The sequence below is a fragment of the Telmatherina bonti genome (assembly GCF_933228915.1).
Source record: "Telmatherina bonti genome assembly, chromosome: 9".
NCBI classification, from domain to species: domain Eukaryota; kingdom Metazoa; phylum Chordata; class Actinopteri; order Atheriniformes; family Telmatherinidae; genus Telmatherina; species Telmatherina bonti.
The window spans coordinates 33,032,403-33,174,918 of record NC_136627.1 but is presented as its reverse complement, the minus strand read 5'-3'; the positions used below and the strand labels follow the sequence as shown (position 1 = coordinate 33,174,918).

General features: G+C 38.7%; 10 protein-coding genes across 13 annotated transcripts in view; 4 read left to right on the top strand and 6 right to left on the bottom strand.

Annotated features, from left to right (window-relative positions):
* The window catches only part of myo7aa (myosin VIIAa), a gene marked incomplete at its 5' end in the record, with an annotated part of 37,183 nt that extends 7,697 nt beyond the window's left edge, over positions 1-29,486 (bottom strand). Inside the window, 32 exons of the mRNA XM_079246941.1 lie at positions 475-642; positions 799-1,026; positions 1,513-1,686; positions 2,250-2,369; positions 2,497-2,623; positions 3,625-3,752; positions 3,851-3,940; positions 4,579-4,755; positions 6,225-6,431; positions 6,673-6,882; positions 7,742-7,849; positions 8,053-8,271; positions 8,497-8,581; positions 8,756-8,850; positions 10,428-10,520; positions 11,683-11,841; positions 14,250-14,387; positions 19,839-19,945; positions 20,509-20,644; positions 20,967-21,177; positions 21,805-21,947; positions 22,235-22,354; positions 22,636-22,712; positions 23,014-23,098; positions 23,192-23,260; positions 23,627-23,740; positions 24,194-24,336; positions 25,168-25,289; positions 25,932-26,116; positions 28,023-28,175; positions 28,505-28,618; positions 29,382-29,486. Of these exons, the coding sequence (XP_079103067.1) occupies positions 475-642; positions 799-1,026; positions 1,513-1,686; positions 2,250-2,369; positions 2,497-2,623; positions 3,625-3,752; positions 3,851-3,940; positions 4,579-4,755; positions 6,225-6,431; positions 6,673-6,882; positions 7,742-7,849; positions 8,053-8,271; positions 8,497-8,581; positions 8,756-8,850; positions 10,428-10,520; positions 11,683-11,841; positions 14,250-14,387; positions 19,839-19,945; positions 20,509-20,644; positions 20,967-21,177; positions 21,805-21,947; positions 22,235-22,354; positions 22,636-22,712; positions 23,014-23,098; positions 23,192-23,260; positions 23,627-23,740; positions 24,194-24,336; positions 25,168-25,289; positions 25,932-26,116; positions 28,023-28,175; positions 28,505-28,618; positions 29,382-29,486 (4,410 nt within the window). The remainder of the gene's footprint in view (positions 1-474; positions 643-798; positions 1,027-1,512; positions 1,687-2,249; positions 2,370-2,496; positions 2,624-3,624; positions 3,753-3,850; positions 3,941-4,578; positions 4,756-6,224; positions 6,432-6,672; positions 6,883-7,741; positions 7,850-8,052; positions 8,272-8,496; positions 8,582-8,755; positions 8,851-10,427; positions 10,521-11,682; positions 11,842-14,249; positions 14,388-19,838; positions 19,946-20,508; positions 20,645-20,966; positions 21,178-21,804; positions 21,948-22,234; positions 22,355-22,635; positions 22,713-23,013; positions 23,099-23,191; positions 23,261-23,626; positions 23,741-24,193; positions 24,337-25,167; positions 25,290-25,931; positions 26,117-28,022; positions 28,176-28,504; positions 28,619-29,381) is intronic.
* A 14,952-nt stretch (positions 29,487-44,438) lies between these two features.
* On the top strand, positions 44,439-58,215 carry LOC306760719 (flotillin-2). Its single transcript, XM_079246686.1, has 11 exons — positions 44,439-44,553; positions 46,488-46,569; positions 49,389-49,479; positions 51,831-51,954; positions 52,309-52,427; positions 52,633-52,746; positions 52,839-52,958; positions 53,072-53,286; positions 55,495-55,678; positions 55,822-55,971; positions 56,639-58,215. Exons 1-11 carry the CDS (start codon positions 44,505-44,507, stop codon positions 56,669-56,671), a joined length of 1,281 nt encoding a protein of 426 aa, XP_079102812.1. The 5' UTR covers positions 44,439-44,504; the 3' UTR covers positions 56,672-58,215.
* Positions 58,216-58,591: 376 nt separating this feature from the next.
* LOC306760069 (protein FAM222B-like) lies at positions 58,592-64,790 on the top strand. Its single transcript, XM_079245845.1, has 3 exons — positions 58,592-58,642; positions 61,092-61,219; positions 61,663-64,790. Exons 2-3 carry the CDS (start codon positions 61,138-61,140, stop codon positions 63,639-63,641), a joined length of 2,061 nt encoding a protein of 686 aa, XP_079101971.1. The 5' UTR covers positions 58,592-58,642; positions 61,092-61,137; the 3' UTR covers positions 63,642-64,790.
* A 4,112-nt stretch (positions 64,791-68,902) lies between these two features.
* Positions 68,903-75,396, bottom strand: LOC306760266 (transient receptor potential cation channel subfamily V member 1-like; the record flags this gene model as incomplete). The annotated part of the gene is made up of 15 exons (XM_079246066.1): positions 68,903-68,982; positions 69,165-69,271; positions 70,055-70,179; positions 70,255-70,577; positions 70,680-70,746; positions 70,836-71,001; positions 72,042-72,112; positions 72,190-72,285; positions 72,394-72,549; positions 73,039-73,215; positions 73,452-73,756; positions 73,848-73,985; positions 74,187-74,339; positions 74,574-74,725; positions 75,257-75,396. The coding sequence occupies 15 exons, from the start codon at positions 75,394-75,396 to the stop codon at positions 68,903-68,905; spliced, it is 2,256 nt and encodes a 751-aa protein (XP_079102192.1).
* Positions 75,397-77,098: 1,702 nt separating this feature from the next.
* Positions 77,099-83,931, top strand: ech1 (enoyl CoA hydratase 1, peroxisomal). Its single transcript, XM_079246313.1, has 11 exons — positions 77,099-77,323; positions 77,439-77,524; positions 79,301-79,469; positions 80,422-80,510; positions 80,588-80,712; positions 80,829-80,877; positions 82,221-82,285; positions 82,452-82,522; positions 82,697-82,768; positions 83,241-83,391; positions 83,478-83,931. Exons 2-11 carry the CDS (start codon positions 77,488-77,490, stop codon positions 83,580-83,582), a joined length of 933 nt encoding a protein of 310 aa, XP_079102439.1. The 5' UTR covers positions 77,099-77,323; positions 77,439-77,487; the 3' UTR covers positions 83,583-83,931.
* Positions 83,932-84,057: 126 nt separating this feature from the next.
* cep295 (centrosomal protein 295) lies at positions 84,058-100,062 on the bottom strand. The gene is made up of 29 exons (XM_079246065.1): positions 99,693-100,062; positions 98,658-98,858; positions 98,157-98,281; positions 97,961-98,054; positions 95,448-95,561; positions 95,237-95,377; positions 94,861-95,044; positions 94,464-94,643; positions 94,122-94,352; positions 93,810-93,877; positions 93,136-93,339; positions 92,914-92,990; positions 92,078-92,810; positions 91,700-91,883; positions 90,608-90,790; positions 90,269-90,493; positions 90,063-90,160; positions 89,064-89,160; positions 88,649-88,870; positions 88,285-88,433; positions 87,198-87,633; positions 86,844-87,005; positions 86,198-86,700; positions 85,927-86,103; positions 85,762-85,822; positions 85,300-85,563; positions 84,481-84,577; positions 84,295-84,394; positions 84,058-84,183 (listed from the first exon to the last, which is right to left on the bottom strand). The coding sequence occupies exons 1-29, from the start codon at positions 99,789-99,791 to the stop codon at positions 84,145-84,147; spliced, it is 5,448 nt and encodes a 1,815-aa protein (XP_079102191.1). The 5' UTR covers positions 99,792-100,062; the 3' UTR covers positions 84,058-84,144.
* Positions 100,063-100,321: 259 nt separating this feature from the next.
* Positions 100,322-106,392, top strand: med17 (mediator complex subunit 17). The gene is made up of 13 exons (XM_079246916.1): positions 100,322-100,430; positions 100,934-101,176; positions 101,442-101,605; positions 101,722-101,941; positions 102,054-102,190; positions 102,297-102,378; positions 102,526-102,678; positions 102,859-102,989; positions 103,542-103,726; positions 104,982-105,119; positions 105,210-105,327; positions 105,468-105,627; positions 105,746-106,392. Exons 2-13 carry the CDS (start codon positions 100,942-100,944, stop codon positions 105,952-105,954), a joined length of 1,932 nt encoding a protein of 643 aa, XP_079103042.1. The 5' UTR covers positions 100,322-100,430; positions 100,934-100,941; the 3' UTR covers positions 105,955-106,392.
* Positions 106,393-106,664: 272 nt separating this feature from the next.
* vstm5 (V-set and transmembrane domain containing 5) lies at positions 106,665-112,571 on the bottom strand (the record flags this gene model as incomplete). Its single annotated transcript, XM_079246064.1, has 4 exons — positions 106,665-106,696; positions 106,920-107,063; positions 111,320-111,646; positions 112,496-112,571. 4 exons carry the CDS (start codon positions 112,569-112,571, stop codon positions 106,665-106,667), a joined length of 579 nt encoding a protein of 192 aa, XP_079102190.1.
* A 9,008-nt stretch (positions 112,572-121,579) lies between these two features.
* Positions 121,580-135,291, bottom strand: LOC306760478 (heterogeneous nuclear ribonucleoprotein L-like). Of its 2 annotated transcripts, XM_079246335.1 has the most exons (14): positions 135,174-135,291; positions 134,375-134,490; positions 133,754-133,991; positions 133,155-133,240; positions 132,828-132,924; positions 131,051-131,123; positions 127,796-127,828; positions 127,062-127,133; positions 126,211-126,452; positions 125,611-125,732; positions 125,243-125,444; positions 125,073-125,130; positions 124,455-124,565; positions 121,580-122,179 (listed from the first exon to the last, which is right to left on the bottom strand). In XM_079246335.1, the coding sequence occupies exons 1-14, from the start codon at positions 135,249-135,251 to the stop codon at positions 122,121-122,123; spliced, it is 1,587 nt and encodes a 528-aa protein (XP_079102461.1). In that variant the 5' UTR covers positions 135,252-135,291; the 3' UTR covers positions 121,580-122,120. The 2 variants fall into 2 exon arrangements, with proteins under 2 accessions (XP_079102461.1, XP_079102462.1); XM_079246336.1 differs by lacking the exon at positions 127,796-127,828.
* A 717-nt stretch (positions 135,292-136,008) lies between these two features.
* The window catches only part of srsf7a (serine and arginine rich splicing factor 7a), a 7,450-nt gene continuing 942 nt past the window's right edge, over positions 136,009-142,516 (bottom strand). Inside the window, exons 2-9 of one of the 3 annotated variants that reach the window (XR_013771434.1) lie at positions 140,677-140,910; positions 140,325-140,498; positions 140,096-140,188; positions 139,927-139,968; positions 139,661-139,705; positions 138,895-138,993; positions 137,452-138,001; positions 136,009-136,875 (exon numbers count right to left, since the gene is read on the bottom strand). Coding sequence is in view for 2 of the 3 variants with exons in the window: in XM_079245828.1 (XP_079101954.1) it covers positions 137,908-138,001; positions 138,895-138,993; positions 139,661-139,705; positions 139,927-139,968; positions 140,096-140,188; positions 140,325-140,498; positions 140,677-140,900 (771 nt within the window). In the remaining variant the exon portion in view is untranslated. Of the gene's footprint in view, positions 138,002-138,894; positions 138,994-139,660; positions 139,706-139,926; positions 139,969-140,095; positions 140,189-140,324; positions 140,499-140,676; positions 140,911-142,516 lie in introns of all 3 variants that reach the window. The other 2 variants (XM_079245828.1, XM_079245829.1) reach the window with 2 other exon arrangements.

Genomic DNA, 142,516 nt, shown 5'->3' with positions numbered 1-142,516 from the left:
AATGTGACTGAATGAAAACACTAGGGGTGGGAAATCAAATACAAAAAAATAAAAAATCTGGATTTTTTTGCTTCACAATTTTATTTTATTTTTTGTTAAAAAATTGATTTAAACAATCCCCTGTAAAAATTTTTGTCATTTTTATTTTTTTTTATTGATCTTTTTACTTGCCTTATTGGGCATTATAGCAGCAGAAAAACAAATTTTGTACATTTTTTGGGGGTTTTTAGTCTACAAAAATCAGCAATATCAAAGAATTGTGAGAATCGCAATTTAAATCGAACCGGCACCCAAAAAATCAGAATCAAATCAAATCGGAACAGAAGCATACGGAACATGTACATCTTTGCAATCCACTGAATCCTTTCTTATATTAATGGGATCAGAGTTTCTGCCACCCCTACAAGCCCGGCTACAAAACATCAGCTTTGCCTCTGGAAAAACTCAGACAGACTTTGCCACAATGCTGAGAACCTTTTTATGTGCAGCCATGATGAAATGAGCCCATTTCTCCACAGTTTTGGAAGTGCTGATCTCTCTGTCTGGGATGTAGGAAGGGATGAGGCTCAGCAGGCGCTCCAGAAGGATCTCTGAACCATAGTCAACGTAATACTGCTGTGAGGCAAGCTCTGCCAGATCATCCTGGAGACATAAAGACACAGATTCACATGAGTCTGTTTAGATTTGGGTTAAAACAAGAGAAAAAAATTATTTCAGAATTAAAAAAAAGTTTCCACAAAGCCTTCAAATGGGCTTCCTCAAATCTAAAATAAAACTCCAAGTAAAAAACACGGTCACCCTGTCACAGCGGTATTCTCCAAACTTGACGCCTCTGACTATTTGTTGGTAGATGAGGTTGGTGGCAACCTGGTCATCGGTGGGGGTGTGCCATGGTGTAAAAATCTCCTTCCTGAAGAACAGCCTCCAGGGGGCGTTCCTCTCCTGAGCTCCCTGCTCCTTTGCATACTGCTCACACTGTGACACAGCGTCCATCACGTGATCGTTCCCGCTGCCTAAAGAGGAGACCTGCAGGTGCAGAAGACCGCAACACTTTTCTCTCTTGTATAACAGTTTAGCGGCATTTCTGCATGCGACACATAAAGACTGCAAACTAAGCATGTTAAGTTATAGTAGCTGTTAAGGAAATATGGGTACTTATGCAACACAGACACATGTATTATGTTTTATAACCTGATTATGTTTCATTTACTGATCTAATAGATTAGTATATTCAGTCCTGTGGATTAATATGAACCCTTTTGGAAGATGGGATAAAGATTAATTTACAAAATAAAGAGAAGGACTGGGGACCTAAGTAATACTCATTTCCTGCTGGCACAACCAGACACAATCAAACATGTGTCTGTATTGTATCACATGTAGATTTTCCCCATCAAAATGTTTATTTACTTTGCACAAATAAAGAACCAATACAAAAACAGTGGAGACACCAAAAGAAATAAAAAATAGGAGAAGACCTGTGTGTGTGTGTGTGTGTGTGTGTGTGCCTACCTTGTCAAACAGTGCAATGTACAGAGAGAAGCCGAAGCGGTCCCGCAGGTTGATCTTGTCAGTCAGAGCGTTGCAGAGTTCCTTGGCTGTGGTGGCCGAGTCGGTCAGCAGTGTTTTGGTCGTGCCATCCATGAACGTCACCGGCAGCATGATGGGCTTCTTCGACTTGGTGGCCTGGATGTGGATGTGAGGTGTGAGTCAGCTGAATGTCTGTTTCTCTTTTAGTGCTGCAATATGTTTTAGGATGTCCAGCAGATAAAATGCCAACAAAACAAAAGCTATAAAATTTCCACTCGTCTAAAATCTCACTTAAAATTCTGCAATTATTTGCAATAATAAGAAACACAGATGTAAACTAAGAGTCAATTGTAAATTATAATGTTTTCACAAGAAAATTTTTAATAAATTCCATTTGAGTGTTCATGTCATAAAATGTAAATGTTTACTGAGCACAAATTTCCTATGAAAACCCTTTGACTGACGGATGTCAGTTCTCACTTTTGTTAAATCAACCAGACCAGCAGGGGAGTCCAGCTCTGGTCCTCGAGGGCCACAATCCTGCAGGTTTTTAATAGATGATCCAACACACCTGACTCTAAATAACGAGCCATTGTGCAGAACTTTGTAGGCTGCTGGACTCACTTCATGTTGAGTCAGGTGTGTTGGAGCAGAGACAACCTGAGAGGACTGTGGTCCTTGAGGATTGACTTTGGACACAGACCGGTGTGTGTTTGCACCTGCAGCTCCAGCCAGGATGGAGGTTGTGTTCTGGTCCCATTGACAAACGTTCGTCTGAGCCTCTCTTCACAGTACGGAGCGTAGCCCGGTGGTCCGCTGTTGATAAAGTTCCTCAGGTACTACAGGACAAAGAAGACACAACAGGTGGCATTTCTGTTGTGTTTCTGTTGAGATACTGTGGAGGCTGAGTAGAATCAATATTAATAAATATTGACAATTGGTTCAGGAGTCAAACAAACTTCTGACCTTGACAAATTTGTCTGATGGTGCGAAGCAGCCGACACACAAAGAGATGAGGATCCAGCCGCGAGCGTGAGAACTCTTGGATGGGTTCTGACTCAGCTGCTTACAGATCTGACAGTAGATCTCATCCCTAACACACACACACACACACACACACACACACACACACACACACACACACACACACACACACACACACCATTAACACAGGCAGTAGCAACTCCTTGACAGGTAAACAATGAAAAGCAGCATAAAGGCTAATGGCACAGCGTCGTCGTCTCTCACCAGGAGAGAAATCTGAAGCGGTTAAACTCCAAACACACAACATCCTTTATTATATCATCACACAGCACATACAATAATAATTGCTTGGCCAAGGCAGCTTAGTTTGTGGTGAGACGGCTGCAGAGACCCTCAGTATTTAAACTGGGAACCAGTGCAACGTTCCTAAGTTTAAGAGTCAAGCTTGTCTGATTTTTTTTTAATCTACATTAAAGTTAACAGTGAAATGATGATTTATGTATTTAACATCACCTGTCACACATCGTACCACCAGCGCTCAGCTGTTCAGGACCGACAGTAAAAAACATGTTGATGAGAAAGAAATTAATTACAAACACCTTTTTTTTTTTTAATGTTTGCTATTTTATTTGCACAATAAATTAACTCTTCATTAAATAAAATTAAAAGGTGTTTAATAATTGTAAATATCCAGTTAACAATCAGATAACAAAGCAAAGTAGTTTATTCTGATATGAGAATTATTCCTTTTACTAATTACTGACTGCATAAATGAGACAAGCAGCATCCAAATACACACAAAGTTGTGCCACTGAGGAAAATCAGGATAAAATAAAAACAATTAATGCTGGCTGGCTTCATGCCAGTTAGACAGGTTTAAGACATAAAGGTTGCACGTCACCTCCTGCCTGACTGAAGCTGGGAAAGCCTCCAGTCTTCTTCCTACAGAGCGGTTCTGCAGAAATGTTGAACTAAATTGGTAGATTTGCGAAAGATGTAACGTGTGTTTCATCACCGAGGGCCGTTAACGTTGCTTTTAATGAATAAACTTATATTTTTGTTCTTTTTGTGCCACTGATCTCCATCATGACACCTAACCGGTCCGTGTACCTCAGAGCCGGCCTCAGGATCCCGTTGCCGATGATGAAGTGAAGTTTCTCCAGGTTGGATGTTGGCCGATCTTCCAGCATGCTGTTGCCATGGAGACCATATTCACCATCATTGAGGCGCTTGGTTACCTGAAATACATCACACACAAGTTCATGTACTTTAGTTCTTTTACAACTAATAGAGGAATCCAGCAGAAACTATTTCAGCTTTAACAACTCTGTCTCACCTCCTCAGTGATCTTTGATTTCTTCTTCAGGGTGAGCGACACCAGTTTATGTCTGACACTGTTTTTCTTGACGCTGTCAGAGTGAGGCGTCTGAGGGCGAGACACAAGTCAGATTTTTCTGATGTAAGGCCTCATAATACATCATGACTGTGACTTTATAATGTAGGAATTAGTTATCATAAAACATTCATAAAAAATATGGAACACATAAAAAGCTGGTGAAAGATTCCACAGCATGACATGAGTACTGGAACCTAAACAATGATGTAAAACACAAATATGCTGTTTCATCATGATGCTAAAACTATTTCTTCTCATTGTTCATGAGTTCGCAAAAGTTGCTGTTCAGTTAAAATAATCAAGATTGTTTTTCCCACATTTTCCTCTGCATGTGACACGGCTGTTCCATGATAATATACAAAATACAAGCATTTATTATTTATATTTGCTTCGGTTTTCCTTTAAATAATAAATCCTGCAGTATCTCTTCACTTACTCTTATTACAATTTATGTAAAAATAAAATAAGAAATATAGGAAATAAAAAGAAATTTGGGCTTATGATGACGCTAAAGGAGATGTAAGACTCAGACTACATTTATGAAAGTCCGACAGGACATAAATAAAATCTTAAAGTCATTTTTATTCCACAGCTTCACACAGCTCCTGTAAAATAAAACCAAACAGTACAAACAGTAGCTGAAGGGATGCAGTGTGAACTGAGCTCACCTCTCCTTCCCCCTGCAAAGCTTGCAGCTCTCTCTTGTAGGTCTTCTTCCCCAGGGTCTCGTAGATCTTGGTCATGACGGGGATCTTCTCACTTCCATCGCTGATGGCTGTGTGGTACTTTGGCTCTGGCAGATCTCCCATGAACCTCAGCACCGTGATCCACACCGCCAGAGCAGCCTGAGAAGGTCACAGACAATTTATTGATCTTTTCTTAGGTTTTTCAGGTGTGATGTTCTCTGAAACAATGTCATGCTGTATTCCAGGTGCAACCGAGGTGTTGAGGGGATCCGACTTGGTGGCCTCAGGATTGGGTCCCTGCTTTTTGCAGATGAAGTGGTCCTGTTGGCTTCATCTGGTCGTGATCTTCAGCTCTCACTTGAGCGATTCGCGGCCGAGTGTGAAGCGGCTGGGATGAAAATTAACACCTCCAAATCTGAGACCATGGTCCTCAGCCGGAATAGGGTGGATTGCCCTCTCCAGGTCGGGAGTCAGGTCCTGCCTCAAGTGGAGGGTTTAAATATCTCGGGGTCTTGTTCACGAGTGAGGGAAGGATGGAGCGCGAGATCGACAGACGGATCGGTGCGGCGTCTGCAGTAATGCCGGCTCTGCGCCGGTCTGTCGTGGTGAAGAAGGAGCTGAGCCAGAAGGCGAAGCTCTCGATTTACCAGTCGATCTACGTTCCTACCCTCACCTATGGTCATGAGCTGTGGGTCGTGACCGAAAGAACGAGATCTTGTATACAGGCGGCTGAAATGGGTTTCCTCCGCAGGGTGGCCGGGCTCTCCCTTAGAGATAGGGTGAGGAGCTCGGTCATCCAGGAGGAGATCAGAGTAGAGTCGCTGCTCCTCTGCATCGAGAGGAACCAGTTGAGGTGGCTCGGGCATCTGGTCAGGATGCCTCCTGGACCTCCCTGGTGAGGTGTTCCAGGCACGTCCCTCTGGGAGGAGACCCCGGGGAAGACCCAGGACACGCAGGAGGGATTATATCTCTCGGCTGGCCTGGGAACGCCTCGGGATCCCCCCCGCAGAGTTGGCAAATGTGGCTGGGGAGAGGGAAGTCTGGGCTTCCCTGCTTAGGCTGCTACCCCCGCGACCCGACCCCGGATTACGGGGGCGGGTCGCGGGGTCGGCGGTAAAAGATGGATGAATGGATAGGCAACGATGGACAGTCAATCAGCAATATTACAGATATTATTATTATCATCCTTATTATAGACAGATGTCACAGATTAGTCAAAATATGAATTACACAACCATGCAATGAGGCTAATATTGTCACTTAGCATTAGCTTTTGTTTTAGCAAACTGAAATGACCACGTCGATATTTTCCTGGTTAAATAAATATAAAATCAATCAGTCTTCATTCACAGTGTTTTGACAAAAAGCTGCCGTTTAATCCAGCTTGAGATGACATCACTGCGGTCTGAGACCACCTGACAGCTCAGCAGTGCAGCAAATATCTGGTTTGTCACTGTTTGGACCAAAGATTGTGCACCTCTAACAGCTGATTTATTGTCTTGTTTGTTCATCTTTTTCAGGGCTCTGAAGTTTATTCTTTCATATGTGAAGTTTCACATCTTCAATGATGACAAACAAAGCAAAAGGCCTCAACAAACGACTAACTGCAGAGACGGCAGGCGTCTTACCAGCTGGTCTCCCTCGTCGTCGTGGAACAGCAGCGGCTGCTTGAGAGGTCTTCTAACATAAGTGTGTGTGCTGGTGCCCTGGAAATAGGTTGCAGCAAATTTGGCAAACTTGTACTCTGACAAATCCTCCTCATCATCATCTTCCGGAAGAGGAAGAGCTTCATCCAGGTCCTCCTCCACCAGCTCGTGATGGGTCCGCTCCAAGTCCTGCAGAGACGACAGCTTCAGTGTGTGCTGAGTGATGAACCACCATCAGCCTGTATTTTATGCTAAAGGCTTCGTGTTACATGTTTTCTTTAACATGTAACAAGTAACATGTACAACACACACACACACACACACATAAGCATGCAATGAGATGACTGTAGAGATTATACAATGTGTGCTTTTTGTGTATTTTATTCTCTTATCATGTGATTGAAAAGGAAGGTGTGTTTTATTTTGTCACCTCGAACCCAGCGGGAGCTTGTCCTTCTTGTCCCGGTAAGGAACTCGTCGTCCCCAAGAAGCCAAACATCTTGTCCACCATGTCGGAGTCGTTGACCGGCTCCATCCTGGCCTTCTCCATCTTCTCAACCATTTCCTTCTTTTTCCGAGCTTCCTCCTTCTCCTTCTTCTCCCGCTCGGCGTCCTCTTTGGCCAGCTGTGCCAGTCGCTCCTGATGACGGAGTGAAGAACAAACTGGATAAACTGCTTGTGTTCAGTAGCTGCGACGTCAAAGAACATGACTGAAAGTGAATTCTGCTTCTAGAGAACAAAAACATACACAAACGCACACAAACCGATGCGGATACAGATAACAGATGTATTGCTTCAGTCTTTGTGAACATAAACATTGACTGTGTGACCGGCTGCATGTTTCCACACATTTAAAAAGCTCATTTACATATTTAGATGGATGATAATAAAATATAATACTGAATATTATAAAATAATAATATAAAATATTTACTATCAGTCATTTACACACGAGGAGCGTTGTGATGACTTCAGTAAGCACCAGAAGAAGAACTATTAGGCAAAATGTTTCTAATTTGAGCCAAAGTTTGTGCATCAGTCACTAAACTTACAGATGAAGCAGATCATTGGTTACTTTTTTTTTCAGCAACATTATTTATTTAAATAAATTGTTTCCTTTTTTTAATATTGTGTTGCAGCAGAAAAAAAGAAAGCAGAGCCTGAATTTATGAACCATCAGATGCTGAAGGTTAATTTGATATCATGTTAGTTTTACTCCACATTTTATGGAATTATTTCTTAAAATAAACACTGTTATGATTTCATATAATGATTTTTTTTCTCTGCTGTTTTACAGTGTTCATGCTGAGTCGAGTCACCAGCATGAATAACGCAATTTCAACCTGCAAGGTTTAACCCCTTCAAGTATGGTGGCCATTAGTGGACACATATTTACAAGCTCTTTTCTTGCATGTCCATGAATGAGGGTATTTTTGTAAATAAACCACTTCAGTGGATGTTGCCCTCTGAGGCTCATGCTGCCCCCCTAAATGACGTACCTGGTGTTTTCGTTCAGCCTCAGCCTTCGCTCTCTTTGCAGACATCTGGTTCCTCAGCTTGGTTTCTTCAGCCAGACGCATCTTCTCAGCTTCCAGCCTCCTGCGGTACTGAGAGCAAAGAAAGCAGCCGCGTTAAAATCTGGCTGGAACAACAGGAAAATATTAAACTGTATTAAATCTGTCTGACTTTTAAGACATGACATAATCATGTAAATATACAGTTGCTTTGTAAACATCAACAATAGTTCATATAAACTTATCATAACATGAAACTGTACATCAGTACTCTGCTTCCACTACTCAGTGTTCACCTCTCCCTTCAGTTTCTTGTAGAGCCGGCGGGCGATCATGCCTCTGGTGTAGGCCTGGATGGTGATGACGGCCCACAGTCGGTGCCTGAAAGCCCGACGAACCAAGAAGCCCCGACACCGACCCTGAAAACCTGTGATTCGCTGACGGGCCACGTGGTATGATGCACACAGCTTCCTGGAACGAACCAGAGCCTGGAGGCGAGAGAATCCCGCTCGCATCTGCGAAGAAAGACAAGTAGAGAAGAAGAATTTACGGCGAACTGCTCAGGCTTCACTGTGGCTTCAGTCTGCGCTCACTTTGACTATTTATCTGCTCACAATACTATCTCAGCCACTAATGATGTTTTATTTCATGCATGCAGCTTCTCTCTTGTCATATGTCGATGACAGTAAAGGTTTTCTGGGCTCTGTGGAATATGGATGTAAAACAGAGATGCTCCTCACAGCGCCATAGTTCTTCCTGCAGCAGTAGCCTCTCCACGTCTTCTGGATCAACACTGCCGACTTTCTCATCCTCAGGAAGTTTGATCTGATGACAGCAAATAGTACACACGACTTTGAACATTTTAGGACAAATAAAAAACTTTGTTCTGGAAGGTTTCTCAACATTTTCAGCGTGACTCTCCAACAAACTACCAGAAAGACTGAATCAACCTTTTTATTTTCCAGCAACGAGAGAGAGATCCTGTTTTTAAAGACGAACCTGTCCTTGAAACCTCGGACCACCTTCTGGATGAGGATGACCTTGTCCGTGATGGCTTTGTCCCTCTCGATCTCCAGCAGCATGTCGTGGTGGTCCTACGCAGGCAGAAAAAAGAGGCACTGATGGGAAAACTGAGTGAGTTTGCTTAACAAAGCAGTTTGCATGTCCAGATAAAACGGCTTCAAATATGTTAAGAGTTCATCTAAGTCACTCTGAAGTCAGGAAATGTCCAACAAACCTACTATAAAGCCTTTTCAGCCCTATAAACTCTAATCTGGCAGCTTTCTGCCGTTATGACAAATGAAGGTAAACACAGTGAGGATTCTCCCGTCTCCTCGTCCTGTGATCTGTCCGCCCACTCTCTGGCTCAGATGACCACGTCCTGTGAGGGAAGTGTGGGTACTGCCCTGCTTTCCACCTCTGCGCCGCTCCTTCCTGCTGTGCTTCCCATCCAGCTGAGGAAGACCTGACAGATTAACCTCACATCCAGAGACTCTACAGATTTCTGTTCACATTCACCAGCTGACCAATCCATCTGAACCTTCCTGTCTTCATCCTGTTCACAACGTGTGTTTGGACAGTTTGGTTCTCATGCAGGGAAAGAAGCAGCGGCTCAGAGAAAGCTCCGTTCTTCCTGAGAAACTAAAACAGCAAAACTTTCTCCAGAGCAGATTTTAGATTTAACTGATGATGCTCTCACCGCATCTGTAGATGTAAATAGTTGCATTAGCTTTGTTTGTTGCTTTCCTCAGATGAACGGTGCAGGACTACGTCTGCAGAAACTTCACCTTCAACCTACAACCTCTGTGTGACAACGAAAGCAGCATGTCCGAACGGCTTCAGTCATTTCTTGAAATAAGAACAATAATGATGATTAATGAGTTGGAATAAATGTTTCGGGGTGATAGTATACTTCATGCTATCAATCATCAGAGTTTCAGAGTCATGAGGTGATATTTTATCAGGTAGCAGCTGTGTCTCTGTCCTCCCACACCAACATGTCGTCACTCTGCCTGCGGAGAGACCAAACTTTGACAGAAGCCGGTGAGGAGAAAATAAACTGCTGAGCCTCAGCTGATGTTTTCATTAAACCCCGAGGGGGGGGCTGTGATTCCACAGCAACATCTGCCCATATTGGACAGGAAAGACTTATTTATACATGTGTGCTTCACTCTCAGATAAAGCTGTGAAAAAGAAAAAAAATGCACACTGGGCGGAAAACAAAACACACTATGGTTCCCATCGGCAGACAGGAGCCGGAAACCATCACAGCAGCGCCTCTCTGAGAGGACGACCCGCAAACCAAACGTCAGACGTGTGTTCTGTCAGAGATTTCAACATGTGAATGTTAAGAGAACAAACTGCAGCGTGGTGGGAGCATCTAGGGGAGATAAAGAAGCGAGGAGGCTCCTCTTGGATCCCCGGTGATTATTCTGACGTCAGAAACAAACACAGTGGACGTGTTCCTGCTGCTGTGTAGCCAGACAAACGTTGGAAATGAGATAAGAAGCTCACAGTTTAATCAAAGCAGACATAAACTGCTGAGTTTCTATCCTGATCCAAACACTGATGTAATAAATACTTTCAGGTAAATAAGAAGAAGACAAGTCAAAAATGAACATAAGATTTAATCACTGAAGTTCAGCAGAATTGCCCTTTAACGCAGCCACACCTTGAGGAAGATCTTGGTTTTTCCCATCTGCCAGTCGTCGTCTCTGCCGAGCACGGCTTCAGCGATCCTCTGACAGGTTCCTCTCAGGTCCTCCTGATGAGGGAGACATGAGGGTTAATGACGCCTCCTTCGCTTCCACTAATAAAGTTTTATTCAGGATTTCGCTTCAAAGTCCCGCTCAGCTGTTAGAAACTCGTGTCAACACTGACGATGAGACACGGCGGCTCAGTTCCACTCAGCGCCAATAAGGCGTAACGTAAAGGTCAGGAGAGCAAGGGACTGGCTCAGTTTTCCATCCTCAGCAAGTCGGAGGCAGCAGGCGTTTTCACTGCTCACTAATGATCATAATAAGACACACACACACACACACACACGAAACTATGCTTTAATGATGTGTGTTTGCATTTGGAGCCGCTGGTGCCAGAGACTTAAACACTTTGTTGTGTTTGTATCTGGACAAAAATGCTGATTCACTTTGAACATTTGCAATTAAAAATATGGAGTGAAACTGTCGTCATAGTAACTGCGATCACGACTGCATTTCCACTTCATCACAGTCCTGATGTGTTTAGAAAACTAAACTTCCAAACACATGGAAATGAAAAATGACGCCTCACGCAGCTGAGGAACGAGAGGGAAGGCATGCCATGTGGAAAAACAGGCTTCTGTGTGTGAGCGTGGGAAAAACACACAGAGACCAAACACACACACTCGTCTCGCTGGACCAGACACCAGAAACATTCTGGTCCCTGTTTCTGGTTTTTAATCCGTCTATGAGCTACTGGAGGAAGACCACAGCACAGCTCTCATCCTGCTGGGAACATAAATTGTGGAATGTAAAATAAACAAATCAAAACAGACAAACAGAGCAAAGCGCCGTCATAACACTTCATAATGTCTTCAGAAGAATCTGCTCTGACATCGTCTCTGTCCCTGAACAAGAATCTCACTTTGTTAATAACAACGCGTGTTTGAGCCTCTGTGGAAGAAGTTAAACATCCTGTGTGGTCACATGTCTGTAACTACATAGCCAAAAGAACATGCATGGAAAACTGCGTTCAAGTCAACGTGATGGTTGAATTTCATCCTCATAAACGCCACAAAAACGTTAACGAGCAACAGATCGACAAATCTAATAGAAATATATCAGAAATAGCTAAATAAAACATGTTCAACAAAGAAACAACACAACTTGCATTTTGTCTGGCTCAAATATAATAAAACAAACCCACAAAGCCCACCATCACTCCCCTACCTGCTTGTATGCCGGTTTGACCCCCGGCATGAGCACTCTGTAACGGTCCACAAACTCCACAAAGGTGTAGCGGATGGGATACCCAGCACGGCGGATTCGGATGGTCTCCATCATACCAGAATACCTCAGCTGACGCACACACAGCTCCCTGTCAAACAACTGCAGACAAAACGCGACTTCCATTACTCCCAGTGATTTTTACTGTGTGATTGTTTCCTCCCACTCTGCTATAAACTATTCCTGAACAAGACTCACCACCAGCACAGGTCTGCATGGAGTTTAATGTTAAAATGCCCAAAACTTAATGCTAATGACATCATAAATCACAGTTTATTGTAAATATGTGCTACTTTAGTTTTTATTTATCTGAAATAAAAACTGAACGTTCCTGCTGAAGTGTGTTAAAACCAAATTTAGTTCATGTTAAAATAAAAGATGATACACTTCATATAGATCAGTTTTCCTCTGCAAACGTGTAAGCAAATAAAAAAGTTATTATTTTGCCTTCGACTATTGTCGTATTGTGCATTCAGAACAGACTAACATTTTGTCATGACAGTAAATAGATAAATATACAGGCCCTGTGATGGACTAATGAACTACCTCTCATCCTGTGATTGTAGGGATGGACTCCAGCCTCCCCGCAACTCTCAATAGGACTAAGCAGTTCAGAAAATGATAACAAAGAGAGGGAAGGTAATCCATACGGAGGGCATTCCGGAGGGCAGGATAACAGATGTGGAGGAAAGCTACACCTGGGCATACCACAGGTGAATGGCAATCATGAAGAAGCCACAAGGAAAACTGCCTCAGCTAAATACCTGCAACAAGTGAGGCAAGTACTGAGAAGTCCGCTCAATGGCAACAACAAGATCTGGGCAATTAACAGCTACGCCCTGCCAGTGATCCGAGACCCTGCTGGGATAATAAGCTGGCCAAAGAAGGAAGCTCAGACCACGGCTGTCAAAACATGGAAGCTGCTCATCATGCATGGAGGGTTCCACCCCAAGTCCAGTGTCCAGCGACTTTACACTAAGCACAAAGAAGGGGGCCGGGGACTAGTGAGCATCAAGGCCACTATCCAAGATGAAACATCCAAGCTCCACAAATATATCAAGAAGAGGGCACAGACGGATGAAGCACTTAGTGAAAGTCTCTGACAATGGATTCTGGAGGAACGTGAGATGGAAGAACCATCATGGAGGAAAAGCTCCTGCATGGGATGTACCACCAGCAGATCGCCGAAGTGGCCGATATAAACAAGTCCTATCAATGGCTGGAGAGAGCTGGACTGAAGGACAGCACAGAGGCACTAATCATGGCAGCACAGGAGCAGGCCCTGAGCATCAGAGCGATGGAGGCCCAGATCTACCAGACCAGGCAGGATCCCAGGTGCAGAGTATGCAAAGGAGCCCCTGAAACAATCCAGCACCTCACAGCAGGGTGAAAGATATTGGCAGACAAAGAATACATGTAGCGCCATAACCAAGTAGCTGGCATAGTGTACAGGAACATCTGTGCAGAATATAGACTGGAGACCCCCAAGTCCCAGTGGGAAACTCCCCCCAAGGTGGTGGAGAATGAGAGGGCTAAGATCCTCTGGGACTTCCAGATCCAGACAGATAAAATGGTGGTGGCCAACCAACTGGACATAGTGATCATGGAGAAGCAGCAGAAGAAAGCCGTAGTGATGGATGGATCCATCCCCAAATGATGGGAATATCAGGAAAAAGGAGCATGAGAAACTGGAGAAGTACCAAGACCTCAAGGAAGAACTGGAGAAGGGCTGGAGGGTGAAAGCAACAGTAGGACCCATAGTGATCGGAGCCCTGGGGGTCGTGTCCCCCACACTGGAGAAGTGGCTCCAACAGATACCTGGTGAGACATCAGACATCTCTGTCCAGAAAAGCGCAGTCCTAGGAACAGCTAAGATACTGCGTAGGACCCTCAAGCTCCCAGGACTCTGGTAGAGAACCCGAGCTGGAGAGATGAGCAGCCACCCGCCCTACCCTGAGAGATGGGAGGGGTGGGTGAGGGAGGGAGGTTTTTCTTATATATATCTAGACAGAAGTGAAAGCAAAAACATTAGTAATTTACTTACTGTAGTAAATTTTAAAAGTATCTAACCTGCAAGTCATGAATTTTCTATTCTATTCTATTCTATTCTATTCTATTCTATTCTACAGTCATTTAGCAGATGCTTTTATCCAAAGCGACTTACATATGAGTGAGAACAAAACAAGCACAAAATCAAACAGTAGAGGACATCGTAGGAAGATGCTACTGTCCAGTTGGGCGCAGGCCCTTACATGAAGTACTACGGGCTTTTTTTTTTGTTTTCACCCTTTCCACTCCATAATATCACAGATGGAAAAAGTACAAAGAATTAATACCATAATGTTGCAAAGAACTGGGCTAAGTTCTCCAACTTTCCAACACATATAGCTATACTAATTTTGAAAAGAAAAGAAAAGAAAATAGAAAAGACAAGAGCACATTAACAATGTTAAGAAATGTAAAATCCACCATAAAAATCCACTCATTGAGCTTCGAGGCTGCAGACTCACCATGGGTTTCTTGTACTCATTGGGTTTGATGCAACGAACGAAGAAAGGTTGACAGACGCTAAGAGTTCTCATCAACAGCTCCAGAGATCTTTTAAACTGACTGCTCAAAGTGGGAGAGCGTTTCCTGGTTTCAGCCCCCTAAACACACAAACACAAAATAACAGAAGGGAGAAAATGTCAGGGTCAGAAACAATGAAAACAAGTTTTGCTCTTACTGAGCTGTGACAAGCACCCTCCCAATCTCTAAATATACATCTTTTTCTGACTGACCCTAAACAACAAGAGCTCTGAAACAAGGGTTAAAATAACATTAGTAAACTCAATCGATTAATGTATCGAGTATTTGCTGCTTGATGCCCTCTTGTGGTTATAATAAGAAATGCATTTGATTATCAAATCAGCTTTTTTAACGATGATTTCAATTCATGTCGGTAGTGTCAAAGTTAAATTACCTTTTTAATCAATTGGAAATAAATCCCGACTCATTTGAATTAAAAATAAAAAGTATTGTATTAAAATTTGGTAATAATAATAATAATAATAAAAAAACAACAACAACAAGCTGACAAAGGAATTTTGTATTTTGGGCTTTTGAATTTTTTTTTTTTTAATGTTTGAAAAAATAAGCAAGGTGCTCAGAGCATAAATTATAACTAAACTCTGCAGACATGCTCGATAAATAAGAGTGTACAAACTAGACTAATTGTATGATTTAAACATGACTTTTTGCTGCCATATTCTGCAATAGATTAGATTGGTTAGTATTACTGGTTAACTAATGGTTCATTGTCTTACCCGCACGTGCCCCCGTGTCTGTTCAATGCTCAGTTACTCCAGACTTGATTAAAATATAATCTAGCCGGGAGCTTTCAACTACGGCCAAGTTAAACGCTAAGTTAGAGAAAGTTTTTCATAGTCTGTGTAAAAAAAAGGAATTACAATATACCAGACTCAGACATCTAAGTGATTATTTTTAACGTTTTAACCAGCTGTTCATTTAGTCTGTAAACTAATAAAATGAAATATATATACCGTCCTCCAGTGGTCATAGTTCGGAACTGCAGTGGCACACATATATGCTACAAAAACACATACATTTCTATAAACATATACAAATGACAGACAAGTAATTGAAAATAAATAATTGAGTTATCAATTTACCTTATCTGACATTTAAAGAATAGTTTATTTAAATTTAGTTTTTATATCTTTATGGCGGTGAATCTTAGAATTTATTAGCACTTGCTGCCCTCTTGTGGTTTTTAAAAAGAACTGCATTTAATTATCAAGTTAGCTATTCTAATGATGATTTCAATTCCGGTTGCTAGTTTCAAAATAAAATTTCCCTTTTTACACGATGGGAAATAAAAACTAGAAGTCACATCAATTTAAAATTAAAAGCATTTGGGAAGAAATTGTTAATATTAAAAACAACAATAACAAGCTGACAGGTGATCAAACTATATAAGGAAAGAGGAATTTGGGAATTTTGGCTTTGGAATAGTTATTAAATAAATCATTAATCTAAAGCTAGTTACTACATAAAGTTAGATCAAATTTTATTTCCTCTGTGACTAAATGTAATACAATAAACCACCGCCAGACATTGCAGAGATTATTTTCAAGGTTGCGAATGAACTGTTAATTTAGTCAGTAAACTAATGAAACGGAAAAGTATATACCGCCCCCCAGTGGTCATAGTCTGGAACTGCAGTGGCAAACATCAATGCTGCAAACACATATCTAATTAAAAAAAAACAAAAAAAAACATATAAAAATGACAGACCATTAATTGAAAATATATTGTTGAGTTATCAAATTACCTTATAAAACATTTAGAGAAAAGTTTATTTAATTTTTGTTTTTTATATTTCTATGGGGTCAGATTTGAAAATGTATAGACACTTGCTGCCCTCTAGTGGTTTTAAAAAGAACTGCATTTTTATTGTCAAGTTAACATAATTTTAATTCCAGTCGGTAGTTTAAAAATAAAATTTCCTTTTTAATTGATGGGAAGTCATATCAATTTAAAATTATTTGTCATTAGTAAAAACTAAAATGACAAGCTAATAGGTGATCAAACTATATAAGGAAAGAGGAATTTGGGAATTTTGACTTCGGAATATTTATGAAATAAAGCATTCATTGAAGGCTAGGTACTACATTAGAAAGTTGTTTTCTGTGACTAAATGTAATACAATGAACCACCAGCAGATGTAAGCAGTGATCACTTTAAAGGTTTTGTTTATTTTAGTCTGTTAAACTAAGAAACAGATAAGTGTATACTGCCCTTCAGTGGTTGCAGTTTGGTACTGGAGTGACAAACATCCATATTAAAAACGTATTTGAATTTCCTATAAAATGTCAAAATAACCGTGAAGTGTATCTATTAATAAAATAATTACTTAAGTATAAACAAAATATTTTTAGATGGATTTCGATGGATTTTTTACCCCCTAAACACTTGCATACATTAATTTAGTTGCATATCAGTTATATATGCAAAAAAAATACTTAACCTATGAATACTTCATAAGTTAGGTAATACACACAGAACAAATTACCTGTGTATACTATACTATAGATTGTTGTAAATATGCATGTGTTGTGTGTAGATTCTGATTGTAACCACAGGAATTGAGTACATATATCGTTCAATATTCGTTGATCAGTTTAAGTTCAGTTCCAACAAATATCTTCAGAATAACTTCCAAAGTTTATCAAATGTTTATTGCAATAGTTACTTACACAGACCATGAAAAGGTTGCTAAGCTGATATTTTTTCCTAGTGTTAGGTCACTGCTTAAGGTGTTATCAAAGTCATATATACTAAGAAATAAAACCATAAAAAAGTTATCTAATTTAATTTAAAAAAATGCTACAAAATTTAGATATAATTAAAATTCATATATTTTATTTTACTATAAGATATCTTTTACTCATTTTTAGTTTTATCTAATCAACCAAGAGGATATGTGTGATAGCCTATATTTTATTTATTTAATCCCCAGATAGGGCTGAGAATTCACATAATATAGGCAATGAAACCATTTTATATGTCATCATTCAAGCACTGTGGTTGATTTCTGTAGTTTAAACAGTATTTTTTAAATGTCTTTATTTCTCGACTTTTCGCACAGTTTTGAGTTTTGATTTAATTAATGGTTTTAAAACACTTAGATTCTTTAATATATCTTATATAGCCCCTCCAAATAACACCAACAAAAAACAAAATAAAACAAAACAAAACAAAAAAATTACAACTGTCCTTTTTATTGTTATAGTCTTGGCTGCAGTCAAATCATCAGACATCCTGATATTTTTTATGTTTTAATTTTCTTTTTCAATCAATCACGATTTTAAATACTTAATTTTAAAGTAAAATACGCACTTTGTGGTTTTTATATATATTTTTTTAAAGCTTTTAGATAGATACTCTAGATATTTATTAAATGTATTATGAAAGTACAGACCGGAATTATTTTCATGGTTACAAAAGCTAACTTGATAATGGGTGCTATTTCTCATTACTACCACAAGAGGGCAGCAACTGTACATGAGTTCAATAGAACTGCCAAATCCAATAGAACCGGCTTTCAGTTTAAAAAAAACAAAAACAAACCCAAACAATATATATATATATAAAAAAAAACCCCAAAAACATAACACAACAAAAATATGATCTAAAGACTCCGCGGTGCATGGCGCAATTAAGAATTGGAATAAAATTTTTATTTATAGTTAAATCATAATTCCATAAATAATAACTGCAATTATTTGTTTTTTATAGGGCTACTTATGTGCGTTATTATTTAGTCTAATTACACAGACCATGAAAAGGTTTTTCCAACTTTTTGTTTATGCCTAGTGTTGGTTAAAGTTTTTTATTTGCCAAAAAAAAAAAAGGGATATCTACTAAATTCAGTGTTGATCAGTAGTGCAGTTCTCATTCTTGCCACGAGAGGGCAGTAAATATTCATAAATCTCGTAGAACTGACATTTAGTCTTTTAGCACGTGGTTTAAATGTTAGCCTACTTTATGAAAATTATTACAGTACTATAAAAACAAAATCAGACAATACCATGTATAAAATTGATACTGATCAAACTATCAAAAAGGAATATAAGTTTTTATATTGGGAGTTTAGCCTTTCGGAATGCATACTTAAAGATGTTTTTAATACGCTCAAAATATTAAAGGTGATTAAATTCTGTCAGCGTGTTTAGAAAGTAGTGGAAGAGGAAAACACATGGCTTTTCAAACAAGAGGAGTCTTATCTCAGTCATAAAAATATTAACTATTGGATTCCCATGTAATGTGAATACTCAGCTCTTTATGTGTTCAAAACACTGTAACACACCAGTACGGTAGAATAAAATCAAAGTTAGCCAGCAAAAGCATCTTATATTCACAATTGTTAGAATTTATATTATATAATTGGATGGATTGGACAATTACCTTAATTTAATTTAATTTAATTGTAGTATATATCTCTTTTGATAACACCATCAGCACTGAAATCAGTAAACTTGATAAGTAAATAAGTTTAAAGCTTTTTTAAAGCGTTAATGTAATTAAAAAATGTGTTATGAAAAAACAAGAAAATATTAGTGTTATGATGCATATCAGCTTTTCAGATTAATAAAAAAAAATGGTTACTATGACAAGAGATGAGACAAAGTATGCAGAACGAATAATTTCAGATGTGATGATGGAATGAAAGAGAGATGATGAGAAATGGATTCTTGTCATTTTGGAGACTGGGATTTATTGTATTGTTGTTACCTTCAGAAGTGTTGTGGCACCTGGAGCATAGCCACACAGAAACTGGAAAGAAGCAGCACAGTACCCCCCCCCCCACCCCCACGCCCCGCCACCCACACACAAACACACATACACAAAGAGGGAAGACAGATATGAGGGTTACTGAGAAACACATCACATGCAAGAAGAAGAAGAAATGAAAAAGAAACAGCCTGCAGAAGAAGAAAACAACCAGAAACGGTATCCATAATCTTAAATAGCAAGAAGCTGTAAATGTGTGGTTGAAAACTCCACACATAATCTTTAATATGGACTGTAATGTCACAAATATATCAATCAATATTTAACTGTACCACCTAAATGGCTATTAAGTTAAGGACTCAACAACTTTCTTATCATGTTACCCAACATTCAGAATATATCATGGATGTGCAAAGGAGAACTGGACACAGAGTTTCTAGATTTATGTCTCCATTTATAATGAAGTGATGAAACATTTCCAACCTTCCTCATGTGGCGCTTGTATGAACTGTAGATCTGCATTTCTGACCTAAAGACACTCATGATGACATCTGCTGTTAAACATTTCCCTGGCTGAGCAGACTGACTAGACTTTGCATGGTTTTGGTTGGTGTTACAGGACAGACCTGAAGGCTCCACAACAAAAAAGCACAAAGAAAACTACACAACTTTTGTTTCATGTGATTTATAATCGAGTCCAGTTCTCCCTCCCACACCCACGGAGTACTGTTTTGTGAAAATCTTAATGCAGAGTGGTTCATGGAGATGGTACAGATGTGTAATATTGCGTGTTTGCTTGTTACCATAGCAACATCGGCCTGGAAGATTTGTTTGATGAACTTGTTTTTGGATGAGTGAACAAGCTGAATGATGTCTCCGTATAAAGTGTCTCTGTTTTTTTCCAGAAAACCTGAAAAACACACACACACACACACACACACACACACACACACACACACACACACACACACACACACACACACACACACACACACACACACACACACACACACACACACTTTGTTACAACATGCATGTAGAAAACAAGTATCTTTGTATTTATTCTTTATTCCTTTTAACTCTTAACTCAGCACTCAGAGTTGGAAGATAACATACAACCTAATTCATTCGATCATTCATTCATTCATTCATTCATTCATGCTGACATTTTTAAGCTAATAATAATTTTATGTTTACAAAAATTAATAGATCTATTTGTTTATTATTTAAAATTGATGTATTTTCTTATTTTTTCCACTGAAACAAACAACTTGATCTTTAAAACATCTTGTTGATCCAATAAATTGTCTTTAAACTGTCTATTACCTGTAAATGAACATCCTATAAACGGTCTATAAACAGTCTATAAACAGTTTATAAATTGTCTCTATTCTTGTCTGTTTACAACCGAACTGAATTCAGACATTATCCTCTTTAGAGACTCTTGTCTTTGCTGTGTGAAGCAAGTCTGACCTTTTGTTTCATAATAAACAACTCCAGCGAAGTGCTGGATGCCAAACTGAGTCTCATAGTTGTTCTTTGGTGGGATGTAGTTTGTGTTGAGTTTGTGCTGAAAGTTGAGCTTGTTCAGCATGGTGGTGTCAGTACCCTGCAGGACACAGAAAAACACAGGAACTGCGTTCCCGTTAGTAGAAATAGGCTTTTAAACTCTTAAACAAACTCTATGTGAACGTAGCAAAGACAAAACAGACTATGAGACATCTATGTCTTCATGAGACGGAGGTCCAACACCTGATGAAGGACGTCCAGCTTTAGTGGTTTAACCAGACCTACAGAAGAAGCACAAACTGGAGACTTGCTGAAGAAGTAGCCTGCCTGCTACGTAACCAGGTGATGGAAGCTGAAGATGACATTGCAGGAAGAGAAACCAGTAAATTCCAAACAAAGGAAGTTATGTTGAACTTTTGTACCTTGGGAAATTTGCTCTCTTCATCAATGAGCGAGATGATATTCATGGGTTTGATGGCGATCATATCCAGAGCGTCCTGGTTGTCAGTGAACTCGATGTGCTGCCAGTTGATGTTTTCCAAGTTGTACTCCTCCTGCTCCAGCTTGAATACATGACGGACGAAGAACTGCTGCAGGTTCTCGTTGGCGAAGTTGATGCAGAGCTGCTCAAAGCTGCAGGAGAACAAAAAGGTGCAAGACAACTGAAGAGGATGAGGGGAAAAAAATACCCTTCATCTTGTGCTTTTAAAGTAACGAGGGAGTGAAGCTCAGAGGTAAGCTGGTCATGTGACTGCACAGCAGCACCTCAGTCCTGTTACTGTGGAACAAACCTTTCTATAAAACGGGATCATTGGTTATAGAAACTTTATTATCTGCTTTCATTAAACATTTGCATTTAAGCTTCAACCTTCAGTCTGAACATCTGTATTTCTGTCAGTCTTTCATCATGTGGTGGAACTATTCTTTAGTTACCACATGTCCTGATGTCAGTTTACACATGCTGCAACGTTAAACCATTTTCTTAATGTTTTTATAGGTTAATGTGTTCCGGGGTCCGGCTCATTTATGCTGATTTATGTTCCCTGTCAGCAAAAATAACTTATGTCAGGAAGGTGATGTTGTTTCATTATATGACCTGTTGAAAATGAAAAGTTATTATTATTATTATTATTATTATTAATAATAATAATAATAATAATAATAATAATAATAATAATAATAATAATAATAATAATAATAATAATGAGAACAGAAGAATGAGTCAACAATGCTTAAAATAAAAATTTGTGAGCTTTTTACCTGTTGACAGTGAAATTTTCAAAGCCAAAAATGTCCAGCAGTCCGATACAACGTCTGAGAGATTTGGGATGTGAGGACGGAGGCTTGTAAATGGCTGCATTGATCTTCTCTACAATCCACACAAACAAACGCCCATAAATACCCTGCAGACAAACACGCACACACAGACCAAGTCAGCATTTAGAAATTCAGCTTTGTGGAGGTTTCTGATCTGTATTAATGCAATCAACTATTTTATTCATGCACATTTAGGTAACAGTAATTGATAAAATATATTGTTAAATTTAGTTCTGTGTCTTTCTGTTTGCTGTTTCTGCATCACTAGTGGTGGATTCATATTATTCCTGTGATCTACAGGTGGTAAAAAGATTTGAACTGAGACATGGATTAACTAAAGCTAATAGACGATGTAATGATTTTTGTGTTGCACCTTAACAAAAGCATCCCGGACATCCAGAGCTTGTTCCATGCTGAGTGGCGTGGAGACGGTCTCACCTCTGGTGATCAGTGTTCGGCTGGTCAGACAGTTCATCAGATCTTTACCGTCCACCTAAACACACAAACACAGGATCTCATTCAGCATCAGTCTGCTCAGGTTGAGCGGCGACTTTATGGATTTATAATAATAATATAACAAGTCTTCTGGTGTTGTTCAGCAAGAATTAGTGAGAGTTCATTAGAGATCATTAGAATTTGAGGAGCGGTCCTCTGCATGTGCATATATGTGTAATATGTAACATGTATGTATGTGAGATATTACTAAGTGTGTTTTTTAAATGTTGTTTACTTGCATACTTAGTTTTTATCAGTGTATGCTTTGTTACATGTCACCTCTAGCAGTGTAGCAGCGGTGGTGAGATGCGCACTGGAAACAACCTCGCAGGCATCCAGGTTGTCATAGCTACGAGCTGCAAAGTAAAAAATGAACAGAGCATGTTATTTCTTTTAAAATGAAAGATGGTTAAATATGAGGCATTGAAACAAACAAATATGAGCTTAATGCAAGATATTATAGAAGAAACGTATATGTGGATTGCAGTTGACAGACACACTCAATGCAAAGGTTTTCCATAAAGAGTCTTACTCGAAGTTAAACCCTTATAAAGACATTTATTAAACTACAGGGAGACTTAGAATCACACAGCAGGGCTGGATGTTATGAGGAACAAGTAGCATGTTTGTTTGCATGTGTTGCATGTAGTACTTCACCTTCATATTGCAGGTTCCCCATGTGTAATATTGCAGCCAGAAGCTTTGAAATCTCCCAGTTCTCCTTGTCAGTAAACATCAGAACCTGAGCAAGTACAAGAAAGGAAAACACTCATTAACATACTTTCCAAGAAAACTAAAATAAATGGTGTAAAAAGATCAATAATAAGGTCACAACCTTCATTGCAGAGCGAATGTTGGAGTACTCTTTCATGTCATCTCGGCCATCACAAACTGTACACTTCCCCTGCAGAGACAGAAAGACAAATGGGAAACTAAATTTTCCTTTAAGACACAGAAAAATGGGAAATGTCACTGCAGAACGTCAGTTTTTCTTCTTATGATTGCCAGTGAAGTTCTTCATCCCTTTATAGCAAGGAGAACAAGCTTCTTATCATCTTAGAGGAAAATTGATAATCAAAGTATTTACAATGAATTTAAGGAATTCATTGATTATTCTGATTATAAGAAAAGAGCTGTTGTCCCTTTTAAAATGTTAACTTTTTTCTAGTTCCCACAGCCTCCCAGTTCATCATCGACTGGAAAAACTGGTCAAATTCTTAACAATGTGACTGATTAATGTCTATGTTTACATTAGAAAAACAATACTCACAATGGTCAGGTAGTTGTAGTCTGTGGCTTTACTCAGACCCAACTTCTTCTTCTCTTCCACAGTCATGCCCCTCAGCATGCAGTAGAAGATGTGATAGTTTCTCTCATCGAACGCCTGAAGGAAAAAATAAAGTCAGAAATCTAGCCTTTTTACATAATGTAGAAAATTCTGATTTATGTTTATTCCTTGACATTAAATCTCATGCTGGACCAGCACAGAATAAGAATGGTTTGCATTCACATACTTCAAATTAACACATTTTACACAACCACAAAGTTGTGAATATGCAATATAGATTATACAGAGATCTCACTCTGTTCAGTTACTTTATCAGTTTTCAATACAAAACAAAACAGATTTCCTCTGTGGTCATAGATAACCACTGTTTTTTGTAACTTCTTTGCTTCCTTAAACACTGCACATCATTTTACTCAAACTTTTCTTTTTTAAAATCTTTTTATGGTGAACATGTTTCCTTTAGCATCCTCAAACCCACATGCATCCTGCCGTGGGATTACATGTTGGCGCTGATCCCATCAATGGGGTGAGGTTGTGCTGGAGGCTTACCTGTCGACAGACCCTGGACTTCTCCAGTAGGTATTGCTCTATCTTGGCTCCCTCTATGGCTCCTCTCTTGTTGAAGTGGATGTCAATATATTTCCCAAAACGTGATGAATTGTCATTGCGGATTGTTTTTGCATTTCCAAAGGCTGGAAGAGAACAATATATGCAATAAGGCTGCACAGATACGTGCGTACTTTTATAAATATTTGACTGTTCAAAAGCAGAAATCTTAAATAGATGTCATCATGTATGTTGTGTCCTTTAACTGGAGTAATTGTTATGTGTGATGCATGTTGCGTGGTGTGATGATGGCTCTTTCTTTCCTCTGAGGTTTTCATATTTTTAAGATTATCCCTGTCATGCACCTACAGAGTACAGGATGTAAAAGATGTTTCATGTTTTATCACATATTCACCAGCTAAACAAGATATTTATCATCCTATCTAAAACTGAAAACTGAAGACAATCTACTCATTAAACATGTCACATGTCGGACAGTCACAGGACCAACAACAGGTGATAAACAGCCTCCGCACAAATCTCTTTTATAGATGTGTGAAAAGGTCTTGGCTAGTTCTGCATTATTTTAGTTACATTTAATGGAGTAAAAGGTCTGAAATTACTCCAAATTGTGGCATCTGAATTTAAGGTAATGCTTCGAACCCACAGCACGAGGTGACGTTAGTACAAGCTACAAACAAGGGTTCACCAAAGTAATCAGAAAAATTGCATCGGTTATGATATTAGTACTGTGCAAACACCTGTATTTTATCCTTAACCATAATCACTATTTAATCTTAACCAAGTAGTCTTTATTTGGATCAATAATCATGTGTCAATCAAGAACAGAAAGAAAAGTAAGTTCATTTTACGGACAGCAAACTAAACCTGAGACAGATTTACAGGTTGGATGAAAATAGGCGAGCACAATCCGAAGCATCCAACGTCGTAATTCTGTAGAAGCTGTGTGCGCCCACCTTCTAGTATGGGGTTGGCTTCCAGGACCTGCTGTTCTATCCAGGAGTGTTGACCACTGATGGCTGCCAGGAACTGCAGGATCAACTTGGTGCTTTCTGTTTTTCCTGCTCCAGACTCTCCACTGTGGAGCCGCAGCATCGGCGATGACAGACAATCAAAGTGGGAAAAGAACAAAGGTTTTACAGTCCCATCATGCTGCACAGCTGTGCAACACATTAAGTATAATTTAAGCTATTTACTTGATATTCCTGATTCAGGCAGTGTTAATCAAACTTATCAAAGCCAGCAAATGAAATTCATGTTTGTTAATTTTGTAGTATAGAAAGGGAATAAAAAGATTTGGTATCTTTCTAAATACTAAGTGTCAGTAGAAAAAACTATGACCTATCTATCAATGCGCACCAGTTTTTATTTTTAGCTGATTTATTTAACAATGTCATGTAATATCCAGCCCTATTTTATCACATTTTTTCACTGTTACAGCTTTTTCTCTTTTGCAGGAAGACTGCCGCCATGTTTTTTGTTTGCTTGTTTTTATTTGTCTGTATGTCCATGAGTTTTTAAAGTATTTGGACAGCAAGCTTTAGCTGATTGTGGTGGTATTCATTTGCAAAGTTATACAAACGTTATTATCTGTACCAGTAAGCTATGCTCAATGATCAGACTTGGAATTCTGAAATATCTTGCACATCAGCAGGGCCAGAGTGGTGTTGTCTGCTGCTGTTATGGACATGCCACCCTTTTTACTTAAAATCTTTCCTACCTGATGATGCAGCACTGGTCCCGGTTGTTCCTCTGCATGTTGAAGTAACAGTTGTCAGCAATAGCAAAGATGTGGGGGGGCATTTCACCAATCTTCTTATTAGTATAGAGGCGGATCTGGTCAGCAGTGTAGATGGGCAGAAGCTGATAAGGGTTGACAGCCACCAGGATGGAGCCTGTATATGTCTGCATACAGAGGAAAATAAATTAATACTTTCAGGAGTGTTTCTTATTTTAGATTTGATTTAGAGACTTTTTGTTGTGTCATGATCTCTCAAAAGGATGACCAGTTTAATTCCTGGACGGGGACATGGAGGGAATCAGAGAGATGGTTAAATGTTATTGTTTGTTGTACACCTGTTGAAATATGGCTGCTGTACTGGTGCTACTTATGACAAAAAATTAAACCCAGATAAAAGGTAAATGTGTTAAATGATTATAGATTTAGTTTTTTCAGTACAGGCACGTTTGTTAGAAATTTATTGATCAGAATAATTAAAAGTGATTCCTTGATGGAAATAAATGACAAAGTAATACAACATACAAGCATTAATAAAGTGGCAGGTAACACAGACATAGACATAGACATAGACATAATAATAATAATAATAATAATAATAATAATAATAATAATTTCTATCTGCTTTTAACATTTTATAACAAAACCGAGTAAAAGCAAATCAACAAAAAATCAAGTGCCTGTTAAGCACACCAGATTCCGTTGTTTATAGTTAGAGGAAGAGAACAGCGAGCTTGTAGACGAGCTGATGCATGTCTCGCAGCTCAGATGTTGAAGGATGACAAAGAGAACGTATCAGTATTCACCAGGAGAGAACAAGCAGCCATGTTGGTATTAAATCGCCATTTAAGCGGCCTGCAGTGTTCAGCTTGTGAGCTTGGTTACCAGTAAACCCAAGTGAGACACCACAGATGATGCAAGGTGTAAGAAAAGCAACCCCGACGCTTTGGTTTTGGTTTCATGGGACAGAAACTAAACATTTATAACATGCATCAGACATGCCGTTTACAGATAAAGTTGAATATGACATGAGCTGCATGCTGATATTTTATGGCCATGCAGGAGTCAGATTAAGGTATTTATTTAATAAAAGCATTATAGCATACATATTTCCCTTCTGAAGATGCCTCTCTCTATAACATTGTTTTCTAAACTTGTTGCTTGGGACCAACATCTAAAACAAGCAGGACAGTCGGTGCCAAGAACAGGACTGGGAAACATCTCCAACACCATGCCTGAACTGCATGAACTGACTTACCCTGCCACCACAGTTTGTCTTCAGAGGAAACAGAAAGGAGGAAAAGCGGGTCAAAGGAGAGAAAAAAGTATGAAATTGAGATGAGAGCAGAAAAATGCCAAAAGCAGGAAGGATTTGTAAGATATGATATCCTCTTGATAAAAAATAAATGGACTGAAATTAAGAAATTGAGAAAAAAATAAACTCCCGCAGTTTTTAACCTGTGATTTGTCATTATTATCATTTTTTAACTAAAACATTTTGTTGCAGCAATAACAGAGCCAGCAGTGTTAAGAAAGAGGAGCGTGTGGTAAGATTTTAAAGAGATGAAGAAAAGCTTTTATTGTCTGAATAACTCATAATGTGTGTTTATCAAAAATATACTTCTCATAGAACATTTATTTAAAATAAAGGTAATATAAATAAAAATTGTTCTCATAAGTATGAATTTTGTGTAATTTTTATATAATTCTATGTAATCATATTTCACTATAAAAGTGTATTTAATCTAATATTTTAAAATGAATATACCCAGAATGCAATATGCTGTATTAATTTTTTTAAATAAAAGATTTTGCTTCGTCATTTTGACTACGACTTTACATTCACACCTGGTAGTTACTTGTAGTTGATGTATGAATAAGGAAAAAAAGGGATATATTATGATTAGTATGCATTTATATAAACATTTCTTTGACATAAGCAATAATAAGAGTAATTAATTGTCATATTTTTAAAGACTTGAGCTTTTAATACACATATTTTTCCCTGTATTTGATGAGTAGCTTTTTAGTTTATGCATTTTAAAATCTGTAAAATGATGTAGAAATGCTCACATAAATGAGTTTTTCTCTGTATCTAATGAGCAGGTTTCGGAGGATGCCAGCTTCATTAAGGTCCCCCAGTCGGATCATATCTTCCACACCGTGGATGGAGGTGGGATGCATTGGCTTGATGTTGGTGGCATTCTGGGGGGAGATCCAGTGCTCCTGAAAGGGAAGTTTAACAAGTTGATAAGAAAAACAGAAATGCATTGGATCCAAATACAGCACAATTTTAAAAAAGAAAAAATTCAACAATGAATTTACTTGGTGCTTATAACGTCTTTAAAACATGGCAGTTAATCACTACGTTAATGCATAGCAGTATCAGTAATAGAGTACAAAATGCTATTATAGAGTAATAACTAAAGTTATGTATTGGTAAGTATTATTAACAACTGTTAGGAATTATTACATACACAGTTCAGCATTTTCAACCACAACCAGAAATGAAACGTGTATTTGTTCTAAATGAGTATAAACGTTTCTGTGCTTACATTTCCTTCATCATCCAACACCTGGATCTGTCCTGAGTCACAGAGCTTGACGACAGCACCGATTGGAACTTCAAACTCCCTTCCAGTCTTCAAGTCCAACCAGACATAGTCCCCCTGCACAGAAATTATACTTAATGAAAGATTACAACTGTGATCATGGTCTTTAATTTAACCAAATCCTAAAGGATTAGAGAAATATTTAAATTTTGAATAAAGGTCAAAATAGTTATCATGCGGAAGGGAACTATCAGAGGTGAAATAAGGTCCTGAAATCTTTCAAACTCTAGTCAGACTGTTCTTTAACTTCTACATCAAGCCTGATTAGTACCAGTAAATTAACTCTGTCTATCAAATAAATGTTGCATTCTGCGAAAAGAAACAGGAGGCAAACTGAACCAAGCAAACAGATCTTCCTACACTAGAAACAGTTGAGAAACAAAAAAGTAATGTATTTTTTGTTAAATAATAATAAATTGGAAAAACAGGGACACTGAACTCCAAGACAGCTGTCAAACAGGAGAAAACGATCAGTTCAGAGATGTGAACACATCACAAAACAACAACAAAGTAGTTTCACTTTATCACACATTATCACAAATTAAAGTTCTGTTACTGGTCTATAAAGCTCTGAATGGTTTAGGACCAAAGTACATCAGAGACCTCCTGTCCCATTATGAACATACCAGACCCTTCAGGTCATCTGCATAAGGTGTTTACTAGAGTCAGTTTGGTTAATCAGTTTGGGATTCCTTTAGAGACATGGCGGTGACACGTGGCAGACAGTACCAAAGTGGGGCCATGTTATCTGTATATACAAACTGCTTTATGGAAGATAAGCAGCCACACAAAAACACATACACATACATATGATGCATACCGGCAGGAGTGTGGTGTGTTTCATCACAGTATTGACATTGCGTATCAATGCCCATTTGGCTTGATCCTTCTCATAGAGCTCTACGTAGTCCCGTCGCTTGTACATCTTCACATTCCCAGTTCAAACTCACAGACATGTGGAGTCCAGCAAAATTATCCAGCATTAACAGTATCTTGTTCAAAGATTATCCACATATACAGGTGGTAAAATATGTGACCTGATCTGATCTTTGCTTAAAGTTGCCTCTGTGTCTTCGCTACAGAGACACTGAGAGGTAGAGTTTGACAGAACAAGCAGCTGTCATTGAAAATCAAACTCAAAAACTCTTCATGTTCTTCAAGCTCAGTTCATCACACGTTGAATTTATGCAGTGCACTCCTGTTTTTCTTCACTTAATTGCTCTTGAAAAAGTTCAGTGAGGTCCAGAAGTAAATATCCTAGAGTCTAGCAAAAAAACAAACAAGCAAACAAAAAACAACCAAACAAAAAAAATTTAAAAACAACAAAATCCGGATCGGAGCCTTCAATTTTCTTCAGATTTCCTCTTCACTCCAAAAATGTCCATAAAGAAATCAGTTAAAAATATTAGAAAAGATTCAGGCTACTGCTGAGTTGCACATGTCTTTAAAGTACAATAACATTTTGAAGCAGTCCTCTTCCTCTCTTACTCCCTGCACTCAGTCTTTGTTAACCACCCCTCTACAGCCTCCCCTGTTGTCCATGGCAACAGGATGTCACTTCCTCCTCAGGTGTGCTTTATGGTGTTGGATTTCTGGTTATATCCACTTTACTACTGTTATCCTTCTAGAGTTTTGAAGGTGTCTTGTCACATCAGCCAATATAAACCCCTGCCCGCTTTTCTGTGTTTTCCACTCTAAGTTTTTAGCAGATCTGTGGCTTTAAAGACCGAGTGCCAACAGTTTTGTCCTCAGTGAAATATCACCTCCCGTCCCAACCTTCCATCTTCTCTTTGACCTATCTAATGCCTAATGTCTAATATCACAGATATTTGAACATCTTATAAATTGTTTGACATAAACTAGTACAGACCGTGATGATTTCCAAACAAGCTTCCATCTCAGATAAAGAGCAAGATCACAACCCTGCTTTGAAAAATCTGATACCTGTAATACTCACAAATTTAGTTAGCATGTTCATTTTACTCTCTGAAAGACCCAGCTGTCTGTTTTGTTTTATTTCCTTCCTTTTATTCCTATACTGTAAGAAAAAGAGCAATAGGAAGAATGCTAACTGTATAGCATGAGATATAAGATGTTGACTTAGGGCAGAATGTCTAAGTTTGCGTGTATAGGGGAGGTGAATAGTTGTTAGAGTTTGTGTTACATACATGTCAGTTTAATTAAGTAAATACTCTGTCTGGCAAACTGAGCCACCTGAACATTACACCACTACGCACCTGTTGCACACACACATGCAGACACAGCCTGTGACAGAACAAGCAGAAGCGAGCAGGGCTAATGACAAACTATCAGAAGCCAAATGTTGAATTATTCAACACCAAAGATCTGTTGAGTGTCTTTCTTTCTGTCTCTTCTTTTGTATTACTATACCTGGACTTTTCCTTGTTTTTTTGTTTTTTTTATTATTTATTTTTTTTTTTTTACTATTAACTTCATTAGCCACATTACCTTTTTACCCCCCCCACCCCCACCCTTTTTTTTTCTTATTTCCCATTGGACAAGTACTTTTCATGGTGGATATAATTTGTGTTTCCATTATAACTTAAGCTTCTCCAATATCTACTGATTCCAGTCCATAGTTGAAGGGGGCTGTAGCCTATCTTAGGTGCTATCAGGCAATAGGCATGGTACTCGGATTGCTAATTTATCACAGGGACAAACAACCACTCACAATCCTTCTTGTGGTCAATGTAGAGTCACCAGAGTCACCATGTGATGCATGGTTTTGGTCTGTGGGAGGAAACCAGATGTAACAGTGTCAAACACTCTGCAGCCGAGTAAATAAAACCCACTTGTGAAAAATTTTGGCTGGCTAAGAATGAACAAATAATGCAATTGCCAAATATGAGATATTGTGTATATTGCAATGTAGAGTATCTAACTCATCCATGCCACTGAGCTGAACTGTTATCATGTCTATCAACATATTTCATATGTGATCTGGAGTCACCACTCAGCTTTTTGCAGTGTCAGTCATAATATTGTATAAATTTGGGACACAAAAAATGTTGAAATAGTTTTTTTTTGTAGGAAAACAATTTGGTAAACAGACTTCATTACTATGATGCTTAAAAGCAGTTTGATTGATACTGTGGGGTGACTTATCATACTATTGTATGGTTATTTATATCTTAAAAGTGGATTAATTTGATGATCTGACCTATACATTTATTATTTGGATTCAGTATTTTCAGTGTTGCTTGCAACACCAGCACACACCCCGAATAAAACAAGTTATTAATATACTTTGCAATCCACAAAAAACATATAAGAAACAAAGCTGATGGCCACTGTGACACGACTGGTTTGAAAAGTCTATCTCCTTCCTAAACTAAGTTTGTTAAGAGAACATTATTACAAATAAAACCATAGATTTTCTATGTAACATGTCAATTAATTTGACTAAATTTTATTATGAAAAACATATAAAGAAACTAAAAAAATTAAGAGAACAGGCAGGAGCAAATAAAAACAATCTCAATCTTCACTAAAATCTGGCCATATACACTGCAGAAATGTTAAACTGTGGCGATGAATTCTGTGCCACCATTGTTCGATAGCGCAGTGTCCTCTGCATTTGGTTGGTGCAGCAGTAAATGACCAGCTTATATCATGCTAGATTCCATCAAAACTGATGTTTGATTTATTCCCATCTCAAATACTGTAAATGTTTAAAGCAATTTGGATCAATTTATCTTCATAAAAATCCATTGTAATAATGTACATTGCTTATACTGTACAGATATAAACTGCTGACTGAACAGACTTTAATTATGCCAAAGAGTCTCATCAGAGAATGACCCCATTACCACCATCTGTCCCCCAATGACAGAAAATCAATAAAATCGATAAAACCCCCAGACCAACTAATGTGACATCACAGCAAATGAAGACAGCCAGGGGAAAACTGTGACCCACTATCATCACATAAAGTATTTTATTTTTAGCCTGCAGGGTAATAATATGTGTAAAGATTCACAAAGATTTCCTTCTTTTTTTTCTAGTGCTTCTGTTAGTTCAGCATCACCCAGAAGGGTTTACCTGGCTAATGCACAGCTTTGTCTGGTACAAAAGGTTATATATTCTTATCCAATGAACATTTTATTGAATACCATCATTGCATTGCATCATTGAATACCATCCCTAATATCTTTAGACAATGTAATGAAAGCTTATAATGATTTATTCCTGGGATAGCTGATATTTTATTAGTATTGCTTTAAACACTGCTGAGAAACAGTTTGTAAAATGTTAATGTACAACAGAAGATCTCATTCCAACAGGTCATTTTTGAATGGAAATACATTAAAAGAAAGTAACATACGTCTGTTCAGTAAACTGCCACATATTCAGGACACTTTCAGGAAAAATACTTACTCTTACTGCCAAGAGCTCATGCACACATTATTTTGGATAATCATGAGTGAAATAAGCTGGTGTACTATGTGATGTAATGTCCATGCTGCCTGCAGTGGATGAGTGTGTGTTATTTATCTTCAAGTAAATAATTTAGACTAGACATGAGGGACGTATTAGTTTGCAGTTGCTAATGTAACTCCTGTGTGGAAAGGTAACAAACTCAGAGGGGTACAACTAGAAAGACCAAGAAAGCAATCACTACCTTCACAAAAAAGAATAAAATTTCTTCTCTGTGGAAACATCACCTGTTCTTCATCCAAAATCTTATCTGTGTGTGATTTATTCTTTTTTTTTTTTTTTTTTTTTTAAACGTGCAGATAGCTCCATTATAAACAGGAAATAATTGCTAGCATCATTTACAAACACACCAACTTTAAAGCAACAAACAAGTGCCTGTTTGCGCATTTTACACCCAGGCTTCAAAAATATTTTTTTTGCCTGTGGGGGGCAGCAACCATACAGAAATGACACAATCAACATTTTTTTTTGTTCTTTTTTTTTTTTTAATTTAAACTAACAAGACTAAAAAAGGGACAATAAAATGACCAGGAGTCTGCTAAACTGGCTGGTAAACACTTTTGTGCTCACACATTTAGCATGTTTAGAGCATTGTTTTAATGGACTGTGGCACAAGTTATTTAGATTAAGCATTATTTTATTTCAGGCTTGGACTAACTACTGCAAGAAATAACTCCGCTTTTAGTACTAAGTGCAGCATAAGGTTCACCAACTCAATGTCTCTAATGATTCACTATCAGCTTTTACCGGATGATCGATCATTAGAACTTTCCACTGGAAAAAGTTGCCTGTAGCAGCTGAACACCTCACCAGTGCAGGCAGTGAGACCATTCAAAAAACAAATATGACTTTAAAGAATCGTTGTCACATAGGCGATTGTTAAATTTTGGAAATGAGATGAATTAAAATTACATGCAGAAAACCCATGTTGTGTCTGTTCTGTCATCTTGTAAAAGGTTGCCGACACAAAATGGTTGTATATGTCCTGAAAGTGAAACTACTATTTTAAACATCCATAGTTATGCAATTCACAAATAATCATGATTTAATGTAAATAAAAAGTTAGCATTTTTGTAAATTTCTCTATCCAATGTTTTGATTTAAGGCACCACAACTGTGCTTTTCACGACACAAGATGTCTCCAACATAAGATTCGGCTCATTGTCACAGACAATGTGTATCTATAGATAGGAAGACAACCTCCAGCAGGAGAACATTGTTTGCTGATGTTCAATATCAGTCAAAATCAATATTTTTTGTCATTACTAAAGAGAACCGTCAACATTTCTGCCATTGGCATGTAAACAACCTGACAAGGAGATAAAACTGGAAAATGATGTGCTAATGAAACCAGTTACTTGAGAAAAAATGTCAGATCAATTGCTAGTGAACTAGCTGAGTGATAAATATCCATCCAGCTTGTCTCATTAGCATTTAGATGGATCATACAGACAAATCAAAGGTCACAGGGTGAGATATAGTGACAACATAATTGAACTGGTGTTTGTCCCTGAATAAACTTAGCCATAAAAACACAGACACAGAGTAGCTCTTCTTTCGACTTGAGCGATCAAATAACACTAGTGTCTAATCTGATCACACAAAGAATAAAGAAAATAGTCAGATGAATAAAACAGAAAATTTATGTAGTTGTTAAAGCACCAAATTCTAAAGTGCCCAATGAAAAAGTTTTTCTCTGAAGTTATTCAGATTATGGTGTCTACTGATGTCTGGAGGGAATCTCTTTCTGATTATTAATTCAGTATGATCATCAGAATGTTATTTCTGCTGTTTGACGTTAATCTGCAAACGGTTTACAGATAAAGGACGACAACATCCTGCCACACTGGAAAATAAATGTGCAATGCTATGACAAAAATTAGGTTTGCATATTTCCAAAGAATCTGCCTTTTCAGTCCAGTCCTAAAGCCTCAGAAAAAGTTACAAATACAACTTTGTTGTATTTTATTAATATCAGAGTTTAACTATCTGCCTGCAGGTCAGAGGCTTTCTGCAAGTAAGAGTCTGCCCTCTGCTGGTGTTTCAGAAACTTTTCACCACTTCAGCTCGAACACGGTGTTGTGGATACTTGAATATTTGTTAAACTCTTCTGAGTATCAGCTTTTATGTTCTCTTTCATGGAGAAAATATGATTAATCTTGGATGCTGTAGTTGATTTTTCCTTATCTGTCTTCTTCTGTGTTGGAAAAGACTCACATACACACTATCATACACATGTGCACTCACTCATGTACACACACATTTAACACCCAATCCTGTTCTCATTGTGGCTGTCCGGGAAATGAGGGCGAGCAGCTGAATGAACAGCAGGCCTCCATCACTGTGGAACAAATCTGATAAACAAGAAACAATACCTTTAAAGGAGGGAAACCCTGTTTTTTTTGTTTGTTTGTTTAAAAAAAAAAAACATTTTATAGCCAGTGTCATTTAGAAGTGGTACAACTTTGAATTAAATGGAAAGCACATTCCGGTGATTGTTTAGAGTTTCATAAATCACTGTTGCTTTTTGTCTTGTTTCCTGTTTTGCCTGCCGTTAATTAAGTTCACCTGGACTCAATTAGGTAAGTCATTAAACTGTGTCTTGTTCTGTTTCTGTCTGTATTTATAGCTCTTTGTTTTAGTTCAGTTTGCTGGTTTATTTTGTTAGCTTCGTGTTCTTGCATCTCAATGTTAATTTGCCTTAAGTTTAGTTTTTTGGGATTAGAAACATATTTTTCTGCATCCTGACTCCCATCTCTAGATTTTGGGTCCACAACTCCACGCACCGTGACACTTTCAGAGAAAAATTTACTCTGCCTAAATGTGTCATAGTCTGGTGGTACAACTGTTGCTCCACTGTACAGTGGATTAAAAAAGTGTCTAAAAACAAGATACAAACTTTCATTATGTACTAACATGATCCCATGTCAGTGATAACCTGGTGACCTGTCCAGGGTGTACCCTGCCTCTTACCTGCTAATTACTGGGATAGGCTCCAGTTTCCCTGCAAATGATACCATGTATAAACTGCAGGGAATAACTCTTGTATGAAATGACCATCAGATGAATGTTTGACTCAGCTCCACAATATACACAATATACTGCAGCTAAAAAGACAAAGACCCACCTTTTGTTTGTTAACTGTGAAAGCCCAAAGACCACAAAGTGTAAGAGCCTGTCTTTTATCAGAACGCTTTTCATTGACATGCAGTTACAGTGGGTTTTACTTTATCTGTTGTTGTAGTTGATTTAAATGGTTTTGTGTGTAGATTTTTATCTTTTAAGCACTTTCTAAGATTTGTTTAGAAAAGAACTCCATAAAAATTAATCCTTATGTCTGTGTTTAAGTTATCTCTGTTCAGCGGGGGGGGGCAGTTTAGAGGGAAGTATCATTAATAAATCCATTTACCCAATCACAACAAAAGCCAATATCTGACCTCGGTGTAAGTTTAAAAACATGACCTGTGTCACTTACACAGTGTATTTCCATACTATACACACATCTTATTACATCAAAGTAATTTTATTAATAGGAGTCTAAAAAGAAGCAAAAGTGCACAATATCACTGAGGCCTAATCCAGAATCATACATGAAAAGCACAGACTCAAAATCGCATGTTTCACAAAAGTACAGCACAAATAGCATTTAAATAGGTGCCCACTATAGTGACTGAAATGGATGTTAGGTTAAGTATCACTAACTAAATATGTTGAAAGTTATTGTAGCATCCCCAGGCTGCCTTTGTGAGTTAACTGTAAATTATCCAATAATCCAGACATTTTACTATTCTCAAACTAAAAACATCTAAATAATCCCCAACTGAAGCACGAGTTTACCTTGATGAGTGCGTTGTATCTGTAGCTGAGACGCCGTACATTTGGATCCCAGGCCTCCAATGGCCAATCAGATCCTTTCTGGTTCATTCTCACTGTCATGCTCATTACTTTAACATCTACTCATCATTTGGGATGTGAGGGCATCTGAAGAAAATCTGTCATGCAGAATTTCTTTCAGATCAATTCCATGCACGTCTTTTAATCATAAATGTTTCATGTAAAAAAAAAGGAAAAATGAAAAATAAATGTTCCAAGGTAAAAAAAACAAAAAAAAAACTTTAGGCCTATTTAATGAGAATAAGTTCTTGCATGTGGTCTTCAGAATGGCATCATGTCCAAACCTTCCATCACAGAGTAAATTTGATCCACTGTCTTGTTTTCATCCCACAAAAAGAAAAAAGAAAGATTAAAAAAAAGAAATTCCAGAGGTATCAGTGTTAAACACCCATGTTTTCTTGCCTTGTACAGTTAAATAAGACCTGTGCAGTCGTGATGGAGAACAGAGTATGTGTGATGATGAAATAAACAGCAAAGACTCGTCAGATCTGTGTGAGTTTGGCCAGTTTATTGGCTCGGCCTACTTGTGCCTCCACAGCAGGGGAAGGCTGTCAGAGCTCATTAGTCGATCAGAAAGGCAGACAAGTTCAGCAACGCATTATTGAATATCCGAGAGGCTGACCCTGCATGCTTGTACAAGCACACAGAATTTCATTCTGCATTCTATTTTAATTTTGGATGATTTTCTCTTTTTGGCATGTTTGTTAAAGATTATGTTTTAAGAATATTACTGGAGTTGTGCCTTCACTGTAGAAACATCCAGCTACTAGCTTTGTGTGTGTTTTACATGTCAAGGTGTGTTTACCTGCTGTAAAATGACCATGGTTCTGGTTTCTCTCCTTACGGCTGAACATCGGCAATAACCTGTAGAACTTAAAGAGATCAAATAGATTAAAAAATGTATTTATTGCGCTTTCCATACAAATGTGTTGGATAAAAATGGATTTACCAAAAACTTGGAGAGCAGCATAAAATATATTTATACAATAAAGCAAACTAAAATTTTTAATGATCTATTTTATTGTAAATAGAATTAGCACAATGTTTACTATTTAATTATTAATACATATGTTAAATCAGATCAAAAGGGACAGCAAAAGACTCAAAATTTTCCACAATGCTTAAACTGGTGCCTCAGTTTTTATTAAGCACACTCCATAAAGACAGAGGAGTTAAAGAAAGTCTAAAAATCACTGCTGACAAAGCAGCTCAAAACAGCTTGACTGAATATCTCGGTCTCAGTCATCAGATAAATAAATGCAGACCTGGCTGAGACCCTCAAAAAGGTGAAAAGAGAATTGGAGATTAAGCTAAAAGCCGTTTGACTTCAGAGACCAAAAAAATGCCACGATTAAATTTTAAAGGTGACCTTGATCCAAACATGTTCTGATAGCTAAGAATTGAAAGAAAGAAAACATTCATGCTTAATATTGATGTGCCAAAAAATACACAGTTTAAAGGGGAAAACTTGGCTTGTTCAGGTCACATAAACACACAGTCCAACTCTCCAACAGACCCACACACATATGCTGTTGTTTGTGTGTAGGGGTATTAGCCTGAGCATTAGTAAATTATTTAGCCTCCTTTCATGAGCCTATAAAGTTTGATCCTTTGACTTTTTGACACATGGCAGCTGTGACACCTCAACCTCATTAGTCATTGTTCATAAGCTTCTCTTTGATAAGTCAACCAGCTTCAGTTACATCTGAGGTACAAAGCAGAGTCTGGGTTTAAACTTAAATAACTCCCTCAGTGTCATGTTTCATCTGTAATGTTCAGTGCATCAGGTGGTCAAAGCATGTGACAGGTCATTTACTGAGGAAATTATACACAGAGACTTCATCCACCTGCAAAAAAACAGAAAGTACAAACGTGTGTAAAGACTGCGACATGGTGTATATGGCTGAAGCAGATCAACAATATAAGAAGGAGCCTGACCACTTAGAGCTCTGACTGTTAAGACCAAACATTTAAAATGTATTCTTATATAAAATGGTAACCAGTAAAGTGACATTAAAATAGGAGTTTTATAAATTCTTGTGTTTGAGTGTGTCAGAAACCTGCAGCAGAGCTCTGGCCCACCAGTCATTGTTCTGGGGTTGAGTTATTCTCAAATGAAAAAAAAAGTTTTGTATTATCTTTTCATGAAAAATGCTCTACAAATTAAATTTGATTTGAATAACAGTTTATTTTTTTTAACTAATTAAAATCAATGTTACAATTCTCTTTTGTTGCTTTGACTGATTGTGCACAGCACTTTGTTTCAACTGTTAAAGAGCTTTACAAATAGAACTGAGTCGAGTTGAAATGAGTTTAAATGAGTTGAGTTGAGTTGAAATGAGATGGAAATAACTGCAGAAATAAAGAGTAGAAATTTTCCTGGACTGATGTAAATTTCTAATTTGAAGTCTGGTGAAGCTTTAATGTGCGCCTGAAGCTCGTTTTTAGCTCTGTCAGAAAATAATCTGTGTGCTTATCTGAGAAGGAATATCTGAAAGTTTTCTCCCCTTTTATTAAAGTTACTATTTATGAGTTAATTACCTCCACCAAGGAGGCTATGTTTTTACTGGCGTTTATCTGTTTCTTTGCATTCAAGATAACTCAAAAGGTTGTAGATGAATTTTCATGAAAGTTTCAGGAATAGTTGGAAATGTGAAAATGAAGAACTGATTTAACATTAGTCATGATCCGGATCACTGTTTGGATCCAGGAGTTGTTTTTTTTTTAAGAATTCTTTAACATTGTGAGATAGGGCCATTTTTAACATTTGTGCACGTAAATCCAACAAAAGTGGTTGGAGCACTTAGGAAAAAATACAGCATAAGCTTCCAACAAGTTTTAAAATCCATCAGAGATTTATCCTAAGTAAAGGAATCAATACGGATACTATGATCCAGAATATGAAAAAATAAGGGGCCTTTGGAATTTTCATCATAGGAAGTAATGATTACAATATAAGGAGAACTGTGGCCCTTGGGGAAGGTTTGCGCTCTCAGAGTGCTTTTCTAGTTTAGTTTCAGATGGTCTGTAGGCAGAAACAACAAAATGGCAAATTAAAGCATTTCCTCTGACTTTGACCCAAAACATAGTTTTTCATTCCTGGAAAAATCACATAATATTTGCAGATATGTGCTTTTATTTTTGACAAAAGGAACTTTTTTTTTGTCCAATATACTTTTGAAATTTCTCTGTTTTCAGCGTAACCATGTAGTTGTGATGAAGGTGATTCATTTCTGGTCCACTCCACACAGTGACACTCAGAAAACTCTGATTGTGACATTCATGCAGCCAATATTTACTGTATGCTTCAAACAATAATTTGGCCAATGTACCAATTGTCTGATGGCAGTTAGCAAACTGATGTCAATATAATCTAAACTTACAGTATATTAGGCTGGTATATATGAATGCCCGTTAGATTATAATAGCACACAATTGGAAAAACTGCATAACCTAGAGCATACCAGAAAAACCTCTTGTAAACCAAGAAGAGAATTATATTTCAGCTTCTATTGAGACCTCCTGCGGTATGAACTTCTTTCTGTCTCCTGCTTCGTGACCTTTGTTGTGCCTCCAATTAATTGAAGGTCATAAAAACGGCGTCACAATAAAATGTGAATAATTGCTGCCACATTCTTGCAAACACACATGTGACACAACCACATGAGATGTGCCTCACTCAGTCCCCCACACACCTCTTATCAATATTTTAGCAACTAATTACCCTTGCAGAGGTCTGGGACAAAGGTTGTGTGCAGTGATGTCCTGTATGTACAAGCATATCTGTTTTGTTAACCTATAAGACGCATCATCAAAGACAGACCGAAAGAAAGCTGAAAAAAACATCTCATCTGAGAGAACTACCGATGTCTTCAGAAATGTTATGATCCTAAATGAACATTTATTTAGTGTAACTGTGAACTTCAGTGTAATTCCTTTCTGCCACTCATTGCTTGCTAAAAGGCCTGAGGGAAACACCACCAGTCCCCTACTGGGTCATACTGGCACAATAAAGCCTGTAATGAGACTGCCGGCCATGCAGATCACAAAGGCAGTCAGTAACTTCTTGAGTCATCCCAAATGGAGTGATTAGAAAATGCTTCTTCACATTTGCACTGCACTTTGGCTGTTTTTACTGTAGATGAACTATTAGTGATATAGTGACAAGACTAGTTAAAAAAAACCACTTGTTTATTGGACTTTTTAAGGCACCAATTATGTTTGTTCATTTCCCACTCACACCATTAAGCTTTTTTCCCCTCCTTAATCAAGTAAAAATAATATTTATTCATTCATTTCCCATCATTTATATGGGGTCTGACATTGATACAAGCTAACCAATCATCAAGAGAGGTAACTATTCATGGTCTACACACATAAAAATATAATAACGCAGACCTATAGTCAAAAGTATTGTTTACCCTCTAGTAAACCTGTGTTTGCTATATGTTCGTTGGTATTTTTTGTTGAAAAACTCATTACTGCCTAAAGCACCAGAAAAGTTGTTTTCAGCCCTATTTACTGCTTGTAGGGGAAAATTTGAATTGTGCTTTAATCATTCATAACCACTGTTAAATGTCCATATGTCTGACCTTGGACGAGCTGACTTGAACCTTGAATTTCCCCTTGGGGATGAATAAAGTATCTTTGATTTGATTAATTTGATTTGAATAGATGTTTTCTCATTCCTGTCTGTTTTCTGTTGCATACACAAATACTTCAAATGTTGATATGACCAAGACAGCACTCAAATATGTGCACAAAGATAATTATTTAAAGACTTTGTGACTTCCCAGAGAGGAACCAGAAGGCATTAAACAAAAGAGGCTAACTATTTATTGGGGCTGTGCATGATTAAAAAATGTATTTTTGGAGTTTTGCTGTTGACAGGGACATCAGATATTATGCTCCATAATTTACTTTATAATATGCAATATCACATAATAGTATGTAACAATTTTGGAAAACAAAACAACAATATCTATAAAGTTTATGAATCCTCACCTGATGTTCATGTAACATGATGATGCTTTCTGAAACAAAGCATCTCCAACATTCTGATAGTCTACAAATATCAAGATTTAAAGTTGACACAGGATTTTTCAAGTAAATCTATCCAATGTTTCAAACAGTAAAAAATTAGGACATTTTATACCCCTATGTCCAATTCAGGGTTGTTAAGAAGCTAGAAAACGTTTCATTAACACTGCTGTTTGAAAAGAACTGATAAAATAATTAAATTAACACTGAATCTTCAGTTGTAGTTTTATGACGTCTGTGTAGTGACTGATGCTGAATTATTTCTGCATATTGTGAACCTCTTCAAATATAAATAATTTACTTTAAACAATTAGGAAGCACATGTCAGCTAGATCAATGTGCATGCAAGTACCCCATTGCATGCAAGCACACATAAACACACAGTAAGGAGATTATGCATAAAGCCAGCATGCCTCTATAAGCCTACTGACTGACTTTCCTCACCCTTTTGTGTGATCAGAATTCTTCTCTGCTGCTTGTTCTTCTGTTTCTCTTGTTGTCGGACATTTTTCCAGTGCTGCTCCTGCCTCAGACCTCCAGTTTAGTGGATGGACAGTGGGGCCTTTTTTTGTTCCTTCGTTCCAGGGTTTCCCCCCCAGTTTATGTTATTTTCAGTGCCTTTGTTTCCCCCTTTCTTCTCACATCCCTCTCTCTTTCTGTGTCTTCCACAACCTTCCACTACTCCTTACTTGTAGTGGTAAATTCCAAGAAAAGACTTAGATAGGATTTAGTTAGTTGGTTTCTTTCCCTGTTCTCTTTGATGTAAAAGTACAGAAGTTGAAGGAGAGAATGACTCCCTCTTCCTTCCTCCCTCCTTCCCTCCTTCTCACTGGCATTAACAATGATATAGTGAGCTGCTCATTCACTGCCACTGATCCCTGCTGTGGAGAGAGAGTTAGCAGGGGGTGATGTGGTCCAATATAGAAGAGGTTGTAATTAGACACACACACACACACACACACACACACACACATGCGGACAACATGAACAAACGGGGCTGATAAATGTAATGGAAATATTGTGCAACAAAGAGCAACAACTTATTTGTGCATGTTTATGGTAGAAGTGTGATTCACAGCTCTTTAAACAAAACCTTGAAATATTTTATTTACTTCTGTTTCTCAATAGAAAACATCACGGTTAAATGATAGATTTCTTCTGTTTTTGTATTTTGTTTGTTTGCTTTTTGTGTGTGTCAGTGTTTGGGATGTTTGTGCATGACTATTTTTAGTGTGTAATTACAAAGCATAAAAAGTATAAGTGGTGCTGGTGGCAGAATTGGAAAGGGTTGATGTGTGTTAATGTGTTGTTTTGTTGGACTGCAGGGAAGCTCAATGGAAGGAGCACTGGAAGCTAGTGATTAAAGTTGAGGTGAGAGTCCTGGTGCTGTGGAGGGGGCATTTACCAGGCTGCTGTCAGGACTGAACTAGTGTACACCATGGACAGGCCACCAGTCCTGTGTAGATCTAACTTTGAAGAGCTACAGATTTTCTTGTGTTATTGACAGTAAATTGTAACCAAAGAGCTAAAACCCCTTTAGTCTAACTATGATTCAGATTTTTACCATCAGAGTAATGGCAGAAGATCCATGAGGTATGCTGACATAAAAGATATAAAACTCTTAATTCCCTTCATAAACACTTTGTCACTAAGTGTATTTTGTGGTTGTAGTATTGCTAAAGTGCCTCTCCAGTGAGCTGGAGACATGTGGTCCTCAATCATGTGGTTGCTGCAAACAATCAATGTTCATTTCCAGTATATATGATATTTTTACAACTGCCTTGGTTTTAAAACAGTAAAACCATTTTGGAGGACTGGCCAGAGGTTGGGAAAGCCATACTGGACAGAACCAGCATAGGTATGAAAATATATCAAAATTGAAAAATGTCCTCATACTTGCCATGTTTTTATCCACTGAACTAAAGTAAATGACCAATTGTTGTTTTTTTTTTTTTTTTTTATATGTTTTGTTTTTTTAGATGGAATATTTGTAACCTGACCAAGATACAATTTAATTGAGATGTTAACTGTATTCTAGTGTTGAAACTGAGGGACTGCAAGACACTGATTCATCACCTAGTCCAATGTCTTCTAACTTCTTCCCAACTTCTCGCTCTTTTTTTAAAAAATTTTGTACTTTAATATAAAACAAAACACGCAACATAGATTTAACATAGACTGAAAATTTTATAATAAAAACAGACAAAAGAAAAATTGAAGCAAAAACAAAAATCTATCATTTGCAATCAAGTGGTGGGGTCTATGTCATTATATTTCATAGTGCCCAAACTTACTGGCGACGCCCCTGTTTTTATCATAAGCGAGGTAAATAATATTTAATTTAATGCGAGCCATCGTGACGTCAGTGTGGTGTTGCTAGGCGGGGCGGGGCTGCGCGTGCGCTGTTGACGCTGTTCTGCTGGGCGTGAAGTCTCTTAAATCACACTTCATGCACTTGAAGTAAATATCGGATTACAACAGTATAATAACTTCTGCGAAGGATCCGTCCTTTTGATAGGTTTTTATTCTCTCTCTGCTGTCTTTTGTCAACATGGGAAATTGCTTAACTGTGGGGCCAAATGAAGCGTTGGTGGTATCTGGTAGGTTTTTTTTTCTATTGCACTGCTAGCGGAGCTTGATGCCATGGTGACACAGGAGCTAATAGAGCCGATAAGAGTCCCTAAACAAAACTGGAAAACCGAAACGTGTTTATTAAGCCTTGTTTGGGAAAATGCGACCTATCGTTAGCTTGGTTGTTTAACCACAGGTTTTTAAGATGTTAAATCGAAACGCTAACATGAGCCATCAGGACGCTATTTGTACGTTAGCCTACAGTAGATTTAGGTCATGTGACTGAAAGCCTTCAGGCACACAAATAAATAATGTGACTAATTAGATCATTTTTGCCACTGATAAACGTGCTGATCAGTATTCTTCTGGTGGATTTGATAGAAATGTTCATATAAATAAATAAATCTAAAAATATACTATTTAAAGGCTATCTTATATTTTAACATTAATGATATGAGATAGTTGTGGTAAGATTATTTGATACAAGAATCTTAAAAGGACCAGAATTGTCCGATTTGTTGTTACGATACGGACTAAGACTCCCTGCATTAAATATAGATAATGCATCGCATTTATTTCAAGGATTGTGTCACTATATTGTGTGCAAATACTATAGAATGCAGTTTGGGGACACATACCTTTTAAAAAAGTATATTTCAAAACATTTAAACTGTTGCAAAACTATGAAGATTAACACATTATTTCGGTCACAGAATGGGGTGTTACTTTGACATATGCTTTTTATTCACAGCCAATAAGACCATGGGGCTATGCAAAATGGGATTAATTATATCAACCATCTCAGGGAATAAATTGTCTGTCTGTTAGCAACTTTGCACAAAATCCAGGTGGATTTTCATATTTTTCCCCCTTGGTCTTGGTTCACTTTTAGGAGTGATTTGGATCACCATCTGGAGCCAAGAATTTTTTGTCATTGCCAAATAGGGCCATTTTCATTATATATGCCTATAACTCAACAATAAATGGTCAGGGTGCATGGCCAAAAATACAAGACAAGTTCTCAACAGGTTTTCATAAGATGTCAGTCTTTGGAAAATGGCTGCCACACTGGGACACTGGCAGTAGCTGCTTTGGCACATATAAAAATTTCTTCAGAAATAATCTAATTTCCCCTATTTTTTTTATTTCAAGAGTATATTAAAACCTTTTGCAGTATTCTAACTTTATTTTCTTATATTAAAGCTGTTTTCACACAGAAATGTTCTAGAAATATGCTGGAGAGGCTGAATGTGAGAACATGAATATCTACAATGCCTGCGCTTGACTTCATCCAGAAAGCTTTGCCATGCAAAGAAGAATCCCAGCAAGTGCATCAATAAGTGTAAATCAAGTGTAAATACTGCAGCAAATATTTTGGAACATTTCCAGTGAACAAATGTTAATGTTCTTATGAGTTACTGCTCTGTAGTCCTTACTTTTTTTCTTCTCATTTGGTCCAAAATTATATGTATTATGAATCAATATAAACACACATCAACTGCCAGTCTCAAATTGCTGTAAACAAATTAACTTGATTTCTTAAGTGTACTTTTGGCATAATTTCTCTGCTCTCTTACCCAGATGCCTCCTGTTGAAACACATAAACAGCAGAGAATTTCCCTCTGTGATGTGTATGGAAATCAGCTGTGCAGATTGTCCTAACAAATTTTTTTTCTCTCAGTTTGCAAAAAATCTCAAGTGTTCATGTGTTTTTATCAGTTGTTGAGCTTAGCTTTAAGATATGTTTATCTTAAAGTCAACCAAACAAGTATTGTATAATCAAATCACTATTCGGTATTGCTAAATACATGTATATATGAATAGCTAAATATTGAACTTATTAAAACTCTTTCAGCATTTCTTTGTGGCGCTTTTGTTTCAGTTGACATAATCATGTCATGATGGTCCTAATTTAACTGGATTACTGAACTCATGTCTTTATGGCACTCCTTTTTTCCTTCAGGTGGTTGTTGCGGCTCTGATGAGAAGACCTACATTGTGGGAGGCTGGTCATGGGCTTGGTGGCTTATTTCAAATGCCCAAAGGTGACAATATAGTAGAAGCAGCAACTCCCTTACATGTTTTGTTGAAATCCATTTATATCAAGATATTTAACCAGACCACAGCTAAGATGAGCCATTCTGTGGTGGTTTGCCATCAAGATGAAAGCTTTTTTTACCGTCATCAGTTTTGCATTACAGGATGTTTTTCCAAATGTAAACCAAAGCAGTTACACAGGTTGTAAGTGTGTATATAGGATTAACTAAAATAAATAAATAATTACTATGTGTTATTTTTGAGTGCCTTTCTTGATTCTCAAGGACACCTTACAACAAAATAAATAAATTTGAGTAAAATGCAATAAAATAAAACAACAATAAATATAGAACGTACAAAAACGGGACAGAAGGGATTACCTTAGTGGAAGGATCGATAAGAAATGTTATTTTTGGCAGCAACTATCAGATATAACACATTGAACTAGAAAAGCACTCGGAGGAGCGCAAACCTCCGCCAAAAGCCACAGTTCTAAAATATTCCTGTATCCAAACGGTGATCCAAATCACCACCAAAATTAAATGTGTTCTTCCTTTTCACATTTCCAACAACTCCTGAAAATGGACTCACCTTTTGACAAACAGAAACATTGTCAAGTTGATGAAGATGAGAAGGTCTCCAGGGTAACAATACAAAGTATTCATCTGCATATTGACATAAGTATAAATAGAAAATTAGACCCTTATTCAGATAGGAGATATTAAACATTAATAAATCAGTCTGTTTAAGTGATGGCATTCATTCATTCATATCTTGCTTTCTTTTCTCTTAATATAAATATTAATGTTCATTCTCATTCAGCCACTCCTGTCACTGCATTTCTTTTTTTCTTTCAACATTGCTGTAATGTAAAAAGATGACATAACATCACAAACTGTCATAATAATGTTCCAGAGCTTTTGTACAACACTAGGGGTAAATGGAGGCATCCATAATGATTTTCTCTCAGCTGGAGAAAAACATGTTTACTTCACACAAGTAGATCTATGTACTACTGCTGCTATTTATTAAAAGATACACTACCCACACTCACTACACAAGCTCTCTTAAGTCCTTCTGAAGTTACAAAAACAAAGTAATAATCATATAACATCCTGTTAAACTAAAAGGCAATTGAAACAGCTTAAAATATTTATGTGGACATGGAGAAAGAAGAAGCTTCAGCCACAGTTCATAGAGTTTTAAACATATTTTTATTTTATTTATTTGTCAAACTGCTGACAAAATGGCTTAATCTCTATTTAATTTTATCTATATTTATTTTGAAAATTTGGTGATATTGTCCTGCGATGGACTGTAGTTGGATGTCAAGCTCTGCAGCAGTCTGCTAATTGTCTGATGTGAGTCAGCTGTGTTGCAGCAGGGAAACTCCCAACACTTGTAGGACTGGAGTTGCTCAGCCCTGGGTTAGGATCATGAATGAATGAATGAATGGTGATATTATCCATGCAACTATTCCTTCATTATCTCTTAGCATACAACCTTGAGGGTGCTGATAATACTTTTCACCACAATACCTCTGTTGATAGCAGGCTTTTTAAAAGCTAAAGTGTTATGGGCTTTCCACAAATCATCTTTGATTTTCGCCAAAATCCACCGAAGGTTAGTGTTTTCCCTTCATTACCGTTACAGTTACTTTAGGCTCTAATATAAATATTGACAGTTGTATAAATCCCATATCTATGTGTTGGTAATAATAACCACACTCTGCAATGGTAGTGACCAAAAACAATTATGACACGGTATTATCATTCCCATAATATTGGCTAGGACACTGAGCACTCCTTGGACAGCAATTCATTTCCCAGAAGGGTCTTGTGGACAGTTGCTAGGTGCACCAGTGATGGGATTACCTTTCTTTTAACTACCAGGATCTGGACAAACAGTGTTATTTTCCTGTCTTTCCACTGGAGATTTTTGCAGCTGTTATATTCTGTATGTTTCCAAATGTGCATCCTGAGACTGTCGTCGTTCATTTTGGCTCACAGCATTAGATTGTGTGCTATCTGTGTTGCGTGCCATTAACTTCTTTCTTTACATGGCTGTGGCAGATGTCGTCAAGATTAGGCTGTAACTAATCTTGTTAAAAAGATTTTTTTATGTTTACACAGAAATATACAGTTAGTCAGGAAGTAAGTGAAGAATGAAAGCATCACAGCATGTTATTGGCACTAATTTTCTTATATTTGCCAGAAGCAGTCATTTTTTTTGTCAGTCTTCTGATTGACCATTATCTCTTCAAAGGTGGGAACTAGATGGCCACATTCTGGTTTGTTCCTGGCAGAGTTTTAATCAAGTCTGTCTGAGTTTCATGTAGACAGATATTTCTGTAAACAGCACCACACAAATGTGGTTTTTTGGTCGTGGGGGGGGGTTAGGGAAAACTCTGTTTTCAACTTAGTAGTGTGCATGTGGACAATAACTTTTAGTTGACTTGCACATGTCATTAATATATTCAATATTCAGGGAATGCACAAAATGTTATGATAGACTGTTATGATCAGTGTCCATTGTCGATGCTTAACCACTACAATTAGATGCACCTGTGAGTCAAAGTGCACAGCAGTCAGGTGGAATTTACAGCACTCAGAGCAGAAGAGCTGTAGGAAGTCACATGGCAAATGATCATGGCAGAGGATTGGCTTTCTGTGATTTGAAAGACCATATTGGTTAAAACTGCTCAACACATAATACGGCAAATTGTAAAGACATGTTGAACTGAATTTGAAAGATGGCCGGACATATTCTGAATTACAGTATATTTAACATTTCTTACTTCATACTTCTTCTTTATTCTTCTCTGTAGGTTAAGTTTAGAGATCATGACTCTGCAGCCCAGATGTGAGGATGTGGAGACTGCAGAGGGAGTAGCCATCACTGTCACAGGAGTTGCCCAAGTAAGTCCATATTCCTGAATGCTTTCTGGGTAACCTGTGATACACACACCTGACAGGCCTCAGTTATAATATACTAAATCTATGTCTTACATGCAATAAAAATTTATCATATATGAAAAAGTTGCAACCAGCTGTATTCAGGTGCTAAAAACCTTGTAGCAGGATACTTCTGAAGTAAGATTTCTAGTTAAGATAAATACATTTTTTAATTATCAGTTTTTTTATTCAACCTGTGAATGATCAGAAGATGGCAAACACTGTTGATAAAATTACCTTTTTAATAGGAATTTAGAGCAACAACAGTTCCTGATGTTACTGAAACTAAAGGCAAGACCTGCTGAGGTAGACCAGTTAATTTAGTCTTTAAGTGACATCAGCAGATTTCTCTACATTGCCCATCATCTATATGATCCAATATCATAAAACTAAAATTGTCCATTGTCCAATGCATTTGTATAATTATTTTAATGTTTTAAGTGTTATACTATCATTGTCAAGCCAGTTTTTATTTCCCTATAAATATACAATAGGGAGTGTGGGTGGTGTTGGGGTCTGTGAATGCATGTTGTGTGTGTGTGTGCATAAGTGCATTTAGGAAATAGCAACACGATGATCAGGTGTTTGTTTTAAAATGGTTAAGTTTTACACACGGTTGTGTGAAGACTTGCCAAATTTGTTTTTATGTAAAGCACTTTGTGCTGTGTATTTCTAATGAAAAGTTATACTACATGTACATCTCAGAAAATTAGAATATTATGACAAAGTTCAGTATTTTTCATCACTCTTTCAGAATGTGAAACCCAGTTATTATATACAGTAGATTCATTACACATAGAGTAAAACGTTTCAAACATTTATTTCTTTAAATTTTGATGATTGTGGCTCATAGATAATAGCCTAAAATGCAGTGTCTCAGAAAATTTGAATATCACATAAGATCAATTAAAAAAAAGGATGTTTTAAACAGAAATATCAGGCTTCTGAAAAGTATGTTCATTTCCATGCACTCAGTACTTGGTTGGGCCTCCTTTTGCATGAATCACTGCATCAATGCGGCGTGGCAATGGAAGCGAGCTCAGTGTGGCGCTGCTCAGGTGTAATGGAAGCCCAGGTTGCTTTGATAGCAGCCTTCAGGTCATTACATAGTTGGGTCTAGTGTCTCTCATCTTCCTCTTGACAATTCCCCACAGATTCTCTATGGGGTTCAGGTCAGGTGAGTTTGTTGGCCAATCAAGCACAGTAACACCGTGGTCGTTGAAGCAGCTTTTTAGTACCTTCGGCAGTGTAGGCAGGTGCCAAGTCCTGCTGGGAATTAAAAATCGGCATCTCCATAAAGCTTGTCAGCAGGAGGAAGCATGAAGTGCTCTAAAATGTCCTGGTAGATGGCTTTGTTGACTGTGCACTTCAGACAACACAGTGGTTGCAACACCAGCAGATGACGTGGCTCCCAAATCATCACTGACTGTGGAAGCTTCACACTGGACTTCCAGCAACATGGATTCTGTGCCTCTCCACTCTTCCTCCAGACTCTGGGACCTTGGTTTCCAAATGAAATGAAGAATCTGCTTCCATCTGAGAAACAGTCCAGTCCTTTTCCTCCTTAGCCCAGGTGAGATGCTTCTGTCGTTGTCTCTGGTTCAGGAGTGGCTTGACACGAGGAATGGGACATTTGTAGTCCATGTCTAGGATTTGCCTGTGCGTAGCGGCTCTTGATGCGCTGAGTCCAGCTTCAATCCACTCCTTGTGAAGCTCCCCTAAGTCTTGAATGGATGTCGCTTGACAATGCTCTCAAGGCTGTGGATCTGCCTTTTGCTGGTGCACCTTTTCTTTCCACTCAACTCACCATTAATATGCTTGGATCCAGCACTCTGTGAACAAGCAGCTTCTTTAGAAATGACCTTTTATGGCTTTCCCTCCTTGTGGAGGGTCTATGATCGTCTTCTGGACATCTGTCCAGTCAGCAGTCATCCCATGATTATGTCGTCATCTGACCTAGACTGAGAGACCATTTAAAGGTTTAGGATACCTTTGCAGGTATTTTGAGTTAATTAGTTGATTAGGGTGTGACACCACGACCATTTTCACAATATTCTAATTTTCTGAGACACTTCATTTTGGGTTTTCATATTTATAAGTCACAATTCTCAAAATTTCAAGGATTGAATATTTGAAATGTTTCACTGTGTAATGAATCTATATAATAAATGGGTTTCACATTCTGAAATAAGTGACAAAAAATATTGAACTTTTTCACAATATTCTAATTTTCTAAGATGTACCTGTACTCTAGTCTACGACTAGATGTTGTTAGCAGTTTAGCTGACCTCTCTCTGTCTCTGTTTCCCCTTCAGGTGAAAGTGATGACAGAACAGGACTTACTGGCTGTGGCTTGTGAGCAGTTTCTGGGCAAATCAATAATGGAAATCAAAGCTGTGCTTCTGCAGACTTTGGAGGGACATCTGCGCTCCATTCTAGGTAAGGAAGCAACAAACATCTTAATTTTCTGTCAAATCGCTAATTTATTTGTCAGAGCCCAGAGTGACAGCTGAAAACCAAAGTTATGTCATTTTTACAAATTCTATAAAAAGAAAAAATGATAAATTTTTCAATAAAAAGGCATGAATTGCAAATCAAACTTCAGCTTTAATATGTCTCTGATTTAGTTTGCTTTATAAAGATTACATGCTTCTGAAATGTTCTTCTGTAGTTTTTTATAAACAAAACAAAAAGAAAATAAACAAAAACTCCTGAAATTGTGAAGACAGGTTTACTCTTGGTTTGTGCCAAGTTGAATGTAGTTATAATAATAATGTGCTTTTTGTTTTGCAGGCACCTTGACAGTGGAGCAGATCTACCAAGACAGGGACCAGTTTGCTAAACTAGTGAGGGATGTTGCAGCTCCTGACGTGGGCAGGATGGGCATCGAGGTTCTAAGCTTTACTATTAAGGTTAGTTGAAAGTGGTGAGACAAAAAAAACAACAAATTAGCAGACATCAATAGGTAAAGTCTGAAAAGAAAAGAATAAAACATTAAATATTTTATACAAATAAGTTGTGTTATTTAATAGTTGCATATAAGTCTTCTATGATTTTGTGTAGACCCAGTGCTTATCTCTGCACCTTATTGGCTGTCCCATCTGTGTGTGTTCACAGGATGTGTATGATAAACTGGATTACCTGAGCTCTCTTGGGAAGACCCAGATTGCTGCTGTCCAAAGGGATGCAGACATTGGTGTGGCTGAAGCAGAGAGGGATGCTGGGATACGAGTGAGTAGAATTTAGGTGGAACATTATTTGAGGGGAATTTTGTTGTGCACAACAACTCACTATCAGAGCTCCGTTCCTACTTTGGCTCATAGGAAGCAGAGTGTAAGAAGGAGATGATGGATGTCAAATTTTTGGCGGACACCAAGATGGCTGACTCCAAACGAGAGCTGGAGTTGCAGAAAGCTTCCTTCAACCAAGAAATCAACACTAAGGTGGGCAATTGAGTTAAGTCAAACAATGAACATTTTGTTCTGCTGAATGCCAAAACATGCCCAACCATTAAATTTTTACCTAAGAAATGTGGCAACCTTTGTAATATTTTCAGAAAGCAGAGGCGCAGCTAGCCTATGAGCTTCAGGCAGCAAAGGAGCAACAAAAGATCAGGCTGGAGGAAATCGAGATTCAAGTCGTGCAGAGGAAGAAAGAGATCACCATTGAGGAGAGAGAGATTGACCGCACAGACAAAGAACTCATTGCTACTGTCAAGAGACCTGCTGAGGCCGAGGCCTACAAAATGCAGCAGCTGGCTGAAGGGCAAAAGTGAGTGAGAATCCTTAAGTGAAAAGGGCTTTTATTCAGAGCTTTCATGAGCTTTTCCAAAGTAGAATTTGCTGCATAGCAAAAGCTTTTTGCATGCACAGACACTGGAGCGTTTTTTAAAAATTTTGCTGATAATTTAGTTCAGTGTTTCTCCCAAGTTTCTGTTCACATGAACTTCAGAGTTAGAAGTGTGAAAAAATCAAATAAGTAATTGGATCTTTTTTGTTTACAACATGTCAAGCGTGACATTTGATGCTCCTAAAGAGATTTTTTTTGTTAATATTCATTCCACATATGCTATAAGGAAACCATCTTGTTAAATGAGTTGAACATAACACCAGAAAGAGCAGAAAGTAGTACAAGGTAGCAACTGTTAAAATTAATTACATTCACTTGCAATTAATGCTCCAGAAGATTTTACTGCACAGAATCTGGAACTCTTCAGTCTTCCAGAGATATCACCAGGGAGCTCATGTTAAACGTAGAGGTCCAGAGTTCATGCTAAATCACATTGTGTCCCTGCATTTACTGCATGAGAATTTATCAGAACAAACTAACACCACTTGCTGTAAAATCAGAGCCTGCTTTTGTTACTTCTGAATTCAGAAATTGGAAAGAAGTGATTGAAAAATTCAGTGCCCAAGAAATTAGTCATACACACCGACATGCTGTCTCTGTGACTGCCCAAGAAAATCACTCTGTAAATGCACAGTTGTCCAGTGCTTTTGCAAATCAGCAAGCAGACAAAAGGCACTGTCTGGCATAAATTGTAAATTCAATCAAATATTTGGTGCAACAGACAGGCCTTGAGAGGACATGAGGATGAACATGGTAATTCCTATCTACTCTTGAAAGACAAGGCAGAGGGTGACGCCATTTTAGCCAAATGTTTGCAGAGGTCTCAGAAAGAGTACATTAGTCCACAAATCCAAAATGAAATTGTGACGACAATGAGCAACAATATTGTTAGTGGAATAGCTGATACAATCAGAGATCTACCAGTTCTTCAGTACACACCTATTATGGATGGAACACAAGACATATCTGGGCAGGAACAAGAAAGTATTTGCCCACATTATGTTGACAATGACCTGAGGCCCCATGAAGAGTACATTGATTTGTATTCTGTCTCTGAGAAAACAGGAAAAAACCTTGCTGGAGGAGTTAAAGATGTGCTACTAAGATTAAACTTACATGTTTTACCAGCTCAAACTTATGATGGAGCAGGTAATTGGCACATTCATGGTGTGCCTTGAATGAACTGAGGCACACCATCCTAAAAGCATCATGGACTGCTACAGGGGGGAATTCTTTAAAGTTCTGGATATTGTAGACACATAGCTCAATGAACTATTTAATCAGGAGGACTTGCTGACTTTGCAGAATTTGGAAGAGACCTTTCTGAATGGACAGATTGATGCTGCAGTCATTGGGAAATAGATTTGAACAGTCACTTTCAGTGCAGCTTTCAATGTTTCACCTGAACTATTCTTTTAGCAACAGTATAGAGGCTGTAGGGATCATTTGTGGATTGTTGTAGAGGTGTGTAGACTGGGTAAGTGAAAAGCCTGGTCAGGTTGCTTATGGTAGTCCCTGTTTCATCTTCGAAGGCAGAAAGAAGTTTTAGTGCCCTCTGCAGGCTCAAAACTTGGCTCCGGTTCACAAAACAGACTTAACCCTGTCGCTGTCTGCCATGTCCTTCAGGATAAACTTGATTTAATGGACAAGAAGTCAATTTGCAAGCAATTGTGGCTGCAAATGACAGAAAACATTTTGGCTCTTTTGTGTAGGGTTTTGCCAATATTCCTCAACTTTTTGGGTGGCATGGCATGTTTGACAAAAAAACTGAATGATAAGGGCTGCATTTGATATTTATTAGTTCCATACTGCAACAAAAATATGTTTTGCTTTACCTTTCAAATGTATCTTTTTAGGTAAATTAAACACATTTGTTACTGTTGTGCAGTGTTGTTATGACATATTTCTATTTAAGCAATTAACAGATCTATCAGGTTTCCAACATGTTTACTCATTCCTATGCCCTTGGAAAGATTTACTTTTAAATCATTAGTTAATATAATTAGAAAAGAATGATTTGAGATTTTATTACTGAAAGTCATGTGACATGGTTGCGAATAGTGTGACTAAGTGTTTTTGCTTGTTGTACAGACATAATATTTTAAAATCTGGTGTGTTTTCCTACATCAGGATGAAGACAGTGCTGATAGCCCAAGCTGAGGCAGAGAAGATCAAGAAAATTGGTCAAGCAGAGGCTTCTTCAATCGAAGCAGTAGGAAAGGCGGAGGCTGAAAAGATGAGACTGAAAGCTGAGGCCTACCAGCAGTATGGAGAGGCAGCAAAGACTGCCCTAGTGCTTGAGGCCCTGCCCAAGGTAACATACATTAGTACATGACTCCAATACTTCCAGGCTTTTTTACATCTGCATAGTAATGGACTATGTAGACACTAAGCTATTATGCATGACACTGAATCATTTTTAATGCTCATAATGAGAACCTGACTCTTTCGTTGCAGATTGCTTCAAAGGTGTCTGCGCCATTGGCCAAAACAAATGAGATTGTCATTCTCAGCGGGGAAAGCAACCGTGTGACGGGTGAAGTGAACCGCCTGTTGGCTGAACTTCCTGTGTCGGTAAATGCTCTGACTGGAGTGGATTTGTCAAAGGTGCGTTGTTTATTTTTTGTATTTTCCAAATGATTTTACCAAGATTCCAAAGCTTCATAATTCTGCCCCCGATACGGTCGTTTCAACAGCACAATATGTTATTTGGTCAGTGAGTTTCTTTGGGTGCTTTCTTGTTTGTAGCATTTAACATTGTCATGTTTAACAGTGGGTGATTCCTGATTCTTCCCTGTATGCATTCAAGCTATTTTTCACCAATATTTAACAACACAACACACAGAGTATGTGATACAAAGTAATTTGTCGGACAATATAAGACTATATGTTTCACTGCGCTGCTGGTCTCTGAAAAGCGATCTGCAACCAACAACAAGGTCTCCAGTTTACTTCATGTTTTTTTTAAGTGCAGGCCCTTTTTGACCGAGATTCTCCTGTTGTCTACAGTTGTACATTAGACCTTCAAAATGCAATGTGAACACTGTTATATATCGCTTTAGATGATGATTGTATTGGTCTTGAAAGTCAGTGCTGTATTTGATTTTGCCGGTTGTCAATCTGAACATAGCAAAAGCTAAAAGAAGACATTTAGCCTTTAGGAAAGATTTACAGCATATTTACTGAAAGAAATATAGGTCATAAGACTTCTGTCTTTGTGATGAGACTTTTACTGGCAGGTTGAATAAACTATGCTTTTTTCTTTTTTAAACAGATTCCTTTGCTGCAGAAAATGGCAACTTCTTAAACCTGAAAGCTGAAGACTCCACATGACTCCAGTCTTTGTTGTATGCACTCTCATAGACTGCCTTTGATACACTTGAAGATTTTTGTTGTTTTATATGTATACTCTGTATACTAAGTAAATTCTGGAAACCTCTGGTGCCTTACTTTATACAGGACCAGAAAATCTGCATGCACTGCTGCTCATTCAAAGATGTGTTTTTAGTTTGAAAATGGAATTTTTTTTTCCATCTTTATTTGTTGTATGTGAAATTTATTTATTGGTCTTTTTGTATGTTGTCATCAAAGAGGAGAGCCAGTATAAATGCATGTAATTGTTGATTATCTGCTTATTTTCACACAGGGTATATTCATTGTACTTACAATGTGAAAACATATTTTTAGATATTTATACCCTTGGGCTCTGCTTTTACATACAAAAAGGCCACTGTTGTCACTGTGTAAAGTCTGTATGTTACAGGCCCCTGTTTTAATTTAAATACCTCACTCTTATGAGACCCTTCTGCATTCCTTATAAACATACTTCTTTTTTGTGTAGAAAGTTTATATTGATGTACATATTGTGATTTTCTGTCAAATGTTTCACAACTGTAGCTGATATTTCAGTGTAACAAAGGTGCTTGTAATCTTAAAAGCTTCACAACATGTCTTTCCGATCTACAGAATTTTCTCTTCCCCTCTGAAAAAAAAATCTTCATGGTCTCTTGACATCAAGCAGTTTGCATTTTATTATTTAGAAACTAATTAGAAAACTAGTAGTAAATTGATCTTTTACTTATATGGTCAGTGTGTAGAGCAAAATGTTGAGATTTCTGGCTTTAATATTTTAAAATATATTAAAAAAAAGAAATATGAAGTTAGTAAAAAATAAAAAGAAAGATATGCTTTAAGTTGTATGAAAAATAATTAAATAGGAAAATAGATTAAAGTTGCTAGACGGACTGAAATTAGGAAAATAAAATGCAAGAGAGGCCAAATAGATTGCTTTAAGTTTTCCTCCCTCACTAGGGACTTCACAATTTACCTAATGCCAATTTTTAATTTTATGCTGCAGTTATCTGTAGATGCAAAGCCATGTTCAATAAACCAAATATAGCATAGAGAACATACACTTTTCTGTTTAATCTATGTATATATTACTGTGATTTCTTTAAATGCAAAATATACATGTATGTTTTTAGCAGAGCACTTTTAAGTTATCAATGTTTTATTTAATTTAAACTTATACTGTTTAATAGAGTTCTTTATTTTGGAGGTAGTCGCTGCTGTACAGAATCCACCCTATTTTTAATTCTGCAGCTCAACCCCTTCCATGTGATATATGTCATTAATTATTTCAGATGTGATGTTATATTTGAGCATCGACTCAGATGCAAATTTATCTAAAAAAATGCAGTGGTAGTTTTGTGTATGGTTGAAAAAACAATTAGAGCATACTAACAGGACTCACAGAAGACTGTTACTATCACTGTTAGGCTCTTATGTGTCAGAACATTCATCTTAGATCCATATGTAAACAGTGAGTTGTACGCCTTTTTAAATGTTTTTTTGCATGTCGTATGCAGAACAATCTATTCACTCTTGTCATTCTAATAAATCAAACTGTAATCACCATTTTGCCTTTTGCCACTTTTTTCTCTGCAAAAATAGATATTTTCAAGAAATTTACCAGTACTTGTTTTAATGGTGAAACTCCAAATACTTATTTGTATTATAATCGCACAGAAATCATACAAATTTCGCCCTTAATGTTTGATATCTGATTTGCAGGACTTATTAGCCAGGCGTTCAGCATAGATACCTATGTGCAGAGCTAGGGCCTTTGTCTCTGCGCATGTGCGACAGATGTTGCTGCCTTAGCTAGACAGCAGCACGAAGAACCAGCCAAACTGGGGATGGTTTCTTCATTTTTTAAAACCAAAACAATGTTATAGCTCAACAAAATGAAGTTTCCCTTCTCGTAGTTTCGTGAGGAGTAAGTATAATTGTCTGTAATACGCGTCTGTCTGCGTATCGTTTTTTAAATCAATGAAATGATGAAGTTTGCTAGACCAGCTGGCCTGCTCACAATAAGCACAAAGAAGCTCCTTATTTATTCTGGAGCTTGACTCGATGTAGCCTCTCAAAAAGCGATTATTTAACATTTCTTTTAAATGTCTGTAGATGTAGTATCGTGTTTGTGCTAACTAATAATTTTCTGTTTAGTCACTGGAAACGTCTATCGATTGTTAGATAGCAGCGTCTCTTGGAAACTTGGCACATTAAGCTGAATAGCTAGACAGATGGCTAACGTTACCTAGCTACTGTCTGAAAGTTGACTTGCCTTCAAGGCTGTGTAAAATATGAGCTTGAGTGTTTTTGAATATCTAATGAAGTCTAGCTTCACAACCTCTTTTTGTCCTGTACTTTGTTGTATTTAATAGGAGTCTTTATTTGACATTTGACATTATTCTATAACAAAAACGTGCCATACGCTTGATAAATAATGTTGGATATTATGATCATACACATCCAATATTTATTAAATCAAAACTCATGAAATTTGATGATTTAGTGTATTATAGGACGATACAAGTTGTGTTTAAGGCTAAACAATATCTTTTTCCAGAAGGTGTCCAAAATTACTTTAAGCTTCAGCAAACTAAATATAACTTTAGAGACAGTTGTGACTTTACTGTTCCAAAATCTAGGACAGGGATGAAACAGATGCTTTTGTTATTTGTATAACTTAAGGTAACTCTACTTGTAAGTGTACATTATTAGGCATACAAGCTTTGCTTCTGCCTATTTTGTTTTTGTTTTACTTGATTGTTTTTTTGGAAATGGACAAACTGATTGTGACTGATACAAACAAATAAACAAAAAAAAAAAACCTAACTATCTCACTGTCCTCCTGAGGTACAGTGAATGAAAACATATGCTGATCTCATTAGGCAAGGCAAGTTTATTTGTACAAAACAATTCAAAGTGCTTTACATGAAACATTGAAAGCATTACAGAAAAAAAGCATAAAAGAAAATACAAATAACAAAATCATAAATTATATTAAAATAATTAAAAGCAGAATTAATTAAGTTATTATGCAGATGTCATGCATAGGCGCATGGCAAAAAGAAATGTTTTTAACCTGGATTTAAAAGTTTCTACATTTGGTGAAAGTTTAATCTCCACTGGCAGATTATTCCATTTGTTTGTAGCGTGACAGTTAAATGCTGCTTCTCCATGTTTAGTCTGGACTCTGGTCTGGACTAGTTGACTCGAGTCTTTGGATCAAAGAGCTCTGCTTGGTTTATACTCTCTGAACATATCACAGATGGATTCTGGTCCTAAACCATTCTGGGATTTGTAAACAATCAGCAGGGTTTTGAAATATATCTTGTGATTGACTGGAAACCAGTGTAAAGATTTTAAAACTGGTGTGATGTGTTCAGATCTCTTGGCTCTAGTTAAAGTTTTAACAGCAGCATTCTGAATGAGCTGCTATTAATGTTATAGCCTAAAGCATTTCAGATAAGAACAAATGGAAGAGCCAATATTTGTCTTTACTCAATGCCCACAAAAGCTTTTTTCATACATAAGCTAAATAGAAAATTATTTGGAGTCATAGTTTGTGCCTCAGGAACAAGTCAGCCTTCAGCGTCTGAGCAGTGGAAGTGAACAAGTGATGAATCATAGTCTGTAAATGGATGATGAATCTGCTGTTTTTGCTTTACTTGGTGCTCTTCCAGTGGAGGAGGTGAGAAGAAAAATCCACTGCATTGTTGAAGCAAATTGTTAATCTTGTTATTTTGTAATCTAAGATGTTTTATAAAACGTTTTTATCATTATTCTCTAGGGCTATAAAAGTCTGTATTTTACCGTGTTCTATGTATATATTAGGTGTGTGGATTTATTGTAGACAAAAAAAAATAGTATTCCTCCATTATTTGTTGTGCAAAACAGAGATTGTAACAGGTACTTTAGCTACTTAAAGGTTTTATTCAGGTGGAGCAACTCCTACCTCTGTAGAAATATGCTTATTAAAGGCATGTAGTGCCACAGTTAACTGTCTTTAGTGCTGTTATGTTTTTTTTGTTGTTGTTGTTGTTGTTGTGGTCTATTCACACTTTATTCATGTAATCAGAAATGTTATTCAGCATTAGTTTGCTACATTTCCAATTGGTTTGCGTGCACAGTATTATTATGCTGTATTTATATGATACTTTGTTTCTGGAAAGGCTTTTGCCATCTCCATTTTGACTGTTTGCTGACTGCAGTGTCCACACAATGAGCTTTTACACAACTATGATGTCACTTAATCACAAGCTGCCATTTGCAGAATGTCATGCTGAACTAGATGTAAAAATTGCCCGACAGCAAAGTCATTTCACACCAACACAAGTGTCTGTCACTTGCTGATTTACACCTGCTCTGTTTGTTCCCAGTAAGATGAGGGGAAGGTGTCCAATGTTGCATTAGTGGAATAGTGACATGCTGGCCTGTTTGCCAGCATCAGGTGACCCTACCATTAGACTTCTCCCCCGCACGCAGATGAACACTGGACTTCAGAAATGTAAGTGGTATCTTTCACCATAATGTGTTTGTATTTCTTTGAATTGTTAGATACATAAGAAGCAGGGAACTGAGCCTTTACTTTCAATTTTGCAACACAGATTTAAGCCTTTGATTTCCAAAATAATCATGATATAGAAGTGTTATGGCGTTGAAATCTGATACCTCTAGGAAACTTTTACAAACAATGTAATAATTTTTTTGGAAATAAGAATTTAACAGTTGGAAAATTTACTTTTGTCATGTGATTACATAAATAAATAAATGCCACCGCTCTTCAAACAAAACCCTCATTGGTGACATCTTACATTTGATTATTTTGAAGTAGGGTTCTACTTTTATTGTTGTGTAGTGTTGAATATTTTTATGTTCACTGTTACTGCATGGTGTCAAATGCTGGTCAGTATACCTTGCTCTGATTTTCTGACTTTGTATACCGCATAGGGGAAACTACACAGAAGATGAGATCTGCGAGCTATCCAACCCCAGCCGAGTTGGATGCCTATGCTAAGAAAATTGCCAACAACCCTTTGACCATCCAGATCTTCCCTAACAGTGTCAAAGTACCTCAAAGGAAGCACATACGCCGCACAGTCAACGGTCTTGACACATCTTCATCAACCCAGCGCCACAGTCCCTACCCCTCTCAGGTCAGCACCAGTGGTGGCCTGTTAGCTGTCCTTTGTGCACCTGTCAAAGGTATAAAAAAAGATTCGGACAGTAGTCGCACCCGACAACAACTGAAGCCAGTCATGAACCCTCAAACTGGGCCGTATGCCGCTCAAAGCACTTTAAACCTTCCTCATCCTGCTGCTCCTCACCTACCAGGTCCTTCCCAGCCCCCAGCCCAAAAGCAAGGTTTGGTTCATTCACAGGCATTACAGCCGCGGCAGAGTATGACTCATTCAATGGCTTTACAGCAGCATCAACCGCAGGCTTTACAGCAAAGGAACATGGCTCATTCACAAGCTTTACAACGGCAGCAGAATTTGCCCCAAGTTCAGACAACACAGCAGCAAAGATTGGCCCATCCACAAGGTGTACAGAGACAGCAGAGCCTGCCTCCCAGTCAGGCTCTGCAGCAACAGCAAGGCCAGTCTTGTTCATCAGTAGTACCACAGCAGCATCTTTCCCATCTGCAGACATTAAAACATCAGATGGCTCTTCCACAAGCTTTACTTACACAGCAGGGAGTGACTCAGGATCTGCGCCACATATCTGATGGAGCTCAGCTTTCAAGCCTGCAGCACTCCCAAGGACTGGTTAGCTCACAAGCCCTTCCACAGGTTGTGACTACTGGTCCTCCTACCATGTCTAATAGCCTCCAGCAGCCCCCACCAGGACAGTATGGGCAACGGAAGCTCCCAGATGCAGATGCTCCACCAAATGTAACAGTATCTACCTCCACCATCCCACTGTCCATGGCTGCCAGCTTGCATCAGAACCGGCCTGGTGACTTGACCAACATTGTGCACCAAATCAACCAGTTGTGCCAGGCTCGGGCTGGCATGGGTACCACCTCAGTCTGTGAGGGCCAGATTGCAAACCCCAGCCCCATCAGCCGAAATCTACTGATCAACGCTAGCTCCAGGGTTTCCTCTCACCACCCAGCTCTAGGCAGTGCCTCCAGCTGCCTCATGGGTGGACACTCAGATAAAATTATAGGCCAGACCCCCAGTGCTACTCTGCACTCACAGTCCAATATTGCTGCTACTAATAGCATGAGTGCTTTTCACGCAGACAGTGAGAAGGTGCAACAGCAGCAGCTTCAGCAGCATTTACATCAGCAGAAAAAACAGCAGCAGCATCAACAGTTACAGCAGCAACATTTACAACAGCTGCAGCAGCAGCAGCGCTCTTGGGTCCAGCATCAACTGGCCCATATGCAGCAGCCCCCTGAAGGAGCTCACCCCTGCAAAAACCCAAGGATGGAGCATCCAACTGAGTGTGCGTTCCCATCTAGAAACCTTAGCTATCCTCACAAGCAACCCAACACTGCACAAGGCTTTCCTCTAAAACACGCTGCAGAGAAACCACAACCTGCCTCTCCTGTGAACTGCCCAGTTGGTTCTATGCCTTACATTAATGGCCACTACATGCAGCCACCATGGAGCAGCATCCCAGCCACAGCAGGTAACAATGGATCTGGTCCTCAAGACCTCCCAGTGGTTTTCCAAGGAGGGCAGGTTGCTGCCTCTACAAACCGCATCCCGGGGGCAAAGTACAGACCAGGAAAAGAGGGATCTGCTGGTCAGTCGAAGTTGGTTCAGAGCGTGGATTTTTTGGGTGGGGATTTTCAAATGCCTGGTTTTCAGGATCAGAGTTTGGATGCGATAGAAAAGACGCATCGGTCAGCAGTGGGCCAAATTCAGGAGACCAGCAACAGAGGAGGTGTCCACGGTCATCACCCAGGCTACCGTTAAAGATGCATTTTTCCCCTCTTGGTGTTTTTGAGTGTTTTCAAAACAGCACTTTGAGCTTCTTTGTTTTATTCTTTAAGATCCCACAAGTGATCACTTAGTTTTTATTGCTTCAGAGCTTCATTTTAAGACCCGCAGGGTTGCAATGTTTCTTAGTATTCCTCAGGTTTTAAGCCATGTTGTACCTTTCATTGAAGATTAAGGGTTATTGAGATTGTTGTCAACTCTTTTCATCACTGGCATAGATGTGCTGCTGTGTGTTCCTGTATAAATGGGTGGTGTTAACTTTTCATTTGCAGCTGAGTGTATTCTTGCCTTATGATTGTCACAGTGCTTTTCATATGTTGACCTGGAGCAAATCAACTTTTATCAGCATTTGTGGCCTTATAACTGCCCAAAGGCAAGCTTTAGGATGTCCTTGTGTAATTTTTTTTGGACATTACTTATCCTCTTTACAGGTTGTGATACATTTTAATAAGAAGGTGACATGGATATGCAATTATTGACTCTTAGTAAGGTTGAAGTCTTAGCAACTCCTTTTTGTAGTTGAGCTATCTGCTTATGGATGGTGTAAAGTGTGAGCTGTGACTCATCTATCTGGAATACAAACATGGCTTCTAAACTGCAGCATCGTGGTCTTGGTAGGTCTTGCTTCATTCTCATTTTCTAAGATTTATGTCGTTTAGAAGCGCCCTCTTGTGTGTAATATTTCAAGAGTTGCTTTTTAAGTAGTTATTTTATTCTATATATTTTTTTGTTGTATATCTGTAGATTGTCATACTTGAACTGTAGAAGTTAATTGTAAATGTTATGCTTAACATTTGGCACAAGGAGCAGAAACTCCATTAGCCAATATTTGTCTATAGCTAATGTGAAACAGAATAGCATCCCATTGTAATGGAAATGGTGTGTATGTGTCTGTATGTGAAAAGCAAATTAATGACTTGCAAGTACTTCAGATAACGCAAGCAGGGAAAATGCGGAATTTTCCTTTCAACACGTTGTATCACCACTTTACTACTGCTGAACTGATGTGGTGTGGACATTTTCAGTGTGGCTCGTCATGGGCATCTTCTAATCGCCGGCATCATGTTTTTTATGGTACCTTGAAAGAAATAAGAACATGTAATACAGGATATTATATGCTAGGTACATCTAGCATGAAAGCCCAGAGCTGTGTTGTTCTATTGCTTTTTTCCTGGGAAAAGGTTGCTTTCCACTCTAAAGCATTTTGGAAAAAGCCTTAAATGCCACAGGTAATATTTTATTATATAATTGAGTTTTCTTTTCTTTTTTTTTTTTTTTTTGGAAAGATACCAATATGAGCATAGCTTAATTGAGAGAGAGAGAGAGTACCTTTTTCAGAGCTTCTGAGCTGCTCTTGGTTCATTTGGCAGTGTTAAAACAGATCGTAGGAATTTACGATTTTGCCTTAATGGATGTGTGGTATTGCTTCTCATGCCAGCTGATAAATCACTCTTCCTCGCGACTTTATTGTTGGGTATCTGTCAATGATTAAAGATGGTTTAAAAGAGATCTTCATAGTATTTAGCATAATGAATATGTATTTAGATCAGGGCTGTAGCAGTTATTTTACTGTGTTTGAACTGTGTTTTAGTTATGTTTTATCCTGGTATAGTTTATTAATTTATTTTTGTTTCCTCAAACCATTGCATCCTGAAGCCATAGGTATTTTCCCATTAGATGCCGTAGGTGACACATTAACGGACTCTTAAACCTGATGGTTTGTTTTCAAAGGCATATAAGAAGTTTGCATGCATGCTTTAATCTGATGTCCTTCATAACTGCAGTTTTTTTTTTCCCTTTCTGAATTGTTCTTAGCACAGTACAGCTACAAAGGGAGAAAGAAGTGCAAGATGAGACATCATCTTCATAAACAGCTGAGATATAAGCAGTAGCTGATTTGGAGTTTGGTCTTCATACTTGATGCCAGTTTATCTTTCTTTTCCTGGCTATTGTTTTTGATGTGCCTGTCCCTTGAAGCTGCTATTGAACTTAATCAACACACTATACTTTGCGTGTGTCTCTAGAAATAGTAATGATATATGGGCTGTATCGGTGCAACAAGTTCCTATTTATTTGATGAGCGCAGGGCAAAAGTTCCCACCAGTCACACCCCAGTACATTTGGCTGTTTATATATTCTACCAGCCACATTTGGAGATTATTCTGTAAGGAATTACTGACCAGTATTCAAAATGGTAAAGTGATTTTCATCTGACCCACTGTGGCCTGAAGACCTTCCGGGCCTGTTTGGATTTCTAAATATTAAATCAAATGACTGAAAACACGAGTTAGACGAATATGTCTTGTTAATGTTGAACTGCCTCTACAGCCCAACACCATCAGGTTCTACAGTTTCATATGAAGTGCCTCCACTGGGCTTGGTATGGAGAAGTGTGTGAATGGATGCTTGCGCGTGCGTATGTTAAGCTTGGGTACTTGCACACAGGTTTGCATGCTGACAAAGGTGCACAAAGTTAATCTCTGCTGGGGGGGGGGGGAGACAAGCTACTTAGTGTAACTACTGATACTGTGTCATGGACTGAAGTCCTGAAGTGTGCCACGATTCCTTGACACTGTCGGGATGTGTCAACTGCTGCTGACTCACTGACCAAAGTGACCAAGCTTTCCCCTCTAACCACCCTGCTAAAAGCAATGGCAAGCTTGTACTTGGAACTTGTGTCCTAACAGTAATAAGCAACAATCTGGTGACATAAAAGAGAGCTGCTGCTCTCATTTTCTTTTGACGGTTTAATGAAATCTTGTGAAGTAAAATGCAAAGATGTGAACCGAGCATTTTTTTAAAAAAAATCTAGGGTGAGTGGTTCCTGTCTGCACAGGGTGTCGCAATCTTTTTTCTCCAAGTAGTATCCTGATTCTGTGCTTTAACCACATCTATGTGTTTGTCTGTATGCACTGTTTGAATCTAATCTACTGAAGCACATTGTAGCTTGTCATGCAGGTTGACCCAGGTTGAAATATGAAATGAGGCAACAGGAATGAAACAACTCTAGATTTTTTTTTTTTTTTTTTTTTTTTTTGCTCTGATTGTTCTTGATTATATGATACAACCATATTGTGAAAGGTGGTGGAGGGGACTTAATTTCTCTACTTTGTGAAAATGTGATATTCCAGTTTTGCCTAACCTTCAGGAATAAAATGTCTTGCACAAACATTCCCCTAAACCAAAATAAAGTTTGCAAACACAAAGCTTTGGTGAGACTTTTTGTTGTTTACATTCCTACATGGTGTGTTCTTTTAAATGTATTGCTAATTGGATGATAGTTAAATCAGAATGAAGTCTTAGTGAGATTAGACTTTGAGAGAAATACACTGAAGCAATAAGTATTTGAACACCCTGTGATTTTTTGCAAGTTCTCCCACTTAATCATGGAGGGGTCTGGAATTTTCATCTTAGGTGCATGTCCACTGTAAGACATAATCTTTGTTTGCAGTTGCGGGGGTCAAAGGTTTTTTGTAGTTTGTCACCAGATTTGCTGCAGGAGGGATTCTGGACCACTCTTCCACACAGATCTTCTCGAGATCAGTCAGGTTTCCGGGCTGTTGCTAAGAAATGTGGAGTTTGAGCGTCCTTCAAAGATCTTAGATTGGGTTTAGATCTGGAGACTGGCTAGGCCACTCCAGAACCTTGACAAGCTTCTTACGGAGCCACTCCTTGGTCATCCTGGCTGTGTGCTTCGGGTCATTGTCACGTTGGTAGACCAAGCCACGACCCATCTTCAATGCGCTAACTGAGGGAAGGAAGTTGTTCCCCAAAATCTCACAATACATAACCCGGTCATCCTCCCCTTAATACTGTGCCGTTGTCCTGTCCCATGTGCAGAAAAACACTCCCAATGCATGATGCTACCACCCCCATGCTTTACAGTAGGGATGGTGTTCTTAGGATGATACTCATCTTTCGGCAAACACCTCGAGTGGAATTGGGACCTATGAGTTCTATTTTGGTCCCATCTGACCACATGACTTTCTCCCATGACTCCTCTGGATCATCTAAATGGTCACTGGCAAACTTAAGACAAGCCTGGAAATATGCTGGTTTAAGCAGGGAAACCTTCCGTGCCATACATGATTTTAAACCATGATGTCTTAGTGCAGTGTTTCTCAATTCCGGTCCTCAAGACACCCTGCCCTGCATGTTTTATAGGCAACCCTACCTTAGCACACCTGATTTAATTAAAGGGCTCATTAACAGGTTGCAAAGTGCTTGATAAGGAAGTTCAATAATCTGACTCAGTTACTTTGGAGGACAAACATGTCTAAAACATGCAGGACAGGGGGGGCCCGAGGACTGGATTTTTTAGAAACAATGTCTTAGTGCATTACCAACAGTTACCTTGGAAATGGTGGTCCCAGCTCCTGCCATGTAGTTCTGGGCTGATTCCTCAGCTTTCTTAGGATCATTGAGACCTTGCAAGGTGAGATCTTGCATGGAGCCTCAGTCCGAGAGTGACAGTCATGTTTAGCTTTATCCATTTTCCAATAATTGCTCCAACAATGGACCTTTTTACACCAAGCTGCTTGGCAGTTGCCCCATAGCCCTTTCCAGCCTTGTAGAGGTCTACAATGTTGTCTCTGGTGTGTTTGGACAGCTCTTTGGTCTTGGCCATGTCAGTAGCTTGAGTTTTACTGATCTAACAACCTCAAACAGATGCTTCTAATTTAGGATAATATGTGGAGTGCTGGTGGACTTTCTAAGGGTGGACAAACAGGTCTTTGAAGGTCAGAATTCTAGCTGATAGATGGGTGTTCAAATACGTATTTGCAGCAGTAACATACAAATAAATTATTTTTTAAAAAATCACACAATGTTGTTTCAAGATTTTTTTTTTCAAGATTATGTCTCTTACAGTTGACATGCACCTAAGATGAAAGTTTCAGATCAATCCATGATTTCTAAGTGGTAGAACTTGGAAAATCACAGGGTGTTCAAATACTTGCCTCACTGTACTTATTAGTTTTTGGCAAAATCACCTTCAATTTTAATTTAAAAATTTAAAATGACTTTTTATAAAAGTATCCGATAAGATCAGGACTGTTGAGTGCATGGTTTTTAATTTGGACTTTGGACTTAAGTGCTGAAATGAAATATTAAACAAGTAACCACAGAACAATGCCAAGTTTATTTTACAGTATAAGCAATATTAAAAGCACAGTTCAGTACAGAATATTTTAGGAAAAATGTTCTGTAAAAGAAAAGTTCTGATATAAAACTCTGTTCTAGATAATATGAGTGGGTTGCTGTTGGTGTCGACTGTCACGAATCCTTGCCAGTAGCACATTCAGGTTCCACGGAGTCTCTAAAAAGTCAGATTGCAGCTTATATTAGTGCCGTTGTGATATTAGTGATGCTACAGAAAAATACAGGATCCCGAGCTGTTCCCAGGCCAGCTGAGAAATATAATTATTTGTTTATTGAGTGAGTGTGTGTGTGTGTGTGTGTGTGTGTGTGTGTGTGTGTGTTTACATAAATGTAACCTACCAGAAGTTGTATTGTGGGTCTGTGGCCTCATAATTTCTCCAGAAGGCTCTTCTTCCAGTTTTACACCAAGATCTGACCTCCATTTTATCCAGTTCATTTCAGTCACCCTAAAGGCAAAGAAAACTTCCTGATCCCGCATCATGACAGAATCTTGCACAAGAGAAACTCTTCATTAGCCTATATTATGTAGAAGAATCATTCCATTTACCCTATTATTTCTAATAATATCATTCTGTTCTCATCCAGAATCGCTTTGTTCTGTTTGGCTTGAATTTTTTTCATTTACCTTCAATGTACATCCAATATGTGCAGCTAATCTCAATTCCATGTACAAGAAAACTGATGCCAGTACCAGACTCACTATTTAAAGGCAATCTCTCCACACATCTGATCTCATTTTGTCTAATGAACAATACATTTCTTTTAGAGTCTGATGGGTGTTTAACTCTTTTCAGTCTAATGAAGCTCAACACAGCCCCTCCTAAAAATAAGTTTTGTGTTTCATCTCATTGGTTAAACAGACAAAATGTTCTTCTCTTTTAAAATTTATATTGTGTACAAATGTGAATACAGAGGAAATGTGGTTCCAATAAGCTCATCTTGGTTTTAATTGTCCAGATACCATTTTCCCAGAAGTCCCAACCGGCAACTTACCAAACTGTAGTTGCACTTAATTATGTTTTTTATTTTAATTGTGGCTTTGTTCAGTTGTTTTCTTCCACCAACCCAACAATCATTCAGAAAACACATTTCATTCCAGATTTATAGATATGTGAGACAAATTTCTTATTTATCTCCCCAGAAACCTTCTTTTTTTCCCATCTTGTCCATGTTCAGTAGATAAAGGTAAACATTTAGCCATATCTATAATGCATCCAGTAATGGTTTACCTGACAAATTTACGGCACTTATCCATGTTGTTTCTGAAACACACTGTCTCAGACGCTCTGGAATGCAGCCTATGTTTCAACCAGCTCGGTACAGACCTCTCCATATCCAAAATTGTAAAGGCCCTCTGAAGGCAGACAGAAAAATGGTTACTTGGAGTATCTGCGATGCATACAGTATATTGTATTTTACTCATCCTCACCTGCAGGTTCCAGATGGTTTCACTTTGTTCAGAAGTCCTTTCGACAGTGTTGCCCATCAAGGCAATGAGCATGTTGAGCATCAAGATGTAGGTGAGAACTATGTAGCAGATGAGCAGGATGTAGAAAACCTCTTTGTACTGAACGTGGTCAGTGAACTCCAGGTCTCCCATTCCTATAGTGAACTTGAACAGTTCCAGTGTTGTAAAACGGATATCATTGTAACTTAGCTTCTTGCAGGTAAATGTCTCGACATCAAAGCTCCTTCTTCGTGGTAGTGTGCCGTTTGTCGTTGCAGGTGAGTCATCAATGAGAGTAACAATAGCTATAGAAAGAAACAAGTATTACCTGTTTGTTATGAGTTTTAAACAAACAACTTAACTGTTTATTTCCACTTGCTTGGCATTTCAGATCATCAAAGTCTCACCGGCAGAAAATCCAAAAAGTAAGACACTGTAGACGCATAAAAAGTGTAACAGGTCACCCAGGATCATCTACACAAAAAAAAACAAAAAAAAACCACAACATACATGAGGTGAATCTTTTCAAGCCAAATTCTCAGACTTGTGACAGTAAACCTTACTCTTTGCATCATGGCGTTGTATATCCCCAGCTGTTTAGATCCCCTTGTGTAATAAAGAACATTCATCCAGGCAAGCGCCAGTGAGAGTACAAGCAGCCCAATGTATTCCCTCCGTCCAGAGCAGTACAAAGCTGCACTGATGAGGAGAAGAACTGCCTGAAGGAAGCTGCAGGCAAGGTTGAGGATAAGAAATCAGATGTATGTGAGTATGCCCACACAGCGTCTTGTGAAAATCTCAACAAGAACTGTAAATGGCACATCTAAGAAATATGACCCAGTTTTCATGGAGTGTAAAGCTCAAGAAGACATGACATGTAAAAAGATATATCACGAGTAACATTCTTTATTTATTCATATTTTCTGTGTTTTCTGTCCTATTATCTCCAATGACAATCAAGGTGTGCAACACAATGTTTCCTTGTGAGTCTTTATCAGTCAGGCTAGTTCTTCTGTAAGGGTTTTCCATGAGAAAGGAGAAAAAATTTCAATGACGCACAAATTTAGCCATCCTTCATGATCACTATTTGATTACACAATCCACCCTTTTCTACATCCACTTTATTGTGTTATGAGGAGTTGGATCCCATCCAAGCTGTCATGCCGTAAGAGACAGAGTACACCTTAAACAGGTTATTTACACCTTAAACAGGCTTAAAAAGGTTAACGCCTTCTGGATATTGGACGATATGCTCTACTTTCTTGCTCTTTTGTAAATATTGTAGCTTGTAAAAGAGGCATCTAGCACTATTTTCCACTGAAACAAACATGTAGACAGGTTTTTGTTAAACATCTGTATGCCTGTGACCTCCTAGAATGCAAATCTGGAAGTTTTGTATTACATATTATTATCTAAAGTGACTGTATCCTACAAGCTGTGATGGACCACAATCTCTGTTAAGCATAACTCCCTGAGTTGATGACAATAGTTTGTCTCTGGACTGGATCTCAGCTATCAGTCCATCATTGCAGATTAAGGTCATTTGCATTTAATTTTTAAGGAAAGCTAATGTGCAACAAAAGTTCAACACCCCCACCACGCGCGATCATTGTTAAAATGGGTTATTTGCAAAGCTGATTTCTCCTTATCCACTTTTTTAAAGAAATCATATATGGTTTCAAAATTTACTGGTATTCCCCCTGGAGGTGAAATGCTAAGCTTATTATTACATACAAGATATTTTAAAGCATTTAAAACGTCTCACTTACAACAGAATTTCACTGAATCCATCTGTGAACAAGGACTTTAGCTTTGGAGGGTTCCTCCGGAAAATAGTTATCTAAGTATTCAAAGATTAGACAAGTTAAATAAATTAACTTTGACTATTTTTGTGGCATTGCTGCACGAGATTCTCACCGTTTTGTAAAGAAACCTGGCTGCTCCAAGAACACTGATGAGTTCCCCGACACAGTGCAGATAGTCAACTGGGACATTTTCTATGGGAAAAGGTGGCTGCAGGTCAGAGTTAGAAGTCGCTGTTTAGTTAAATGAAGGTGGTAAAACACAGCCTGACCTTAAAAAGTTATAGAATGGTTTGTTTTATTCATTTTCCTGTCTTACCAGTCCATCCTTTCTGTAGAAGGCAACAGTGGTGAAGATGGCGAGGTACAACAAGTAAACCAGGAAATTTATTAAGAAACACCTGGAAGCAAACCTCTTCCACTTATCCTGAAGAAGACTGTGGAGAGGTTCAATCTGGAGCATCTCAGGCCGGTTCTGTACCAACGTTCACAAGGCAGATTCCACATGTCAAAATGATGACTACAATATCCTGATTTAAGGAGAGTATTTTAGATATCTTTTTTCTGCTTCTTCTTTTTTTTTTTTTTTTACTTCTGACTAAATTCATTCTTTAAAATAAATATGCTTAGTGTAATTGCCAGGTTTATGCAGAGGGCACCATATCTGGGTGTCCAGAGTCAAAGTGCATAATTCAGCTTGAATATACTTGATTTTAACATGCCTGCGTTTTCATGCTGCATAGAAACTTAATAACATGTTCATCATGTTGTGAACCAAAACATAAAAGACAAACTTGTGTTTTTCAGTTCTGAAGTTTCCAGAACATGTCTGTTTTCTGTCTATGGGTTGTTTTTTTGCTTTATTTCCTCGTTCTTTTTTGTTTTTTTAACCCAACCACAGCTCCAACTATGCAAATTATCACATGATATAATGCAGGTAACTATAATGTTAATAAGGTCTTACTGGAATTTCACTTCCGTAGATGATTATCTCCAACACAGAGTTGTTTTCATTGGTGTCAATGGAGCTCATGTCATACAGAGAGGAATGAACAGGCCCATAGACCCATTCTGTAAACTTCCTTGATAGCTCCCTGGTGTCTTCATCCATGAATTCCCGATGCAGCATGTGCTTGAATAGCTGGCCAGTGAAGACCAGATAAGCCATGATTATTTGAAGAGTTAGTTCATGTAAATTTTACCAGCTGAAGACCTTTAACATGTAGGCAAATTATATGAATCTATAGCAAAGATCAATGTGTTTTGAAATATTTTATCTTAATATTGGGGAAGAGAAATAGAGTCGTTGTACATGATGTTTTCCTTATGCGCATTGTAAGTTATACCAAAAAAAAAAAGAAAAGAAAGCAGACCTACCCCAATCTTGCCTAGCTTGGCAGCTAGTTTCAGTGGAGTCAGACCTTGATTATTTTCAATTGACTCCAACTGGACATGTATTTTTTCCTCAAGTTTGTGGTGCAGAATGAGGATTTCATCATACATCTTTGAAATCATTTCTGTGTTTTCTGTCGTATTATCTGCTATGACAATCAAGGTGTGCAACACAGTGTTTCCTTGTGAGTCTCTATCAGTCAGGTCAGCTCTTCTGTAAGGGTTTTCCATGAGAAAGGAGACAATCTTTGGCTGGTTTGTGCATGCAGCCAGTGACAGAGGGAGCTCCCCTATTGAAAACACAAAGGTTATTAGAACTGTGAGACATGACCAGGGGCAAATGTGACAGGTAAGAATATATCCTGGTGTGAAGTTATTTACCAAAATAAAACCCTAGCCCTCCATTATGCTGGAAAAATGTGCCGCTGGCTTTGGCTTGAACATCAGCTCCTTTCTGGACAAGTAGAGTCACGAAGTCAAAGCTCCTCCTCTCAATGGCAACATGCAAAGCAGTCTGACCTGTTTTAGCGAAGGAAAAGACTGTTAATGTTTTGATGTGACAAATGTGAGCATCAAATCAGCTGTATGAATTCACTACTGTTTGCCTTGAAGGGCTTTAAAGAAAAAAACATGATGTTCTCTGTCCTTAAAATTCTCTTTCACAGTCCAGTTAACTTAAAATAAAACATGATCCTTGGAAAAACTGTTTGTTGTGCTTACCTTTGTAGCAAGGATCACTATAAGATGCATTGATCAAATTTTCTAAATCCCCAGTTTTCTCTGCTATGTCAAGCAGGACTTCAATCGCCTCATTTTTGCCATCTTTCAGGTTCAGCAAAGCTTTCAGGACAGCTGTTTTTCCATTTGTTTCATCTGAAATAAAACCATTTAAAATATTTCTGAGCTACTTTGTTCAGAACTCTCCTGTCTTCACCTCCGGCAATGTCTAAACCAAAGTAACATGAACAACAAGCAAACAATAGTGTTGCATGCACAACACATGTTTTTGAACACGTGTAAGACATGGCCAAGATGTTGCAGATGAGCTTGTTCATATATAACAACAGGACATTGTCACTTAAATAAAATGGCGTCAACCCCACTTGCCTATAAACTCTGGGCTTGTAAGTTGTTTATTATTAACTTGCAGGTAGTCAAGCAGGCCATTAAGCTGTGCGGTGTCACCTTGGGATGCTGCTTTGAATATTCTGTCCCTTGTGAATGTAGTACTGCACATGTCAACACGAGCAGTTTTCTGCCTGAAAAACAGAATAAAAACGAGTCTCCCCAGTCATTAATGTAGCTCAAGGTTTACACCTTTGTAATGATAAAACTGTAAGAACATTTAAACCATTATAAACAGTATAATTAATGTTTTGTTTCCAACACTTCCGGTCTAGAACAAACCAGCTTGTGAATAAGTTAGAGCTCAAAACAAGTTGAAACCTGTTTATCTGCAATACGACACCACACCACCTGCGCTTACCTGTCACTGAAGATTTAAATTTTGTAGCAGCAAAGGACACACAGATTTCTGTCATAGTATCTCCAATCTCCTGTTGATTTCATTTAGTATTTTTTAAATTATTTATCTCAAATACATATACAGTACAAAACAAGGATGCACATTTGTGTAACATTACACCTTGTTTGAGAAGGAGCAGAAGGAAGCCCAAGGCTTATTTAAATACTACTCCTTATTTACAGTCTTTAATTTACACAATTTTAAACCATCATGTATGTATTCTCTGAAAGGAAATCAAACTTCTTTCCCCAGTATGACGAGTTACCTCGATAGAGAGACATTGCTATCCATAGGTGCAGGAGATATCTCTGAGCTGTTTTTTTTAAGAAGCCAGTCCAGTCCAATCTCTTCCTCTTCATGGTCTGTTGTTGGCTCCACTTCATCCTGTGGCTTTTCTTTTTCCATCTTGTTTATTCTTAACAATCACGTCAACATAAAAAAATGAACCGTGTTCATTTCCACACAACCACGATGAGCTACAACTGCACAGGTGTAGAGTGACAAAATAATACTCATCAGGTTGTGGTTTCTTACCTTGGTGATGCCCCACCCTTTTCCACAGAGTGGGTCCTTTGTTTGTCTGATTCAGGAAGGATTCTACGCTGACCTTCAACTTGCCAAGATAGAAAAAGACCATATGAAGAATTTTTTTAAATCACCAATGGCTCAGGTAATTAAAATAAAATAAGATTCACAGTAAAGTCCTACAAAATGCAGATTTACAGTGTTACCAGTTATCAATTTATATCAGTGTATATATATCAGTGTATATATATATATATATATATATATATATATATATATATATATATATATATATATATATATATATACATATATATACATATTCACTTTTATGAGATACCTAAGGACAGCTGGTGATTTCAGATAAATTAAATGTACTTTTTTATTCAATATATTTAACTGAATATGCTTTTTTGATTTATTTTTAAATAAAATTTCTATTAAAACAAAATTACCACATAAGTTAAGGATTTGAAAGTCAACAATGAAGATACAATCAATAATTACATTTTTGTAGTTTGTTTACTGTGTTGTTTGGTATTATAGTCATGTATGACTAAAATGATAATTTTTACTGAATAGTTTAATCTGTAAGCAGGTGCAAACTTAACTCTTTGTATTTTTTCACATTTTAATACTCTAATACTTTTTTTAAAGGAAAGTTTGGATAGTCTGCATATCTACTCATATAAAATGGACATGCTTTGTTTTATTATTTTGTTTTTTTTTTCACTTGAGCTTTTTTGGTGTGAAGAGTGAATATAAATATGTGAGGCTTTGGTGGTAATCAGTTGTGTTGATGATGTGAGATAAAGAAAGTACAGTAGAAACTGTACACAGCGTGCATGTGGGTAAGTGCTTATTGTATAAATTTGTTAAAAACACACCTATAGTGAGTCTTTGTCTAAACTGAGGAAAACAGGCATAGACCTCCATTATGTAAAAGGTACAGTAACAGTGATTTCCTTCATACTGTTTTGTACTGTTTCACCAAAATTCTGTGGAATATATGAATGTGTATTACGTGAGTAATAAGAAACTTACTTGTGCTACTACTACTGCTATTACTACTACTACTACTATAATAATCATTATTACTACTACAACTAATAATAATAATGCAAAATTTGGTAATTTTTTTTAGCATGTTCAGGCCTCCAAAAAAAGCAATTTATTAAATATGATGATGATGATAATAATAATAATACAATGTGAGTTATATGTTATCAACATAAAACAAGCACAACCAACACATAAGCAACAAAAACACATGTGTGAAGAATTTGAATATTTTTTTAATCTTTCTTTTTAATTCAGTTAAACAAAACAAATCTAAACATAATAAAACAAAAAAATAGGTTCTGGGTTACCATCATTTATTCACTATTTGGCTGCGAACTACTTCCTCCACCTAACTCAGAGAAGATTTCTGTTCAAATCCAGAACATTTTACAGGTAGAAGTTATTTTTTCCTGTCTGGCCCGACTCACCCTCCTCACCTGTTGGTGGCGATAATGTCCCTCCTTGTCATTTACCGCCAATAAGTTTGAGCCTCGCCAGCCACCGTATGAGTTTATTTAGGTAGCAGTTAAGCTAGGCCGAGAAGGGTCTCTTTAAATACAGTCTATGGTTAATGAAAGATTTGTGTAATCTTATTTTAGTTAGCCGAATAGTTTATATACCTGGTTTTCTTATATATGGTTTTTATAAGAAAACCAAAACAAACAGCTGCAATATCATTTCCCTCCACTTGCTGTGCCTTTGCTGGGGGGCAGCCACCAAACCACTGGATACCTCTTTATTTTTGGTAAGCCAGCTGCAAGTGACTATTGGCATTAGCCGACTCCAGGTGCACAGAAAACAGCTGTGACTGGAGAGGCAGCAGAGACAGCAGGTTAAGAGGATTAATTCTCTGTTTGCAGAGGTTTATTGGTCACTAAAGAATCCGGACTGTGCTGCGTTCAAAGGGCGATGTTGTCAGTCATTGTAAGGTCAGCTCTTCCCAAATGTAAGTGTCACTGCTGTGTTTGTTAGCAGTTTGATGTGTTTTCTAGTTTGTGTGCTTTAGTAGGTCAAAGTGCACAAATACTAAGATGTTTGTTGTCCATGTTTGTTCGCGGTAGTTTGTAGAAGAAAAGCTTTTCTAATGAAGTAAACCCAGACTTTAAAGTGATTTGTAGGTGAAAGGTCACAGGTTCAATTCTGGTCGTTTATGCAAGATTGTTTGGCTTCTGCGTCTGAAATAGTTGTGTGTGTGTGTGTGTGTGTGTGTGTGTGTGTGTATATCTATATCTATCTATATATATCTATATCTATCTATATAAATAAATAACTGGTCTTAAATCATATACAAACATATGTATGTATATGTTTGTATGCATGTATATGTATGTACAGTATGTATATATAATACAGTATGTATGTACATTTGCATGTGTATATATTTATGTATGTATACGTATATACAGCATGTGTATTTAATATATATATGCAAGATTGTTTGGCTTCTGCGTATGAAATAGTTGTGTGTGGGTATGTATGTGTGTGTGTACATATATATATATATATATATATATATATATATATATATATATATATATATAAATAAACTGGTCTTAGATCATATACAAACATATTTATGTATATGTTTGTATACGTGTGTGTGTGTGTGTGTATATATTTGTATGTATGTAAATATATATATATGGATGTATGTAAATATTTGTACGTATGTGTGTATGCATGTATATGTACGTACACATCTATCTATCTATCTATCTATCTATGTATGCATGTGTGATGTGACGAAACTAAGTTATTCAATTACAGTTTAAACTTGTGTTTTTCGTGGCTGGATGTATTTGATTTGAACAGCTACTCTCTGCTAACATTTGAACAGTATCATAAGAATAGCTAATAATTGTAGTTCTTGTGCAAATTTTAATGTATAACATGGCGCCTCACTGGTGCATGTTTTGCACAGTAGGTCTGCATGGAAATAATTTGAAGTAAATAATAAAAGCGCAGTGTTCCTTTTAGTAATGAACATACAGTTGTGCTCATATTTATTCATACCCTTTCATTAAAGAAGGAAAAAAAACAGCAGCCTGTAAAATAAGCTGAAATTGACCAAAGTAATAATAAATAAAAATTTTATGAAAATCATAAAATTATTTTCTAATTTTGGTTCAGTAGAAACATTTTTTTTTAAAAAAGAAAAAAAAAAGCAAACAAATAATATAATTTATTACATATCACATCAGCCATAAACTAATATTGTGCTGAACAATCCTTTAATGTTTCCGCTCCAGTCAGGTGTTTTCTGTTCCTCTCAGTCAGACTTCTGCACCTGTTGACAGGTATTTTGTCCCACTGTTCAACAGAAAAGTGCTCTAATTTGTCCAGGACCAATTTGTTTTTTTTTTTTTTCCTTTTTTCAACTCAATTAAATGAAAAAAAAACAGTTTCTTATGTAACTAAATGATATTTTTTTTGCAAAGTTTTAGTTATTCTTCCATTTTTAAGTCTCCTATTATTTGAGTGACTGTTGTAAATTCAGCCTTTTCTTTCATGAAAGGGTATGAATACATATGAGGACAACTGTAGGTACGACTGTTGGATTGCATTGTTAAAATATCCCAAATTTGTTTTAGAGAAAAAGCTATTCTAAATCTCAGTATTTATATTTTTTAGATTGTTTATAAAGAAATGTGTCATTCTAGGACCCTTTACAGGGAAAAGAATTTGATATATTAATTTCTACTTATGCTATTATCCCTTTCAGACCGGACATTGTGGCTCCCCAGTCAGGCTTTGGTCAGGACCATGTCTTCTTCAGCTGAGTCCACCCCTCCATACACTGCATTGGCCATCAGTCATCCTGCAGAGTACATCACACATGTCGAGCTTCACCGACCTGAAAAGCGCAATGCCATGAACAAAGCTTTCTGGAGGTAGGTATCTTTTTATATTAATATATATTACACGTAGGGTTTGCTTAGTATGGAACTACTGTGCTTCATGTCAGTGGTTAAGAGATGAACTTCTATAGTCTTACTATGGACTTTTATTTTAAAAAGAAAACATTCTGTACGAGGTACAGATGTCCTGTTTACACACAACGGGACAGTCACCCAAAGCCTTCATAACTCTGATTTCAAAACACAGAGCCCTAAGGTTTTCGTTTTTACCACGGCCTTGTAATGCACTGGGCTGTATTGTTGTTGGTATTGTTAGATCTTCCTAAGGAGACAAACGATCCATTTTGTAGAAACATGATTTTTGTAAACAAGCCCAAAACAAATTATCTGCCATTTATTATAAAGATTTAGTTTTATGGCAAATTTACTGTGTAAATAAAGATGCGTGCAAATCTTTTATGTAACCAACAAAAATATTGTAAGCTAAAGAAGACATTTAATATAAGAGAAAATGCATTTATTGGAATTATCTGTAGAAAAGATACATTTTGGCATGAGAAGTGGGAGAAAGTGTTTTTATTGACATGGTTGTTCAGGAGGATTTCTAAAGGCTACCTTTAATCTACATGATCTCATATGGTGCCAAGAAAGAATATTTTGAAGACACATGTGTGATAACAGCCCAGTTTTATACAATAAAGTTCTACAAACACGAGTTAAAAGTACAGTTACAGGCTTTTGTGTGAATGAACTTTGTTCCCAATATTTGATCACTAAATTATATTAAAAAAAATTGATTTAAAATATTTTAATTAGATATCACTCACCTCCAACAATATAGTTTTCCTGAGAAAATCCATTTTATTCTTAACTATATTTAACATTTTATTCAAATATTAAAATAAACATAAAGGTATCATTTAACTCATAAATAAGTTGCACATTCACAACTGAAGCAAAACAAAGTTCTGGATTCTTCTTCCAGCGAGATGGTGGACTGCTTTAATGAGATTGCTGATGACCCGGAGTGCAGAGTGGTGGTGGTCTCTGGAGCTGGGAAGATCTTCACAGCTGGTGGGTGCGAGACATTTTTTATGCTACTGTTGTCTTGGTAGAGCTTTATTTATTCTCTCTGCTACACTGCTGTCCAGGTATTGACCTGATGGACATGGCAGGTGATGTCCTCCAGCCAGACGGTGACGACACAGCGAGAATCTCCTGGAACTTGAGAAAAATAATCAGCAAGTACCAAGAAACGTTCTCCGTGATCGAGAAGGTCGGAGCTACAAATCACGCAATCAAATAAAACCATCCCAGTAGTTACTGAAATTGTTCCAGTCATGGAGCAACAGCAAGGAGAGTTCTCCTGTTAACTTGTTGTTCTGTTTGTAGTGTCCGAAGCCGGTTGTGGTGGCAGTTCATGGCGCCTGTGTTGGAGGAGGTAAGACCTCATCGTTATGTTGTTCCTGTAATCAGACCAGTTTGTATCACAGGAACATGAAACAGTCTTCTGTCTCCGCCATATTGTGTGTAGCTTTCAGCTAACAGAATTTTTATTAAGTGAACTTTTGTATTTTATTTCTGACGGTATCAGAAGGAACTGAATAGCTAAAAGACTGTAGCGGGTCCATCACACTTGCTTTAGGATTGGAAGACGCAGATCTTTCCAGGTAGTAGCACCCAAACTGTGGAGTGACGGGCTTTAGACATTTTTTTTTAAAGCATCTGAAGACATTTCTTTATTTCTATTTAATATAACTTTTTGTTGGGCTGCATGGTGGCATAGAGGTTATCACTCTGGCCAGCATGTAGGTCGCTGGTTCGAGCCTCGGCTGGGTTAACTGGCTACTCTAAATTGTCCCAATAAGCGTGAGTGTAAATGGTTGGTTGTCTGTCTGTGTTGCCCTGTGATGGACTGGAGACCTGTCCAGTGTGATTACTGGGATAGGCTCCACCTTCCCTCGACCCTGAAATGGACTAAGCGGTTAAGAAAACTGATGGATTTTTTTTTTGTTAATTTTCTGCATTTGTGTGAGGAGTGTCTGTAAAAGGTGCTATATAGATGAAAGTAATTTAGCTGTATTCTGATTGACTCAGTCAGATTTTCTATGAACTTCAGAGGAGGTAAGATGCTGCTTTTACACCCAACTGATCAATGCATTACAATTATTGAAATATCGGTAATATTTAGAAGACAATCATGGGTCAGTGTTGAAGTGACAACTTAATCTCTGTGTCTATTTTTAGCCTACACACTATGTCATGGGTCCATGGTACTGCAGTGTATAAAGTAATCAGCTAGACTAAAGTCATTGTGCCCCACTGAAAAACAGAGGAAGCTATAACGCGGAAAATAGTTCGACATGATTTTTAACACTGCCTTTTCCAAAGCACCTTTTTTTTTTTTTTTTTTCTTAGCCTTGTGACATTTTTAATTTAAAAAAAAAAAAAGCTTAGTAAAAGGTTTTCTGACCAGTCAGCCATGCCGCTGGCCATCCAGTACAACCACATCTCATCTCATCTTACACATAGGTCTTTAGTTAAATAAGAAAAATAACAGTCCTGTTGAAGCAGGGGTGTCCAAAGTCACCCTTCAAACACAGTCCTGCAGGTTGTCAGAGTTCTGCACAATGCTTCATGATTCAGTCAGGTGTGTTGGAGCAGGGATTTATGCAGGATTGTGGCCCTCGAGGACCAGAGCAAGGCACCCTCATTGTCAAGCAAAGCGAATCAGGGGAAGCTTCACTGAGACAAACTAAATGTGGACACTGTGCTCTTTGACAGGTGTAGATCTGATCACAGCCTGTGACATCCGCCTGTGCACGCAGGACGCCTGGTTCCAGGTTAAGGTGTGTTTTGTTTTGTTTAAAAAACTTTTTCTGACCATTATTTAGATATTATTGTAAAAACAGTGTCTTTAATAGTTCACAGTAATATTTATAACCTAGAAAAGTATGCATAGCAGCACCTGTAATCTTTTAAAGCTGTTTACTTTCTTTTTTGCAACTTCTTCAGGAAGTTGATATTGGACTTGCAGCTGATGTTGGAACTTTACAGAGGCTTCCTAAAGTCATTGGCAGCCGCAGGTAAACAACACTTTAACAAACCAGAGTCTGAGGGTGGTTTAATATTGCTACTGATTAGAAGAGTGCAGGTTGGCAGAAATGTAATTTACAAAGTTAAGATACATGTATAAAAATTTTTTAAAAAAATGTTTTTTCTGTTGGTTCATACGATGACATCACATTTTCTCTCTGCAGTCTAGTGAATGAGCTGGCTCTCACTGCTAGAAAGATCTACGCTGATGAAGCCAAGAGCTGTGGACTGGTCAGGTAAAGGCTTGTCATCTGCAGAAGCCAAAAAAATGATGTATGTGTACATGATCTCATTTCTGCAGTTATTCAGCTGTCTGGGACGAGGATCTGTCGGCTGATGGTCAGATATGTAAACAGATAACATGGAGTTTAAACCACCTGGTCCTTCTGTATCGTGAAGAAAGTAAAAGGTTTACATAAAGAGGGATACGGCTATAGCCTGTTTTGGATGCTTTCCTCTTTTTTTCTCCCATTTAAATTATGAAAAACATATGCAATCAGCTAATATTTCCAAAATGTAAGCAGCTCCAGATAGTGTTCAGTCAGGTTCAAATGCGTTTTTGATTGATTACAGATGGATCAGAATAAATACTCTTGTTGAAAAAGCATTACAATTGAATAAAACAGAGAACATGGTCAAATGTTTGCATCCAAAACCAGTGCAGCTCACCTGGTAGCCACAGTCTTCAATCCTATATTTCCTGTCCAGCCGAGTGTTTGCCGATAAGGAGGCCATGATGGCGGGGGCCCTGGAAATGGCTGGGGAGATTGTGGCCCGCAGTCCTGTGGCTGTGCAGGGCACAAAAATAAACCTCATCTATGCCAGAGACCACAGTGTAACGGAGGGACTGAACTTCATGGTGAGGACATTTACCTTGTCGAGAGCTTCTTGGCTGATCGTAGAACACATGCAGACTTGTTAACGGTCCTGTTCACTCTTCTGCAGGCCACATGGAACATGAGCATGCTTCAGACTCAAGATGTGATGAAATCCGCTCAGGCGTCAATGGAAAAGAAGAGTCCCAAAACTATGGTTTTCTCCAAACTCTAAAACTTGCTACATGTAGTAGCTCTTTTACTCCTCCACTGTGGCCTTTTGACGGGCAGAGGAAGTTCTTTTATTAAACTTTACTGGGTTGGAAATATCTAAAACAAATCTGGCATTGACTTTGGGAGCTATAACTATCTTGAAATGTCTTTTTAGAGACCATTTCAAGTGTCATATTTGGTTTATATTTACCTCTAAGAAGCCACTGATCTCTTAAAACTATTAATTATACCAGTCTAATCCAGGTTGAACAAAGGTCTGAGCTACATGAGAATTGCTTTCACTCGTTCATAGTGGACAGTTTGGTTGTTTTTCAGCTCATTGCCTTTAAAACATTAGTCTCTTTTGTAATTATGATTAAACGACTTTATGAATGTTTATTAAATAAACTTCAGAAAATGTGTTTGTGTTGATCCAATTATTTGCTAAAAATGTACATGCAGCCATCAACCCAGCATTTTTTTGTCTGAGGAAGCATGTGGGATTCAATAACTTAAATACTTTATTAATACATTTTAAATTAAATTCAACGTGAAAAGTTTTTAAACTTAGGATGTTCAGTGAGTCATCGAGCTTGCTTGGCACGAAGCTTCTGTAAGGTCTTCTGTGGAAAGACAACACACAAAATGAATTCAGGTATTTGTTTTTCTTGAAACTACAATGTTTATGCATGCAGCTCTCAGTCAAGCTCATTTTTTAAAACACTAAATTTTACCTTGTGGAACTCCTTAGCTTTCTGTCTGTTTCTTGCATAATCTTCCTGCCTGCTCCTGATGGCTTTCTGATGCTTCACCTCTTCCAGCTGCTCATACAGTCTGCAGAGATGTGATCACACAAACCTTCAGTCCACTTACAGCAGGAACATGCCTGCAGTGTAGACGAAGCTCGTACTATGCTGTACCTTTGAGTTCTCTGGTGCATCTGAGAAAGATTATGTTTCCTTTGCTCTGGAGTGCAGATTTTTACCTGATCCATATTTTTTGGACTGGAACCACAGTCTGATGGGAAAAGGGAGAATGGAAGTAGGTCAGTAAATTTTACTCAAAGATGCCACTTCATCTTAATCGCAGACAAAACCCACAGCGGTCAACAAGCAGTTGCTTTTGTTATTAAAAATGTGGTCGATAATGCTGGTTAGAGCAGGTATAAAAGGTAACCTTTACCATTACATACTTGACAGTGTATAATGAGTGGGAAATCAAATGTCAGGATTTTTTGATTCACAGTTTTAAAATGGAATTTTTTGTTTAAAAAAAAAAAAAAATTATTTATATATATATATATATATATATATATATATATATATATATATATATATATATATATATATATAAAATGTCATTTTTATTGTTATTAATCTTCTGGTCTGGTTTCTGTGTTATTTTTTCCTAAATTGAATCAAGAAGACTAGCAAAAAAAAAGAAAAGTTCTGTACATTTTTTTGTTATTTTTAATCTACAAAAATCCGCAGTATTGAAGAATTGTGAGAATTGCTCCTTAACTCGAATCGGGACAAAAGCATATCGTCACAGCCCTAACGTATAACCACCACTTGGGCTGACCGCTCCACATCTAACATCTTAACCAAGGCAACAGAAGCCACGATGATTGTGGAAATACGATCGCAACTCGATCCCTTAAAAACAATGGTGGCTTTACCTCTTCAAACCAGAACGATTGTACCAAGGTGAGTAATTTGGACTGAATCGTATTAAGGTACCTTCAGGGGGAAGCTGTGGCTCTCTCGTTGCAGCTTCTCTTTTCAGCTTGTTGTTGGTCTTCTTACACTTGACTTGTTGACTTCCTTCAGCTTGTTTGCTTCCTTTAGATGGAACTTTGTTCTCACATTGGCCCTTTGCCAGAAGTCTTTTGGTCTTGATTTCTTCCACCCTGCGGTTTGATCTTTGAAGGAGAGCGCCCCGCTTCTGCTGGAACATGTCCTGCAACCCTCCGCTGGAGCCCCACTGAAACTCCAGCACAGTCACTGAGCATGAGGAAAACAGAGGACAGCTTTATGTCATCGCAACTTTTTTTTTACTTTTGTGTCTGAAAAGGATAGAAGCATAAATCTACAATTGATAGATCCTAGTAAAATCAGAACATGTTAATCTTTAAAATCAACAGTATTAGGTGTAAAGCTCAACCATTTCAGTAATTCAGTCTGCAGCTGCAGTGGTTGTACCTGCACGTGATGGACAGACATCCTCTGGAGTCTCCTTTGGTGCTGATGGAGATTCAAACCCCTAGAAAACATTTGTGCACAGAAGACAGAAATAAACTTGAAGTACAAGTTAAAATGAAAAAGTCAGTACGTACAGCTGATCTATTGCAGCAATACTGTAGTTACCTCTGCCTCCTGGGGCTCCTGTCTTTCCTCCCCGAACTCATCAGGAAACTTTTCTCCCTGAAATTCCTTGTCCTCTTCCTCCTCAGTGATAGTCTCCTGATCCTGCAGCGTCGTGTCTGTCAGGCTAACTAACGTTATCTCCGACTGCTCGAGGATTCCCTTCTCCTTCGCTGCTTCCTGTTATAAAGTCACAACTTAGTCATTGATTAAAGCACAGAACTTGTAAAAACATGCAGTGCTCTGAATAAAAAGGGAAAGGAAATCTTCGTACTGATATCTTGTCTGTGGCAGGAAAAGCATCCCTCTGCTTTTCCTCTCGCTCTAGCTTTGCTTCCTGTGCACACAGGTCACTGAATGACGGTGAACCATTGTGCACGTTCAAAATCCCCGTCTCTGACTGCGATGTGCCCACTACCGCCACATCTTCATACATGCTTAAATTTGACAGAATCAGAGCAGTTTTATGCACATCCGTCATCCCAGTAGGGGACCTCTCGAGGGCAGAGTCATGTGGGTGGCACTCTGAGGTAATAAGCTGGGAGAACGATTCGTAAAAGGCTGGCGAAGCTGTGAAGTGGTTTGGCTCCTCTGTTCGGAGATGTTCAGGAGATGCTTCAGACTCCACAGAAGGTGTGGAAATACTGTGTTCCCTGCTGGCTGGATGTGCTTCGGGAGTGTCATGCACACCATGTCCAGGCAGCTGAAATGTCATGGAGGGCTCAGAGGTTTCATTATGGGTCACTTCAGCCAGCAGTGGGTGGAATGAATCCAAGCCTGGAGACAGTGTCAAAGACAACAGTTATTTCCCACTGATAAATACTTGATATATCCATCAATACTGGAAATGATGGATATATATCTTATTCAAATAGGCAAACTACATAATCAATTGAGGCCATTTCTATCTGGCACTTCACCTTCAGTCCCCTGGAGGCCCAGGTCCATCAGAGCGATGTGGGTCGGCTGTGTCAGGTCCTGTGGATGTAGATTCACGTTGGAGACAGACTGGCAGTGTGATGATGCGTCAGAAGGCAGTATCTGGTTTAATGGCATACTGGCTTCAGTGGAGCGTCTTTCCTCTGCAAACAGCAGATAAGTTTAGTGACACGTTGGTGTGGCAACACATTAAGAAGCCATTTTATTGGCTGTTGCAAACCAGCAATTTGATCATTAATTTAACTTTTTTCTTTCTTTTTTTTTACTATTACTATTTTTTGGATTCTGCATATAAATAAAACCGTAATGTTCCAGCTTCCACAGGCAGCACTCACCTGAGCTTCCAGTGTGTTGGTCTGCAGACTGGTCGAGCTCCGCAACCAGGGGTCTCATCCAACTTCCCTCTGGAGTTTCAGTCAGCCATGATGGCTCAGATACCATCTGCTCCATCAGCTGACCTGCATAAAAATCCTGCCTTGTACTCATCCAAAGAGAGCTGGACTGATGGGAGAGGCGAGCAATCACCCGACTCAGAGCAGAATCCCATCCGCCTTGATCGGAGCTCGGTGAGACCTGCAGACCTGGCTGGCGACTAATCATTGATGAATGAGCCGACGGCTGACCGACCAGTTGCTCCAGGGCCGAGTCCCTCTGCTCAGGAATGAGGCAAGATGACTGGTCAGCCATTTGGCCAATCAGATGCTGGAATGAATCCTGGTCTTGATGCTCAGCCAGTGAGGGGTGCTCGTGTGAGGCCGTCAAATCAAACTCCTGCAGCAAAAACGAGGCACCAGCAGCATTAGGAATATTATATTAAGTTTTTTTCTATAAACTTTTTTTTTTGTCTCTTTTTAAGTGGTGTAATGGCACTTTTTTCAACCTCCACATCTCTGGCTTCAATCTAACTAAGCCTAATTAGCAGCTTCCCAGTGACATATGGAAACTTAAACATTTCAACAAATATAAAGTTTTGGAACTCAAAATCCTTTTAAATACTTTCCCTTTAAAATAATTATAAAATGTAAAATAATGAATTTCGCGCCAACAAGTGGCATTCCTAACTTTTAATAAGTACAGTATACAGCCCCTGTATACAACAACCACAGTTGTGACTCTGAATGTTAAAGTGAATAACTTATGACCATGCAAACTCAGACATTATCACTATCATTTTGTTGCACTTTTGCTTCATGTCTGCAAAACAAAACTGGAATGTATGAATTAGTAGTTATCATCTTGTGTCTAACAATCTTAGCTGCGGTGCACAGCAAGGTTTCTGCTGCACACGTGCTCAAGCTGCAATGATTTCAAGACAACAAAAAGAACTAGTTAAAAAAACAACATACAACACAAGAGCTCATGCTTTCAACATCATGGTTTAAATGTTTCTGATCATTTTCCCAGGTGACTTGGATCACTGACCGGACAGCCCTGCTGTGTTCCTGCTGTGTTCAGCAGAACAGCTGGATGACCTGCAGAACTTCCATCCTCCGCTCCTCTCTCAAAGTCTTGAACCAAAGTATGGCGAGAAAGTGAAGAACCAACCTCTTCCACATATGAGCCTTCACTGTCTGTGATCAAATGTAAAATACAGCTGTAATTAACAAATCTTCAAATCTGAATATTCAACTTTTTCTAAATGATCAGATTTAAAACAGACCAAGTTGGAAATTTTAGCACATATAACCTCAAAGAAATTTTTTTTCTCAGCCTCCTAAAGCAGACAATTCATCAATCTCATTTATTTCACAGTTAACAAGGTCTGCACGTGATAAATCATGCATACCGTTTATTCCTGCCGTGCTGAGGGACAGGTTGAGCTCCCTCGTGTATCTGTCAATAATGTGCTGGATGCTGCTGTCATTAAACAGCAAGTCTACAGGAAGACCAGGTCTGCAGGAAACCGAACTTCCCTCATTTCCAAGTCTTTGGCCACATGGCGAGGGGGCATCACTTAAAGGTGGTCCACTTTGTCCTTCTACACAGTGTGCGGTGTGTGGTGATTTATCTACAGAAACATTGGGAGAGGTTGACACAAGCACATGTAAGCAGTAACCGTTACTTGTTGAACCACACTGAACCAGCCTCTGTTGTAGTTTCCATCTGATCTTCTGACTTAAAACTGCATAATCCAGTTGTCAGATTTTTTTTATTTTTTTTTTAACACCGCTGATTACTTAAATCTGAATGGTGATTCTCACCAGTGTTGGCATTTTGCTCGGGGTCAGTGGTTATGTAGCTGCCGGTGGAGATGGTGGTGGAGGAGAGGCAGTCAGACCCCGGAGGTCTGTGAGGAGACTGACAAAGTACGAGGGTTAAAGGTAAACATGCTCAGAGAAATATCTGAATGCTCCTGCAGTTCTGTGGTATATTAGATGGTATGACAACACATGAATAAATGTTATTATATTTAGAGTTCCTTAAAAAAGGAAATGATCTGTTTAATCAGTTGCCACCAGTGCTTTAAGTGGAACAAAATAGTAAAAAAAAATAGTCCCGGTATGCAAAGGGTTAGAATTTTAAAGTACCGGTACTGCATCCCGCTGCATACCATCCCACTTAAAGCACTGGCTGCCACCACAAGAGTCCCAACAAATGTTGATATTCTGGACAAATTTCAAATTCAATCTTCAAATCTATATGTAAATAGGCGTGCGCGCACGCACGCACACGCGCGCGCGCACACACACACACACACACACACACACACAGAGCTCAGTTCAAGTGTAGAAACCATCATGAAATGTATTTAATAAATACAATTCAGGCTCAGATAATTCACATCATTGCTCAGTACACAAAAACAACAGATTTGGACTAACAGTCATTCATACAGATACACCCACCCACCCCCACACCCACACACACACACACACACACACACACACACCTCCATTCAACACCAAGGCAGTCACACATACAAGCACACCCCACTTTCCCACCACAAACACACACACCTACACACATTCAAAAAGGCTTCTCAAGCATAATCATTGGCTGGGGCACAGATTGCCCAAGCTTTCAGATTTGGCTAGTTTTCATCATTGATTCACAGCATGTGAACCTCAGAGGGGATTTGAATTCAGACGACAGGGAGAGAAATATGCAGAGAAATTTATCTGCTCCGATATTCAACATCATCATCGCTGTTGTATGCCTATGACAGCACCGAGTTTAGTCATCTTGACATGCCTGGTTACCTCCATGATGGATATGTAGCTGGTGGCTGCAGGACCAGAGAAGTCAGCTCCTCTCCCAGAGTCAGAGGAAAGTAGTGAGGTTGCTTTCAGGACAGAATCTGGAAAAAAAATGCAGGAATTTGTGGGGATTAGCTTTATTTTCCATTTGTATGTCCCATTTCTGTTCAGTTTTTATTCTTCATCTCTTTCACTTTTCATTTACATACCAGAGTCTGATAATTCTGGAGAGGTTCCTGCACCTGACAGCAGCCTCTCCCTCCAAACAAAATGACTGGATCTCTCTGAGCTGACTCGTCTTTCAGCCGTCTCTTGTCCACTGCTGGACACAGACGATGTCTGCAGAGTCTTGTCAGATGTCAAAGATGCATCTGAAGAGTCCTGTAGATCCCAGTGTTGGGTGTGTGACGGTGTTGCCACATCATCTTCTGGACCTAGACATAAAATTCATCAGCTAACAAACTGATGCAACTCACCTTAGATCGGGATAATAAAGGTTTAAAAAAAAAAAAAACCCAAAAAACTTACATCTCTGAGGCTGGACTGACCTGCGACTTGACTAATGTTGACTGGAGTCTCCACTTCCTGAATAGCACTGAGCTCATGCTGTTCAGTCACCATGTTCTGAAAGCCCAACCTGAGGCGTGTCACAGGCGGCTTCGGTGCACGAGGAAGGTGGAGCCCTGAGGGGAGGACTGGAGGAGGAGGAGGATCGATCTGTGCAGCAGGAGCTTCAAGGGGAGAATTTTTAAAAGTGCAATTCTGGTTAAATTCCAACGCAAACATTTAATCTTATAAATGTAGATTCAGAGTCAAACAGACCAAAACGAAATGTTACAACAGAAGGGAATATGACTGTCATGTCTGATGTTTCTTTAACACACCTGGCTGAAATTAATGTCACTAAAGCGCCTGCGAAGAACTTGACCATTAATCTGAATCAGGTGAGTTTAAGCAAGAAAATTTCTATAACCTGCAGGAAAGTGGATCCTGAAGACCAGGATTGAGTTTTAGAGGATCCTTTAGTTCTAAATCAGATCTGTTGATTTTGACACTGGGAACCAGAGCTAAACAGAATTCTAGGAGAGAAATTTCAAGCCAAAAAACTGACCTGATAGAGAGGTTGTAGTTCTCGGATCAACCTAAATCATTGTGGTGGGACTTGTAAGACTGACAATTTGTGATTTCTTGAGCATTCAAACCACTCTAGTGCACTATTCTGTCTCATCAATATTAAGTTCAATAGCTCAGAAAATCTGTTAAGGTTTGGGCCAAATACAGTCATTTATTACACATTGAGTTAATGCAGCTTCAGTAGACTTCCTGGTTTTACTCAAGGTTCAATATGTCAATCCTGGCCTTTAATATGTCAGTCCACAGGATACAACAGTGTAGTGACTTCAGCAGACTTTAATTTTGAAGTCCAGTTACTTTCTATTCAACAACTCAAAACACAAAGCCAGAGCTGGTTTAGAGCTGCAGCATTGCTTTTTGGTGCAATTAAAGTTGACCTCCGTCAGCAGTTTGATTAACAGGAAAAACAAAACAACAGCAAATCATAATAAATAAAACATTTTTAAGTGACCTGACTACACACAAAATGAAAAGAAAAGCTGCTGATGAAAATATGAACCCTTTACCTGTCTCACTACAGTCAGACTGGATTTGCTGAAAGGAGACATCTCTCTTGCCAGAATCCTCCAGATGTGATAAACTTCCTCCATTTGATTCTTCTATAGCTTTAAGCAGGGATGCAAGCAATTTCCTACGTTTCTGACCGATGTCCTCTGATGCAGACACGTCATCAGGAGCGTCTCTAACTGGCTGTGGGTCAGAGAACACGTCAGGGAATGTGCAGTTTCTAGATGTTGCTTGGTTGGAAGAAGATTCTCAGATGCAAAATGTTTCACATCAGGGAAGTGTCAGATTACTGTTGTTTAGTTTTAGCAACTTGTAAAGCAAAACTACCATCCATCTAATCTGTAACAACATATGATAGACGAAGTGATTTTACTTACTTGTTCAGTGTTAATCAAAGCGTGTAGCGTCTCCTTTTGTCTCCTCAGCTGCTCTATTTCCATGTCTTGTCTCCTTCGCTGCTCCTCATGTCTCTGCCTCTCCTCTTCTTGAAGCTTCTGCTGCAGCACCGCTGCCTCCTTCTGTTCAAGCACCCTTCTCTGCACCTCCTGCCACTCTTGTTTCTGCCTCTCTATGTTCACAGACCGAGACTGGAGCGCTGGGTCCAGAGGTGCACCGTCAGTGATATTGGGACTAGTCGCTCGGAGCGAATCAGAGGTTGGCTGAAGTGGGATGCTGGCTGTGTGCCGTGTGGGAAAGAGGTGAGATGGTCTCAGTCTTACTGGGAGGTGCTCTGTTACTCTCTCCATGATGCTGTCAGTCAGCTGTGCAGTCACATGTGGTGACTGAGTTCTCAGGGTTTTTGAAACAGCTTCATCCGACAACTTGGAGCTTGCACTGGATGCAGGACCAGGAGGTGAGACCAACATGTCAGAATCTCTGGTGGCAACTTCCACAGATACTTGCGGTCTGTCATGAGCAAATGCAGGCACCACGGGAGCTTTAGGGAGCTTAATATGAGGTGGAAGATGCTCTAACTGCGTACTATGCAGAGGTGGGTGAACAAGGCCTGGAGACACACATGACCTGGTGGTCATGTTGTAGCGAATACGCAGCGCTTGCTGGTATTCCTCCAGACGCCTGCGAGCCACTTCCACTGATCTCTGGTGAATTCTAAAGGACAGAAAAAGTTAATATCTCAAACCTTTCTGATTCAAATGTAATCCACTCAAAAGAATATGTATGTTGACAAAAGGCGAAATAAGATGGAAAGCACCTGTTTTGTTCCAACAACCGCTGCTGGTATTCCATGATCCTTCTGGTGTGGTCGTCTTTAGCCGCAGAAGCTACCAACTGCAGAGTGCACAAACAGATTATATAAATAATAAAATACTGAAAACAGTATCATTAAACTTTCTTGTAAGACAAAATTTTCATGCAGGACAGAATCTGATGACAAAATCTCTCACAATAATTTCTTCTACTTGAGGGGACCTACATCACTGGTTGAACCAGATGAGACCTCCTGGTCCAGGCCGGTTTTGTCTGGTTGGTAGACCTGTTCTTCCTGGTTCACAGCAGCCTTCAGATGTTCCCTCTCCTGCTGAGCCTCCAGCAGCATCTGTTCTAATTCAGCTTTCTGCTCTTCCAGCTCCTCCAGCAAACACAGCTGTTGCTGCTTTTCCCTCTCCAGCTCTTCTTCCTGGACAAAAACAAGAACAGGTCTAAAATACTATTTTGACTGCATAACACAAAGAATTGTCAAGCCAAAAAAACCCCCAAAACTCTAAAATAACAACTGATGCTTTTCAAATGGTAAAAAAAAACCCAAACATCATAAGACATTTTACTGCTTGTTTTTAGCATTTCTTGTTCATATCTGCTAATTGTAAATAAAAAAAATTGGCAATCCTGCTAAAGCAAACAGAAATTGAGCATCTTAAACAGGTGTATAAAGCCTGAGTTTTATCACACAATTTACAAGTGCTTGTTAGAGTAGAATTTTTTGGCATTCAGTAAGATGAAAAGCTGAAATGAGCTGGTAAAGTCTGTAGTGTCACAGGTTGTATTCACCGCTAACAGAGAACATGAGAACTTAGCTCTGACAGTCTTTTAACAAAGTTTTTACTTTTAACAACTGAGTTAATGTTGTCCAAATTGCACAGTGCATACCTTTTTCTTTCTTTCCTCACATTCATGTGTTCTGATGAGCGCATCATGAGATGAAGCATCTGCTGCAGCTGGTTGTTGAAAACAAAAGAAAAACAACATATCATTCTGGAATAAAAAAAAACAACTTGTGAAACTTATAATCAATAACTGATGTAAAGAAGAAAGAAAATACTTATAAAACTAATTTTGGATACATAAACTCAAATATAAAAAAAATACTATGAACCATAACCTTTCATAAGCCTTTGTTTTAATAAAACAACAAACGTTTCAGTTTTTTGTTGCTTTTCATAATGGCAGTGAATGGTTAACCTGGCAAACGGCGGCCACAGAGCTCGATGGGGGTCCGTTTGTCTGTCTCCTCACTGAGAATAGAGCCGCTTTCAATGGTCGTCTCTCGCTCTGGGATCTGATCCGTGCAGACGGTTGGTGAATTAGCTGCAGGGACACGACTGCTGTGGCTCGTCCACTCGTTCCTTTGGCTCCTGATTCGATCCAAGAGTTTCTTCAGAGCCCGTCTAGGAGCAGGTCTGGAAGCTTCCACTGCAAGTATAGAAACACTGTAGTGATGAAGGACCTTGTTGCAACATACTCTTGCCTGTCTGTTGGATAGGAGATTTTTATTCTAATTTCACATCCAGTGCTCTTCTTCACCTTCAGCAGATGTTTCCTGCTCAGTGCTTCCAACACCTTGCTCAGTGTCATTTTGCACATTTTCTGTTTCAGGCAAGGCAGGCTCATCCAGAGTAACATCCAGCTCTTGGTCCTGGCTGCCAATGGAAGGATTGGGAAGAGGCTCAGGTACTAGCTTCACCACCAGGTCTCCTTTGACCCCTGAGATGAGACACAGTTGAGAATGTTTCAGTGTTACTGCAAACTGTGTTGTTTCACATTTTCTATTGTTTGCTATGTGAGTAAAAGTAAGACTTTTTAAAGAAAGCCAAATCATTTGAACGACTAAAGAAAGTTGTATGAGCAACCAACAGTTTGATTATTCACAACAAATGTAATCGCACCAAATACCGGTAATACACCACAGAACAAGCCTTACGTCTCTCTCCAGTGTACATATCCTCAAAAGCAAACTCCATCTCCCTCTGGAAGTCCTCCCTTGTCTCTTGTCTCTTGTAGAGAGGCTGAAAGATCTGCGGCGGCATCTGAGAAACCTGCTGTCTTCTCCTCAGCATGTCCGTCTGCTGCATGTGCTCCAGTTCAACCAGCAAACGCTCACGATCCTGAAGAGGTACCAAGGTCCCGCTTCATATAAACTCTCAACCATTTCTCATCTTTGACAGAAAATGTTACAACGTCTTACAGAAATAGCCAGTCGTATTACTTTGCCTTGTGTTGTCGTTAAGGTATCAATAAGCAGCATTTGAAGCCCAGACTGAGATATACATAATGAAGAATACTGCATCTGAATGTACCTGTACAAGCTGTTCTCTCCTCAGAGCCTGCCTCCCTCTGAGACGAGCCTTCTCAAGCTGCTCCTCTCTCTTCCTTTTCTCCTCCATCTGTAGATCTTGCAGCCTCCTCGCCTCCAGCTCTGCCTCTTCATGGGCATTGGCCTGTAGATGTTTCAAGGTTAAATAAGTCTGATCGTAAGAGAGCTGACTGAATAGATTCATACCGCCCTACCTGTGTTTTGTCTGCCTCTCTGTCTACAGTTCTCTCAGGCATGTGATAATGTGTAGCAGCAAAGGCGCTCGCATCAAACCTCTTAACTGCACGTGGCTGCTTTGGGTCGATGTTCTGTTGGAGCAAGAACAAAAATAGTGACGTTTCTTCCCACATTAATCCAATCTGTTAGACTTCTGAAGGTTTATTCTGTACATTCATTCATTTTCTAAATCGCTTAATCCAATTCTGTATATATGTTTATTTATTCTGTATTCTGTTTACTGACATCACTCGGGTGTCTGATTCTCTGAGGAAAAATCTGAATTCGCTCAAAACAAATCAGCTTTGAAGATTTGTTAAACAAGGAAAAATCAAATCAATTTTATTCATACAGCAATTAATCATGAAATGCAACTCAGAGATGCACACACACACAAACATGTTTATACAGACACATATAAACCAACACGTAACACGCACAGACACACCTACACTCATGTACATAAAACAATGTCTCAGAGTCTGTCCTAACCCCCACCATTCTCAACAGGAAGACTTATACACTGGAAAATTGATATGAAAAATCAAATAATATAAAAATACCTTAAAATATAATAGGTAAAATGCACTCAAATGCTATTAAATAAGGCAGAGAATATGGCTATAAAATACCTATTATAGTTTAAAATAATCAATTAAATTAAAACAGTCAAGTCTTTCTCTGAAAAGTATCAGCACTCCTAGATGCCCTCAGGTCAGCTGGCGGGCTGTTCTGCAGGGGAGGAACATAAAAGCTAAAAGATGACTCCATATGTTCCAGTCCTGACTCTAGGAATAAATAACCCCCCCCCCCCCCCCCCCCGATGACCTAGGAGCCCTGGGAGGTTCATGAGCTAAAAGCCAGTCTGATAAATACTTACAGTTCAGTTATTAAAGTATTTTAAAACTGACTAGGATGCACACGGGAAGCCAATGGAGAGATTTAAAACTGGTGTAATACGAGTCATTCTGGTCTTTGTCAGCAGGCGAGCAGCTGAGTTCAGTAAAAGCTGAAGTGAGTTTGTAGTGTTTTTAGGAAGACCAGAAAGTTTCCTTTGTTAAACAAAGAAGACGACGTCTCTTCAAAATGTTTTGAATGTAATGCTTCATCTCTGGAATCCTAACTTTAGTCAAGAAGGTACTTTTATGCCCGTTACAGAGGGGGTGGGCAAACAATCTTTATCTTCAGCTGTAAAACGAGCAGAGGTGTGTTGCTTTAAAACGAGTGTTGCTTTGCTGTTGTTGCACAGTAGCAACAGTGATAAATTTAAAACATTGTGGTTTTAGTTACACTTAATGTTATATCATCCTTCTTCTTCGTTTAACATACATTAGATTTGAGAGACTTAATAGTGAGACTAACCTAAATACAAAAAAGGTACAAGACTTTAAAAGCAACCTTTCAATCCACAAACACTCACCTCATCCCACAACTCTTCAGCATTTGCCACATTTCCAATTTGTTCAGCAAGTCAAACAGAAAAATTAATACAGTTTGAGCTGTGATGGGAATAAGTGTAAGGCACTGCTGAGCCACTAACACCAAAATCCTTCATGTTTTCAGACTTCATAAAGAGCATACGGAAGGAAACTTAGTTCTACTCAACATTAATTTGGCACATAACTCCAAATAGGTTGGGATTCTTTCAGAATGAGGGACCAGTTTCTCCTGGTGTTTAGGGACTCCAGATGGAAATTATCTCAAGAGAGCTACAATCTGGCAGAAAGCATATTTCCCTCTGTGATCCATGTCCCTGTTTAATAAACTGAATAAATTAAATGAAAAACGGTGGAAGTTTTCTTCTTAAAAACAAGAGGATTTAACTAAAGTCTCTACTGATCTATAAAATTCCTTAACACTTGCCGAGGGGCAGGGGAGGAGACATAAGGGATACTTGCAAGTGCACGTTTTTCCTCTTGCAATCATGAAACTTTGCACAACTTTGACAAAAAGATTAAGAGTAGATGTTTAAGTCACAATCAGATCCAGAAGAAGACGGTACAAGTCAGCATAGCAAAGATTACTGCACAACATCTGTTTGGTAATCATGGTCATCATGCTGCAGCTGTGCAACATTATGGATTATATTGTATATATATATATATATATATATATATATATATATATATATATATATATGTATTCTGTTTGTATGTTCCCACGTTAGTAATGGGTGCAGACATGTGAATTATAGTAAAATGTGAAATTCTCCTTCTTAGCAGCACAAAAACCTCTGCTGTTAAAATATTTGGGGGGGGGGGGGGGGGGGGGCGACAAATGTGCACACCAACTGGGGCAGACTACCCGGAGAATCTGGGAACATCATAGTGTCTTAAAGGCCAGGCTCCTTATGCAGGAAAGTAGAAAAACACATTGTTTTAAAACTGGTGCTAAAATAAATAAAATAAGAACTGTTACCCTTTACCTTATATGTGAATCAAAAAATTCAAAGAGTTTGTGATCAATTTAAAAACAGTCTAATTATTATCACCTGAGTGGTGTTTGGGACAGGTGGTGGCAGGCTGGCTACTTTCACTGATCTTTCCTTTTCTGCTTGCAGTGCTTTCTTCCTGGCATTGATAGAGCTACAGAAAAAAAAGCAAAGAAGAAGACGTTGGTATCCATTTCTTCTGGTGTTATTCAAACATGGAAACATTTTACAAGCAAAGGCGTATCATATGTCTCACTGGGATTGTCTCTCGTGGTCTTTAAGCCTCTGTGTTTTGAGCTCCTTCAGGGCCTCTCGATAACGTTCTTCTGCTTTGGCATGATTTTCCTCCTTCCTCTGAGCAATGGCAGCCAGGTCAGGTTCCTTAAGCAAGAACAGCAATATTTAAAGAGTATCAATTTAAAAGGACAATTATTTTAGGTGGTTTTGCTCTTAAGTTGGTTTAAAAACTTATTCTGTGGTTTGGGTATGTGTGCATGTGTGTGTGTATGTGTAAAGAACATTATTATGTGGGGTGTATTTCTGTTTAATACTTTGGTGAGTGAAGCCTTCATTTTTAATAAGCAGAAATTATTTTTATCAAGTAAAGCCCTTGGTGTTGCATAAAAGGTGCTTTATAAATAAACTTTTGATTTTTATTTGATTTAGATTGAAATATAATTTGAATTTTTGCAGGCTGTCTTGTTTGCACTCAATAATGATGAAACTATACAGCTGCTGTGTCTGTTTTTTATCTTACATTTTCCTTTGCATTCCTGTGCCCCTGGCCCAGAAGCTGGAGGCTTTCTTGGTATAACCTCTGCAGTGTGTGGAGTTTTTCCCTCTGCTGTCGCTCCCAATCCTCCCTCAGCTTCTCCTCCAGCTGTTGTAGTTCACGCTGCCGTCTGTGCTCAACCTCTCGGCAGATTTGCAGCGCAATGTACCTCTGCTGCTCCCGCACCTGCATGTAAATACAAAGATGTGGTTTTTTTTATGAGACTTAAAAACTGAACCATGTTAGCCATAGGTGTCAAACTCCAGTCCTCAAGGGCCAGTATCCTGCTGGTTTTTATTGTCTCCATCCATTGAATACATCTGACCAGAATTCATAAATAGGTTGACAAGAAGCTGCTGGATCCATTTGATTTAAATCAGCTGTGTTGGTGGAGAGAAACAATAAAAACTTGCCCTCCAGGACTGGAGTCCCCTGATGTTAGCGCTGTTCAAACACCACATCAGGATTATTTCATTCTGCAAAAAAGCCAGATCAGATACATCAAGGAAACACCTTATAATAAAGACGAAACAAAAGTGCTTCCATTAAAATGAATGAAAACCTTACCAGCATCTTGTTCTAAATAAGTGCAAAACATCTTAAACTTACAAGACAGTAACAATGAAGAATTAGGGTTGGGGGAGCCCAGTCCTGAACACACACTGATTTTTTAGGTTTCCCTACGCCTAAACACCTGACTCCAATTAATGGCTCAATAGGAAAATGATGCAGAGCTTATCGGAGATCCGTATAATTTGAACCTGGTGTTTTGCAGCAGGAGCACAAGATAGTGAGCCTTGAGGTCCAGGGTTGAGGATCTGGAGAACCTAAAGTTGACTCTCCTGATTGTCCATTTTGATATGTCATAAACATGTATTTTAGCCCTGTGTGTGATTAATATTTCCCCATAATATTTCACATTCAGCGCATATTTGAGCAGCATAACATTCAAACCAGAACAATAACTTCAATGCAACATCATGGCAAACGCGAGAAACAAACTTCTTCAATTCACATTACCTGCTGTATTCGTAGCTTCCTCCTCCTTTCACGCTCTTCTCGTATTATCCGGGCTTCTTCGTTGGGACTGAGTCTCAATTTAGACACTTTTCTATTCATATTTCTTAGATTTGCTTACAAAAACTTTCCAAGTCGAAAGGTGGACAGCAGTGCGGTTAGCAGTGAGGGCTAACTTAGCCTAGCTTTTTTTTTCCATGTATGCCGGCAATATCTACCATCGCAATGCTATAAGGCAATAAAAAATTAATACAGAAATATGTGACAAGTATTTTTAAAGGCACATGCGGTAACAGTAGGCTTAATTAACCGGTTAATTAAAAGGTTTGTTTATTACACAAAGCTATGCCAACGTGACACAACGGCGAACGGTTTGTCCCAAACGTCACATCCGGTGGTTCAAATTGCCCGCCGTGTCTGTTCCGTACATTTATCTCTGGTTCCTACCATTCGTAGTCGTAATATTTATGATTATTCTTACCACAACCCCAATGTAACCAAACTAAAATGACTATTCACACATTTGTACTTCAACCACATAAACAAAAAAGTAAAATAGCAAAGCAACATCCATCTTCAGGTACCACTGCAATAAACCTCTGGGTCTGTAAATTGGTTACACCAGTTCCTGTGTCGCGACCAAAAACATAATGAGCTTTTCGCATCGCTACATCTGCAGCTAATGTTTACGTGAATTCATACATATTTGTAATTTTTTGTTTGTCTTTAGAAATATTAGAGGTAAGTTTTTTTTTGTAATCTAATTTGGCGATGCCTTTAAACTGTTCTATACCACTCCGGGTCTTTGTTTATAGGAATGGATTAGACTGGAAGCTAGTGTCGCTGCTAGCTTGACGCAAGAAGACACAATGAAATGCAGCTATTTATACTTTTATTACCATTAGTTGCAGTTGTTTATGTTTGATTTTTTTTTTTTTAATTATGATTAGTTACAGTTGTTTATGTTGTAACAAAAACAGCATTTTATCGTTTTAGAAACAAGTCTGCCCATCATACACACACACACACACACACACACACACACACACACACACACACACACACATATATATATATATATATATATATATATATATATATAATTTAATAGGTTTTATTATTCCTTATTCAGTGTGTCTTCAGATAAAAAAAAAAAGGGTCAAGCTAACAATGTTAGATTGCTATTCAGCAATAGACTTTCTTTTTCCTTTTTAAATTAATGATTTTTTTACTGTTTATTTCAGCCTTCATTATGTCTGGTGGTCCAGCTGTAAGGGTCAGTGTTGAGTCTTCCTGTGAGAAGCAGGTACAGGAAGTGGCTCTGGATGGGACTGAGACGTATGTCCCTCCACTTTCTATGTCCCAGAACCTGGCAAAATTGGCCCAAAGAATTGACTTCAGCTTGGGTTCAGATTCTGAAGAGGATGGGATTGAAGGGGAACCCAGGGACCGAGAGTGGGCCAAGCAGGAGCCAGAGGAAGAAGAAGGTAACTTGTGTTTAGATTAAAGGCTATCTATCTATCTATCTATCTATCTATCTATCTATCTATCTATCTATCTATCTATCTATCTATCTATCTATCTATCTATCTTCCGTCCGTCCGTCCGTCCGTCCGTCCGTCCATCTATCCATCTATCTATGTTGGAGCTGACCCATATTCAAAACAATACAGTCAGTTAGTGTTATAATCAACCTTAGCTCGTATGGGCTCTGTGCCAGAATACAAACTGATTTGTTGTTTTCTTTGTCAGGTACAGTAAAGTTTCAGCCATCTCTTTGGCCCTGGGACTCAGTGCGTAACAACCTGCGCAGCGCCCTGACAGAGATGTGTGTACTCTATGATGTGCTCAGTGTTGTGAAAGAGAAGAAGTACATGGCCTTAGATCCAGTGTCCCAGGATCCATCAGCTGGCAAGGTAAGTTGTTAAACAATGTCACTGTCAGTGTATTACCAGTGTTTTTAAAGAGATCAGTGTTTTCACTTCTTTGCATTATAAAAATAAAAAAAAGAAATGTTCCCTGCCTTCTGCAGACCCCCCAGGTTTTTCAGCTGATCAGTAAAAAGAAATCATTGAACACAGCAGCCCAGCTTCTCCTGAGGGGTGCAGAGAAGCTCAGTAAGTCAGTTGCAGAGAACCAGGAGAACAGGAGGCAGCGGGACTTCAACTCTGAGCTGCTTCGCCTCCGTTCACAGTGGAAACTGCGTAAAGTGGGAGACAAGATCCTGGGAGACCTCAGCTACCGGAGTGCTGGTGAGAAGACAACCTGTCACTCAGATCTGTTGTGCTATTGTGTTCTAGAAAGTAACTTGAATTCACTTTGAACCTAACGTTTAACCACAAGGTAATGCGTTTGTCCATTCAGGTTCCCTTTTTCCTCACCAAGGCACATTTGAAGTGATTAAAAACACTGACATTGATCTGGACAAAAAGATTCCAGAGGATTACTGTCCCCTGGATGTCCAAATCCCCAGTGATTTGGAGGGATCTGCTTATATCAAGGTTTGAGGAACTCTTATCTATCGATCTTTCTCTTTTTTATTTATCATTATAGGTTAATGATGAATTTTTGGAAGTAGTAGTTTGTTTACACAATTTATGCCCTCAGGTATCCATCCAGAAACAAGCTCCAGACATTGGTGATCTGGGAACTGTCAACCTCTTCAGGAGACCACAGAAAAACAAAGCTGGTATGGCTCCATATGAATCACATACTGATTATAGTCCACTGAATCATCTGAACTGTTAGAGCAAACCCCATATTGCTGTAATCTCTTAACATTGTCTTCACTCTATTATTGCTATTGTTTTTTTCCTTTTCTTTCTCCTGTGCTCAGGTACACAGCAGTGGCATGTAAAGTTGGAAGCAGCCCAGAACGTTTTGCTCTGTAAGGAGATCTTTGCGCAGCTGTCCAGAGAAGCGGTCCAGATTAAATCCCAAATACCTCACATCGTTGTTAAGAATCAGATCATCTCACAGCCTTTTCCAGGTGAAAACACTTAAGAACTCACATCATGACTATAAACTGTCATAAGGCAATTTGGCTTTTGTTCTGTCTGATGTAACCACCCATCAGGATGCACATTTAGAGACTGTAAGTTTAAGTTAGCAGTTTCTTCACATCCACAAGCATACACCTTTGTTTCTGTAATTTATTTAAATAATATAGGTCTGCAGCTGTCAATCTCTCTGTGCCACTCTACGGGGGAGAAGAAGAACAACCAGGCTTCTCCAGAGAAACCCAAACCAGACGATCATCTTTATGTACTTGAACACAATCTTCATCAAATGATGAGAGAGGTGAGATGTAAAATCCCAATATACTTAGTATACTTATACTTATAGAATACTTAGTGGTATACTCAGCTTCTCTAGATTCTTGTTTTGTTTTTGCTTTGGAGGTTCTTGCCTCTAGTCTTTCGGTACCACCTGGTCTGACACTTTTTTCAGCACAAACTTTTCATAAGGTTCAAGCAAACTAAGTGGATATCAAATATTCTTTTAATTAAATGTAACAAGAAAAATAACTTATTGTCCGTTAAGGTCACAATTTAATGAAAATATCAAAATTGAATATATTACTAAAATATAAAATTGCTATATTTTGAGTTCCTATTATTTAATCTGATCAATAATATATGCAGCAGCTAACTGGAATTCAGTTGTCATTGTCCTGGAGGCAATCACTGCTGCTCAGCCAGAACAGCCGAAGGACAACCTGTAACATATTGTAATCAGAGTAAATAATGCCAGAGTTTCATGACAAGTACCATCAGTGTGGTTGTCATTTAATTCAGATTGATTTAATATGATTAGTTTTCATTTCATTGAACAGCCTTGTTTCTGTTGTAGTTCCACAAACAGCAGCTGAGTTCTGTGGTCATGCCACATCCTGCCAGCGCCCCTTTCGGCCACAAACGCCTGCGTCTAGCAGGGCCGCTGGCCTATGACAAGGCAGAAATCTCCAGTTTGCAGCAGAGTGAGGGGCTACTGGAGAAGATCATCAAACAAGCCAAGCACATCTTCCTACGAAGCAGGTACCTCCAGTGAAAACGTGTGTTTCTGTTGGCACCAAGCCCCAGTGTCAGTTTCTGCACTGCATAGAAACGTTTTAGGGTGGAAGAATGAAATTTGCAGATTCAGCTACTCAAAGGTGAAATTATTAAAGCTTGGATAAGAAAATGTATGAATTGTTTTGAATTGATTTAAAATGTGATTGATCCAACATAAAATTGTAAAGCTTAGCGATCTTTTTTGCTTTTTAATTTGTTTCCCTTTCCAGTGACAGCAGTGACTCTACTTTTGTGTGACTTACTAATGCTCAGCGAGATCTTCGCATATATTGTAAACACAGTTAAAAGTTTGCTTCACTTCCATTTAAAATCAATATTTAAATAAAATAGAACTTGTAGCCACTTTTTTTTGGGAATCCGATAATAAAAATTCTGAATGTAAGGCAGGAAAACTTTCAGAAACGTCATAAATAAGGAGGATAAAGTGGTTTTTGGTTGATTTCTGTTTTGAAAATACCAGGAAGTGACATCACTACCCTCAAATGGACAATAAATCAGATAATGGACCAGAAAACGTAGACGAGGATATTACTAATATTGTATTTCAGAAGATGTGTTAGATCAGGTTATTACAGTAATCTGATTACTTTTAGATGTCTGACTTAGATGGTCATGTTTTTGATGGCAGTGTTTTCTCAAAATAGCTACGACTCTTACCTCAGATGCTACTTTGATGCTAACTGGGTCATTTCACTCAGTGGAGAAGGTTCCTGAGCAAAATATGACTCGACCTCAGGTTTCAGAGTAAACTTTATCTGTCCAGTCTGCAGGACAACGTTTGACCTATGGAAGCCCTACTCAAACTTCGCTGGTGGGAAATTTAATTTTTAACCAGAAAAGAAATTTTATTGAGTCGGATTATCAGTGGGATTATAAGTGTTAAATGTAAATTATTTATGACATCTTTATATGTGTGAAATGTGTCAACTTTAGAAAAAATGACCAGCTGGATTTTTATGTACAAATTTTGACTGAAGCGCATAGAGACTTGGTTTTTCTGAAAATGGGGAGTAAATGCTTAAACAGACTCTTACAAATCATCACAGCAAACAACCCCCTGCTTCTCTCTGGAGGAATTACTGGATTAAAAGTTGCCTAGCAAATTAAGGTTTCAGGATTTTATTGCAATTTTCCACACCGTTATAAAGTTTTTTGTTAAAGTGGTGCTGAAAGTCTTGCAAAGCTCTGCCCTGACTATCATCATGTTTGTGGCCAACAGGACCGCAAGGACCATTGATAGCTTGGCTAGTCGGATTGAAGACCCCCAGATCCAGGCTCACTGGTCAAACATAAACGATGTGTATGAGTCCAGTGTGAAGGTGCTCATCACTTCGCAGGGCTATGAGCAGATCTGCAAGTAAGTAGATGAGGAAATAAGGAGGCGTGTGTTAATTCCTGGTGCCACATGCGACTGCTTTCATAAGCCTCGCTTGTTTTATGTGCTTAGATCCATTCAGCTGCAGCTCAACATCGGTGTTGAGCAAATCAGGGTGGTGCACAGAGATGGACGTGTTATCACGCTGTCGCACCAGGAGCAGGAGCTGCAGGACTTCCTCCTCTCACAGGTATCCTCCCCCTCACAGTTAAAGGAGGCTGAATTTACTGGAGCTGTAGGTCGGACATAACATGCTTTTCTCTGTAGTATAAGTGATTTATTTAATGTCCACTATTTAAAGTCATGTGACTTCATGCCTCTGTGTTCCAGATGTCGCAGCATCAGGTGCATGCAGTACAGCAGCTGGCCAAAGTGATGGGTTGGCATGTGCTGAGCTTCAGTAATCATGTCGGGCTGGGCCCCGTGGAGAGCATTGGAAACGCCTCTGCCATCACCGTTGCCTCTCCCAGTGGAGATTACGCAATCTCAGGTGAGTCTGTGCATGTTTGGTATGAGAAGAAAATCCTCCTTAATACTATCTTACTTTTTCCCTCTTCATCATACTGCATTTATGTTCAGGCACTGATGTGGTGTTTGCCTCTTTTTAGTGCGGAATGGCCCGGAGAGCGGCTGCAAAGTCTTGGTACAGTTTCCTCGCAACCAGACCAAAGAGCTGCCAAAGAGCGACGTCATTCAGGACGCCAAGTGGAGCCACCTCCGAGGGCCTTATAAAGAAGTGCATTGGAGCAAAATGGAGGGACGGAACTTTGTCTACAAGATGGAGCTCCTCATGGCTGCACTGACTCCGTGTCCTTAGATGTGCCTTTGCTGTGTTTGGTTGAAGTTAAATGGCAGCTCCCAAAAGCAATAATCTCCCTTTTTTAGGAGATAAAGGTTTCATTATCATGGCGCAGGTTATGTTTCAAGCAACTCATGGACTTTTGAACACTGCCATAAACTTCCTATCTACAGTAACATAATCTGCTTGCCAGGTTTCTGACGAGTCATGAGTGTGTAATAAAAAAAATGACAGAAGTCAGACGGTATTTCTGCTAAATGATTCCACTCTCGAGAAGGAAGCTGGGACTTAGATGTTTTCTGAGACGTTTGAAGAAAAAACTTATTGTCAATTTGTGTTCAGTATTTCTGGTTTAAGAATTGAATTTGTCTGAGGTGTGACTTCTACCACCTCACAGACAGAAAAACTCCCTGCATCTGAAGTCTGACATGAACACCGGCTGTATCATTTAATGTTTAGCACCACAAGTCATGTAAAAGAAAATCACACAAGTGATTAAACAATAAATACATAATGTTTTATTTTCCAGCATCATGGGTGAAATATTTACACTTATTCTGTCAGCAGTAGTGAGCTTTGCAGGTTTTCATCAGTACCGTCTCCCAAGTTTTAAATAACTAAAAATGGTTTTATCCTCATCACCCCACCTTTAAAAACAAGTCCACAAGTTGCAGCAGTGACACATTTAAACATCATCAGGCTGTTTCATGTGATGACGCGCAGGTTCATTAAAGAGGCTGCAGCTCTGTTGCATCACGTTCTGCAGGAAGAAGCAGACATTAATACAGTAACAATCACACACACATGAAAAGCAATCATAGAACTTTAGTGACCTTTGTCCATCAACACACCCACAAAAGAATAACATCAGATAACATAAACCCACATTTGACCTGGACTACATTTACACATCTATGCCAGTACAAGCAGACATGCACATTTGGAAATATCTGCTATAATAAGTCCCAGAAAAGCTTTATTACCTGGCATCTGCTTCCTGCGTCTCCATGCCTTTATTTTCCTGCAGGCTTTGTGCAGCAGCCACATGGCCAGCATGAGAAGGCCAGCACAAACGGCCAGCGCCAAGGCAGAGACAGACAGGTACTGAAGATCCTCATACAGCACCTCTGGAGGACAGAAACCACATGTACATCACACTTCCACCTGCACCCTCCTGGCAACACCAAACTCATATCAGACTATATTATTTCCTCAGATAAATAAGTTTTATATTGATGAATATCTGACAGAAATGTTTCACACAGCGAGGTCAAACCCAATACTTAGAGGCTCCACTACGATGGGGTTCAAAGCTTTGCTACAGGGCACCATAGATATCAAAATGTGGGCGAAGCAGGGATGTAACTTTTATGAACAGATTCGTTCATGAATGAATTACTTCTTTCAAACAGCTCTTTTAAATGAACAATGAGAGTTGAATCACAGTTGTGATCTCTGCATTTTTATCTAGGAATGATCCCTCCTGCCCTCATGTGATCCATCCCAACGTGTCTGATGTCCAACGTGCTCCTGAAAGCGTCTATGGACAGAAAATATTCTCAGAAAACAAATACTGAGATATCTGTAAAAAATGTTTTACTTTACTTGCAATGATATCACTTAGGTTTATTCTATTTTCTTAGTTACATTTTTCCTGTATTTTTCTTGTATTTCTTTTATATCTTGTATAGCATATTTTAGATCGGTCTGCATTTTTATTATCTATTATTTCTATGTAACGTGAGTTTTTGCATTACTTAAATGTTCTTGTTAAGTTATTTTTGCGTGGAAGTGAATTGTAGCCAGTTCAGTTTTTGTTGTGAAGGGAAAATTTGATGGAGTGATCTCACTGTCAAAGCATGCGGAGTCATCTTATGGCATGTCATGGAAACATTGCCAAATGAAATTATAAACTATCTTTTATATAATTTTTTAGAATAATTCCCACCAACAGAGTATATACTGGAGTGTAAGTTTGGTTATTTCTGATCCAAATCTAATCTAAAAGATAAACAAGGAAGATTTTTAAATGGTTCTTTAAAAGGAACTGGTCCTCAGATCTGCCTCCTTTAAAGAGCGATAAATCCCATTTCTAGGGTTAAGGGTGTCAACTTGATCTGTTTTTATTCTTCCATGATATGAAGAGGTTGGGGAGCCTTCCCGTTTCCACCACAAGACCCCTGTGACGGAAACGGTGTGATCAGTTTATCTGAATACCGTAAACATGAACCTTTCCTATAGTTTACTTTTCATAATTTACAGCTAAATTAGATATTTTATTACAAGTTTTATCCATCATTTGCTTTCTTTTTATTAAATAAATTAATGACAAATTTTTCTTTTAATTTTTTGGTTTAATATTTTGTTTTTGTTGTTTCTTTAAGGTCTTTTTATTTATTTCTTACTCTGCTTTTTTTTTTTTTAAACCAGTTTATACAAAGTTTTCAGCTGAAGTCCCTGCTTTTGGATATATTCTTTTTTAAAAGGTGTTTAGCTGAATTGTAGTAACCAGGTATAAAAAAATGATGGATGGATGATGTGTTTTATGTAGGGATGCACCGATACAGGTATCAGTATTGGTATCGGCTCAATACCAAGCGTGTGTACTTGTACTTGGTATTAATAAAAGTGTACCGATACCACAATCGAAAAACGATACCACACTAGTCAAGCCAGCGCAGAAATGTTTAATGACATGCTTCAGACATGTTTTAAAAGAAACAAATGCCTTGAATGTTAAAATGTGACATTATTTGTGACACTAAAAATGAGAGCTTTGTTTCAAAACCAAACATTTATAGTTGTATTTAGGTAAAATGTGTCAAATCCAAATAAAACTTGTTGAAATTGTTAGATCTGTGATGTTATTATATTTGTATTGGTGAGGTAACTTCAGAAACGATTGATTATATATTACAACCTAATGAAATCTTACACAGTTATAACAGCAATAACAACCATAGTCACAATAATGTTCACAGGAACAGATTTGGTATGGGCAAATATCGGTATCGGATCTTAACTCCCAAAAAGTGGGTCTGTGCATCCCTAGTCTGGCTTTACTCATACTTTTATCTTTATTTTACTCGTTAAACTGGTTAATCAAACCGTCACAGCCGGCTTCTACAAGGAAAGATTTTTAAATCTTATTACGTTTTTTAAAAATAAGTTTTACTTACTGAAAGAAAAAGTCTAACTAAATGCAATTTCTGATGTGCAACACAAAACAATTCAAATTATTTCTGCGTTTTTCACAGGACAACACAACAACAACAAAAACTTAACTCCTAAAGACTACTTGCACAGTGTCACAGCAGGTCTGAGCATCACCTTAGCTTCATACTGGTCTGAGTGGAAAAAAATGGAGCAAGATTAATACATTCTGATTGTTCCACAACTGTGCATGTGCAGCAAACATATGACGATACTGCAACCTTTGCATCCTGGCCACATCTGCCAGGATCAGTGGGTTTTTCTTGACCACCAGATTTCCATTTCACAGCTACTGCTGTTGGAGGAAACCACAACAAGTAGGTAGCAGGAAGGACAATGATCTACAAGATGTGTCTGGAGGAGAAAGGTAGTCACTCTCAAAACATGCTACGAGCAGGTTTCTCTCTGATGTGCTGCATGTTGACAATATTCTGGTTAACAAATGGAAGATGAACAGACTGCATGAAGTTAGGTTGGTGTTACTGTAAAGTGTCTTGATCAACCAGCAAAACTAAACTAACACTATATTAATACTGTATTATTTTGTTTTGTTGAATAAATGCATTTATAAATCATAGGCAACAGAAGTGTTGTGACTCTTATACAAAGACAGACTATGGGATCTTGGGCAAGACACTCACAGAGTTACACAACTTAAGGCATTAAAATACTGGAAATTCTTGGTTTTTGCTTTTTTAATGACACAACTTTTACACAATATGCACATATTACATATCAAACTCTTCAGCTTCATCTCTCCAAACTAAATATGAGAGATGTCATGTATAGTTTTCCAGATGTTTGTGTTTGTTTGGCACAACTAAAAATATATCAGCATCGTTTGACATCAGTATCAGAAATAAGAGTTGGACTAATATATATATATATATATATATATATATATATATATATATATATATATATATATATATATATATATATATATATATATATATATATATATATATATATATATATATATATGTGTGTGTGTGTGTGTGTGTGTGTGTGTGTACACCGAGTGCCTCGGGGCGGGTGAACTAAGTTCGAATCCCGGACTAGTGAGCATCAAGGCCACTATCTAAGATGACACATCCAAGCTCCACGAAGCACTTAGTGAAAGTCTCTGACAATGGATTCTGGAGGAACGTGAGATGGAAGAACCATCATGGAGGAAAAGCTCCTGCATGGGATGTACCACCAGCAGATCACCGAAGTGGCCGATATAAACAAGTCCTATCAATGGCTGGAGAGAGCTGGACTGAAGGACAGCACAGAGGCACTAATCATGGCAGCACAGGAGCAGGCCCTGAGCATCAGAGCGATGGAGGCCCAGATCTACCAGACCAGGCAGGATCCCAGGTGCAGACTATGCAAAGGAGCCCCTGAAACAATCCAGCACCTCACAGCACGGTGAAAGATACAAGTCCCAGTGGGAAACTCCCCCCAAGGTGGTGGAGAATGAGAGGGCTAAGATCCTCTGGGACTTCCAGATCCAGACAGATAAAATGGTGGTGGCCAACCAACTGGACATAGTGATCATGGAGAAGCAGCAGAAGAAAGCCGTAGTGATGGATGGATCCATCCCCAAATGATGGGAATATCAGGAAAAAGGAGCATGAGAAACTGGAGAAGTACCAAGACCTCAAGGAAGAACTGGAGAAGGGCTGGAGGGTGAAAGCAACAGTAGGACCCATAGTGATCGGAGCCCTGGGGGTCGTGTCCCCCACACTGGAGAAGTGGCTCCAACAGATACCTGGTGAGACATCAGACATCTCTGTCCAGAAAAGCGCAGTCCTAGGAACAGCTAAGATACTGCGTAGGACCCTCAAGCTCCCAGGACTCTGGTAGAGAACCCGAGCTGGAGAGATGAGCAGCCACCCGCCCTACCCTGAGAGATGGGAGGGGTGGGTGAGGGAGGGAGGTTTTTTTTTTAATAAATGAAAGCCAGTATCAAACATCCCTAGTTGTTTCTTTTAATAGCTGAAGACCATGATTGTTTAATCCTGGTTTGATTTGCTGTTGCCTGAATGCAGCAATAGAAATGAGATGATAGCAACATGAATGTAAGAACTCATTTTTCTTTAACATGTGTCCAAACCAAGTTCAACCAGTCTAGAAAGAAAAGTCTCCTGTTTGCTTAAGGAGTGACAGAGGAGCAGACACTCACCGTTCACTTTCAGGACAAACCCAGTATCCTTGCTGCTTCCTGTTGAGTCTGTGACAGTGATCACATAGTATCCAGCATCCTGCAGCCGCAGGTCTGACAGGCCCATTGAACCATTGTCATACGGCTTCACTCTGCTGCTGTAATCCACAGTTATGTTGCTATACATCCCTGGCTGCCACATGCCTATAGCACGGCTCACCGCTCCTGACATAAAGGTCCATTGTATGGTAGGGATCCCAGTGCACGTAAGTTCCACAGAGAAGAGCACATCCTCTTGCACTGATCTGGTGAGGCTCCGCTGGGGCGAAGAGATGGAGATGGCTTCAGCTTGCAAAAAGAAGAGAGTGAACAGATGAGAGGATGAAGTTAACATGAGGCCAGAGAGCACAAGCTTAGATGGGTTTCAATATCTTTACCTTTAAACTTTCAGGTACTGTGTAACCTATATGTGACAATAACTACAGCAGAAACTTGTTAGTGATGACACAAAGTGCTTTAAGAAGAACATATTTGACCCTGTCTTACTGACATTCTCACTCATTTGGCTTTATTCCAGCACAGCCAGAAAGATTTCATTGGTTTTTCTTCTTCCTCTTTTGCTGCAGTTAGAAACTAGTAAAACTAGCTTTTAAGAGTTAGTGTGAAGTTAGGCAACCGTACGGCGTAACATGGCATTAATGTCATGGGAGGATCTGGTTCTACTGGTGGTTCGTTTGCATAGTGAAGCATGTGTAAAGAATTTCAAATGAGAATGCCAAGCTAAGAAACAAGGCATGGCTATGAGATTCAGTGTTAATCTCAGTGAACTTTTACTTTAGTTTCTGGGTAAAAAAAAAAAAAAAAAAAGCCATATTTTCAAATACTTTCACAACCAGCTTTGTGTATTGTGTGTATCCTGACATTATTGTGATATTTTACTACTGTTTCCCCCAACAGTTTAAGAGTGGATGTTTTGCCAGTGTTAGTGATCTGTGGACCATCTCAGGACAGCCAAACAGACGCATGTTTCTATGCAGCCATGTGTTGCTACTGGCTGAACTGGAGTTTCTGTTGAAAGGGCTGGACCCTTCCTGTGGATTTAGTGCTAAACAAATATCAGACTCTCCTATCGGTATGTAGTAAAACACAACAGTAAAACACGAGAAACAACAGCTTAGTAAGGTTTGGGAAGCTTACCTGAGTGATATAAATAAAGTGTGATGCTGAAAAACACAGCAGCATTCTGCACATTGCACAGCTTAAAATGCCACATTAGAACCTGAGCAGCAGAAGAATCTCCTTCACATTTTGAAACTCCTTTTTCTCCTTCCACAGCAGCCTGGTCTCCCTCTCAGAAAGTCCTTTTCTTCTTTCCTTTTCCCTGGTGTTAGTGGGTTTGAGGTATGCTCTCAAGGTTTGTGCGTCACAGAAAAGTCTCGCAGAGCTGCGGCAGATTGTTCTTCATACCTGCGCAAGTCTGCGCCAGCCAGCCCAATGAGCCCTTACCTGTCAGACATGTTCAGCCAGAGATTACTGAGCCTTGTGTGTTCACACACCCACACACACACACACACTCCCACCCCCACCCCCACACACAGAAACACACACATGTTCACAGACCGAAAGCTCGAGAGAAAAAACCACCCAGGATGTATATCTAATTACACCTGAGCTCGAACAACAGTCACCTGGATATTTTCAGTCTAATGATGAACCCATGACTCCTGATATTCACCCTGCGACACACACCTGGTACACACGTCATACAGGAAGTGTGTATTTACACAAATATCTCAACAACGAGCTCGGTGAGGCTTGTATGAACTGTTTCAATCAGAGTCTCTGTTTTACTGATTTTTTTTATACATGTTTATCACTAAATCATACTAAAAATGCAGCTGGGTTAAAACTAAGGTTTTATAACCCAGCTGGTGTGTCATAAGAGGACCAGCCCAGCAGTCCCAGTAAGATGGGTTGGTCCATTTTAACCCAATAGCTGGGTTCAATATTCTGCCAAAATGAGGAAAACTCGTTTTAATTTGGGGTTGTTTAAACTTGTACAAGTATCCATACAAAAGCTCAGTGAAATTAAACACTTTAAAGCACTAAGTGTAAAAACATAAATAGTAATTCACTATCCATCTCTATAAAACTGTTCAGTTACAAACCTATAACAAAAAAAAAAAAAAACATGGTAGATTTGATTATATATATTATGCAATAAGTACTTAAAGGCAGAGTATGTAAGATTTCAAGGCGATTCTTTCCACCACCAGGTCGTGAGCAAAACCACAAAACTGCTACCTCCACAAACCACCACAGGTTGGCAGTAATGAGCAAAACTCACCCCTCACCCCTCCTCCTTGCCAGCTGCAATGAGGGCAGGAATTGCTTGTGAGATGTAGCTCAGAGCTGCTCTGCAATAAATGTGCTTATACTCCCCCTACTGGTGGAAAAAAAGTACTTTTTTTTACTGGTCAGAAAACATTCAAGAAGGGTCTTTGTGATTAATTAAACTTGTAATTTAATAACGCATCAAATATGGACAGACTGGAACCTACATGATGTCTAATTATGATTGTAGTTATTTTTTTAGTTAATTTATTTTGAAAATATTGAAAATCTTACATACTCCACCTTTAAACAATCATGGAATCTTAACAAGGCGCTCCCTTGAAATTTATTACAATTCATCCACAATGATAATTGTTCCATCATAATTGGTCCATCATTGGACAACAGGGACAAATAAAAACAAGTCAGTGTCAGTAAAACATTTGATACAAAACAACTGACATTATTTATAATTAATCTTTAATTCATGTGAGATTATTTGAACTGATCAGAGTAAAATGTTCTCTGATTAGTGACAAAATAAGTCATTTCCATATGAAACTATGCAAATGAGTCTATTGTGCAGTGTGCAGGGTAACCAAACTGATGGTTTGAATAACATAAGACTATTTTAATTATTTGACTTGCAAACACTGCATGAAAATAAGATGGAAACACCAGATCAAGTTTACAAGCTTGCTGTATAGTCATAAACACTTGACATTTTTAATCTGCTATCACACTACTGATCTTAAAGTTGGAATAACTTTGTATTCCGGTTTAATAGCCAACCGTTTATTTTATTTCTTCCTATAAATGCACTTTTTCATGCTGCCTTTTTCAAATGAGATTTTCCTTTTACAGTGTCATTCTTATTTAATGAAAATGAAGATGTGGATGATGTTTTTTTTTTTCTTGGACTAAAGGCCCTGGTCTGATTTGATGTTGCACAAATATTTCACTCATGTTTAAATAGTTTGCTGGTGACATAATTTCAGTTGATGAGAAGAAAAGTTTTACACAAAGTGGACTCGAGGTGAAAAAATGTGCACATGCGCAGTATGCAGGATCAGTGCACCCTTGGTTGGTGATGGACGGTGTCTTCCTTCACTCCAGAGCTGATAAACAGAAATGAATATTAGCAGGGGTGAAGGTTTGGTTTCGACATTGGCAGAGAGATAAAACTGGTCCACAGAGCCTCTGGAAGTGTTTCATTGCACTTCTGATAGATGTGTATTTGCAGAATCATTTCTCTGAATGGATTTATCTGAATCTTAACTGGTATCTGAACAAAAGATCCGTCTTGTTGCTAAACTGAATACAGGTCCGTTTTACTTAATAACTACTGGGATTTAGCGAGATGAAGACATCTGTTGGCACATTTGCTTCATCAATATCATCCACATCAAGCTGCAAACTACTTTCATCAACAGAAATGCTCTTTAACCCTTTCATGCACGAATTAATAAAAAACAATGCAACATTTTTTTAAATACAGTATTTTACCTCTACAGACATATGCAATGATAGTTTTTTGTTTATTAGTGATATTTAGAATTTATCTAAAGCATTCAATAAAATATTTATAAAATAATATATAATGATAATTATATCATGTAAATTTTCTATAAAATATAGCTGTATCATTTTCTTTTCCTGTTTATCACAAAGGCAAACTTGTGTAATTACATTATGTTCAATTATATCATATTTATTTATTCTCCAGTGAGTGAAAACGTATTGGATGACTCACTTACATCCACTGAAGTGGTTTATTTACAAAATACCATCCTCACCCCTGCAGCCCCTGCAGACAAAGCAAAGATACACAGTCCTCCATGCATAAAGGTAGCAGAATACAATGACGAAGCATTTTCTGGCTTAAAGGAAGCTTGAGCAGAGAGCGCTGCAGAAGACCATACGGACACTTCCAAAGTGCAAAAAAATCATACAGAGCAAAAGTTCAGAAAACAGTTTAACTGCACAGTCTTAGCAACGCTTGGTTTCACCCCACTATAGAGCAGATCTTTGCCAACTTTCACTCAGGTGTCTGACACAGCAGACCGAGACTCATGAGACAACAACAACACCAGCACAAGCAGGAGCTGCCAAAGGATCAAATTACTCCAAATTTTCTGCAAATGTCCCAAAGTGTCAGTAAAAAATTGACAAGAACACCAACGTAAGGTTCAGACCACAACACACCAACACTGTGTGTTGCCTGTGTTTGTTATTTGAATGGTCGAATGGGAAAACAGCAGCTAAACAAGGATGTCATTTTGCATCAATAATGTAAAAAAACAGAGTTTTGACACAAAAGATTTCCACAGAGGGCCTGTCTCCCACATTACGAGCCATCAGCTTGCTGCTTTTCAACAGATTCTAATAAAACTGTGTGCAGACAATTCATAAAACTGCCTCTGACTTCACTGGATCATGTAGAAGCAGAAGTTCCAGATCGCCTTCCTTATAAAACTTTGTTACATTCATTTTAGGAAAAACCCAAAACAAAACAAATACTTCACATACATCAAATGACAAATATGGTGGTCTTCACAACAATGGAAAAAAATATATTCAATGCCTGTTTGTTCATCAAGTTTGTGATAGCACTGAACATTGATGCAGAACAGTTAAACACTCATAATGATGCTATAAAAACACATCAACTCTCTGCATGTTAAAAGCCAAATCCTTCATGCCTCTATTAAAAATACATCCAGTATGAAGGAGCAAGCAACCCTGCGGATTGTTCAAAGCGGTCATTAGCACTAAAATAGTTTTTTAGGAAAAAACCTAAACCTCAGATTTTATTAGTTTCATTAATATCTCTCCTGCCTGTCGGACCTTGTCAAGCCTCCAGCTGAAGATTTCAGCAAGTCATTGATTCTTCTACTTTGCAGACAAACAACAGAGGAGGAAGCAGCAAAAGGGAACACTACAAGCTCTTCCAACACCTCCTGTGTAGCGTTGATCAATCCCAGTTTAACAGAGTCTAGATATTAGGAGAGCTGAGGGGAAAGACGGGAGGATGTTGGCATGGATTGACTTATCTGTCAGGACTTATGTTTAGATTCACTCTAAATATTAATGAATTGTTGATTTTATCAAAAATGTTAACTAATTAAAAGCAGTATTTTGTATTTTTCTGTAATGTCCAGATGTAGAAGAGGAGAAGTCAGAGACGGAAGAAGGCAAGAATGAGTTTCTTCTCAATTACTGCATCTACAAAACGATCACAGTTATTTTCCTTTAAAACAGTAAACTGCAGCTTCCACAGCGGTTCTGAAATGCCTGGTGGGTAGCTGAGATACACGAGAGTATTTTTCTAATGCTTACGAGTATTCAGCCATTCAGTGACCTGATATTTTCCTTTTCTTTGGTTCAGCAGAACTTTTCTCATCTGCACCCAAATCTCCACCCTCGCTGAAGCAGTGGAGGGTCCACCATTCAAGGTTGGCAAAAAATATTTTTAGATTTGAAATAATTACTTTTTATAATTGTATGAGAATTATTATTATTATTTTTTTTTTTATAAATGATCAAATTACCTTTAGAACATAAAATTAAACACACTATTAATGCTGTGTACATTCTTTGTTTTTCTTAAAAAAAAAAAAACAGATAAAGCAATTTGTGAGCATTTGTCTCTTTTGCTGTTATTGTGAGCAAATGCTTGTGATTGTCTGCACACCGTAACAACACACACTTTTCATTACTTTAAAGTTAAAGACATGTTTAAATGTGTGCCTTTTCCAGGTGTTTGTCTCATATCGTTTTATAAATTTATGGGAACCAAAAGTGTGCTTACTGAATATTTAACTGTGTTATTCAGTTTACTATTCTTCATTTAGCTCCATGCAACACAGCTTTGCTAAGTGTTTTTAGTTTTTGTTTTTTATTTGACCACAATGTCAACCTTCAACTGTTTACTTTTCTTTTTTTGATACATTAGAAGCTCAAGATAATCAAGAGCTTATGACATTAAGTTCTTACTCATCTGTTTGGAGCAGTATTTTATTTTCTTTTTGCTCGCATTAATGGTGAAAAATATATTTGAGAAATGACTATTTTGTAAAAATCTTTTCAACATGATATGATTAGATTTTTCTTGAAATAATGTCAGATTTATATTCTAATTGTTTTCATAGTTTAAGTTTGGTTTAATATGAATATTAAATGCACCCCAGCAGTATCCCGACCTGCTCCATCAGCATAAAGTGCAGCAGCTCATCCTTCTGCATCTAATCTTTCCAATATTTTTCACAGTGAAACTAAGAAACAATCAAACGTTCATAGAACCAGACAATAAAAGAAAATTAGCTGAAAATCTGCAGGTCCTTTTCACCTTCAACAAACACTATAAATAGAAAGCTAATAACTGTACTCAGTAACTGTACCAGATTTCCAACACCAGGTTCTCATTAAACTGGACCAAATAATTCAACTCCCCCTTCATCTGAAATGCTGTGCAGTATTATTGACCACCCATGCACCTCCGATGTGGACCTTTAGGCTCTGGAGAAAAATTCTGGAAGATGATCAGAAAAGAAAAAGGTGGTGAGCTGATGCTTATGGTGAAATATCCGCTGCTGCCCCAGCAGGTGCTTCACAGCTGACTGCCCTGGTAGAGGATGGTCTGCTGTTCAGTTGAACTCCTCCATCTCTTTTTCTAGAATATAAAAAATGCTTTGCATCCTTCCATTTCTGAGGAACTCAACAATCATCTTGTTTGTGTTTGAGATGAAGTGATGATTTATGCACCATATCATAAACTGACCAGTTGTCCATCACTGACACACTCCTCATCTGCACAGCTATCAGAGTATTTCTGCAGATGACAGGAACCTCTGAGTCCGTCATCTGTAGAATCTCTACAATAATTTGTCTTTATGTTTTGTATTAGTCCTTTCTTAATAATAATTTGTGATAACTGCATGTTTTTTGACTGGCAGATGTGTATGTATGTATGTACTGTAAGAAGTGCTGTGAGAACAATGGTGGGCAAGTCAGGCACCGAAGACCTGCGGACCAATTACAGCCTGAAGGGGAGGTTTGGAAAGTGTCCATTTGTCAAACTCAACTTGTGCAACATTATTATTTGTGGGTTTTTTTTTTGTTTGTTTTTTTAAAATCACATTAGTTAAACATACACATATTACTTTTCCATCTTATCATTTATCATACTCCATACAGAAATTATGCACTTGTGTTTTTTAGGTGCCTATCAAGTGTTTTTTAAGAACCAAATCCCAGTGGCAGAAGTTGAAAACGCCACTGGACTGCCCTTTACAATATGCACCCCATAGACACCTCAAAACTCCACTAAGTCAATGCAAGATGTTCTTAGAAGACTTGTGTATCTTTGTGCCAAAAGACAACCTTAACATCCCGTTTTACATCTTTTTTTTCCTGTATAGGCTTAGAGACACAGATGAGGAAGCTTATAGACTTTAATTGTACTGTGAAGAAATGCTTGGATTCATTCCCCTCTGAAGTCCTGCTTGCATGCTTTCTTATAATGTCCTCCTGCAGTCAGAGAAACTCTTTCTCAGTTACACCCAAACAAACATGAACTTAGAGGCGTAGAAGCTAGATTGGTTGTGTGTATGGAAACAGTCGGTTACACGGTAGCTGGAATGACAGCAGTGTCATTACATGCTTGAAATCTGCAGATACTTCTGTTTACCACTAGATGGGAGACGATGATCACAGTGCAGATTAAGTGGTTCCAATGAACCACATGTTTAGGTCATTTTAGGCGCAATGTCTCATTGTGGGTTTGAAAGAGTTTGTGGAAAGGCTTGAAATGCATCTTTTACACCAAAGATTTAGTCATGCTAACTACTTCGTTTTTCCACACTTGAAGCTAAAACTTGTAAGATCATGTTAAATCTCTAATAATCTCAATGTAACATTGAACAAAATCATTGATCATTTAAATAGTAGAAAAGTCCAAAAACCTACAGTAGTGTCAGGATACAGGAAAAATAAATCACAAGATGCGAGAAGCAAGCTGAAAAACCAAATATGGCAAGTTTGAATTGAGCACCAAATATCTGGTAGTTTCAGGCAAAAAGGCTGGAAAACTGAACATATTATGGCTGCTTTGGCATTGTTAACAGTATCCTGTGTAATCACAAGCCAAAGCTTGTTCTGCTAAATTAGGTGAAATAGAAAGCAAGTTTGTTGTTTCCACATAATTTACCAAATAAATAGTATTACTGTAGAAAAAAAAAAAAAGGTCAAATAAATGTCCTTCCTACATGTAAATCCTTTTTACCAGGGCGAGTTGGAGGCAATGAGGCAGTTATGCACTCATGTTGGTGTTGCATGTTGTTAAAGTTGCATTTCTACATATCAAACTTACCTCACGGACAACTGGAAAAAGTTCTTTAAATCTTCACCCAGTGGGATGTTAGAATGAGTTTTAATTAACTTCTCATTTTGAGAAAGTTGTCATATATGCTTAGATGTTGCCAAGTGACCATCAAGATGCATCATTTTATATTAGAATAATGTCCACCTCATTATTTGGATGCCCCTTTGCGACCGCCATGTTGTTAAATTCAATTCAACTTTATTTATATAGCGTCAAATCACGGCAATGCCATCTCAAGACGCTTTACAGACAGAGGGGAAAACATAATGAAGGCCAATTCATAACAGCCTATAAAAGGAAACCAACAGATTGAGTTGAGTCCAACTCAATCTCCCATCCTGAGCAAGCACACTGGCAACAGTGGGAAGGAAAAAACTCCCTTTTAACAGGAAGGAAACCTCCGGCAGAACCCGGCTCAGGACAGGCAGCCATCTGCCTCTGCTGTGTGGGGGGAAGAGGACAGAAAGACAACAGACAACAGGGAGACCTGCTGAGACAGGAGACATACATGTTAATGATGCAACACTGTTATGGGGGGGTAAAAGAAAGAGATAAAGAGAAAAAGAAAGAAGCTCAGTGTATCAGGAAATGTCCCTCAGCAGTCTAAACCTATAGCAGCATAACTAAGGGATGCTAACCATCCCTAGCTATAGGACTTATCAAAAAGATAAGTCTTAAAGGTGGGGAGGGTGTCTGCTTCCCTAACACTAACTGGGAGCTTATTCCATAAGAGAGGGGCCTGATAACCAAAGGCTCTGCCTCCTGCTCGGCTCTTTGAGACTCTATGAACCACAAGTAAGCCTGCAGTCTGCGAACAAAGTACTCTACTTGGTATATAAGGAACAATGAGGTCTTTGATATATAGTGGTGCCTGGTTGTGGAGGGCTTTATATGTAAGGAGAAGGATTTTAAATTCTATTCTAGATTCAACAGGCAGCCAATGAAGAGAGGCTAAAACTGGAGAAATATGATCTCTCCTGCTGGTTCTGGTCAGGACTCTGGCTGCAGAATTCTGGATCAGCTGAAGGCTTTTCAGGGCATATTTAGGACAGCCCAGTAATAGAGAGTTACAGTAATCTAGTCTCGAAGTAACAAAAGCGTGCACCAGTTTTTCTGCATCACTCTGAGACAGAATGTCCCTAATTTTGGCTATATTACGTAAAAGCTCCTTAAGGTTACTGATGTGTCAAACAGAAACCTTTGCATGAAATGATTCATGTAGCTTCGTTCTGGTTCTGCGCCCAGTTACAGAAGCGGTCCTGCGAGTGCGTTGTCATCTCAGTTTCTTTTAAATGATGGTGGGTGCCAATACAAATGCACATAAGAGTTTCTGTGACATCGGTCGAGATGTAAAAGAGAAGTTCAAACAGGAGGAAAAGACAGCGCCACCATCCACATTATGCAATAAAAACTTGATTCATGCCATTTGTCAGTGGTATATTTGTGCTTTGACAACATGGATCCCCATCTCCTTTATCGAGTAAAGGAGCTCAAAAGGATAAAGCTGGGAAAGAGTCACCTGGACCAAAAAAAACCACGTAAATTCATAACAATACAAGGTACTCAACTTGTAAGCATTTTCCTTTATTTTCTTAGAACAAAACGATTCTCCATCTGCACATCGAAACACAGAACTGAACAGTCAGCAAATAAAACAAACACACACACACACAAAAAAATAAAAATTTCAAAACTTTTACAAAACCATGTTGTCCACTGCCACTTAGCCACCCGATCATACAACCAGCCGTCTGACCAGTATGCCAGTCAGGTTGGTGTATAAGCATCGTAAAAAAAGTAAAAAGGACAACCCAATGTTGAAGACACAGGAACTAATACTTTTAACTACATGTGGGGCATAAATATCTAATTTAAATGCCTGTCACTTTTTAATATGCTGCTTAATGTATCTAATGTGAAAATGCTTAAAATGCTTACACATAAGGGATCCATTCAGTTGCAAAAGGTTCAATTTCACAGTTGATAATATGAGGAGAAGAAAAAAAAAAAATCAACTTTCCTTAAATGTGCTGCAAGCAAACATGGTCAGAGTACATGTGAACAGGAATGGCAGACCAGTCTTCCTCTTTGAGCGACAACATGTGCTCAGTTGGCGTGCTGAACGGTGGAGAAGCACAGCTTTAAGGTGTAGGGGTACGGACCAGCTAAAGGAGAGAAAACAGACAACATTAGGTAACAGATTACGCACGCACGCAGAAACTGGCTTGACTTTTAAAAACCAACTTGACAAAAACATGCAGACAGTTAAACACAGGATAGCTCAGAATTTATTAGTTTTTCTTCCCTTCCTGTCTGGTTTGTCAACAAACAAGATAAACCACTGCAGAACCATCAACGTTAAATAAAAAAAACATACCAACAAGATCACTTTGGTCTTATTAGTCTACCACAATTTGATGCCAAGCAAGAAATAAATATGTGTGTGAATAAGTCAGTGAATTCCTTTGATTCAATGCAGAAACACTACATTGATTCCCGTACCACCACTGGTAGCATGTCTTCTCCTCTAGTTTTATTTGAACCATGGGATTCCCCTCAGTGCTTTGTAGGCTACAGAACTGGTCTAGTAACTACCACAAACCTCAGTCTGTTACTATGACAACAAAGTCATATAAAGCACTAAAAATGGAAAATTTGACCCAGCTGTCTTTAAAACAAAAAGAAAAAGAGAAAATAAAACTTTGTGCATTTCCATTCCAGCTGATGAGCTCGTACTGGTTTTTGTGCCAGTGGTGGCTTAAACAGCACAGCGTCAAATTCTGATGTGGAGCAGCTGCACGACTGCATGCCAGCAAGGTGGAAAGTCTGAAACAGACGGTGTATGAGTAATTAAAAAAAAAAAAAAAAAGCCCTAGGCAGGAATACAAGGTGCTGACCTGTAAAGTGCCAGGTCTTACTGGCATCAGGGCCAAAAGTGTCAATATAAATGAATATATATTCATTTTAGATTTTTCCCATACTCCCTTTTACTTCCATAAACAATTCATTGTTTGGCCATTTTTTTTCTCTCCTTAAGCTGTAGAGGGATTTATGGGACTGTTTTGGATCAGAGGGGTTAACGTGCGACAAAGGGCCAAAACAGCCACGTAGTTTAGTCTACAGCTGTGGTCTGCACACGTCCATGCCACTTACAGTTTAGTGAAACGAGACAGCACACCTATAGTACAAAAATTACCTACAGTGCTACAGTCCCCCGTTGCCTAGCAACTGCAAATGTAATGTTTAATGTTTCCATTCTTCAACGAAATACATGAAAATACAAAAAATTGAAAGTAAGCAGAGTCAGAATTTACTTTAAAACATACTCCTCAGATTGGACTCCTGCTCATTCCCTGCCATATTACACAAAATGAATTCTGGAGGAAAAGAGACTGAAGGATCCACCGCTTGTAGCCTTCGTTACATGGCAACCAAATAGAGTTTGTAGAGTGGTTTGGAAGGAGCCTAAGAACTGAGACAGTAGGTGTGTTTCCATGACACCTAGAATTGCACAAAAACTAAATATTGCAAAAAAACAAAAACAAAAAAAACCCCACTACATATCGGGGGGGGAAAAAAAAAAGTCAGATATCGCTAAAAAGTTTTTACAATCTCATGAAGTTTTTTTTTCTCCAGGCGTTTCAGTATAGAAACATATCGCTGAAGTGTAATGGAAACAGTTTTCCCGTGTTCCCGGACGTAGGGGGTCGTGACCAGTTCATTTCCGGTAAAGATGGCGCGGTGCGGAACATTAACAATGAATTTCAGAGTCTTAGAAAATAAGGGGGAAAAAAGCTTTGAAAAAGTTGTAGCAAATTCTATCCAGTAAGTAGAAAACTGCAAATTAACACTACGTGGCTACGTGTAAAATCTCGCGTCAGTAAGGAGATTTTACGAGACTTGAGGCTAATGCGCTCGACACTGTTTAATGGAAACATCCGCAAATTGCACTCATTTGACAAAACTTACAAATATCACTTTTATTTTGTGAAAAGGTAATGGGAACAACTAATGTTTGGCACGTCTTTATGACGTATGTAACCAACAAATCTGGACTTCTAAGTGTGCAGACTGACTTGGGACACAGCTTACAAGGACTGATCATTTTTGCGTCTCCAGGACAGACCAGGTGCAGCTCAAGCACACGGTGAGTTTGACACAAGCTCCTCTGAGTTTGTAAGTATTTACTCCGACCATAGTATTTTTTCTGCATCTGCAATGGGTTTTTTGTCGTTAGGCATTTCTGCCAACTGCAGCAGCCAAAATGCATCCAGCTAATTTATTTGCCCCAAGCATCGTAAAAACCAACTAATTCATTACAATTGATTCCAGTTTCATTGTCAAATTTAGCAATTCTGTTTACTGGATCATGGAAATCACAGGGTGATGAATGAAGGTACCTGATGTACACGCCATCTAGTTTGTGTATTTTGTACACACCTGGATTTTTCATTTGGTGGTGGTTCATCATGGCCAGTGCTTCCATTGCATCGTTAATGGACTCCCACTCCAGCAGGCCTGAAGCACTGCGATCACTGGGTGCTGCACCACCTGGAGGGTAGGAGAGTCAATCAGACATAAAGCAAACATGTAGAGTCCGTGATAGGAAGATTTTTTTTTTTCACGCGTTTTGATCACAGTAACATTTACTATGTACATTTCCTGAACTGTTGCTGGCCCGGAGCGTCAGACAGTAGCACACCAGCCATTATATATATATATCATAGTAGGGGAGAAAAAAGAAAGAGGAAGTTTCAGATCAGGAGATAAGTCAACATGGGACTGTCTAACTGGTTGGAGAGCTCAGACTTTCGATAGGATGCAAATGGCTGCTTGCACTATGCAAATGGAGGGGTGGGGGGTGGGGGGACGGGACCCTGAGAAACGCCTATTTGACAGTAGTACATTTACTTTTACTCCATGTTGAATAAAAATGTTGATTTTTAAACAAATTAATTTTCAAATTCTACGCCTAAAATCAAGAGATAGTAGGAAACCCTAAACTACAGGAACAATTATTAGCTTTTGGCTTCAAACCAAAAACACAGAGAAGCTTACTTTTTCCAGTGAACAACTTGACATTAACAGGGGACTTGACACCAATCTCTTCACAAATCTGTAAAGAAAATATTTTTTTTAAAAACTAAGTTAGGAACATTTACAATGAGGGAAATGTGCATAATGTTAACCACACACACACATTCCAGTGACATAAAATGTGTTCAGACCTGAGAGAAAACCTCTGGTGTAGCATCTGGCTGGGCGTTGAAGAAGTGCAACACATTGCTCGGGTGCTGGATTCGGTTCTTAGCTGCCTGTTCGGGGGAAGTGAACCGGTTGTTCCTGGAGCCGTGGAAATCTTTGAAACTGCTCGTGCCATCATCCAGTTCATAACACTGACCGGGTACGATAGCCTGCTGCTTGGAGACGCTGCAGGATGGAGACAACTTTTAAAATAATTCTTCTTTTCAACTCAAAAGGCACAGAAAGGAAAAAAAAAACAACCCTAAAACTAGAGACAAAAGGATTGTTGTGCCAGCATCATCATCCAGGTCCTCCTGTTATCAGGAGTTTCAACTGTCTAACGGGAACTCACCATACGTTAAGTTTCTGCCCAAACAAAAAGTTGTTGTTGAGGTGAGTGATAGCACGGTCTACTGCATAACAATCTCCCATCTCCACCATGGCAGCACCGGGCTTACTCTTCATGAACTTCACCTGGAAACAACAGAACAGGATTTACCAGTTTTCCTTCGGGTTCAGGACAAAAGCTCAGAAAGAGAATCCTTTGCTTATAAATGTAAGACAATAACTTCAGTCACCTTCAACACCACAGTAAGGCTCTTGTTTACTTGGTTTAAAGTCAATCTGTTGAAAGAGGTCTAATCGTTTAATCCTCTCTTTTATGGAGGTGTTCGATTTGTAACATCACCTTGGCCTCAAGATGTAAAACCACAAGTCTTTTAGATTACAGCCTGCTTTACCAAATAAAAACAAGACTAGAAAGTGACAGCCAGTGACCTGACCAAATCAGGACATTTAATAGATCTGACCTCATAAAACCCAGAAACTTTTAACAGGTTACTGGCCATACATCCCATTTACCAGACTGGTTTAATATCTGTGTTGTCTGAGCAAAGAACACAAGATCAGTCTGTAACAGTTTCTTTCAGGTTGATTTCCAGGAGATACTGACCCTCTCCACGTTTCCATAGAGACAAAAGATATTGAAGACACGGTCTGCATTCATCTTGGCAGCTTCCAGCCCATAGACCATGACAACTGGAGAGTCGGCATGGGCACCATACTCGCCAGGAGGAGGAGGAGGAGGTCCGTAGCCAGGCATGTGCCTCCTTCCTCCTCTCATCGGAGGAACCATACGGCGACCCTCATATGGTGGGGATCCATAACTATCATCGTAGCTATGGTAACCTCCTCCTAACCAACAAGGTAGAGGACATCAACTTAGACATGACTGGGGGGAATTTAAAGAAAAACAAACAAACCCACATCAAACCAAGTAAAACAAGGTTCATTAAGGAATCATCCATTAAAATGTTTTAGTTCCCATGTTGGTTGGACCATTTCTAAACTTAATGTGAAAAAAAAAAAACTTTGCACAAAATAAAAGAATTTGTGGGTTTTTTTCCCCTTCAAAAAACACTGGTTGTATTTCCTTATTTCTGTAGGAGGTTGCAACCATCCAACCCACCAAGCAACTCTCACCATTTCTGGAGATATCCACACACTTAGCTGTGTTGCTCTTCCACAAATGTGCGATCCTTACACGTTCTAACTCATAAAAAAGGGTAAATTATCAGGTTTTTAAATGATTTACAAAACAAAACTTGTTAGGACCGAAATAAATCACAAATTTCCTTTTTGAGTCAAACTATCAAAGTTTTGAAGTCCAGAGTGCTTTACCTCATTTTGTAATTAAACAGAGTAACTATTTAAAAAGCCGAGAGTCAAGAAGATTTATCATAGCATTTTGTATAAAGTTGTATTCCAGGGTGCCGTCTTGTTCTCTGGGGGTAGTAGTCTTACCGTACTCTGGTGGGTGGTCACCAAGCAGAGCAGGCTGTCTCTGCCGCTTGTTGGGGTTGGCATTCACATCATCTATGGGAGGACAGAAGAGAGGAGAAGAAAGGTAGAGAAAGAAAAAAAAAATAAAATCCATAAATGAAATTATACTAGAAACGAGGCCATTTTCAATCTTTCCAAAGATGGTGGAATGTCCAACCTTAAAATGTGAAAAACTGACACTCTGACACCAATATCCACCTCTTGCTGCACAAATTAGTCTACAATATTGTGAGGGTCTCTTTAAAAACACAGGACTCCAGATCAGTACACATGCATTTCAAGATGGAGTCATCTAACCTGCAAAAGCCACACCAGCACAGACGCACAACCCTCCCCCCACATTACACTCCGAAATGGCTACAATCACTCCAAATACTTGAAGTGTCTCTGATTGTATTCTGTATATCAAAATTAGTTGAGGGAATGAGGAGGGAGTCATGGGGATGTAACACAGAACAAGGCCAGTATTAAGTTTAAAAAGGAAATGACCCTGAAACACAAAACCCTTTAATTCAAAAGCATCCACAATGGTAATCTGGCAACCTAAGTTGGAACAGAAAGACATGGCAAAGATGAAGTGGATGCTGATGATCTAGGTGGTGAAAAGGGGAAGGATACCAAACACAGTCACTCTGAACAGTGTGTCAGAAATGGCTTAAATTTAAAAAGTAAAAAGTTTGTACGCTCACACACACCTGAATTGCTCCCATTGCCATCTGCATCACCATCTGTACAGGTACACAATAATCATACAAAATCAGAATGGAAGCCAGGTAAATCAGTTACATTTATACAAGGCAAATAAACTGATGTTATCCCAGTTTAATGTCAGGAGAGCGCATTAAATATACTCTTGACAAGCCTGTCTGTCCTCTTTTGGAAGCTTCTCAGAATAAATAGAGACAAAAGTGACAAGATTTGCTGATGGCTTGGTACCTCTACAGGTGACCAACCAGGCAATTTGCACACCAGCAGACCATGCAGCGGTGTTTGCACCCTCACTCTGGATAAACAACATGATTTAATTCCCAAAGAGACTATCACAAGTCCAGGGAATCATATGGATGAGCTTATTCATGGCTGTAAACTGCCAACAAAGACCATCAATATATGATCGGACAGAGTACGTTTGCGCAGCATTTAAAGCAGGAATCGACACACCCACCAGACTCTTTCACAGAGAGGAAGGTTTAGCCTGTATGAGGAAAAGAAAAAAAAAAAAAAAAAAAAAAAAAAAAAAAAGGAAAAGGGGAATAATGTCTGTCTTGTGTGTCGATGTTGGTTGCTGGGCTTTGTGGTCGTGTGGTGCTGTGCAGTTATTTCGCGATGAGGGTCTCGATTTACTTACTGCAGCTCCCACACTCTCCACTCAGTTCATTTCATCCCAAACTCATCCATTTCCTCTTTGGAAGGGGGGGAGGGACAACTCTCCACTTCAGGATCGAGTGTCGGTTTAATCAAGTTGAAATGCTCATTGGCGGGTTGGTTGGGGTTTCCATCCTTAGAGTTCCATTATAGTGGTTTAGTCTGCTTAGCGTCCACTGGTACGCCTTGAGGCTGCCAGAGAGCACATGTCAGTAGGGAAGGTGGCTCTTCTTAGCCGCAAATTGCCAAACCTGCATTACATGGAAGGCGTTACACAGGTTCTAGAGACTCATACTTAAAAACACTACTCAAAAAAGGAAATCTAAACAGGGATAATTAGCAAGAAAATTAGAGGGGGAATGAGAAAGTAGAAAGAGTAAGACAGAGAAGCTGAATTCCATGTGGGGGAGGGGTACAAACGGGATAAAACCAAAAATGGGCCTGACTGGGCTTTGAGTGTGCTTGATGGTGCTGTCAGCAGTGTCCTGTCTTCATCAGTTGCCTTGTGTCGGCTTGATTCGTGGTGCAATTCATCGTTTGGATCAGTTGGTGCGGCATCAGAATGTGTTGCTCAAATGTTGCAGAGTTTTTTTGTGTTGAAAAATGGTGACGAGCAACGCAGCCCACAGCAGTACGTGAAGGGCCCAGACTCAAATGTGGTCTCAGTAGACCTGATTATATCAGTATGCATCATCTGCTGTAGTGGGAGATGTCTGTCACTACCGTGGCTCTGGGTGGAGTTGTGCATCCTCTGGTGTAAGTTTCCATTTGGTGTGGACAGTGGAGCGCTGTTGGTGGGATTTGGACTGCTTCAATGTGTCATACACAATGGGAAGAAGAGGAAAGAGGGGGGAGAGAGACTAAGAGTAGCTTAGTGCCCAAAACTCCCCACACTTTTCAAGTGTCTTCATGGTTCTTCTGCGAGAATGCAGAAATGAGGAATAATTGGTATATCAGTCCTACTTCGTCATGTTGGGTGGATGGTGTCTTGTAGATTATCTCCTTGTATCTTGGAACATTTGGCCCTCTGTATGAGAGTGGTAGTGTCCTCAGTGAAGAAGTGGAAACTTGAGATGGTGACTGCAGAGTGGTGATATCAGCATGTGTCTGCCTTTCCCTCTGAGCACAAAATTCATGTGTTCTTTGAAGGAGTTCACAGACTGCAGATAGCCTGATGCTGGTCCGTGCCTTTAGTCTCACCTCTTACCCTCAATATCAAAATACAGTGAATATCAGCAGATCTAACAAAAAGGCCATCTCTGTTTTGGTTCCCACCGAGCAGCAGTGAGAGAAGAGCCTTGTGAACTCTAGACTTTATGGTGGTCAAGGTTTTCATAGATCCAAATAGGAGAATTTACAGTATAAAAGCAGTGGAGAGACCAGGATCAGTCTTGTGGCAAGGCAAGCTTGTTGCCAGTGACTGCTTCTAAAGTGAAAACTCATATTCCATAAACAATACAACGTTCACACATGTGAGGGAAGCAGGAACAGCAAATGCAGGCAAAAAGAAAAAGTGCTCAAAACAGATTCAAGTCTTTAAGACAAATATGTAAACAACTGCCCTGAAGTGGCGATTATTGACTAAATCTGTCAGCAGTGCCAGACAAATGACTACTCTGCTTGTTTAACAATGAACTCAACATGACGCCAAAACTATTAATTATATTTCAATCTTACTGGAATAAAGAATCAATGCATCACTTCATTAAAGCATGATTGTGGTCCCTGCCAAGAAACACACCTTAGTGTAATATTACAGCATATAACTTATCAAATAAGGTAATTGTGTGTATACACATGCAGCTTTTCCCCAGCAGAGTTTTTGGAAAAAAACATTCAGGAAAATTACACAACACGATCATGTGTTCACATATTTTCATGTCAGTCAATATTTGTTAAAAACGTCAAAATGCCCATAACTTCCTGTGTGAAAACATGTGTCACGACATGTGTAAGGGAAACACCAGTTCCCTCAGCCAGCTGAACGAGTTTAACAAGCAGAGTTGTTGTGTGGGGGAAAGTGTGCTTGTTCAGCAATTAGTTCAACAGGATGCAACTCCAATAACACAAAAAGGTTTTGGTCAAATTTCCAGCAACAGTTCATTGTGAACTGAAGGAAGCAGTTTAATGCAAAGGGTGTTTTCCCCAGGTCAAACAAACCTGAAGAGCTACATGCCACAAGGCTGAAGAATGCTAGCCCCAAGACATTCAATAGTACAGCGCGTCCAGACTTAATCACCATCGGCCTTCCAGTAACTAAAAACACCTCAGGGTAGAAAGAAAACTAGTGTTCATGCTCAACTATCATCTTTTAGTATGCAGATGCGTTCCTGCCAGTCCCACCACACAGCAGAGTTTTGTTTTTATGCCTGTCCGTGTTTACAGAACACAGATTTCACAAAGAAATCTTGTTATTCACTTAAGCATTTAAGCTTTGGCTACATAGCAGTATGATCATTTAAGTGCTGCCTCTAGCTGAAACTCCTCACAGTGACAGTACGGGTGCTGGAATGTATCGTCTGCTGGTAAAAATATGCAACACACAGCAATTGCTCAAGAATGTGTCTGGGTGCTTCAGATTTTACCTGGTCCTCCCAGGCTGGGGTTCGTGTAGTCCCAGGTGTCCTGGTCGTTCTTGAACACATTCAAGCGAGTTGGCTGGAGAAACAATTTATATGGACAAAAAGTTTAATATAAAAACCAGACTTTCAGCCAAACTGACTAAACCATAGTGCAGTGTTCCTCATTGCGCGGCTCTCAAGCCGCATGCATTTCACTGACTCTTGACTTGCGGCTCGTGAAGCAGCCTCTGGCTTTCTGGAAAATGCTATCTAAACAAGTTATAATGATCCTTAAATGGTAAATGGACTTGTACTTCTATAGCGCTTTTCTAGTCATACAGACCACTCAAAGCGCTTTACACTACTTGTCACATTCACCCATTCACACACACACTCACTCAACACACTCATACCCCGATAGGCACATCGGGGGGCAGTTTGGGGTTCAGTGTCTTGCCCTAAAACACTTCGGCATTTCAGGGGAAGCCTGGAATCAATCCCCCAACTTACCAGTTGAAGGACAACTGCTCTTCCTCCTGAGCTACAGCCGCCCCTTAATGGTGTAGTTCTCTCCACAAACAAGAGCTGCAGGCTGCTTGCTAAATCTTTGCTGTCATACAGACCCTGTCATAGTTGCCAGTTTTGGCTAATTTCAGTTGCTCCGAACTCTGGCAAACAGATGCTTTGTCGGTAGGTCTGTATATATATTGAAAAAGAAACGCCCACATTCCGGAGGCATTATTGTATTTTCACCATATAGTGTTGCATAAGAATGCCATTACTCCATGCAATATTTAGGACAACGATTCCTTGCTAAAAAGCGGAATGTTACTGATTTGGCAACGTAGCAGGATACGGAGCGTGGCAACGCTTTTTTTTTTTTTGGGGGGGGTGTGTGGCAGCTCTCCTCTTGTTTTGTTTGCATTAACAGTGAGGATCACTGCTATAGAGCATATCAAGTTTTATTTATACTTAAAACACATCTGAAAAAATGGAAGGTCTGATTGAGCAAAATTTGGAAACCAAAGTGCTGGTTTAAGACTGGTGATAGAGATAAATTTATCCAGCTAAGAACTAGTTTGGTTTCCCACAGTCAGAACAGCAACAAAGCTTTGTAACTAGATCCCTTATCTCTTCCGACAGATGCTTGATACTCTCTCCAATGTAATCAGTATTCCTGTACAGGGCCACAGTGCAGGAAATGCAAAAACAACAACAGATCATTACTGGTATTAAATGACAACTTGTGTTTGTGCACAGCAAGACCAACAAGTGTATAGAAATGTTAACCTGTAGTTGTCAACAAAAGTTATAGTTTTCAGCATGCTCTTTGTATGAGCTGACTACATGTTAATATTCACAGCACAGCACATTATTCCTCTTTGCTTAGTAGTTTTCTTTTATAAACTGAATCTCTCTTGATTCAAGGGGAATCAAATTTTATTCCAACTCTGGGGATTGTTGAACACGCAAGTCTAGAATTTTAGCTGGTCTGGGGGTCTATGTAAGCACACCTTAATACTGCCCTTTGTTTCATATTAGGACCAGCTTTTTAGAACCAGAGTTGGAGGTTCTAGAGCAGAAACAAACACTGATTATAAACCAGAATCTGGTTCTGAATCTGACAATCTGGATTAGTTTAGTGAAAAAGAAGGGAAACAAAACAAAAACAGTCTTAGAGGTTGTTTCCAGCAAGGCCAGAGTGTTAAACTTTCATTTTAGTCTTTCAGCATATATTTAGTAAAATGCAAACCATGTCCACACAGTTTACAAACATTAAAAGGAGACAATTCTGACGTACCTTTGCATACTCAATTTTCAAAGTACAGCAGCCAGAGTATATATCTGCTCCGTTGAGTGATGCCTTGGCCCGTTGTGCACTTTGCACAGAGTCAAATGTGATGACAGAATTAAGGAAAGAAAATGTAACTCATTTTTCTAGTAACCAGACTAAAACTGCTTGTATATGAGATATGCTAAATTCATGGCTTCTGTTTCCCGCTGATGCAAGTCCATTCAATCATTCACACTGTAGCTGGTAGAGTAGGCTAGTTGTGAGCCTCCCTCTCCCATGTGAGAGTGCATATATTTATTTTAAAAAAAAAAAAGAAAAAAGAAAAAAGGATATTCAACCATTGCCTGGACACCGTTCTTTCTAAAGATGACAATTCTTTGGACTGGCCCGCAGTTATTGCAGATAGTGTAGAGGACATCCTAAAATCAAAAACACAGAAAAACAAGACAAGATAGATCAATGTGATAAAAAGAAAAAACTTATCTGATTTTCAACTGAAACACAAAACAGCAAGTTACGGATCATATCATCTAATCTGATCGCAACAGGAATTTTTGCTGCCATACAAGTCAATGCATCAATTTTTAAAAATTACTAAAAAAAAATCTTTGAGAGCCATTTTGCATAAGTTCATTATTCGTCATAAATATACTTCAAACCAGTATATGAACATAATTATGCATTAAGACATTAGCCTTGGCTGAGAACTGGTGTCTTCTCTAAATCAAGAAACTGTCATTTTAATATGGCAGCGTGCAACATGACAAACAGGTCATCCCATAAAACTACAAAATGCTGTTTGAAACCACAAACGAATGTTTACAAGTGACAGCAACATTCCTAAAATATGTTCAAACCTTATCACGGTACAACTAAAAAATGCTACATGTATGAGTCAACATCAAAACACGTGTTTTTTTTTTTGCATTTACCGTAGTGATGGGATAGATGGGGTTCATGATGGTGAACAGAAGGACATTGTTAACACTTCTGGAGTCGTCAGAATCTCCCGGTCTTGAGATCTTCTTACTGGTAGAATAGTTGATGAAGGCTGGATGGCCAGCTATGTAGACCTGGTTGTCTGCAGCATAGGTTACTGCTGTGGACGATCCATTCATGTCCTCATATTCCACCAGCGCCTGACGCTTGTTTGGCATCACCACCACATAGCTAAAACCACAGCAAAAAGCACAACCTGTACTTAGTTTCCAATCCAAATTTATTTATGAGCTTTAAATTCAGCAAGGCAAGTTTGTTTAGCAAATTTAATGAACGAGACAATTCAAACTGCTTTACATAAAAACAAAGCAGTACATCAAACATCAAAATGATGAAACATCAAAAACACATTTTAAAAGAAACTAAATAGAAAAGGGCAGAAAAGGTAGTGGAAAAACATAAAGTCAAAGTTTAACAAAAAGGTCAGTGAGGAAAAAAAAGTGTTTAACCTAGATTTAAAACGGCTGAGAGTTTCAGCAATCGATAAAGATCAAACTACCAAGTTAGACTACAATTTGCCCATAAAAAGATTAAACTCTTCTTGATCAGGTCACCTTATTGCTCCGAATTCCTGCAAGGCTTCCACAAGGTCAGCCTCCGTAACGCCGTCCACAAGACCCCGGACGTGAACCACCACTGAAGGAAGCGTTTTATGGGGATCCTCGTATCCCTGCGAAGAGGTTAAAACACATTCATTAAACGTGACTCGTCAGACATATTCCCCAACATGTAACGATTCTAAAATAAAGACTAAAAGACGTTTCTTAGTTTTGTGATATTGAGGTTGATTGTTTACATAGCACGAGCCTAACGGAGCAACTAGGATGAAGAAGTGTTAGCCTCACGTATGCGTCATCCTTCACGTTACTCAACGACACTATTAGCCTTATCACTAGTGTTTACAATTAAAACAATTTAGAAAGCTTCATCAAATTAAAAAAAAAAACCCCACCGGTTTAATAGTGCCCAAGTCTAATTAATCCTCTTGATTAAGTAAAAAGTAGCTAGCATCCTGCTAACATTGTCGCGCTAGAACAAAGCGGGTCTTGGGAGAGGCCCGGCTGGGGAAACCGCCCTCAAACGATACCATTCAGTTACCAGTACAAGCACATGTACAGTAAATGTCCTGGAATCATACCTAAAATGTAAAACCTTAAAAGCACGTGGTATGAAATATCCGTAACTTTGTAAGGGACCAATTTCATTCAATAAAATCGATGCCTTGCGGTGCGTCGTGACACTTTTTTTCTGCAACGCACACATGAATTAAATTCCACCAACAAATTAGAGAAGCCGAGCTAGTTGTGTTCACTGTGCAAAAAGAAGGAACCTCTAATGTAACATCCGACTCACCGTGGCCATTTCGTCGGTTTTTCGTTTTTTCGTTGCCCTGCCGTCTTCGCTGTAATAACGGCTCGCTGCAGTAGCCATGTTGTCCCGGTTTAAAAGAATGGTGGTAGTGACGGTGAGCTGAAATGGACGGAAAAAATCAAGAAAAACCAAGCGGGAGTTTCCACTCCCATTGTAACACGATATCGCGCTGCGATAGGCTGAAACAGCTGTCAATCTATGTATGACTTCACTACTGACCAATAAGACGCCCAGTTGTCTCAAAAGGCGTTGTTAGGCCAGTTGGCGGCTCTCTCCGCCTCTACCTGGCATGCACTGCAATCTGCAGCGTGCTGTGCAGACCCAGCAATTCAAGAAATCCAAGAGTTTTTGTGTTATAACGACATTCAGTGGACGTATACTCAGATAACCCTAAAAATGACTTAAAAATTTAAATATATAGATAAAATTAGAGGAACTTCATCAATAAATAACTGAAAGAAACGTGGTTATAAGACCAACTCAATCTGTTGGTTTCCTTATATAAGCTATTATGAATTGGCTTTGTTTTTTTTTTTTCTGTCTGTAAAGCGTCTTGAGATGGCATTGCCGCGATTTTACACTATATAAATAAGTTGAATTGAAAGATTGGTGCAAAAAGAAGGAAGAAAAAAAATTAAGTTTCCATCGGGGAGTTACTTCCTGTTGTCGGAAATCCCCTTGGGCTCATCACAAATGTAGTGTATGAATCTATAAAGGTTTTAATACAATTTGGAAAAACAGCTATCTTCTAAACATGTAGTTCATTATAAGAATATAATTTCTAAATGGATGGGAAATAATACAGGACCAATTTGATATGTTGAGGTTTATTCAAAAATAAAACTGCCAAAGCTCTAACATCTGGGTTTGAAACAAACAAAAAATTACAGCAGCCCTTGCAGAAATCAAAACTTGAGCATTATATGCAATGTTTAAAATCAAGACCAACAAACAAATGAAAACATGGGGAATTTATTCAGTACAGTGACGGTGACTAGTTTGTCCTAAGTGTAAAAGAAAGATGTGTTGCAATGTGAGATCATGTTCAAAGGTATGCAGACCAGTAAATTATCTCTCTCCACTGGAAATGTAATCACTGACATTAACTGAGTACAAAATAAATATACTGCTAGCCAAAAATCAGTGGGGGAAAGAAAAGTTGAAATATTTGCAGTTTAGGGAATACAAGTTTCTTTATTCAGTGTTTTCATTCGCAAGATCTGCATCAGATGTCCCCAAACTCAGCACACTTGACTGTAAGAAATGCCAATATTACTGCTAAAAGCCAAACATAAAGGTGTTGTTTCCTAACTTTGCTACTTGCTCTCTAAAAAGAATGGATTATGCAGCATCAGCAACATAATGAAACAGAAAAAAGTAAACAATTTATATGTTGACATGCTACACTGACTAAATTTTATGGAATCTGTAGCTGCGGAGAAATTACAATCCTGGAAGTCAAATTAAAACTTTAATTCGGGGACTAAATCAGACAAACATACAGGAAAAAAAATGTAAAGAAAAAGAAAAAAATTTTCTGTTGGGCTGTAAAAGCAGACAGTGTGGGGGGGGGGGGGGGGGGGGGGGGGGGGGGGTTTGGGGGAAGTGGTAGGGGGACTAAATCTTCTTCACTCAGTCATCTGCGGGAGTAGGGCTTCGGTGTGGGCTTGCTGAACGGGAGCGACTGAAACAAAAACAGAAAGGAATTAGTTTGCCACAGGGGAAGATGGAAAAAAAAAGACCTGGAGAGAATACACATAAATCTAAAAAAACAAACAAACAAAAAAAAAAAACAACCTATATACAACACAACTATCAAAATACATCTGTCCTTATTAATACACTAACAAATATAAATATATCTTTGAGGAAAAAAAGCTGTTTAAGGTCAGAAGCTAAATATGTATTTAAAACCCAACAACTGAACTAATAAACTGTAAATCTTTGACACTATCTCACTTATTGCTCCTGCTGATATATTTATAGCATTATCTTATAACAGCTACAAACAGAGAAATGTGGCTTCAAATGGTAGTGAAGTATCAACATGTGTTATACAAAAAAACATATATCCTTATATCAACCCCCCCCAATATTTATGGTGCCTGCCTGTCTTGCTCTCATTCAGTCATCCATCACTCTCACGTTCACTCACACACTTGTACTCTGTGCATGCTTGTTTAAGGCTCAACTTTAGCAAGCCTGAAAATGTTCTTTTACCATCAACATGAGCTTGTCAGGGGGTTTGATTTTTCGTTACCTTTGGAGACAGTGGTAGATACAACAAGTACAGAGAAGCGAAGGATGAAAGGACTGTAGGACGGATGACTACAACTTGGAGAGACACTGCGCCGGGAGGCTCTTGAAGACTGATCTCTCGTCAGCTCTTTCTCTCACATTCAGAAGCTAAGACAGGCGAAGAACTCTGGTAGGTAGGGGGTCTGGTAGGTAGGTAATGGATTTAAAAGGCCGAACTCTGATCTGTGTGGGTCAGCCCTCTGGTACGTCTGAAGGCTGGCTGGCTGGCTGGCTGGCTGGTTGGGTGACTCTAGTCGAACAACTGTATGTGTGTGCGGGCTGATCTCGTCTGAGCGTGTGCGTCGGTTGAACAGACAGTCACCCATTCACTGTGGGGAGGGTTCGGTCGGTAGGTCGACCTCTTTCTCGCTGTCTAACACCAGATGCAGGCGAAGGCTGATCTCAGGTCAGCGCTTAGTCACCCTCCCGCAGGACGTACACACCGCCAGCTGGCAGACCCTGGGCCTGGGATCAGCTGCGGTGTCAATGCAGTGCTCAGCTCCCACCACACGCTTTAAAGAAAATATGAAAAATAAACAAAACTGCTGCAAAAATGCTTACCGCAAGTCACACCACTGGTGCTGTTAAATCTAATCTCAGTAAGTAATTTTCTGGAGACTTCTTCTGATCTAGCCAAATTCAGGATAAGGAATTTCTACTGAAATATAAAAACATTTTCAAATTCTGTCTGACCATCTTAAACAGGTGAAAATCCAGAAAATAGCTTTATTTAACTGTTAGCTTAACAATTTAATTATAACAGGACTATAGCTATGCTAGATGAGCTCAAAGGAGGCAAGAGTACAGATAAGGGTGCATCTCAGTGGTTTTAGCTGCTGTGAGTTAATAGACTGAATAGATTGTCGTTCGTGTTCCCTCTCTTCAGGATCAAGTGAGGCTGCTAAAGAGCCAAACAATGCAGTCATCAAGACTCAGAAAAGAGAGAACAGGAAGTCCAATCGTTCATCTACCTAAACCTCCCTAGACCCTACCCAGGGTCCAGGTCTCTCTGCTTTACCCCACCCAGTCCACTACTGTAGAGCCTGAAGATCTCTTTGCTGAGGAGGTCAGGGGACGTCAGCAGTCGTCCATCTTGTCGTCATGTGGCAGTTGGCAGGAGGCAGCACGACACTCGCAGTTTGGAGTAGGGTCTATTTAGAAGTCTTTCCTTACCCTAGACTGGATCCCTTCACCTGGCTAACATAAAGATTGACCCTCATCTAGAATGCAGCATATCTAAAACCTATGATGATCTATGTATACAGAACTCACTGGCACCTCTTCCTACTGAGATGTTACATACATGTAAAAAGAAAGACAACTGGCAGGACTAAGCATTACACATTTATTGCACCACCCACACCCCGTTTTAGTGAATTAGCAGCATCAATGCGGAAGGCTTTACCTGTTCCTCTTGTGGTTGGCTGATGGAGATCGAGACCGGGATCGGGACACAGAGCGTCCTCTGGGTGCAGAGCCAGACCGAGACCGGGATCTGGAGCGACTAATGCCACAGAGACACGTTTAATGACAAATGTCACATTTGACCATTTCAGATGTAGACATGCTGGTAAACTAAACTAAAACAAGGGACAGATATATTCCCTGAGTCTCATCAAGTAGTGTTGGTATGCCCTGCAACAACAACATGCTCCATGCCAAAAATTCTTTCCGTCTGGTTTAGCATACCTTTCAGCAGTCATGCATTTCCTACATATCCAACTACAATTTTCTCCATGTTCTGACTAATTGGAAAATAAATTAATGAATATAACATCAACAAACATGTTTAAACAAATTAAAGGAAACAATCACTCTTTTAGAGGGCACTGCCGTAGCATTTCTAAGTGTTGCCATTGTCACTGATGTGCTTTTGCAGACATGCTTCATGATAGTTTTTATTGGTATCTGCAACAGAGATGGAATGATGAACTACAATAGATTCGGATCAACTTCCCGGTAGTCCTGCTCCAACAGAAAAACATTTCCTTCACAACAGGCCGATATGTTCAGGTGGCTGTGATGCTTCAGACTGGTTACCAATCGAACCGAAACTTCTAGATCCAACTCACCAATCAATGTGCATCTGTAGTTTATAATGAGACCTGCAGTGTGTCTCATTCCACCTGCAAATATATAGATGTACCAACAGGCTGTTTAATAAAACCTACCTTCTCGCTGGACTCCTGGACTTGGAACGGGCAGGGGAGCCAGATCTGAAGTCAGAAAAATAACGATGATTTTGATAAATACTTTTACAACAGTGGGAACACTTGAGAAATAAACGAATATAAGCATATGATTTTAGAGAAAGATGATCCTCAACTACAGTTGATTCAGATGACACGTATGATATCATTTAAAAAAAAAAAAAAAAAATATCTGGCTTAAGTATAGAACGTCAAAACATTTTAGTGCATGAAACTTGGATTCTTACCGGCTCCTGCGTCTGGAATAGGATGGAGATCGGCGGCGGCTCCTATCAATTTGTAAAAATAAAAAAATCACAAACAAATACATACATACAGGAGCTTCAAAGTTTTCACAGCTAAAATGTTCTCTTCACAATCCATTAGCTTTTTGTCCCCCCCCCCCCGCCAACTTACCGGCTGTAGCTTCGGCTACGGCTGCGGGAATGAGAGCGGTACCGACGCCCACGTGACCTAGACCTGGAGCGAGATCGTGAACGAGAGCGAGACCTGGAACGACAGGACAAATGTAACGCCCTCATACTTCTGCTCCTGTGCTGGTTCAACATGACAAATGCATTTTTCCCCTCACACAGACATCAAATTACACCCCATGTGTGGCGACACAAACGGATCATTCATTCACCTGCTGCGACGGCCTCTCTTGCTGTAGCGGTAGCAGTCGTAGGCGTAATGACCCCGGTCTCCACACTGGTAACATCTATCATTTGGGTCAAACTGGCGACGGCTGGGCCGGCCACGACCCTTCCTGGAGAGGCCTGTAGACATTTCCACACGAACACGAGATCCACAGAGAAGCCTGAGTGGGAAAACATTAAAGTTTTGTATATTATATTTTTGTTTTTAAAATCTGGAATCTTATTTGCTTTTCTAATGTACAACCCTTGTTTCTCTGTTAGAATCTAAACACTAAAACAATGCAGACAGACACAGAACTCAGAAGGTAGTTGTGTCTCTGTGTGTTTTTTGTAACTTACTTTCCATCCATGCCTTTGACAGCATCTTCTGCATCTCTAGGATCCTCAAATTCCACAAAGGCAAACCCAGGTGGATTCCTGGCCACCCACACACTTCTCAGCGGGCCATAATAACTGAATGCTCGCTCCAACTCCCCTTTGGCAGCACCATTGCCCAGATCACCAACGTAAACTTTACAGTCAGTGGCCCGAGATGAACTCCGGGAGGATGAATAGTATGACATCTCTCCTTGCCTGTTGGAGGGAGGTATATTTATATAAAAATTAAGACAAAACAATCAGGTACCAGCCATTTATACACTGGATTACTTAAATATGGGAGAAGATATTCTAATTTTCATTAAATTCAAATAATATACTTGTTATGAGCACTACAACACGGCAGTAATGCACCGAGCTGTTTGTCAGCCGCCACGAAGCAAAAGGAGAACAGATTGTTCTTAATGTGCACACCTAACACCTTCAGTTGCTTCTCAGTCCCTTCCAGCAATAATAGCAGGTGGAAGCAGACGTGAAGAAAAAGGAGACGACGTGAGTGACAAATATTCCTTAATGACATGTTCTTGCTTCAACACCACAATTTGAAACTGATGACAGCTAAATACAGTTTGTGACTGCTTTGTCATTTAACCATAGTTTAGTTTAACTTTACTTCTGTCAAATCAGCATTAAAAAAGTTTTTGACAAAGTAGTATTTTAATTTAAATTTTAAGTGTATGAATGAACATGCCAGGCTCTCATCAGATATTGTTTACAAAGATCACTCCAGTAAATCACTCACGTCTTCTCCCACAAACCAAATCTCTCCTGAGGAGGCAATTGTTAAGAATCAAGAAAGTCTAAAACATTATATATTATAATTATAGCTTGTGTTATTATAATTGGCCTCTTGCCGCTGCTTCTGTGCCGGGATACTTAAAAAATAGATCTCAACCAAATTACCTGGTTAAATAAGGCTTTATAATAAAGAAAAATATATTTAACTGTGAACAAAAGCCAGGTCGCAAACAGGATGACAGAGGAGCAGAAATAATAAAGAAAATAAGCCTAATGTTCAGAGTGGTAAGCTTGTTCAGGTGAAAAGCAAGTAAAGATGAGGTCCAATATTTTCAATAATTTCCTATAGGCCTACCACCAAATTCAACTCAGGGTCATGGAGGGCTGGAACTTATACCAGCAATGAGCTGGTGAGAAGCAGGGTGCAACCTGGACAGGTTGCCAGTCCATCTCAGGACACAACAGCAATATTTCCAGGTAGTCTTAAATAATATATATTTATAAATACACACCACTATAATCATTAAACATTTGATATAAATAATGTGCATTTAAAAGTACCAATAATATACAGTTGTGCTCATATTTATTCATACCATTTTATTAAAGGGGAAAAAAACAGCTGCCTGTAAAATAAGATGAAATTGACTAAGTAATAATAAATAAATTTTTATCAAAATCATTACATTATTTTCTAATTCTGGTTCAATAGAATTTAAAAAAAAAAAAAAAAAAAAAAAAAAAATAGCACACAAATAAGATAATTTCTTACATATTACATCACTCATCAACTAATATTTTGTTGAACAATCCTTTAATGTTTCCGGTACAGTCAGGTGTTTTCTGTTCCTTTCAGCCAGACTTCTGCACCTATTGACAGGTATTTTGTCACACTGTTCAACAGAAAAGTGCTCTAATTTGTTGTTGTTTTTTTTTCTTTCTTCCTCTCAATTAAAAAAAAACAAAAAAACAGTGTCTTATATTACTAAATAATATTTGTGCAAATTTTTAGTTATTGTTCCTTCTTTTAAGTCTCCAGTTATTTGAGTGACTGTTGTAAATT

Bases quoted from the DNA above. Each gene is read 5' to 3' on its own strand.
- LOC306760719 (XM_079246686.1), top strand. From the start codon at position 44,505: ATGGGAAATTGCTTAACTGTGGGGCCAAATGAAGCGTTGGTGGTATCT. The intron at 52,747-52,838 runs GTGAGTAGAATT...TTTGGCTCATAG, and splicing joins AGAGGGATGCTGGGATACGA to GAAGCAGAGTGTAAGAAGGA. The intron at 53,287-55,494 runs GTGAGTGAGAAT...TTCCTACATCAG, and splicing joins CAGCTGGCTGAAGGGCAAAA to GATGAAGACAGTGCTGATAG.
- LOC306760069 (XM_079245845.1), top strand. From the start codon at position 61,138: ATGCTGGCCTGTTTGCCAGCATCAGGTGACCCTACCATTAGACTTCTC. The intron at 61,220-61,662 runs GTAAGTGGTATC...TATACCGCATAG, and splicing joins GAACACTGGACTTCAGAAAT to GGGAAACTACACAGAAGATG.
- ech1 (XM_079246313.1), top strand. From the start codon at position 77,488: ATGTTGTCAGTCATTGTAAGGTCAGCTCTTCCCAAAT. The intron at 80,511-80,587 runs GTGGGTGCGAGA...ACTGCTGTCCAG, and splicing joins TGGGAAGATCTTCACAGCTG to GTATTGACCTGATGGACATG. The intron at 83,392-83,477 runs GTGAGGACATTT...ACTCTTCTGCAG, and splicing joins CGGAGGGACTGAACTTCATG to GCCACATGGAACATGAGCAT.
- cep295 (XM_079246065.1), bottom strand. From the start codon at position 99,791: ATGAATAGAAAAGTGTCTAAATTGAGACTCAGTCCCAACGAAGAAGCC. The intron at 95,378-95,447 runs GTAGGGCGGTAT...AAACATCTACAG, and splicing joins GAGAGGCAGACAAAACACAG to GCCAATGCCCATGAAGAGGC. The intron at 85,823-85,926 runs GTAACTACAGTA...AATGTTTTCTAG, and splicing joins AGGAGCCCCAGGAGGCAGAG to GGGTTTGAATCTCCATCAGC.
- med17 (XM_079246916.1), top strand. From the start codon at position 100,942: ATGTCTGGTGGTCCAGCTGTAAGGGTCAGTGTTGAGTCTTCCTGTGAG. The intron at 101,606-101,721 runs GTAAGTTGTTAA...TGCCTTCTGCAG, and splicing joins AGGATCCATCAGCTGGCAAG to ACCCCCCAGGTTTTTCAGCT. The intron at 105,628-105,745 runs GTGAGTCTGTGC...GCCTCTTTTTAG, and splicing joins TGGAGATTACGCAATCTCAG to TGCGGAATGGCCCGGAGAGC.
- LOC306760478 (XM_079246335.1), bottom strand. From the start codon at position 135,251: ATGGCTACTGCAGCGAGCCGTTATTACAGCGAAGACGGCAGGGCAACG. The intron at 131,124-132,827 runs GTACGTCAGAAT...TTGTTTCTCCAG, and splicing joins TGAAAATTGAGTATGCAAAG to CCAACTCGCTTGAATGTGTT. The intron at 124,566-125,072 runs GTAAGCTTCTCT...CCTACCCTCCAG, and splicing joins CAAGTTGTTCACTGGAAAAA to GTGGTGCAGCACCCAGTGAT.